Below are 101875 nucleotides of genomic sequence, written 5' to 3'. Positions count from 1 at the left end.
ATCTCATTGCGTACATCAAGTTAAAACCGAATAAATACGATTAAATCCATTTAATTTGATTTCAAAACTGGCAAACAGCTAAAAGTGGAGACTTGAACCTATGCATTGAAAAAAAGTTGTGATGTCATAAAAGCGTACAGCGTAAAGTACAACCAAAGGCAAAACTTTTCTTTTCAGTTTTGGACGGAGTGGAGAGGGATGAGACCCCCTGTCAGGTTTTATTACTGTCTGTGCCCCCCATTAGAGAGATCCCCCTTCTCTGTTGTCCTGTTGAAAGTGAAAGAAAATCCCACATTTTGGGCTGTCCCCAGAAAAGTGGGGGAAATCTTCCAATGGGGACACTAGTTCTGGTGACCTGGGGGGCCCCAACAGATGTCCTTAATCACTTGCCCTATAACATATTTACTGCTGCGTATATAAACGTCATTTTGCACAGTCGCCACATGCCATGATGCGCGCACCGGCAATCCTCAGCTGTGAACTACCGCAGCACAAAACCGATCTGCAAGCCCCGGCACCTGCAGATCGTCAATCATGGAGGAAGAACAGCTATGCCGTTGTGACGGGAAAGTCATGGATCGTGTGTCCCTGCAGAGCTGGGAACATGATCCATCACGTCCCCTAGTAATGGCACCACCTAGTGTACAGCAAGCACATAGCTAGGCACACACTTAGCCCTTTGATCACCCTAGATGTTAACCCCTTCCTGGCCAGTGCCATTAGTACAGTGTCAGTGCATATTTTTAGCACCGATCATTGTATTGGTGTCACTGGTTCCCACAAAGTGTCAGTGTAAATATGTCCGCCACAATATCGCAGTCCTGCATTCACTATCTCTGCTCTCGCCGGACCCCGCATTCACTAAACCCGCTCTCCCCGGACCCCGCATTCACTATATCTGCTCTCCCTAGACCCCGCATTCACTATATCTGCTCTCCCCGGACCCCGTATTCACTATATCTGGTCTCCCCGAACCCTGCATTCACTATATCCGCTCTCCCCGGACCCCGCATTCACTATATCCGCTCTCCCCGGACCCCACATTCACTATATCCGCTCTCCCCGGACCCCACATTCACTATATCCGCTCTCCCTGGACCCTGAATTCACTATAACTGCTATCTCCGGACCCCGCATTCACTATATCCGCTCTCTCCGGACCCCGAATTCACTATAACTGCTCTCCCCGGACACCGCATTCACTATATCTGCTCTCCCCGAAGCCCGCATTCACTATATCCGCTCTACCCTGATCCTGCATTTACTATATCCGCTCTCCCGATGCCACATTCACTATATCTGCTCTCCCCGGACCCCGCATTCACTATATCTGCTCTCCCCGGACCCCGCATTCACTATATCTGCTCTCCCCGGACCCTGCATTCACTAAATCTGCCTTCGGCTTTAGTTATAGCTGACGTGTTTCAGCCTATAACACAACTGTTCTTTTACTTTCTGTTCATATTGTATTGCAGAGAATACGTTTACCAGATAGTGCTGACCAGCTGTCTAGCTGGGCAGTTGGATAAATGGCTTTTATTACATTTAATACACAAATTATGTTCAATATTTTTTTTGGTTTTTGGCTTTGTAACTGTATCCTCATGAATGCCACAAACCTGAAGTACACATTAGGAAGCAACTGTTACATTTTATATTTGTTGTTTCCACTTATTGACATTGGAAAGCAAAGACTGATCATAGAATGTCTTGAGAAATCAGAGAGGATTACTGGGTGTCAATAGAAAATAAGATCTTGTTCCCACCTCTGCTGCCAGTTCCAGCAATTTCTAATCTCTACTTCCTTCCAACTCACCTCTCACCCGGAACTTCCTGGCTATACCTGACATCACTTCCTGTCTGTACCTGACATCACCTCCTCCCTCCTCTGCCTTACACTTTCAACAAATCAAAAAATCATGCATGTTCATTTTCCGTTTTTTTTTTAACTTTGCCAACTTTTTTCTTGGTGTATCATTTGGTTTTTATTACATATATTTTACCATGTATGCATATTACAGAGTTAATACTGAAACAATGTAAAAAAAAAAACAAAGACATTCATAAGACTTATGTAAAATATTAAATGAGACCAGTTCCGTTCTCAAATATCAAGAAAATATATGATTTTTTTTTTTTTGCTGAACGGGAAATACCATCGATGGCTCAAATCTAGTTCGCCCTGGGTGGCGCTTGCTGCGACGTCATCGCGCAAGCAGAAGTCTGCAGGAAGCCATTTTTTATGTGACTGGCTGATGTTTCTTTAGGAGCGCTTTTACTTCTTTTAAATGTGAGTGTTCCACTTTTATATTAAAGGAGTACTTTGACTGGTACACACTATGTGGAGGTATTTTTTGCTTTTATCTTTGATACGTTAATACCGAAAAAAATAAAAAAAGAGAGTCAACAATTACCAGTGGATTTGATCCCAGTAACCATCAGAAGTTTGAAGGAACGTTTTGAAAATTAACATTTTGGAACTAAATTCTGCAAGGCCAGCCTAAAGTTTAAGAGAGTCAACAAGGGGGTATTATGTACTGGAAAATCAAATAAAAGTAAAAAAAAAAAAAAAAGAGAGTCAACAAGTACCAATGAAAAATTTGCCAATTATTTATATTTTTTGCATTCACAAATTAGCACATTAATGCAATTTTCTATCTATTAATTCTGCTCTTTCGACTTTTCTCATCACGGTGGGAAATGGTCATGGATTTGACCCCAGTAACCATCAGAAGTTCGAAGGAATGTTTTGAAAATTAACATTTTGGAATTATATTCTACTGGTTTATGGCCAGCCTAAAGTTTAAGAGAGTCAACAAGTACCAATGAAAAGTTCTTGAGACTGCGATGTCGATGAATGTAAAAAATGGTCTGGTGAATGATTTTTTGGAATTTCCATGAAGCCGGCTTTACTCACCTAGGTTCCTCTTCAAGGTCCACTGCCGCTACCACTTATGGGTGATGGGGCTTCAAATCATTTCATGCATTTTTAGACTTTGGGAGGGTTAGCTCTTCCAAGGACTCAGCATTTTGCCAATTATTCATTTTAGGTTTTAACTTTCCAAGACCACGGTTTCTGAGCAAGGGTGCTCCCTGGGTTCCACCAGGGTTCCATGAGGATGGGACCCAGTTGGCCTTGGATCAGCATCATGAGTTGCCACAGAGGTGCCAGGCTGGCCACCAGCACCATAAAAAACATTCTTCTTTTTAGGTTTTCCTTTTCCAAGACCACAGTTTCTCAACAAGGGTCCTGCCTGGGTTCCATGAGGTTGGGACCCAGTTGGTCTTGGATCAGCATCATGAGTTACCACAGAGGTGCCAGGCTGGCCACCCGCACCATAAAAAACATATATGGAAAACCCTCTTTTTTATGGGATTTTAAAGGCACAAACAAGGTCAAATAGAATCATTAAATTTATGATTTTTTTTTAAATAGAACCATATTTTATTTATACAAAATTATTATTATTATTATTATTATTATTATTATTATTATTATTAATAACAATAATAATGGATATTAATTATTATTAATAAAAAATATAAAAAATAAAAAAATAAAGAATGAAAAAAAAGGAAGAGAGAAAGAAAATGTGCTCAGAACGGAATATCGTAGAGCTTTCTGGTTTGTTATAGAAAATCAGAACAAGTGTTAACACACAATAAAACTGTTCTTATATCTAAATGAAACCTTATATAGCCGAAGTAACAAGATATATCACATTTATTAATCATTATACATTGGTTGGACCAATGAAAATCCAGTTTATTTATGAAAGCATTAAAAAATAAAACAGGATTTTAGGATTTTTTTTGTACTCACCCATGTCTATGGGTCCATTGAGGGACCTAAAAATGCAGATACTGTCAAGTTATACAACCACCTACAGGAAAAAAAAATGTAGGCCGGCCCAGGATAGCCCTCCTACTCCCAGCATACCTCGGTTTTGTATGTTGGACTTGGCCAGATTGAGAAGGGACGGGAGTGGTAACAAGAAGTGCCATCATCCTTTAAAAAGCGTATATGGAAATCTCTATTTTTTTTAAATGGGATTTTAAAGGCACAGACAAGGCCAAATAGAACCATTAAATTTATGAAAAACTTTTAATAGAACCATATTTTATTTCTACAAAATTATTATTAATAATAGCATTAATATTAATAAAACAATAAGAATAATTATTAATAATATTAATAAGTATTAATTTTTATTATTATTATTAATAATAATAATAATAATAATAATAATAAATAAAAAAAAAATCAAGAATAAAAAAAGGAAGAGAGAAAGAAAATGGGCTTAGAACAGGAAAGAAAATGTGCTCAGAATGGAATATTGTAGAGCTTTTTGGTTTATTATAGAAAATCAGAACAAGCTTTAACACACAATAAAACTGTTCTTATATCTAAATGAAACCTTATATAGCCGAAGTAACAAGATATATCACATTTATTAATCATTATACATTGGTTGGACCAATGAAAAGCCAGTTTATTTATGAAAGCATTAAAAAAAGAATTTTAGTTTTTTTTTTTGTACTCACTGTACTCACCCATGTCTATGGATCCACTGAGGGACCAAAATATGCAGATACTGTCAAGTTATTCCACCACCTACAGGAAAAAAAATGTAGGCCAGCACAGGATAACCCTCCTACTCCCAGCATGCCTCAGTTTTGTATGTTGTACTTGGCCAGACTGAGAAGGGGCGGGTGTGGTAACAAGAAGTGCCATCATCCTTTAAAAATATGGAAAACCCTAATTTTTTTTAATGGGATTTTAAAGGCACAGACAAGGCCAAATAGAACCATTAAATGTATGAAAAACTTTTAATAGAACCATATTTTATTTATACAAAATTATTAATAATCATAATAGCAATAATATTAATAAAACAATAAGAACAATATTAATAATAATAAGTATTATTTTTTTACAATTATTATTAATAATAATAAAAAAATAATAAAAAAAAAAAAGGAAGAGAGAAAGAAAATTAGCTTAGAACAGGAAAGAAAATGGGCTCAGAACGGAATATCGTAGAGCTTTTTGGTTTATTATAGAAAATCAGAACAAGCGTTAACACACAATAAAACTGTTCTTATATCTAAATGAAACCATATATAGCCGAAGTAACAAGATATATCACATTTATTAATCATTATACATTGGCTGGACCAATGAAAAGCCAGTTTATTTATGAAAGCATTAAAAAAAAAAAAAAAAAAAAATTTTTTGTACTCACTGTACTTACCCATGTCTATGGGTCCTATTGGCACAGACAAGGCCAAATAGAACCATTCCAATTCTGAAAAACTTTTAATAGAACCATATTTTATTCATACAAAATTATTATTATTATTATTATTATTATTATTATTAATAATAATAATAAGACTATTAATTCATTAATAATTAATATTAATTAATATTATTAATAATAGAAACCAGAATTCATTCATAATAATTATTAATAATGTTAATTAACATTATTATTTATAACAATAAAAATAATAATAATAATAATGTGAATTATATAAATATATCAAATTTTCATAAATTGAATGGTTCTATTTGGTCCTGTCTGTGCCTTTAAAATCCCATTAAAAAAGAGGGTTTTCCAAACTGTATATACTTGGCCAGATTTGTTACCCTGTCCCAACTTTTTTGAGACATGTTGCTGCCATCAAATTACTTTTTTCTTTTTTTTTTAATATGGTCCATTTTCTCGGTTGAAACATTTGATGTGTTATCTATTGAGAATTAAATTTGGGTTTCTGAGATTTTGGAAATTATTGCATTCTCTTGTTGTGTAGATTTTACCCAGCGTCCCGACTTTTTCGGAATCAGGTTTGGTAAATAAGCTGTAGACCGTAGAGTGGTGGGACCTTCTGTCCCTCCAGAGATTCCCGAGATAAAGTTCTTACAGTGAGTACAAAAATCCTTTTTTTTTTTTTTTTTTTCTTGTCCATTACGAGACACGGAAATTCAGATAAAGTCAAGATGTCCAAAATTAGTCCAACTGAGGGGCGGCGTTCCTCGGTTCTACCAGATGTTCTCCACCATCTCAACTAAGGTGTCCCTCAGACTAGTTTTGGAGGAACATGGATGAAGGACAGAAGACGCCTACTCAGCAGAGAAGGTCTCAAATGCTTTCAAGATACAGCATTTTAGAACCAAAAACCCAACGCCATACAGGGAAGGCATGGCTGTTCTAGCCATGCCTACTGACCCATTTCACCAGAGGCGTACAGAAAAAAAAAGGAGAAAAAAAGGGGAAAAAAGGGAAAAATGTGTAGACAAATTTTAAAAAAAGTTTAAATAAAAAAAAGAGAGAAATAAACAGAAAAAAATAAGTATAATGATAAAAACGTTTTTGATCATAAGAGAAAGAACACGATCTGTGAAAAGAATACACAAGACAAGTAAAAAAATTAAAAGGATATTTTTTTTGGAAGAGAAAAGAGGAAAAAAAGTTTAAATAAATTAATAAAAAAAAACCATAGTAAAAGGTCAAATAAGAAAAAAATTAGAAATAAACAGAAAAAATTAAGTATAATGATAAAAACGTTTTTGATCATAAGAGAATGAATACGATTTGTGAAAAGAATACATGAGACAAGTAAAATTAAAAGAAAATTTTTTTGGAAGAGAAAGGGGAAAAAAGGAAACAAAAACTGGGGGGAAAACGTATAAATAAAGAAAAACATAGCAAAGGTCAAATAAGAAAAAAAATATAAATAGCCAGAAAAAAATAAGTATAATGTTAAAAAAAGTTTTTGATCATAAGAGAAAGAACATGATCCGTGAAAACAATACACAAGATAAGTAAAAAAAAATAAAAAGGAAATTTTTTGGAAGAAAAAAGGAAAAAAAAAAAGGGGAAAAAAGGGAAATAAATGCAAAAAAAGTGTAAATAAATAACAAAAAAATAGCAAAACTCAAATAAAATAAAACGAGAAATAAACAAAATATGAAAAACAAATTATAATTAAAAACCCAACAAAAAAAAAAGTGTAGAAAAAGAAAAAGAAAGAAAAAAAAATGATACTGAAGTTAATTACAAGTCCTCTCCCGCTGGTATTTGGTACCTACTGAGGTTGAAAGTTTTACCCCGATGCCCCCCCCCCCAACCTGTTTCAAAGTTGGACCTTCAGGGGGAGTCCACCAACTGCCATCATTGACCATTTGTGGTCATGTCCACATTTGGTTGGCGCCCCTTTCAGCTGTCACCCACTGGACCCGTGATTCGGCAGGAGAGTGAAGTGACAGGTCAGCTTTTTTTTTTTTCTGGGGGTTGGCGGGCGTCATGATTGACATGGATCAGGGTGATGTAAGTAACGGCAGATTTACTATATATTGTGGGACAGTTTTGTTCTTGTTTTTTTTTTCTTTTGTTAAAGGTCAAATAAGAAAAAATGAAGTATAATGATAAAAATGTTTTTGATCATAAGAGAAAGAACACAATCCATGAAAAGTGTACGCAAGATAAGTAAAGAAAATAAAGGAAATTTTTGTGGAAGAAAAAATGGAAAAAAAGGGGAAAAGGGAAAAAAAAGGGGGGGGGGGAATGAAAAAGTGTAAATAAATAAAAAATATATATAGTAAAGGTCAAATAAGAAACAAATTCGAAATAAACAGAAAAGTCCTTGTCTCTTTTTTTTACACTTTTCTTTTTTTTGGGGGACCAATTAGGGGTACTCATTCAAATAGGGGGAGCAGAATCTGGGGGGGGCTTTATTATTCAATGGGGTGGGGTTTCCTGATTTCAAAAAGCCCCCCTCACACACGCAGACCCCCACAACCACCGGACCAGGGTTGTGGAGAAGAGGTCCTTGTCCTCATCAACATGGGACCAAAGGTGGTGTGCCAGGGTCATGCTGAGGGCATGTGGACCTGTATGGCTCATGAGGGGGAGGGTGCATGCTTGTCCACCGTTTCCTGGCTGGCCTGGTTGTATGCTTGGTTAAGGGTCTTGTATGGAAGTTGGGGGGAGACCTCACATTTTTTTATTTTGTTTTAATTTCATGGAAAACAAACCAGCGTGGAGTTCACCTCTACTAAGCCCTTCAGGTCTAGTATGGATTTTAAGGAAAAGCCCATTAAAAAAAAAACATTGTAAGTGGTTGGGGGCCCGGTGACATCACTGACTGTTAAGGACTTGACGGTGCCTGGACCTGCCAACATCCTTAGCAACCAATTGGAAACTGTCATGTATGATCTTTGCAGGGTTTTCCTCCAGCGAGTCTTGTATGGATCACGTGATCACATCAATGAAGATGGAGGAGGACCCGAGTCAGGTGACTCAACCTCAACCTGGAAAACCTCTACCGTAAATATTTGGACATTCATCTGGACACTCCACAGCCTAGTATCAGGCCAAACTGGTGACCAGAGCAAGGTACAAAGCTCATCCCTCCTCCGCATTTACTTCTTCCACAGTACGAACAATCAAAAACGGGAAATTTACAACCCCCCTCAAGTGGCCCCAGCAATGAGTAATAACTACTCATGGAGTCAGTCTTAAGACGGGGTCAAGTGCTTAGGTAGTGCCGTGGCTAGAGAGCGCTTTTTGGCAAACTGTTACCAGTACATGAAGGTCTCAAGAGTACCACAAGGAAGAGTCCAGGCCAAGCTAGCCTTGCCATGTCCAATCCAGAAGGCTAGAGAGAGCTTTTTGGCCAACTGTTACCAGTACATGAAGGTCTCAAGAGCACCACAACATGAGCCCACTCCAAGCTATCCTTGCCATGTCCAATCCAGAAGGCTAGAGAGAGCTTTTTGGCCAACTGTTACAGTACATGAAGGTCTTGAGAGCACCACAAGAAATAAAAGGTTAGACTTTTCTCCTCCTAGGACTAGATCCTAGGACCTGCTAGGACACTAGCAAAAAAAAAAAAAATTGAAGCATGCTTGGAAATGGAATGCCTTGGGCTGGCCCACAATTTTTCATCCAGTCTTTCTGTTGGCGGGGCAGCATAACCTGACAAGGTGTGACGTGTCCCTCAAAAAACAGGACAACAAAAGTGCAATTCGATGCAGCAGCCAACAGCAACTTATCAAAAAGGTTCATTGGGGGGAAAGACAAATCTGGGTTGGATTGGACGTTAAATTGTTGCCCGCATATTGGTTGTCCTTGCCAAAATTGCCTCCTTGTTGACCATGAAACTTCCATATTTGGCCATGTTGAGCACTGTTGTGCCATCTGAATAAGGGTGTTGTGTCTTCTATTTGAGCGAACATATTACTATATAAAAAAAAAAACCCAAAAAACTATTCTTTCCACGTGACCTTGGGCTACGCTCAAAGTTGGGGACACTGCATCCATGATCCACAGGAGAAAGGGGTGAAAGCTGTATATTGGGCATATTGGGTTGGGCTCCAGAGTGTTGCCTTCCCAGCCAGCCATCATGACATGTAAGGATCGGCTTCAGCCTATGTGTCTCCAGCAAGAAGCCACAACGGACGCATATCACTGCACCCACCAGGGCTTAGTCTTTCCACGCTCTCAATATTTCTCAGTTCCATTTGAGTCTGTCTATCTCCTGAACCTCTGAGGCTTGTGGGGGTTTCGAAACGTTCTACAACTTTAGAGTTCCCAGGTCAACCAACCTACCATGCTCCCATTGAGGGATTCCCACTGAGTCTGCTGGATGCATGGAAAGAGGGACAGAAGATAGCCAGGGACTGAAGCAGGCGGATCCCACAAATGGAGTCTTCAGAAAATAGAAGAAGCTTCTCCATACAGTGAAGGAAATGCATATTTGCTCCCCTGCTAATGTTGAATGTTCGCCCACTCACAAAGAAATGATCGGTCTATAAATTGAATGTTCGGTGTATTGTAACACTGAGAGACAGAATAGCAACAACAAATTCAGCAGAAATGCATGTCTAACAAATGATGACTGATCTGCATGTTCATGAGGGAAATAACGATTTGATCCCCTTCACAAAACATGACTTAGTACTCGGTGGCAAATCCCTTGTTGGCAATCACAGAGGTCTGACGTTTTCTGGAGTTGGCCCCCAGGTTCGCACACATTTCAGGAGGGATTTTGGCCCACTCCTCTTGGCAGAGCCTCTCCAAGTCATTAAGGTTTGGTGGCTGACGTTTGGCAACTCGAACTTTCAGCTCCCTCAACAGATTTTCAATCAGATGAAGGTCTGGAGACTGGCTAGGCCACTCCAGGACCTCAATGTGCTTCTTCTTGAGGCACTCCTTTGTTGCCTTGGCCGTGTGTTTTGGGTCATTGTCATGCTGGAACACCCATCCACCACCCATTTTCAATGCCCTGGCTGAGGGAAGAAGGTTCTCACCCAAGATTTGATGGTACATTGCCCCGTCCATCGTCCCTTTGATGTGGTGCAGTTGTCCTGTTCCCTTAGCAGAAACCCCCCCCAAAGCAGAATGTTTCCACCACCATGTTTCACAGTTGGGATGGTGTTCTTGGGGTCATAGGCAGCATTCCTGCTCCTCCAAACACGGAGAGTTGAGTTGATGCCAAAGAGCTGGATTTTGGTCTCATCTGACCACAACACTTCCAACCAGTCCTCCTCTGCATCATTCAGATGTTCAGTGGCAAACTTCAGACGGGCCTGGACATGTGCTTTCTTGAGCAGAGGGACCTTGCGGGCACTGCAGGACTTCAGTCCTTGTCGGCATAGTGTGTTACCAATTGTTTTCTTGGTGACTGTGGTCCCAGCTGCCTGGAGATCATTGACAAGATCCTCACGTGTAGTTCTGGGATGATTCCTCACTGTTCTCTTGATCATTGACACTCCATGAGGTGAGATCTTGCATGGTGCACCAGACCTAGCGAGACTGACAGTTGTTTTGTGTTTCTTCCATTTCTGAATGATTCCACCAACTGTTGTCACCTTCTCACCAAGCTGCTTGGCCATAGTTTGGTAGCCCAGTCCAGCCTTGTGTAGGTCTACAATCTTGTCCCTGACATCCTTGGACAGCTCTTTGGTCTTTGCGATGGTGGAGAGTTCGGAATCTGATTGTTTGATTGCTCCTGTGGACAGGTGTCTTTTATACAGGTAACAACATGAGATTAGCAGCACTCCCTTTAAGAGACTGCTTCTAATCTCAGCTTGTTATCTGTATGAAAGACACCTGGTAGCCAGAAATCCTGCTGAATGATAGGGGATCAAATCCTTATTTCCCTCATGAACATGCAGATCAGTCATCATTTGTTAGACATGCATTTCTGCTGAATTTGTTGTTGCTATTCTGTCTCTCAGTGTTACAATACACCGAACATTCGATTTTTAGTCCGATCATTTCTTTGTGAGTGGGCGAACATTCAACATCAGCAGGGGAGAAAATACACATTTCCTTCACTGTAGCTTTGAAATGGGTCCTTCTACAGGGCGGCGCAGTGGATATACGTGATTTTGCCGTTCCTGTCAGCTCCGGCACACTGCTTTGTATGGCTCTGCATAGCAGCATGCGTACAGTGAAACATACACAGCACACAGTTAACCCTTTGATTGCCCCCAGATGTTAACCCCTTCCTGCCCAGTGCCATTAGTACAGTGTCAGTGATTTTTATTAGCACTGATCACTGTATTGGTGTCACTGGGGATCAGTGACACCAAGTCATTTCCCCCCCCCCCCCCGTGTCAGAATGCCCGCCGCAGTCCCGCTATAAGTTGCTGATCGCTGCCATTACTAGTATAAAAAAGAAAAAAAATCCCCGTATCTATCCCGCCATTTGTAGACGCTATAACTTTCACGTGAACCAATGAATTTTCACGTATCAGGATTTTTTTTGTTTTGCAAGCAAAGACACGGAGCGGAATACATTTTGGTCGAAATTTATGCGCGAAATTTGATTTTTAGTCCTAATGCACACGGGACGTTTTTACAGCGGCTGTTTTTTTGGCTTTTGACGTTTTTTTCTACAGCCAGTAAACCCCCCAGCATGTTCTCCTCGGTGTCCCATACACACACAGACTGGAATCAACGATTTTTGGTTGGAAACCCCCCCCCCCCCCCCCCCCAAGACTAGCAGGTTTATAGAGGAGTTTTTTAGCTGCAACGCCGCAAACCAGAGTTTTTTAGTGTTTTTTAGCATTTTTTTTAAACAAAAAAATTAATTTTTTGGTCTTTTTTCCAAGAACGCAGAAAAGAGCGGCTAAACGCTAATGCAAAAACGCTGAAAAACTCATGTTTTTTTAATGTGACTTTACACACCGCAAACGAGGGAAAACATAGCAGAACGCTAATGCAAAAACGCTAAAAAACCTCACATTTTTAACTTGACTACACACAGCAAACGTGGAAAAACGTGGCTAAACACTAATGCAAAAATGCTAAAAAAACACTGAAAAACGCACGTTTTTAACACGACTTTACACACAGCAAATGCAGAAAAACTTGGGAGAACACAGCAAAACGCTAATGCAAAAACGCTAAGAAAGTCACATTTTTAACGACTTTACACACTGCAAACGCGGAAAAAACACAGGAAAAACGCTGCAAAACACTAATGCAAAAACGCTAAAAAAACTCACGTTTTTAATGTGACTTTACACACCGCAAACAAAGGAAAACGTGGACAACCGCCAATGCAAAAACAGTAAAAAACTCACGTCTTTAACGTGACTTTACACACCGCAAACGCAGAAAAATGCGGGAAAACACAGCAAAACACTAATGAAAAACGTTAAAAAAGTCACAATTTTAACGACTTTACACACTGAAAGCGAGGGAAAACGCGGACAACCGCTAATGCAAAAACAGTAAAAAACTCACATCTTTAATGTGACTTAACACTGCAAACGCGGGAAAACGTGGCAAAACGCTAATGCAAAACCGCTAAAAGCCTCACATTTTTAACGTGACCTTACACACCGCAAACGCGGGAAAACGCGGTAAACTGCTAATGTAAAAATGCAAAAAACTCATGTTTTTAACGTGACTTTACACACCGCAAACGCAGAAAAACATGGGAAAACGTGGCAAAACGCTAATGCAAAAATGCTAAAAAAAACACATTTTTAACGTGACTTTACACACTGCAAACGCAGAAAAATGTGTGAAAACACGGCAAAACACTAATGCAAAAGCACTAAAAAACTCAGGTTTTTAACATGACTTTACACACCGCAAACGCTGGAAAATGCAGCAAAACGCTAATGCAAAAATGCTAAAAAACTCACGTTTTAAACCTGACTGTAGACACTGCAAAACGCAGGAAAACGCGGCAAAATGCTAATGCAAAAAAGCTAAGAAACTCATGTTTTTAACGGGAATTTACACATTGCAAAGGCGGAAAAATTCAGGAAAATGCAGCAAAAAATGCGACAAAACATTAATGTAAAAACTCTAAAAAACATGTTTTTTAACGTAACTTTACACACCGCAAACATGGAAAAATGTGGCAAGCCGCTAATGCAAAAATGGTAAAAAACTCACGTTTTTAATGTGACTTTACACATCGCAAACGCAGAAAAACATGGGAAAATGCAGCAAAATGCTAATGCAAAAACGCTAAAAAAAACCCCACGTTTTTTAATGTGACTTTACACACCACAAATGAGGGAGAATGCGGCAAAACGCTAATGCAAAAATGCTAAAAAACTCACTTGCTCTAACACTGCAAAACACGGCAAAGCGCGTTTTTGGAAGTTTTTTTAGCATTTTTTTTAAACAAAAAAAATATATATATAATATTTTTTGGTCCTTTTTCCACACGCGGAAAAATGCTAATGCAAAACTGCTAAAAAAAATGCTGAAAAACTCACATTTTTAACCTGACTGCAAACGCGGAAAACGCAGCAAAACGCTAAAGCAAAAACGCTAAAAAGCTCACTTGCTCTAACACTGCAACGTGGCAAACCAGCGTTTTTTTAGCATTTTTTAGCATTTTTTTTGGTCCGAGGAAAAACGCTAATGCAAAACCGCTAAAAAAAAGCTGACGTTTTTAACGTGACTTTACACAGCTAACGTTTCCAGGGTTATTAAAACGCCCCCTCCCCCCCGTGTGCGTGGAACCTTATAATTTTTTTACCGGACACATTTTATAGCAAAAAGCCCAAAATATTGTTTTTTTTTCAAAATGCTCAGTCTTTTTTTTTTGTAACGCAAAAAAATTTAAAAAATGCACAGGCGATCAAATACCACGGAAAGAAAGCTCTATTGGTGGGGGAAAAGGACGTAAATTTAATTTGGGTTTGGCGTTGCATGACCGCGCAACTGTCAGGGAAAGTAACGCGGCGCCGTGGTGCGAAAAATGGCCTGGTCAGGAAGGGGAGGGAATCCTCTGGAGGGCAAGGGGTTAAAGTAGTCCCCCTTTAAGCCCCTCCCACTGTCATCCACCCAGCAGGTGCCTGTTCTCTGATGTCCAATAGGATTTGCATTGTGAATGGAACATTTCCCGCACTCTGAACATAGAAAAAGGTTCTTACAAGCAGGGGCGGACTGACCATTGGAAACTCGGGCACTGCCCGAGGGCCTGGGGTGAGTAGGAGGCCCTGGTACCTTTTTCATAGGCTTTTTTGAGTTTGGGCAAGGACACAGGGGCCCCATGAGTTGTCAGTCCGCCCCTGTCAGTCCGCCCCTGCTTACAAGTGTGACTTCCTTGGTGTCAAAGAAGTCTCGGATTCTAGGTGCCATCTACAGTATAACCAGGTGTTAGCCGGTGTGATTTCTCTGGTGTCTGAGAAGATCCCCCCTATGAATGAAACTTTTCCCGCACTCTAAACACGAAAATGGCCGCTCGCCCGTGTGACTCTTCTGGTGCCTAACGAGGGTTCCTTTGTCGATGAAACCCTTCCCGCACTCCGTACAAGAAAAAGGACGCTCACCCGTGTGATTCCTCAGGTGTATGACCAGCGCGTTTTTCAGAATGAAACCTTTCCCGCACTCTGAGCACGAGTAAGGACGCTCTCCTGTGTGAATCCTCTGGTGTATAACTAGGTCTCTCTTCTGAATGAAACATTTCCCGCAGTCAGAACATGAATACGGTCGCTCGCCTGTGTGACTCCTGTGGTGTATAACGAATGCTGATTTCTCGTTGAAACATTTCCCGCACACTGGGCACGAATAGGGACGCTCGCCCGTGTGAATCCTCTGATGCGTGAGAAGTACCTTTTTGACGCTAAAACTTTTCCCGCACTCGGAACATGAATAAGGGCGCTCGCCAGTATGAATTCTCTGGTGTATAACAAGGGCCCCTTTCTGAGTGAAACTTTTCCCGCAGTCTGAACATGAAAACGGGCGTTCACCTGTGTGACTTCTCTGGTGTTTGATAAGGTCTCCTTTATAAATGAAACATTTCCCGCACTCCGCACATGAAAAGGGACGCTCCCCCGTGTGAATTTTCTGGTGCGTAAGAAGCTTTTCTTTCTCAATGAAACATTTCCCGCACTCCGAACAAGAGTAGGGACGCTCGCCCGTGTGAACTCTCTGGTGCATGATCAGCTTTCTTTTCTCAATGAAACCTTTCCCGCACACTGAACATGTGTAGGGACGCTCAGTCTTGTGAATTCTCTTGTGTCTACGAAGTGGTCTCCTGCCAGTGAAAAATTTCCCACAGACCGAACATGATAGGGACAGAGAACTCTCTGCTTTGGGAGCCCCTTGGTGGCTTGAAGAGGATTCCTTAGAGTTCGATGGATCTGTTGATGTATTGGTACTGTGAGATCTTATATCCGGAGTAACAGAATGTGATTTATCGGAAGGTTCCTCAGGCTTGGAGGGTCTGTCCACATAGTGAGGTCCGTCATTTGGAGCGCTGGGACTTTCTTCGGGAGAATATTGCTTGATTCTATTATTTTCTGTATTAGATCTTTGAGATAAAATAAGTTGTCCCTCTGAAGTGTCCCACACGTAGTGTCCATCTATTGGAAGGCAAGGTTCAAATACACGTTACAACGGTTTCATGCCTTTCATTCAAAACTCATATGTTGGTTTAGCACTCAAGAGTTTCAAGAGGGAGCTTACTAAACTCAAAACTATGAAGACAAACCAGAGAAAGGATAGAATGTATCAAATCCACATCGGGGGGGAGGGGGAGTGTATATTGAGGAATGGAGATGGACCTTTCATATGGTGTCCAGTATCTCCTCCTCATTTGTTGGGAACATGACGTTATATTGAGGAATGGAGATGGACCTTCCATATGGTGTCCAGTATCTCCTCCTCATTTGTTGGGAACATGACGTTATATTGAGGAATGGAGATGGACCTTCCATATGGTGTCCAGTATCTCCTCCTCATTTGTTGGGAACATGACGTTATATTGAGGACTGGAGATGGACCTTTCATATGGTGTCCAGTATCTCCTCCTCATTTGTTGGGAACATGACGTTATATTGAGGACTGGAGATGGACCTTCCATATGGTGTCCAGTATCTCCTCCTCATTTGTTGGGAACATGACGTTATATTGAGGAATGGAGATGGACCTTTCATATGGTGTCCAGTATCTCCTCCTCATTTGTTGGGAACATGACGTTATATTGAGGAATGGAGATGGACCTTTCATATGGTGTACAGTATCTATACCTCATTTGTTGGGGACATGACGTTATATTGAGGAATGGAGATGGACCTTTCATATGGTGTCCAGTATCTCCTCCTCATTTGTTGGGGACATTGGGTAGTGTGGTATATACTGCCTGCTTTTGATGAGGACTAGAGGTTATTCTTTCATACGCTGCACAATTCTCATAAGACATTGGGTGGTGGGATAGGTACATAGATGATGTTCTTAATGTCAGCAGGTAAGGCTTCTCAATATTTCCTGTACGAGAGGATGAGATGCTCTCCATTTCAAACAAGGGCAGCAAAGATTGTGTTTAATTGGAAAAAAAATTCAACTTTTGTGTATACAGGTAGTTCTTTGGTTTCAGAACTGATGGATGAGGAACAGTCTGGTTCTCGATGACTCACAAATGGCTATTAATATCTGCAGGAAAAAACCTAGTAGAACATTGATCTGGGGAGCTTTGGGACCAGGAAGGATTTCTCAAATTCTGAAGAAAATTGGACCAGGTTTTATTTGGGTGTTCTGGATCAACTTGTACTTTATTTTCTTTTTTTGCTTTTATTTTGAGTTGGTTTTGACAGATATTTTCTTAACTGGTTCAATGTAAACACAAACACTTGTTCTCATAGAAGCAAAATGAAAATCTGAACAGTTTCTGTATTTAGTGTTTGTTACTTACTTGTGCCAATATAAAGTGAAGATTCCTCCTCTTTACTTTTCATAATCCTCTCCCCCTCCTCCATAGACTGCTGATTTCCACTCACCAACGTCTCTTCTTCTTCCTCTTTAACCTCAACTTTGATGTCTTTCATATTTTCAGCCTAAACCCCAAAGATGATAGAATACATTTGTTAAGAGGACAAAGAGTTTTCACAGAAGAATGTCCTCTCAAAACTTCTAGTTGCTCAGTCCCACCTACCTGAGGGATGGTGTGACCTTCCTCTGTGGAATCCCGGGAATACAGAGGACGGGGACATCTCTCTGGTGGGTTCCCATTACTGGATCCATCTGTAGGAAACACACACACTGACTGAATCCATTGTTTCTATGTGTTTATCAGATGATGGGGGATCTAGGTGGACCCTCCGTACTGCTCTCTCCTTTACAATAAAGTCTCCTCTTACCCGGTGATGTGAGGGGTGACTCATTCTCCATCTTGATCTTGTGTCCTTCTAAATACTCCTCCTCCATGGAGAACAGATGGTGATATCCTAACACCTTATAGGAACCTGACACACACAATGATACAGTCACCATCCAGACACATCCATTGTCTGTTACTGGAGAATGTCCCAGAATTCCCGGCACCGCTCACCTCTCCTGTCAGCAGATCAATGATCTTCTGGGTGACTTCTAGAATCTTCTTGGCACTGGTTCCCTCTGTTGTCAGGCAGTGAGGTGGAGGCCCTGTGATGGGTGATGTCCTGTGAAGATGGCTGCTGGGTGGTAATGGCTCACCAGATATTTTCTTCACTACTTTACAACACTTTTAAAGAGAAGGTAACAATGGTCACTCCCGACCTCCAATAATCCTCCTCATCTTTACTGTTAGGTCTGTCTTTTTATCACTGTGGATGGACGGTTGGATAAATGGTTCTATATTTAGGACGTGTCCGGTCTATAAACCAGAGGCTCCGGATGGACGGTTGGATAAATGGTTCTATATTTAGGACGTATCCGGTCTATAAACCAGAGGCTCCGGATGGACGGTTGGATAAATGGCTCTATATTTAGGACGTATCCGGTCTATAAACCAGAGGCTCCGGATGGACGGTTGGATAAATGGTTCTATATTTAGGACGTGTCCGGTCTATAAACCAGAGGCTCCGGATGGACGGTTGGATAAATGGTTCTATATTTAGGACGTATCCGGTCTATAAACCAGAGGCTCCGGATGGACGGTTGGATAAATGGCTCTATATTTAGGACGTATCCGGTCTATAAACCAGAGGCTCCGGATGGACGGTTGGATAAATGGTTCTATATTTAGGACGTATCCGGTCTATAAACCAGAGGCTCCGAATGGACGGATGGATAAATGGTTCTATATTTAGGACGTATCCGCTCTATAAACCAGAGGCTCTGGATGGACGGTTGGATAAATGGTTCTATATTTAGGACGTATCCGGTCTATAAACCAGAGGCTCTGGATGGACGGTTGGATAAATGGTTCTATATTTAGGACGTATCCGGTCTATAAACCAGAGGCTCTGGATGATGATGAATATAAATATAAAATAAGACCTTGTCACCTCCTCTGCTGCTGGTTGCAAGAAAATCTCCCTCTACTTCCTCCAAGATTTCCTTGCTCCCGTGACTTCCTGTCTTTGTTTGGCGTCACTTCCTGTCTCTGTGTTCCAATGACAAGCAGTGAGCTCACCACCTTGTGGAGAGAATACAAACTGCCTCCCGTGTTTGTAAATACTTTCTTCTAGGTGAGTTTTTCGGTATTGTTGAGCATTCTGCAGCCAAATCCTAGTAGAAAAACTGCTACAGGGCGGCTGCTCCACGCAAAACCGCGTAAATATACATGATTTTGCGTCTCCGGGCAGGGGGCGCGCGTTGCCCTACCGGAGCTGCTATTGGCTGCTGGGGATGTCAGTCACCTGGTCCTGGTCAGTGATTCCCGGCTGGAACTCGGTGATCGCCGGCAAACAACACGGGTCTCTCTCCTGCCACAAGCACATTCTTCTTTGTATCTCTCTGCACAGTAGCATGTCTCCCAACACACAGTTAACCCTTTGATGGCCCCAGATGTTAACCCCTTCCTGCCCAGTGCCATTAGTACAGTGTCAGTGCTTTTTATTAGCACTGATCACTGTATAGGTGTCACTGGGAATGTCAGTGACACCATGTCAGTTCCCCCCCAGTGTCAGAATGCCCGCTGCAGTCCCGCAATAAGTCGCCGATCGCCGCCATTACTAGTATAAAAAAATCCCAGTATCTATACCGCCATTTGTAAACGTTATAACTTTCACGTAAACCAATTAATTTATACGTATCGGGATTTTTTTTTCAACAAAGACACGGAGCAGAATATATTTTGGCTGAAATTTGTGAAGAAATTAAATTTTTTTTTACTGGACATGTTTTATAGCAAAAAGTCAAAATATATATATTTTTTTTTCTTCAAAATTGCCAGTCTTTTTTTTTACAGCGCAAAAAATAAAAAAACGCACGGGTAAATCAAATCCCACCGAAAGAAAGCTCCATTTGTGGGGGGTTGAAAAAATGGCAGAAATTTCATTTATGTACAGCATTGCACGAGCGCACAATTGTCAGTTAAAATAATTCAGTGCCAATCACAGGGTATCGCACAATACTTTGGCCAATCACAAGGCATAATGATGTCACAAGGGGTCGGGGGTGATCTGGCCCCCTTGTGACGTCATCACGCTATCAGATGGCGGGAGCCAGCGTCGCGATTGGAGAGTTTTTTTTCTTTTTTTGGGTAGCAGCGGTGGCGGGCATCCTGGGGCCTCTTGGTGTCCGGTGATCAGAGTCTGGAGGAGGATTAGACCCGGAGCTCAGTTAAAATAATGCAGTGCCAATCACAGGGTATCACATAATGTTTTGGCCAATCACAAGGCATGATGATGTCACAAGGGGGCGGGTGCGATCTGGCCCCCTTGTGACGTCATCACGCTATTTAGCGTCAGACGGTGAGAGCCAGCGTTGCGATTGGAGAGTGTTTTTTTTTTCTTTTTTCGGGTAGCGGCGGTGGACGGCATTGTGATTGACCTTGCATCTACTTTGGGGGAATTTTTTGTTTTTGTTTTCAATAAAGGACTTTTCAAGGACTGTCTCCTGTCATTTTTACACTACACTTTTTTTTTTTTTGTGAATGGGTAGCGGTGCCATATACCCCATACTCATTAACATAGTGGGAGGGGGCTGCCGGGATTTGGGAGCCCCTTTGTTAAAGGGGGCTTCAAGATTCTGATAAGCCCCCCTCCTGCAGACCCCCATAAACTTTGGCATGGGGGTTCCCTTCAAAATCCATAGCAGACCCGAAGGGTCTGAAATGCGTTTTTATTACAAAATATCTGAAGAATATATTTTTAAAATATATATTTTTAAAAATATATATTTTTTAAATATATTCTTCAGATTTTTTTTTTTTAACATATAAAAAAGTCATTTTAACATTTTTTTTATATATATTTGTAAATGCATTCCAAAAATGTAGATTTGTATTGTTTAAGACATACAGTATATTTTAAATTTATTTTTTTAAATATTTTTCACATAGTTCGTAATATGCAGTATATATACAGTATATATATAATATTTATATATATGTGTATATATATATATATAATATTTATATATATATATATATATATAATATTTATATATATGTATATATATATATATATATATATATATATATATACTCCTATCCCTCTTGTATTGAACTGTATTGTTGCTGTATTGTCTCCTGTTATATTGTAAAGCGCTGAGCAAACTGTTGGCACCATATAAATTCTGTATAATAATAATAATATATATATTGAAATATGTATTTATTGAAATATATTTTGAGATATATTGAATATGGCCAAAATTGTAGCGTTTCAAATATATGTCAATATATTTGGGAAGAATATTTTAAGAAATATATTTCAAATATATTTTTCTTCCATGTTGGTGTTGAGGTGGAGGAGGACACAGCGGCTGCACAGACACAGTCACAGGTGGAAGTTCCATGTTCGGACAGAAGGGGGCGCAGAGAATGCATGTAGTGGCCCTGTGATCACCACTGTGCAGCTGGGGGGGGGGATCCAACCAGGAGTATCACTACAGAGGTGAAGGTAGAGGAGGGAGACACTCGGTGGATGGAGTGGGGGGTGCAGGGGGCTGGTCCGGGATCGGTGCAGCTTGGAACATTGCACGCCCTGACTGTACAATGTGGATGGACTTTTGTCTTTTTCAGCCAGACTAACTATGCAACTTTGTGAGGAGTGCTATGTGTGAGCGGTGGGAGGGGCCTCCTGAGGTCCGGTGATCAGAGTCTGGAGGAGGATTGGACCCGGAGCTCAGCAATACAATAACTTTTTTTTGCAGATCTTCTGCAGCCTATTAGCCTCTGCTCCATTTTTAGCAGATTTCCTGCAGCCTATTAGCACCCATTTCCTTTGTTTAATTTTTTTTATATTTTTTTTTAGCGGATCTTCTGCAGCCTATTAGCACCTATTTCCCTTATTTTCCCTTTTTTTATTTTCAAGCAGATTTAATGCAGCTTATTAGCACGTATTTCCAATTTTTTAAAAAAAAACATTTTTTAGCAGATCTGCGGCCTGTTAGCACCCATTTTTATGTTTGTTTTTTTTAAATAGGAGATCTTCTGCATTCTATTAGCACCGATTTCCTTTCCCAGCAGATCTTCTGCAGCCTGTTCGCATCTATTTCCTTCTTTCCAGCATATCTTCTGCAGCCTATTACCATCTATTTCCCTTTTTCCAGGATATCTTCTGCAGCCTATTAGCACCTATTTCCTCTTTTTTTTTTTTTTTTTTTTTTTTTTTAGCAGATTTCCTGCAGCCTTATAACATCTATTTTACCTTTCCAGCAGATTTCCTGCAGCCTATTAGCCTCTATTTCCCTGCTTCCTACACTGTTCCCTCCTTTCATCCTCGCCCGGCCCCCGCTGTCATACCCTCCAACACTGCACCCTCCTCTCCTCCCTACCCCCGCTGTCATACTCTATGACACTGCACACTCTTCCCCACCCCCGCTGTCATGCCCTGCTACACTGTACCCTCCTCTCCTCTTCACCCCGCCCCCCCTGTCGTACCCTCCTACACTTCACCCTCCTCTGCTTCCTGCCCCCGCTGTCATACCCTCCTCCCCACCCCGCCCCCGCTGTCATACCCTCCTACACTGCACCCTCCTCTCCGCCCCCCCTTTGTCATACCCTCCTACACTGCGACCTCCTCTCCGCCCCCACTGTCATACCCTCCGACACTGCACACTTCTCTCCTTCCCGCTCCGCCCCCGCTGTCATACCCTCCTACACTGCACCCTCCTCTCCGCCCCCCCTGTCATACCCTCCTACACTGTACCCTCCTCTCCGCTCCGCCCCCGCTGTCATACCCTCCTACACTGCACCCTCCTCTCCTCTCTGCTCCGCCCCCGCTGTCATACCCTCCTACACTGCACCCTCCTCTCCTCTCTGCTCCGCCCCCCCTGCCATACCCTCCTACACTGTATCCTCCTCTCCTCTTCGCTCCGCCCCCGCTGTCATACCCTCCTATACTTCACCCTCCTCTGCTTCCCGCCCCCGCTGTCGTACCCTCCTACACTGTACCCTCCTCCCCACCCCGCCCCCAATGTCATACCCTCCTACACTGCACCCTCCTCTCCGCTCCCCCTGTCATACCCTCCTACACTGTACCCTCCTCTCCGCTCCGCCCCCGCTGTCATACCCTCCTACACTGCACACTTCTCTCCTTTCTGCTCTGCCCCCGATGTTGTACTCTCCTACACTGTACACTCCTCTCCTCATCACCCCACCCCAGCTGTCCTACCCTCCTCAACTGCACCCTCCTCTCCTCACCACCCCCGCTGTCCTACCCTCCTTCACTGCACCCTCTTCTCCTTCCCGCCCCACCCCCACTGTCTTACCCTTCTACACTGCACCCTTCTCTCCTCCCTGCCCTGCCCCCTCTGTCATACCATTCTACACTGTACCCTCCTCTCCTTCCTGCCCTGCCCCCGCTGTCATACCCTTCTACACTGCACCCTCCTCTCCACCCTGCTGTCATACCCTCCTACACTGCACCCTCTTCTCCTCCCCGCCCCTATTGTCTTACCCTACACTGTACCCTCCTCTCCTCTTCACTGCACACTTCTCTCCTTCCCGCTCCGTCCCCACTGTCATACCCTCCTACACTGCACCCTCCTCTCCTCCCCACTCCGCCCCCGCTGTCATACCCTCCTACACTGCACCCACCTCTCCTCTCCGCTCCGCCCCCGCTGTCATACCCTCCTACACTGCACCCTCCTCTCCGCTCCGCCCCCCCTGTCATACCCTCCTACACTGTACTCTCCTCTCCGCCCCCGCTGTCATACCCTCTTACACTGCACCCTCCTCTCCTCTCTGCTCCGCCCCCGCTGTCATACCCTCCTACACTGCACCCTCCTCTCCGCTCCGCCCCCCCTGTCATACCCTCCTACACTGCACCCTCCTCTCCGCTCCGCCCCCCCTGTCATACCCTCCTACACTGTACCCTCCTCTCAGCCCCCGCTGTCATACCCTCCTACACTGCACCCTCCTCTCCTCTCTGCTCCGCCCCCGCTGTCATACCCTCCTACACTGCACCCTCCTCTCCTCTCTGCTCCGCCCCCGCTGTCATACCCTCCTACACTGTACCCTCCTCTCCGCTCCTCCCCCCCTGTCATACCCTCCTACACTGTACCCTCCTCTCCGCCCCTGCTGTCATACCCTCCTACACTGCACCCTCCTCTCCTCTCTGCTCCGCCCCCGCTGTCATACTCTCCTACTCTGCACACTTCTCTCCTTCCTGCTCTGCCCCCGCTGTCGTACTCTCCTACACTGTACCCTCCTCTCCTCATCACCCCGTCCCAGCTGTCCTACCCTCCTCAACTGCACCCTCCTCTCCTCCCCACCCCTGCTGTCCTACCCTCCTTCACTGCTCCCTCTTCTCCTTCCCGCTCCACCCCCATTTTCTTACACTTCTGCACTGCACCCTTCTCTCCTCCCTGCCCTGCCCCCGCTGTCATACCCTTCTACACTGTACCCTCCTCTCCTTCCCGCCCTGCCCCCGCTGTCATACCCTTCTACGCTGCACCCTTCTCTCCTCCCCGCTCCGCCCCTGCTGTCATATCCTCTTATGCTGCACCCTTCTCTCCTCCCTGCTCTGCCCCCGATGTCATACCCTCCTACACTGCACCCTCTTCTCCTCCCCGCCCCTATTGTCTTACCCTTCTACACTGCACCCTCCTCTCCTCCTTGCCCTGCCCCCACTGTCATATCCACCTACACTTTACCCTCCTCCCCTCTCCACTCCACCCCCACTGTCATACCCTCCTATACTGCACCCTCCTCTCCTCCCTGCCCCCGCTGTCATACCCTCCTACACTGCACCCTCCTCTCATCAGACCTGGCCACCTCCTTCCATCGCTCTGTGGTCTAGTTTTGCTGCTCACATGCCCATTGTAGGCTGTTCTGGCTGTGGACACGGGTCAGCATGGGCACCCTGACCGTTCTGCGGCTACACCGCCCCATACATAACAAACTGCCATGGACATGTTTTCTGCTTTCAATGCATCAGCTTCAGGGACAACATGTTTCTATTTCCTCTTTTTTTGCCACCAGCAGATCTCCTGCAGCCTATTAGTGTTACCTGTAATCCCACAGCCATGTTTTCCAACACCACTCTGGATGAAGACACCTTTGGACAGGAGCATTGTCAGTCTGGGGGGAGGGGAGTTTTAGATGGACTAGCAGATTTAGATACACTAACAAACTGAAGCCAAACTCCAGATCACACTTTGTAACCAGTTAGGCTACGTTCACACTAGCCTTGTGTGCAGGCGGCAGAGAGGCGTTTGGGAAGCGTTTTTACCGCTTCCCAAACGCCTCTGCCAATTCTGCACATTACAGCACATGGTGCTGTTCTAACGGGAGCGTTTGCGTCGCGTCGCGTTGCGTCGCGGCAAAACGGACGCCTCTGGACGAGTCAGGAGGCTTTGAAGCCTCCTATTCTCGTCTATGGTGCCGCTCCGCAAACGCCCGGCCGGCGGTGCGGTTGCGACGCGGTTGCGGGGCGTTTGCGGAGCGGTAACACCACTCAAACTGCATTATAGGCGTTTGTGGGGCGTTATTAACGCTCGGCAAACGCCTAGCAACTGCCGCTAAACCGCGCATGCGGCGTTTGCGGAGCGTTTGCCGAGCGTTAATAACGCTCCGCAAACGCCGGACCAACGCTTGCCAAAAGCTATAGGGGCGTTTGGCAAGCGTTGGCAAAACAGCCTAGTGTGAACGAGCCCTTACAGTCACAGTTTATTTCCTTTTGGGATAAAGGTTTTACATGAAGAAATAAAATCTGATTATTGTAAGCACCCTTGTCAGTGGTCAATGGTTTGTCTCAGCCACCTAGAGCGGGGGGTTTGTATCGGACACCAGGCATTGGGATATATGAATGTCAGGTAGCTCCTGACTGTAGGTGCTATGGGGGTGCTAGGAGAATTTTTTGTGTGTTTTAGCCCACCCAAGTGCCCCCCTTGGTACCACCCTTGCCATGAAAGAAGATTTTTGAGAGATACTTCTGATCTCACCTTATAGACGGGTAGAATTTCCAAGAAAAAGAATGTTCTGAGAAAGTTTCGAGAATGTTCTGAGAATATTTTGAGAGAGTTCTGGGAATATTCTGAAAAAGGTTCTGGGAACAGTCTGAGAATATTCTGAAAAAGTTCTGGAAATGTTCCCAGTTCTGACTATAGTTGCTATGAGGGTGCTTGGATAATTTTTTGGGGCGCTTTAGCCTACCCAAGCACCACCCTTGCCATGAAAGAAAATTTATGAGATACTTCTTACCTCATCCTATAGACGGGTAGAATTTCAAACAAATTCTTGGGAAAATAATGTCCTGGGAATGTTCTGAAATATTCTGGGAAAGTTCTGGGAATTTTCTGAGAAAATTCTGGGAATAGTCTGAGAATGGTCTGGGAATTTTCTAAGAATGTTTGGGAAAGTTCTGAGAATAAAAATGTCTGGGAATATTCTGAGAAAGTTCTAGTAAAATTCTTAAAATGTTCTGAGAAAGTTCTAGGAATGTTCTGAGAATATTTTGAGATTGTTCTGGGAATTTTCTGAGAAAGTTCTGGGTATATTCTGAGAAAGTTCTAGTAAAATTCTGGGAATGTTCTGAGAAAGTTCTAAAAATGTCCTGGGAATATTCTGGGATTGTTCTAAGAATATTCTGAGATTGTTCTGAGAAAGTTCTAGGAATGTTCTGAGAATATTCTGAGATTGTTCTGGGAACTTTCTGAGAAAGTTCTGGGAATATTCTGAGAAAGTTCTAGTAAAATTCTGGGAATGTTCTGCAAAAGTTCTAAGAATGTTCTGGGAATATTCTGGGATTTTTCTGAGAATATTCTGAGATTGCTCTGGGAACTTTCTGAGAACGCTCTGGGAATATTCTGAGAAAGTTCTAGTAAAATTCTGGGAATGTTCTGAAAAAGTTTTAGGAATGTTTCTGGGGATATTCTGAGACTGTTCTGGGAATTTTCTGAGAAAGCTCTAGGAATATTCTGAGAAAGTTCTAGAAACATTCTGGGAATGCGCTGCGTAAATTGATGGTGCTATATAAGTACCTGTAATAAATAATATTAATGTTATAATGTACAATGTTAGGAATTGAAAACCAACATAGGCGTCAGTTTGTATATTCCCCACTATGTGGAGATCTCACTTGTTGTCAGTGGAACAGGAAGTGATGTCATTTATAAATTAGAAGTTCCAGGTGAGAGGTGAGTCGGGAGGAAGTAGAGAGGAGACATTGCTGGAACTGGCAGCAGAGGAGGTAATAAGGTATTATTTTATATTTACACCCAGTAACCCCCCGTCATGTCCGTCCTCTTCCTCCATCGTCATGTCCGTCCCCTTCCTCCATTGTCACCGTGAAGTCTTATATGGTTTATAGACCAGATACATCCTAAATATAGAACCATTTATCCAACCGTCCATCCAGAGCCTCTGGTTTATAGACCGGATACGTCCTAAATATAGAACCATTTATCCAACCGTCCATCCAGAGCCTCTGGTTTATAGACCGGATACGTCCTAAACATAGAGCCATTTATCCAACCGTCCATCCAGAGCCTCTGGTTTATAGACCGGATACGTCCTACATATAGAACCATTTATCCAACCGTCCATCCAGAGCCTCTGGTTTATAGACCGGATACGTCCTAAATATAGAACCATTTATCCAACCGTCCATCCAGAGCCTCTGGTTTATAGACCGGATACGTCCTAAATATAGAACCATTTATCCAACCGTCCATCCAGAGCCTCTGGTTTATAGACCGGATACGTCCTAAATATAGAACCATTTATCCAACCGTCCATCCAGAGCCTCTAGTTTATAGACCGGATACGTCCTAAATATAGAACCATTTATCCAACCCTCCATCCAGAGCCTCTGGTTTATAGACTGGATACGTCCTAAATATAGAACCATTTATCCAACCGTCCATCCAGAGCCTCTGGTTTATAGACCGGATACGTCCTATATATAGAACCATTTATCCAACCGTCCATCCAGAGCCTCTGGTAAAATTGAGCTTATTCTTTTTTAGGGATCTACACTGCAAAAACTCTGTGCAGACATGAATTATCCCGGTACAGTTCAGATCATTCTCAGTTTATTATCTGTCTACAGAGAGGAGAGTCCTGCATAGATCACATGACCACATCAAGGAGGATGGAGAAGGACCAAAGTCACATGACTGAGAGGATATTGGACCTCACCCTGGAGATCATCTACCTGATGACCGGAGAGGTGAGGAGGATTCTGGGAGGTCACATGATATCACTCTTATCTCTATTAATAAAATGCAGATCTGACCGAGGAGGTGAGGAGGATTCTGGGAAGTCTGTATTAATAATTGTTTCTTTCTCTCCTTAAACAGGATTATAAAATAGTGAATAAAATATGTGGTAAACCATTAACACCCAGCAGATGTCTTTATGGAATATCACCCATCACAGTACCTCCACCTCACTGCCTGACAACAGAGGGAACCAGTGCCAGGAAGATTCTAGAAGTCACCCAGAAGATCATTGATCTGCTGACAGGAGAGGTGAGCGGCGCCGGGAATTCTGGGACATTCTCCAGTAACAGACAAGGGATGTGTCTGGATGGTGACTGTATCATGTGTGTGTCAGGTTCCTATAAGGTGTCAGGGTGTCACTGTCTATTTCTCCATGGAGGAGTGGGAGTATTTAGAAGGACACAAGGACCTCTACAAGGACGTCATGATGGACAATCAGCCGCCCCTCACATCACCGGGTAAGAGGAGACTTTATTGGAAAGGAGAGAGCAGTACGGAGGGTCCACCTAGATCCCCCATCATCTGATAAACACATAGAAACAATGGATTCAGTCAGTGTGTGTGTTTCCTACAGATGGATCCAGTCATGGGAACCCATCAGAGAGATGTCCCTGTACTCTGTATTCCCGGGATTCCACACAGGAAGGTCACACCATCCCTCACCATCATCAGGTAGGTGGATTTGGTGATACGTCTATGTATTCTCTTGTTTCTCCCTTTTTCTAAATGTATTCTATCATATTTGGAGTTTAGGGTGAAGAACTGAAAGATGTCAAAGTTGAGGATAAAGAGGAAGAAGAAGAAAGGTTGGTGAGTGGAGATCAGCAGTCTATGGAGGAGGGGGAGATGATTATGAAAAGTATAAAGGAGGAATCCTCTCTACATATTGACGCAAGTAAGTAGTAAACACTAAATGCAAAAAACATTCACATTTTCATTTACTTCTAGGAGTATAAAGTATGTATCTATTCTCTTACATGGGTTGAAAAATAATTTGTCTATTGAGTTCATCTTAAAAAAGTCATGTTCCCAACAAATGAGGAGGAGATATTGTACACCATATGAAAGGTCCATCTCCATTCCTCAATATAACGTCATGTTCCCAACAAATGAGGAGGAGACACTGGACACCATATGGAAGGTCCATCTCCATTCCTCAATATAACGTCATGTTCCCAACATATGAGGAGGAGATACTGGACACCATATGAAACATCCATCTTCATTCCTCAATATAACGTCATGTTCCCAACAAATGAGAAGGAGATACTGGACACCATATGAAAGGTCCATCTCCATTCCTCAATAGAACGTCATGTTCCCAACAAATGAGGAGGAGATACTGGACACCATATGAAAGGTCCATCTCCATTCCTCAATATAACGTCATGTTCCCAACAAATGAGGAGGAGATACTGGACACCATATGAAAGGTCCATCTCCATTCCTCAATATAACGTCATGTTCCCAACAAATGAGGAGGAGATACTGGACACCATATGAAAGGTCCATCTCCGTTCCTCAATAGAACGTCATGTTCCCAACAAATGAGGAGGAGATACTGGACACCATATGAAAGGTCCATCTCCATTCCTCAATATAACGTCATGTTCCCAACAAATACAGAGGAGATACTGGACACCATATGAAAGGTCCATCTCCATTCCTCAATATAACGTCATGTTCCCAACAAATACAGAGGAGATACTGGACACCATACGAAAGGACAATCTCATAAAAAATAATGGTCATTAAACCTCTTTATTTACTTTCATGACCTCTTCTCTTGATTGTAGACTTCATCAGTGATCCCTCTTCCTCCTGGAGGGTGTTCCTGACTTTGCTAGATGTTGTAAAGGGGTTTTTCTTCACCATGAAAGTAACTTTGTGTTCATCCATCACGGCTGAGCGATGTATCAACATGTATGAATTTTTAATGTAAAGTTTTAAACAATACTTATAAAGTTTTTTTTTTATAAATTGTATTCTGCCAGGTGGGCGCTTTGTCTGGAATACCTATGAGGGACATCTTCTTTTATCTGCCGGTTATAATGGCATCGCACAATCTGCTCCAAAACTAAATCCGGTGAGTCGAAAAATATATCATGGACCTTACCATTTGGAGAGATCGATGGATCCCTCTAATCCTGAGGAATCTGATAAATCATGTACTGTCACTCCAGATATACATCTAAGCTCTCAGAATACAAAGAGATCCACAGATCCATCTGATCCCAAGGAATCTCCTGTAAGCCATGAAGGCGTCCACGCAGGTGGACATCCATTCTCATGTTCAGAGTGCGGGAACTCTGAAAACAGAAACCAGATAATCCACACAGAAGAAAATCATTATTCATGTTCAAAGTGTGGAAAAGGTTTCAGTGGCAAAGTAAGACTTCTTAGACACCAGAAAATTCACACAGGTGAGCGCCCTTATTCATGCACAGAGTGCGGGAAATGTTTCATTCGGAAAGGACATCTTTTTACACACCAGAGGTGTCACACAGGTGAGCGTCCCTATTCATGCTTAGTGTGCGGTAAATGCTTCACTGACAAAAGAGTGCTTAATATACACCAGAGAATTCACACACGGGAGAATCCTTTTTCATGTCCAGAGTGCGGGAAATGTTTTAACCAGAAAGGACATTTTCTGAGCCACCAGAGAAGTCACACCGATGTGCGTCCCTATTCATGTTCAGAGTGTGGTAAATGTTTTATTCGAAAAGGAGAACTTAATAAACATCAGAGAATTTATACTGGTGAGTGCCCCTATTCATGTACAGAATGTGGGAAATGTTTCATAGAGAGAGGAAGTCTTCATAGACACCAGAGAATTCATACGGGTGACCGACCCCATGCATGTTTAGAGTGTGGGAAATGTTTCATTCAGAAAGGACAACTTGATAAACATCAGAGAATTCACACAGGTGAGCGCCCCCATTCGTGTTTAGAGTGTGGGAAATGTTTCATTCACAATTGGGAACTTCTTCAACACCAGAGAATTCACTCAGGTGAACGCGATTTCTCCTGCTCAACGTGCGGGAAATGTTTCTCTTCGAAAAAAGACTTACATAGACACCAGAGAATTCATACCGCTGCGCGTCCTTTTTCATGTTCAAAGTGTGGGAAACGTTTCACTACAAATCAACACCTTTGTAGACACCAGAGAATTCATACAGGCGAGCAACCTTATTCATGTTCAGAGTGTGGAAAATTTTTCAATGTCAAAGGAAACCTTATTAAACATCGGAGGATTCACACAGGTGAGCAACCGTATTCATGCTCAGAGTGCGGGAAATGTTTTAATCTCAAAGGTAACCTTCTTAACCACTTGCCGACCGCGCATAGCCGAAAGACGGCTTCACCGCGGCCGGCCAGTTCTGAGTGGACGTCATATGACGTCCTCCCAGAACGCGCTCTCCTGCGCGCCCCAGGGGGCGCGCACCCGGCGATCTCCGTGATCGCTGTGTCCTACGGACACAGCTGATCACGTGATGTGGTGAAAGGCCGATCCCACCGGCCTTTTACCACGTGATCAGCGGTGTCCAATGACACGCTGATCACAGGAAAATGCAAGTGCCGGTTCTCGGCTGCACTTTCCTCACGCTGTCAGATCGTGAGGAAAGTACTGCCGAGAACCGGCAGTTGTCAGAGCGGGGATCGGCACCGATCATCAGGGCACTGATGATCAGTGCCCTGATGATCGGTGCCCAGCAGTGACCCCCGCAAGTTCATCAGCAGTGCGCCCACTAGCCCCGCCCACCCATTCCCAGCAGTGCCCCCACCTGTGCCCAGCAGTGCCCCCACCTGTGCCCAGCAGTGCCCCCACCTGTGCCCAGCAGTGCACCCACCTGTGCCACTCTGCAGTGCCACCTACCTGTGCCCAGAAGTGCCACCTACATGTGCCCAGCAGTGCCACCCACCTGTGCCCACCCACCTGTGCCCACCAGTGCCACCCACCTGTGCCCACCAGTGCCACCCACCTGTGCCCACCCACCAGTGCTGTCCACCAGTGCCACCCACCAGTGCAGCCCAGCAGTGCTGCCAGTCAGTGCCACCAGTCAGTGCCCAGGGGTTGTGCCAGTCAGTGCCGCCAGTCAGTGCCCAGAAGTGATGCCAGTCAGTGCCGTCTATCAGTACCCATCATCAGTGTCACCTATCAGTGCCGCCTATCAGTGCTGCATATCAGTGCCGCCTATCCGTGACCCCTAATTAGTGCTGTCTATCAGTGCCGCCTATCCGTGCCACCTCATTAGTACTGCCTATCAGTGCCCTTTAGTGCTGCCTATCAGTGCCCATCAGTGCCGCCTATCAGTGCCCATCAGTGCCGCCTCATCAACGCAAATCAGTGAAGGAGAAAAAATACCTGTTTGAAAAATTTTATAAAAGAAACAAATAAACTTTTTTTTTTTTTCAAATTTTTTGCACTTTTTTTAATTTATAGCGCAAAAAGTAAAGCGCCCAGTGGCGATTAAATACCACCAAAAGAAAGCTCTATTTGTGAGAAAAAAATGATCAAAATTTCATATGGGTACAATGTTGCATGACCGCGCAATTGTCAATCAAATTGTGGCAGCGCTGAAAGCTGAAAATTGGCCTGGTAAGGAAGGGGGTATAAGTGCCCGGTAGGCAAGTGGTTAAACACCAGAGGATTCACAAAGGCTAATACAATTTTTCATGCTTGGACTGTGGGAAACATTCTGTTCGAACCCATAGCAGGGTGTTCTCATTCCTATTTTTGCATTGTACATATTAAAAAATGTGAATCCAACAAGAAGAGTAAAAGTCCTCGTAATATATGGATCGGGGAACTGTAGACATAGAAGTATACTAGGGAAGGTTTGGTACCCCATGAGCCGCAAACAATCTGGTCCAAGTAGTGTGCTTCGCGTGCCACAGAGTATTGTGGGTGTGGCAAAAATTCTGGAGGTATTTAGGGTGTGGCTTTGTATTTATGGGTTTTCGATTATGGTAATGTCCCACATTCATGTAGAAAGCGCACTCTTCGAAATAACTGTCGGAATCCATGAGCAAGTATTTGGACAACACACCAGCATTTGTGACAACAGGTGAGCAACATGCGGATAATCTTGACAATAAACGGGGCAACAAATGGGAAATAATGACAATACACGGGGCAACAAATGGGAAACAATGACAATACACGGGGCAACAAATGGGAAATAATGACAATACACGGTTCAACAAATGAAAAATAATGACAATACAAGGATTAACAAATGGGAAGTAATGACAATACATGGGGCAACAAATGGGAAATAATGACAATACGCAGGGCAACAAATGGGAAATAATGACAATACGCAGGGCAACAAATGGAAAATAATGACAAGACACGGGGCAACAAATGGGAAATAATGACAATATACGGGGCAACAAATGCGAAATAATGACAATACACGGGGCAACAAATGGGAAATAATGACAATACGTGGTTCAACAAATGGGAAATAATGACAATACGTGGTTCAACAAATGGGAAATAATGACAATACACGGTTCAACAAATGGAAAATAATGACAATACAAGGGTCAACAAATGGGAAATAATGACAATACATGGGGCAACAAATGGGAAATAATGACAATACAAGGGTCAACAAATGGGAAATAATGACAATACACAGGGCAACAAATGGAAAATAATGACAATACACGGGGCAACAAATGGGAATAATGACAATACACAGGGCAACAAATGGGAAATAATGACAATACGTGGTTCAACAAATGGGAATTAATGATAATATATGGGGCAACAAGTGGGAAATAATGACAATACGCAGGGCAACAAATGGGAAATAATGACAAGACACGGGGCAACAAATGGGAAATAATGACAAGACACGGGCAACAAATGGTAAATAATGACAATATACGGGGCAACAAATGGGAAATAAAGACAATACATGGTTCAACAAATGGGAAATAATGACAATACTTGGGGCAACAAATGGGAATTAATGATAATATATGGGGCAACAAGTGGGAAATAATGACAATACACAGGGCAACAAATGGAAAATCACAACAGTACATGATCGCAACCAATGTGAAATAATGACAATATATGGGGCAACAAATGGGAAATCATGACGGTACATAGGAGCAGCAAATGGAAAATCATGACAATAAACAGGCCAACAAATAGGAAATCAGGACAGAATATGGCATACCAAGTGGGAAATTACAATAATACATAGGGCAACTTATGGGAAATCATGACAATACATGGGGCAACATATGGGAAATCATGACAATACATGGGGCAACAAATGGGAAATACAGTAAAGACAATACATGGGGCAAAAAATGGAAAATTATGACGGTACATAAGGGCAACAAATAGAAAATCATGACAATATACACAGGTCCAACAAATGGCAAATCAGGACTGTACATAGGGCAACAAATGGAAAATCCGGACAGTACGTGGCGCACCAAGTGGGAAATCACAACAATACATGGGGCAACCAATAGGAAATAATGACAATACATGGTTCAACAAATGGAAAATAATGACAATACACAGGGCAACAAATGGGAAATAATGACAATACATGGTTCAACAAATGGAAAATATTGACAATACACAGGGCAACAAATGGAAAATAATGACAATACATGGTTCAACAAATGGAAAATAATGACAATACACAGGGCAACAAATGGGAAATAATGACAATACATGGTTCAACAAATGGAAAATAATGACAATACACAGGGCAACAAATGGAAAATAATGACAATACGTGGTTCAACAAATGGGAAATAATGACAATACACGGGGCAACAAATGGAAAATAATGACAATACACAGGGCAACAAATGGAAAATAATGACAATACATGGTTCAACAAATGGAAAATAATGACAATACACGGGGCAATAAATGGGAAAAAATTAGAGATGAGCGAATTATTCAAAAATTCGGTTCGGCTGATTCGCCGAATAAATTCGCTTCGAGCCGAATATATTCGCTGCGAATCTAACTTATAAAAAGGGTGTTTCTAGGCTTCAGAGAGCCTTTATATTAGTGCAGAACACTGTACCTTTAATTTAAATGCCCTTGGAGTCTGCTGGGGAAGAGAAATAATACTGACAGTCAGTATGACATGCAGATGAGTGCCGTCGATCTTAGAATCACCGCACACTTCACTCATTTGGGCAGTCACGGGGCCAAAACCAGAGTGTGGAGCCACAGTGTGGCGGTGGAGGCAGCAGCAATGGGAGGCCATACAGCACCCTATGACAAAATGGAACCCACCAGCAGTGTGAGGAGACCTGAAAGTGGCACATGGCAGAGTGTGGCGATGGAGACAGCAGCAATGGGAGGCCGTACAGGGACCCATGACACACTCTGGACCTGGCAGCAGCATGAGGAGGCGGTACAGGGGCCCATGACAGATTACGGGCCTGGCAGCAGCATGAGGAGTCGGTACGGGGGCCCATGGCAGATTACGGGCCTGGCAGCAGCATGAGGAGGCGGTACAGGGGCCCATGGCAGAGTGGCGGAGCGTAAGCAGCTAAAATTGAAGGCCATACAAAGGCCTATGTTAAAAAGTCCCCCCAGCAGCAGCGTGGGGAGACGACTATCAAGAGTCCAATGGCAGAGTGGCGGAGCAGAAGCAGCTTCAATTGAAGGCCATACACAGGCCTAGGTTTAAAAGTCCCTCACAGTTAATTCCAATAACGAACTCTACTCCTCCGTGCAATCTACTTACGAGACCCTGGGCAGGTCTGGGTCCAATTTGTGGTAGAGACTGGTTTTGTTCAGCCATGCTTGAGCGAGTAATAACAGGTCTGTGCTGCCCTTTGGTGTCTGGCTTAATGCGCACAACACTGAACGTCCCAGCGTTTGTCAACGATTTGCCGTTAAGTGATGCAAACCCGCTGAACCACGTTCATGAGGAGCCGGTACAGGGGGCCATGAATCAGTATGGACCTGGCAGCAGCGTGAGCAGACGACAGAGGCACATGGCGCAGGGTGGCGGTGTAGGCAGCATTATTCTGAAGCCATACACAGGCCTAGGTTAAAAAGCGGAAGCCGTCAGCAGCGTGAGCAGACGACAGAGACACATGGCGCAGGGTGGCGGTGGATGCAGCAGTATTCGGAAGCCAAACACAGGCCTCGGTTAAAAAGCGGAAGCCGTCAGCAGCGTGAGCAGACGACAGAGGCACATGGCGCAGGGTGGCGGTGGAGGCAGCAGCAATGGAAGGCCATACAGCACCCTATCACAAAATGGAACCCACCAACAGTGTAAGGAGACCTGAAAGTGGCACATGGCAGAGTGTGGCGATGAAGTCAGCAGCAATGGGAGGCCGTACAGGGACCCATGACACACTCTGGACCTGGCAGCAGCAAGAGGAGGCGGTACAGGGGCCCATGGCAGAGTGGCGAAGCGTAAGCAGCTTAAATTGAAGGCCATACAGAGGCCTATGTTAAAAAGTCCCCCCAGCAGCAGTGTGGGGAGACGACTATCAAGAGTCCAATGGCAGAGTGGCGGAGCAGAAGCAGCTTCAATTGAAGGCCATACACAGGCCTATGTTAAAAAGTCCCCCCAGCAGCAGTGTGGGGAGACGACTATCAAGAGTCCAATGGCTGAGTGGCGATCCGGGAAGTCAGCGTTGTGATTGCAGATGCAATGCAGAGATTCTATGAGGTGATGCCGTGGGTGCGAAGAAGATCATATACCGTCGTACTTCCATCCATAAGACGGAACAACCTGCGAACCGGGAGCTTTATTGCCCTGACCCGCTGAGCAGCTTCTGGGATACCCAAGAGGCCCATGGCAGAGTGGCGGAGCGTAAGCAGCTTCAATTAAAGGCCATACAGAGGCCTATGTTAAAAAATCCCCCCAGCAGCAGCGTGGGGAGACGACTATCAAGAGTCCAATGGCAGAGTGGCGGAGCGGAAGCAGCTTCAATTGAAGGCCATACACATACAAGGTCATATACCGTCGTACTTCCATCAGTTTATTTAGCACAATCGGTCAATTGCAGCTTGCCGTTGGCTGGAAACTGTACGTTTATGTCACTGGAATGCACTAATCACCCAAAAAATATTACCGCCACCCGGCGTGTAAATGGATCTAACTCTTTGAACGTACAATAGTGGTTGTGAAGCAGAAAGTCAGTTTATTGTACACAATCGGTCAATTGCAGCTTGCCGTTGGCTGGAAACTGTACGTTTCTGTCACTGGAATGCACTAATCACCCAAAAAATATTACCGCCAGCCGGCGTGTAAATGGATTTAACTCTTTGAACGTACAATAGTGGTTGTGAAGCAGAAAGTCAGTTTATTTAGCACAATCGGTCAATTGCAGCTTGCCGTTGGCTGGAAACTGTACGTTTATGTCACTGGAATGCACTAATCACCCAAAAAATATTACCGCCACCCGGCGTGTAAATGGATCTAACTCTTTGAACGTACAATAGTGGTTGTGAAGCAGAAAGTCAGTTTATTGTACACAATCGGTCAATTGCAGCTTGCCGTTGGCTGGAAACTGTACGTTTCTGTCACTGGAATGCACTAATCACCCAAAAAATATTACCGCCAGCCGGCGTGTAAATGGATTTAACTCTTTGAACGTACAATAGTGGTTGTGAAGCAGAAAGTCAGTTTATTTTGCACAATCGGCAAACTGCAGCACCAACTGTGCACGACAGCCACCAAAAAAAAAAAGGGTGTATGTCACTAAATTTTCGATTCTTTGATAGCTGTGGCACTGAGTAACGATTCTGTGTCCCTGAGTAACGATTCTGTGTCCCTGAGTAACGATTCTGTGTCCCTGAGTAACGATTCTGTGGCCCTAAAGTCTCTGTGGCCCTAACTCTGTCCCTTAATACACACAGGTCTGTCTCTCTTGAATGACCGGAGGCTAATGGAGAATTCTAAGATGGCCGCGATTTATAGCTCCACCATTACACAGTGCTGGCTGGCTGCTGATTGGCTAATGCGATCACATGTCATGAATGCATTATGGGTCAGCGCGCCTTGTCTGCGCGCCTTCCCAGAGATCCCCGCCCCATCTTCTCTGTCCATTTTCTCCGTCGCCACACATGTCGCCGCCATTTTTGGGAAAATTCGATTTGTGCATCCGAAGTTTGCTAATCTTCGGATTCGTCGCGAATAGAATTTTTCCAAATCTTCGGAAAGAATTCCACTTCGTCATGTTCGATTCGCTCATCTCTAGAAATAATGACAATACACAGGGAACAAATGGGAATAAATGACAATACATGGTGCAACAAATGGAAAATAATGACAATACACAGGGCAACAAATGGGAAATAATGACAATACTTGGGGTAACAAATAAGAAATAATGACAATACTTGGGGTAACAAATGGGAAATAATGACAATACATGGTTCAACAAATGGAAAATAATGACAATACATGGGGCAACAAATGGGAAATAATGATAATATATGGGGCAACAATTGGGAAATAATGACAATACACGGGGCAACAAATGGAAAATCACAACAGTACATGATCGCAACCAATGTGAAATAATGACAATATATGGGGCAACAAATGGGAAATCATGACGGTACATAGGAGCAGCAAATGGAAAATCATGACAATAAACAGGGCAACAAATTGGAAATCAGGACAGAATGTGGCATGCCAAGTGGGAAATTACAATAATACATAGGGCAACATATGGGAAATCATGACAATACATGGGGCAACAAATGGGAAATATAGTAAAGACAATACATGGGGCAAGAAATGGAAAATTATGACGGTACATAAGGGCAACAAATAGAAAATCATGACAATATATACAGGTCCAACAAATGGCAAATCAGGACTGTACCTAGGGCAGCAAATGGAAAATCCGGACAGTACATGGCGCACCAAGTGGGAAATCACAACAATACATGGGGCAACCAATGGGAAATAATGACAATACATGGGGCAACAAATGGAAAATCAGGATTGTACGTGGCACACCAAGTGGGAAAAAGTTGACAATGCATGGGGCATCCAATGGGAAATAATGACAATACATGGAGCAAGAAATGGGAAATTATGACGGTACATAGGGGCAACATATGGAAAATCATGACAATATATGGGGCAACAAATGGAAAATCAGGACTGTACACGGGGCAACAAATGGGAAATCAGGACAGTACGTGGCACACCAAGAAGGAAATCATGACAACACATGGGGCAACCAATGGGAAATAATGACAATACATGGGGCAACAAATGGGAAATTATGACAATACATTGGGCAACAAATGGAAAATAATGACAACACATGGGGCAACAAATGGCAAATCACAACAGTGCATGATCACAACCAATGGGAAATAATGCCAATATATGGGGCAACAAATGGGAAATCATGACAGTACATAGGAGCAGGAAATGGAAAATCATGACAATAAACAGGGCAACAAATAGGAAATCAGGACAGAATGTGGAGTACCAAGTGGGAAATTACAATAATACATAGGGCAACATATGGAAAATCATGACAATACATGGGGCAACAAATGGGAAATACAGTTAAGACAATACATGGTGCAAGAAATGGAAAATTATGATGGTACATAGGGGCAACAAATAGAAAATCATGACAATATATATACGGGTCCAACAAATGGTAAATCAGTACTGTACATGGGGCAACAAATGGGAAATCCGGACAGTACATGGCGCACCAAGTGGTAAATCACAACAGTACATGGGGCAACCAATGGGAAATAATGGCAATACATGGGGCAACAAATGGGAAATTTTGACGGTACATGAGGAAACAAATGGAAAATCAGGATTGTACGTGGTGCACCAAGTGGGAAAATGTTGACAATACATGGGGCATCCAATGAGAAATAATGACAATACATGGAGCAAGAAATGGGAAATTATGACAATACATAGGGGCAACAAATGGAAAATCATGACAATATATGGGGCAACAAATGGAAAATCAGGACAGTACATGGCGCACCAAGAAGGAAATCACGACAACACATGGGGCAACCAATGGAAAATAATGACAATACATGGGGCAACAAATGGAAAATAATGACAATACATGGGGCAACAAATGGAAAATCACAACAGTACATGATCGTAACCAATGGGAAATAATGACAATATATGGGGCATCAAATGGGAAATCATGACATTACATAGGAGCAGGAAATGGAAAATCATGACAATAAACAAATACAAAATCAGAACAGGATGTGGCGTAAGAAGTGGAAAATTACAATAACACATAGGGCAACATTTGGGAAATCATGACAATACATGGAAAATTATGACGGTGCATAGGGGCAACAAAGAAAAAACCATGACAATATATACGGGTCAAACAAATGGCAAATGGTACATGGGGCAACAAATGGGAAATCTGGACAGTACATGGTGCACCAAGTGGGAAATCACAACAATTCATGGGACAACCAATGGGAAATAATGACAATACAAGGGGCAACAAATGGGAAATCAGGACAGTACGTGGCACACCACGAAGGAAATCATGACAACACATGGGGCAACCAATGGGAAAGCATGACAATACATGGGGCAACAAATGGGAAATCACGATACTACATGGGGCAACAAAAGGGAAATCTTGACTATACATGGGGGCAACAAATGGGAAACCACATCAGTACATGGGGCAACAAATGGGAAATCTCGTCAGTACGTGGGTCAACATATGGAAAATCAGATAATACATGGGGCAGCAAATGGTAAGTCATGATAATACATGGGGCAATAAGTGGGAAATCTTGACTATACATGGGGGCAACGAATGGGAAATCACATCAGTACATTGTAAAATATAGGGAAGACAAAAAGGAACATCCAATCCAATGAGTACTCTTCCATAAATGGACATCTCTACTATCTGTTACTGGTTGCCGCACTTCATTACTCATTTTTTTAACTGACAAAAATGGCTTTTGATTGGTCCAGACGTTGTATCATTATTAACAAGTCTGATGTATATTTATCTTCAGTGATACGAGATTTGATTGCCCGATAAAGCTCAGTATTATTGTATGTGAATGGGGGATTCTGATGTTCTAAAATGAACAATAAACCTCGTACACTTTCCTTCTGGTCCGAGTATACAATGAAGGAAATGCGTATTTGCTCCCCTGCTGATGTTGAATGTTCGTCCACTCACAAAGAAATGATCGGTCTAAAAATCGAATGTTCGGTGTATGGTAACACTGAGAGACAGAATAGCAACAACAAATTAAGCAGAAATGCATGTCTAACAAATGATGACTGATCTGCATGTTCATGAGGGAAATAAGTATTTGATCCCCTATCATTCAGCAGGATTTCTGGCTACCAGGTGTCTTTCGTACAGGTAACAAGCTGAGATTAGAAGCAGTCTCTTAAAGGGAGTGCTGCTAATCTCATTGTGTTACCTGTATAAAAGACACCTGTCCACAGGAGCAATCAAACCATCAGATTCCAAACTCTCCACCATGGCAAAGACCAAAGAGCTGTCCAAGGATGTGAGGGACAAGATTGTAGACCTACACAAGGCTGGACTGGGCTACCAAACTATGGCCAAGCAGCTTGGTGAAAAGGTGACAACAGTTGGTGCAATCATTCACAAATGGAAGAAACACAAAACAAGTGTCAGTCTCCCTAGGTCTGGTGCACCATGCAAGATCTCACCTCGTGGAGTGTCAATGATCATGATAACAGTGAGGTCCTGGAGTGGCCTAGCCAGTCTCCAGACCTTAATCCGATTGAAAATCTGTGGAGCTGAAAGTTCGAGTTGCCAAACGTCAGCCACCAAACCTTAATGACTTGGAGAGGATCTGCCAAGAGGAGTGGGCCAAAATCCCTCCTGAGATGTGTGCAAACCTGGGGGCCAACTCCAGGAAACGTCTGACCTCTTTGATTGCCAACAAGGGATTTGCCACCAAGTACTAAGTCATGTTTTGTGAAGGGGATCAAATCCTTATTTCCCTCATGAACATGCAGATCAGTCATCATTTGTTAGACACGCATTTCTGCTGAATTTGTTGTTGCTATTCTGTCTCTCAGTGTTACAATACACCGAACATTCGATTTAAAGACCGATCATTTCTTTGTGAGTGGGCAAACATTCAAAATCAGCAGGGGAGCAAATATGCATTTCCTTCACTGTGTATATATATATATATATATATATATATATATATATATATAAAAATGATCATAATTCTTAGATGGTCGGTGATTGGAATGTGCTGAGTACAGGGTCCTTCATTGGAGACGGAGAATCCAGAAGGTCAATGTGCTCAGTACATAGAGTCCTCCATTGGAGATAGAGAATCCAGAAGGTCAATGTGCTGAGTAAGAGCGAGTTCTCCATTGAACACAGAGAATCCAGAAGGTCATTGTGCTGAGTACAGAGAGAATCCTTCATTGGAGACAGAGAATCCAGAAGGTCAATGTGCTGAATACAGAGAGAGTCCTTCATTGGAGACGTAGAATCCAGAAGGTCAATGTGCTCAGTACATAGAGAGTCCTCCATTGGAGTTGGAGAATCCAGAAGGTCAGTGTGCTGAGCACAGAGAGTGTCCTTTGTTGGATTTTAGACACATATAATACTTCTTCTAGTGTCTTGAGGCGATTATGAATGAAAGAGCCATTGAAATAAAAAATGAAGTGTGATTTTATTCTATCACACAATGGTGTAAAATAACAATGTAAAGCGTATTATGAACAGTTCCATGTAGATAAAACTACTGTAAAAATAACAAGCAAAAGTTTAAAGAAAGTCACCATTATCTGTCATAGAAGTCCGTCCATGTGCTGTTCTGTCCTTCATGTTCTTGTAAGAAGCCGGAAATAGACGGGAATGATGATCTTGTAGCATGCACCTGTTGCAGCTTCTCAGACGTATATGTATGTGTATGCAAGAGTGTCAGTGTTAGCGTGTGAGTGAGAGTGTCCCCCTTGTCCGTTGTCTCATGATCTTTTATGAGGCAAATTTACGTCATAGTTAGTGATCTTAATACCTTCTATGGAAAGTATTACTGCTTAGAAAAGCCATTTCATAAAAGGAAGGGATGCTATACATATGATGTTTGATGGACAGGAACATATGTATGCTGATGTACATAATATTATAAGCTAATGATGTAACCCTCAGCTATATATTTAAAGAATAATATAGCTTAAGAACATATCAATGTATAATCACTAAACTATATATGTATCAATGTTAGAAACGTATACTAAATACACACAGATACTATTAAAATACGTAATGTAATAGTAAGTCACTTCTAATAACCTTGACATAACTACCAGAGACGTTTATGCCTAAATATAGTATACTCAGCCTTCAGCTAGTTTAGCTAGTTCAGCTTAACTCCTGTCTTTTACTGTCTCAGCTATAATTGAAGAATAGTAATACTACCATTTGTCAAAAGACCACTTACACATATTAATATTAATTATGACTAATCATAAAAACCAAATATTTTGCAAGCTTGCCATCAATATAAGTGCCGAATCATAATTTAGATTTATTAACATCCTTCATTGGAGACGGAGAATCCAGAAGGTTAATGTGCTGAGTACATAGAGAGTCCTCCATTGGAGACAGAGAATCCAGGTCAATGTGCTGAGTAGAGAGTGAGTCCTCCATTGGAGATGGAGAATCCAGGAGGTCAATATGCTGAGTACAGAGAGAGTCCTCCATTGGAGACCTAGAATCCAGAAGGTCAATGTGCTGAATCCATAGAGAGTCCTCCAATGGAGACGGAGAATCCAGAAGATCAATGTGCTGAGTACAGAGAAAGTCCTCCATTGGAGATGGAGAATCCAGAAGGTCAATGTGCTCAGTACATAGAGTCCTCCATTGGAGACGAAGAATCCAGCAGGTCATTGTGCTCAGTACATAGAGTCCTCCATTGGAGACGAAGAATCCAGCAGGTCATTGTGCTCAGTACATAGAGTCCTCCATTGGAGACGAAGAATCCAGAAGGTCATTGTGCTCAGTACATAGAGTCCTCTATTGGAGACGGAGAATCCAGAAGGTCAATATGCCCAGTACATAGAGAGTCGTCCATTGGAGACAAAGAATCCAGAAAGTCAATGTGCTGAATACATAGAGAGCCCTCCACTGGAGAATCCAGAAGGTCCTATATACACAGGTATATGGGGTTATAAAAGAGGAATTTATGAAAACTGGCACACTCAGAATCTGGCGCAGCTGCACGTGTTAGCCAATCAGCTTCTAGCGTCAGCTCATTCACGGATTTATAATATTTGCGTGTCATAATATGGTCAACATTACAGGAGAAGAAATGAAAAAACGTATGATGTGGTTATTGAAATCACAACTAGATGGCATTCTCACTGATTGTGAATGGACCAGGCAGACAGGAAGTGATGTGAGGAACAGACAGGAAGTGATGTAAGGTACAGACAGGAAGTGATATAAGGTACAGGCAGGAAGTGGTGTAAGGTACAGACAGGAAGTGATATACCATACAGGCAGGAAGTGGTGTAAGGTACAGACAGGAAGTGATGTAAGGTGCAAACGGGAAGATATATAAGGTACAGACAGGAAGAGATATAAGGTACAGACGGGATATAAGGTAAGGAAAGGACACTACAGGGTGTCCTAAAAGTCTCCCTACATAGGAAAAAGTAACAAACTCATATTTTATTTTCAATATTTATATGCTTGCATAACAACAGATATTTTGTAACTTATAAAAGGCACCAAAATTAGTGTGATGGGAAGCACAGTGGCTAAGTGGTTAGCACTTCTGCCTGGCAGCACTACGGACATCAGTTTGAATCCCAACCATGGCATCACCTGCCTGGAGTTTGCATGTTCTTCCTGTGCCTGTGTGGGTTTCCTCCGGGTACTCCGGTTTCCTCCCATACTCCAAAGACATGCTGTGAGGTTAAATGTCTAAATTGGCCCTCGTATGTGTATGAATGTGAGTTAGGGACCTTAGATTTGTCCTCTTTCTCCACAGTCACAGTGTTGTCCGTCCTCTTCCTCCGTAGTCTCTGTGATGTCCGGCCTCTTCCTCCATAGTCTCTGTGATGTCTGTCTTCTTCCTCCATAGTCACTGTTATGTCCGTCCTCTTCCTCCATAGTCATTGTGATGTCCGTCCTCTTCCTCCATAGTCATTGTGATGTCTGTCCTCTTCCTCCATAGTCATTGTGATGTCTGTCCTCTTCCTCCATAGTCATTGTGATGTCTGTCCTCTTCCTCCATAGTCATTGTAATGTCTGTCCTCTTCCTCCATAGTCATTGTGATGTCTGTCCTCTTCCTCCATAGTCATTGTGATGTCTGTCCTCTTCCTCCATAGTCATTGTGATGTCTGTCCTCTTCCTCCATAGTCATTGTGATGTCTGTCCTCTTCCTCCATAGTCACTGTGATGTCTGTCCTCTTCCTCCATAGTCACTGTGATGTCTGTCCTCTTCCTCCATAGTCACTGTGATGTCCAACCTCTTCCTCCATAGTGTCTGTGATGTCCGTCCTCTCAGTCCATAGTCACCGTGACGTCCGTCCTCTCCCTCCATAGTGTCTGTGATGTCCGTCCTTTCAGTCCATAGTCACCGTGACGTCCGTCCTCTCCCTCCTTAGTCACCGTGACGTCCGTCCTCTCCCTCCTTAGTCACCGTGACGTCCGTCCTCTCCCTCCTTAGTCACCGTGACGTCCGTCCTCTCCCTCCTTAGTCACCGTGACGTCCGTCCTCTCCCTCCTTAGTCACCGTGACGTCCGTCCTCTCCCTCCTTAGTCACCGTGACGTCCGTCCTCTCCCTCCTTAGTCACCGTGACGTCCGTCCTCTCCCTCCTTAGTCACCGTGACGTCCGTCCTCTCCCTCCTTAGTCACCGTGACGTCCGTCCTCTCCCTCCTTAGTCACCGTGACGTCCGTCCTCTCCCTCCTTAGTCACCGTGACGTCCGTCCTCTCCCTCCTTAGTCACCGTGACGTCCGTCCTCTCCCTCCTTAGTCACCGTGACGTCCGTCCTCTCCCTCCATAGTCACCGTGACGTCCGTCCTCTCCCTCCATAGTCACTGTGACGCACAGTATTTTATCTCCAGCAGATGCTGTTGCCCACACTTTTCTTTGTATAGTTATTAAAAGGAATTCTCATGCAGAAATAAAAACAGATCACTGTGTCTCCGTTCCATTTCTGCCACCACCTCCAGAAGATGAATTCACACCTCAGGCAAGCCTTCCTAGAGAGAGAGAGAGAGGAAGCGATTTCCAAGAAGCATGTGAATGAAAGAACAGAGAAGGAGAATGTCACCAGCACACCGAGGATCACCAATGTGGTTCCAAAAGTTTTAATGAACGATTACATAGCTACAACAAGGCAACGTTTCGGAGTCTTGCAGGACCTCTTCATCAGGCATGTGACAGAAAGAACAGAGAGGTGCCATTGAGTGTAGACTGTAAGACATTTATTATTGAAGCACAGAGTAGAGTTGCACTCACATTTGGTGAAGTAAAAGCAGGCACATCTAAAGTCCGTGGAAGGAAAGTCAGCTGCCCATGCTGTGTGTTTGGCTGTCATTCGGCTAAATCTATGGCCGGCTGGGTGGTGTAGAAGGACCGGAGCAAGGGCTAGCGCGCAAGTGGAACTCTGGTGGAGCGAATAGTTCGGCGTGATGACGTCGCCGGACATGTTTTCGGGCATGCACATGAAGAGATAGAACATCAGGCATGCTCCATTGTCGAGGAGCTGTTGGACTAGACCCGATGTTCTATCTCTCCGTGCGCATAATGGCAGTCAACCCTCTTAGGGTTTGGGTTGCTGCCTTTCTTTTATGGCCTGAAGGTCCTTTCCACATGTAGATTTGGGACTAGACCCGATGTTCTATCTCTCCGTGCGCATACTGGCAGTAAACCCTTCTTAGGGTTTGATCTGCTGTCTTTCTTTCATGGCCTGAAGGTCATTTCCATGTGTAGATTCGGGATTAGACCCAATGTTCTATCTCTTCTGTGCACATATTTGCAGTCAACCCTCTTAGGGTTTGGGTTGAGGCCTTTCTTTTATGGCCTGAAGGTTGTTTCTTCATGTAGATTTGGAATGATGGGTAAGAAGTGGTGTACAATGTCCAAAAGAATGGTAGATGAAGAGGTGTTCACTGAGATTAGCAACAAGTACGTTAAGCCAATGTGTTTCGGGAGCAAAACTCTCCCTTCTTCAGGGCTATTGAACAATCTCTCTGAAGAACGGAGAGTTTTTATTCCCGAAATGCAAGGAAAGTCTGGAATAGAGACCTGATGATCGGGCACTGTGACCATCGGGGCGATGGTGGGTGTAGATGGTGAGTCTCATTGCTCAAATACACAAGATGGAGACTGAGATCAGTAAGCACCCCAAGACCAGGTCTCTCTTATCCTCCTCAGCCCTCGGTAACCATGCATCCTTCCCCAGTCACCTCACCTCCCCAGTCTCCGATTCCTTCAGGTCCCCCCAACCCTGCTCATAATGCATCCCTCTCCGACCACCTTGCTCCCCTATTCAGAGCTACTTCACCCTCATCCAACGACACACTCACTAATTCTTCTCACACCAACCACCTCATTCCCTGATGAGCAGTGTTGGTGCTTCCTTCTCACCCACCTCATCCTTTGGTCATAGCACTTCTTTCCTCTGTCAACCTGCCCACCCACCTTCAGGATCTAGGACACCTAGTCTGTCTACATGAAGATCATCTACCTGTTGACTAGAGAAGTGAGGAAGTCACATGACAATATTCTGATCTCTGAACATAAAGTGTATCTAAAACCAAAACTGTTCTTTCTTGGTTTGGAAAGACTACAGACTGGTTAAAACCCCTTTTAACAGGTATTTGTTCAGTTACCTTTGATATCTGTCTCCCATAAGTAAATCCGGCCATAGATGGTTGGAATCTCGGCTGGTTCAGCAGGAACCGGCCTGAGGTGCGAAACCATGTATAGGCAGGCTGAATGTACCCAACCGGCCTATCAGATTTTACATGTGATTATCGCTAGCAGCTGGTATAGCCCTTAGTGATAGTCATTGTCTTCTGGCAGGTACGGCTCCCCGGGAGGGAGGGATTTCCCTGTCAATGTTCCCTGTCTGTGTTGATGGGGGAATTGAACCCGTGGTTGCAGAAAAGAGATTCGCTCCATGTATGGATGGCCTAAGACTTCACCTCCTCTGATTTAGACCTAACAGGAAGTAAGAAATAATCTCTTTAAATAAGATCGATCACTATAATTGTTTACAGTTCTGTCCCCTATAGGACAAAGTATATGTAGTACTTTGTCCCTTGTATTTAGAGTGTTACCCCGCGTTCACTATATCCGCTCTCCCCGGACCCCGCGTTCACTATATCCGCTCTCCCCGGACCCCGCGTTCACTATATCCGCTCTCCCCGGACCCCGCGTTCACTATATCCGCTCTCCCCGGACCCCGCGTTCACTATATCCGCTCTCCCCGGACCCCGCGTTCACTATATCCGCTCTCCCCGGACCCCGCGTTCACTATATCCGCTCTCCCCGGACCCCGCGTTCACTATATCCGCTCTCCCCGGACCCCGCGTTCACTATATCCGCTCTCCCCGGACCCCGCGTTCACTATATCCGCTCTCCCCGGACCCCGCGTTCACTATATCCGCTCTCCCCGGACCCCGCGTTCACTATATCCGCTCTCCCCGGACCCCGCGTTCACTATATCCGCTCTCCCCGGACCCCGTGTTCACTATTTCCGTTCTCCACGGACCCCGCATTCACTATAACTATATCTGAAACTCAAACATTTAGCTTTAAACACAGATCAAAATTAATAGATCAGAAGAATTCTGGGTAGTTTGCCTTGATAATTGTAACTTTCATTACACAAAATTTTAACACCCAGCATCTGTCTTCTCAGGACATCCCCCATCACTGCCTGACAACAGAGGGAACCAGTGCCAAGAAGGATCTAGAAGTCACCCAGAAGATCATTGATTTGCTGACAGGAGAGGTGAGCGGTGCCGGGAATTCTGGGACATTCTCCAGTAACAGACAAGGGATGTGTCTGGATGGTGACTGTATCATTGTGTGTGTCAGGTTCCTATAAGGTGTCAGGGTGTCACTGTCTATTTCTCCATGGAGGAGTGGGAGTATTTAGAAGGACACAAGGACCTCTACAAGGACGTCATGATGGACAATCAGCCGCCCCTCACATCACCGGGTAAGAGGAGACTTTATTGTAAAGGAGAGAGCAGTACGGAGGGTCCACCTAGATCCCCCATCATCTGATAAACACATAGAAACAATGGATTCAGTCAGTGTGTGTGTTTCCCACAGATGGATCCAGTAATGGGAACCCACCAAAGAGATGTCCCCGTCCTCTGTATTCCCGGGATTCCACTCAGGAAGATCACACCATTCCTCACCATCATCAGGTAGATGGATCCAGTAATGGGAACCCACCAGAGAGATGTCCCTGTCCTCTGTATTCCTGGGATTCCACACACGGAGATCACACCATCCCTCACCGTCATCAGGTAGGTGGGACTGAGCATGGAGACCTAAAAATGTATTCTAAGCAATGAGAGGACGTTCTTCTATGTATTCTCTTGTTCATTTTTTATAAATGTATTCTGTCATTTTTGGATTAGGATGAAGAACTGAAAGACATCAAAGCTGAGATTAAAGAGGAAGAGGAGAAGGTGAGTGGAGATCAACAGTCTATGGAGGAGGGTGGTCCTTTATATTCCCGGGATTCCACACAGGAAGATCACATCATCCCCCATTATGATCCGGTGGATGGATCCAGTAATGGGAACCCACCAGAGAGATGTCCCCGTCCTCTGTATTCCCGGGATTCCACATAGGAAGGTCACACCATCCCTCACCATCATTAGGTAGATGGATCCAGTCATGGGAACCCACCAGAGAGATGTCCCCATCCTCTGTATTCCCGGGATTCCACACAGAAAGGTTACAACTCCTATAAAGTTAAAGAAGAGATAAAAAAGGAGAATGATGAGGTTGATGTGATGGAGGAATTTCCAGAAGGACACAGAGGTCCCTTCAAAGATGTCAAGAGGGAGCCATGCAGTGACACAAACCCACCAGAGAGATGTCCTCAGCTGCAGTATTCCCGGGCTTCCACACAGGAGAATCACACCATTTGTCACCACGATCAGGTAGATGAAAAGGATCGTAAGAAGCTACTTGTGCCTTGTTCCTGCTGCTCCCTCTACTCCATGTAGGGAGAAACTACTTGTTCAGTATTCTATCCAGTGCCTCCTGGACAAGTCTATAGGCCAGGAACAGGGTCATTTTTTTGGGGCTGCATTGTGTCATGAGGGAATAAGGGTTTGGCGGCATCCAGGCTTTTCACCCATTCAGGTTGAGGATGTGTGTCTTATTAGAAACTGGCTTTTCAGTTTTGTCCAGAATGTTTGTGGGTCCTGGAGGCTTTGTAGAATATTGGGCGGGATGAAGCCTTCAAACCTTGGTACATATTTTGATGAACAGCGCCTGCTGGTTGTGCAGCCATGCACAGGCCTTATGATATGGAATCTGACTGTGGTTCAGGGCTCCACCTTCCCTGTACTCCAAAGGTGCAAGGCCATATAAGACGTGTGCCTGTTTACACTGGCCAAGCTGACACCTCTAGCTAGAGATGATGAAGGAGCAGCATGTGAACAGTGCTGCGTCCTGGACTGATAGACCAGATTCTGATAGGCTGAAAGCCAGGGTCAGAGTTTTCATTTCATAGTCAGGAGACTGTATTGTAACTGAAGACGGGATGATGCTGAGACCCCTGTCTATGAATCCTATGTGTTCAATGAACATAAGAGGAAAGCCCTGACAACAAGTTTGGCAAGTTGACTGTGTCCCCTGACACCTGATCTTCACTATATAGATTCTAGAAGGCAAATAGCAATAGATTTCTGAATATTTTTAAGAATCTAGAATTGAGCTTTTTTTTTTATCATATAAAGGATATTTCTGTTAGGACCTGTTGGTGTCCTTAAATGTCCTCTGTCATATTTGGGGTTTAGAATGGGGAACTGAAAGGCATCAAGGTTAGGAGTTCTTTGGGCACATCTGCCTTGGAGACCATTGGAGGGATACAATGGGAATAGGCACTAGAGCAGCACTTCCAGGAGAAGAAGCAGACTCTGGGCAGGACAGAAGAGAACAAGAAGGTGCTTCTAAGTGCAGTACATCCACATATTTATTGGTAAAGACCACTTACAGAAGGTGATAAGGCTTGGGCATTCCAAAACGTCAATGCAGGGCTCCTGTCACTGTGTTCTGGAGCTCACTGGTCTTGATGAAGGAGCAATTGCGCCTGCTCTGAAATGTGTCACCGCCCACCATTGACTTCACCTCCAGGACGTGCGTTCCAAATGGATGGTGTGCATTCCACAGCAACCCAGGAAGAGCGGTGGCCATCTTGGAATTGTACCTGAGCTCCCAATGCGGCTGCTGGCCTTCACAGTGCGCTCCAGAACAGAACACTTTTTCACCAATAAATATGTAGATTACTGCACTTAGAAGCGCCTTCTTGATCTCTTCTGTCCTGCCCAGAGTCTGCTTCTACTCCTGGAAGTGCTGCTCTAGTGCCTATTCCCACTGTATCCCTCCATTAGTCTCCAAGGCAGATGCGCCCGAAGAACTCCTAACCTTGATGTCTAAAGTGGAAAAAGATGGGACGTTTAGTGAGTGGAGATTACCAGACTATGGAAGGAGCTGGTCCTCTGTGTTCCTGGGGTTCCATACTGAAAGTTCTCAACATGTCCCACCATGATCGTGTAGACTGGAGTAATAGAACTCTATCGCTTTCCTAAACTATGAGATGGCATTGTTTTTTGTGGTCTCTTATTTGCAGTAACCTTTTTCACATGTTTTATGATAAACCTTTGGGATTTAGGTTGAAGAACTGAAAGACATCAAATTTGAGATTAAAGAGGAAGAAGAAAAGACGTTGGTGAGTGGAGATCAGCAGTCTATGGAGGAGGGTGGTCCTCTGTGTTGCCGAGATTCCACACAGGAAGATCACAACTCTCTACACCTCGATCAGGTAGATGGGACTTAGCGGTAGAGCAAAAAAAAAATCGATTATAAACCGTGAGATAGGTTTTTCCAGATGTTATATTTTATCTTCTTTGGGTTTTAGGGTGAAGAGCTCAAATACATCAAAGTTGAGGTTAAAGTGGAGGAAGAAGAGACGTTGGTGAGTGGAGATAAGCAGTCTATGGAGGAGGGGGAGATGATTATGGAAATTAAACCGGAGGAATCTTCTCTACGTATGGACACAAGTAAGTCATAACTTCATATTTTAATTTACTTACTTTTCATTTTGTTTGCACATGTAGTCCTCCTATGGGGGTATTATGATAAATGACCCTTCCCAAAATGGACATTAAGCTAAACCTCCATAGTCCATGATTTAATCCAGATCCAAAGAAGACATCTTACCATTAAAAGGTGTATATGCATTCTCAATAGAGAAATCTGAACCTTGAACTTCCATAATGCCAGAAATAGAGTACAAAATCAATGCCCACTATATAAGCCCTTTCACTAGGCTGCAGTTTCAGAGGGTGAGACCAGGCAGGTGTTACCCAAAAAAAAAAATCATAGTGTGCATTTTCTGCGAAGTAGAGCACTAGGCTGCAATTCCAAAGGGAGAGACCAGGCAGATGTTATTCTGAAATAAAAATTATAGTGTGTGGTGTTTTTTTTAGGCAAAAGCCTGAAATAGAGTACAGATCCAATGCTCAGTATTTAAGCCCTTTGACAAGGCTACAACTTCAAGGGGAGAGACCGGGCATGTGTTATCCAGAAATAGAAACAGAAAATAGTACATGCCTTTTGAGACAAAAGACAAAAATAGAGTACAGACTCAATGCACAGTATGTATCATTGATCTATAAAAACAGATGTTCTTTGTAGCCGTTTAACACAGAAAGCATTTGCAGCACTTTTAAAAAATAATTCCACAGAAGATAATGGTCGTAGTATCAGGAAAACCTGATTAGCTGTATATAATCAATGCAGTGCCACGTGGCAGCTGCTCAACATATTCCTTAGAGGGAATGTGTGTAAAACTGGAAATATCTTAGAGCGACTCCTTCAATCATTGTGGTCAGCCTGTAGATGGATAAGCTGCAAAATGTAATACAGATGGCCTGATCTTATACCATCAAGGAAAACTAACCAGGCCATGCTTGCATACTATGTTCCAGTATAACTTCCTGAAAGAACGTGTCTATAAATACAGAAGTGATTCCTCCTGGAGTAGTCAATCTACAGATAACTTCATAGTCAAACCAGGCTTGTAATAGTGTCAGGCTTGATTTCTGACAGAGGTGCATGTGTAAACAAGGAAGGTGGGCTGAAGGCGCCATTTCTCAATATAACGTCATGTTCCCAACAAATGAGGAGGAGATACTGGACACCATATGAAAGGTCCATCTCCATTCCTCAATATAACGTCATGTTTCCACAAAATACCATTGTACAGAGCAGGTGAGTATAACATGTTTACTGTTTTTATGTTTTTTTTTAATTACTTTTAGTAACACTTTAAAGAATCTGCAGATCATATATGGACTCGGTGTGAACACTTTTCTGATCAATTTTGGAGGGAGAACAGGAGCCCAGCTGTGAGATCGACATTTCAACTTATTCCACTGACGGGGGGAGGAGCTAAATCTCCAGTTATTTGTGAATTCTGACATTTCTTCCATTTCTCTCCATCAGATGGCGCTGATGTCAGGAATTCCTCGGAGAGACATCTTCTATTATCTGCTGATTGGAAGTCAGAAGATAATGCCATCACACAGGATTCTCCAGGAGTGAATCCAAATACACCCAATATCCATCACAGACCTTCCTGTCCGGAGACATCAATGGATCCCTCTGATCAGGGGGAATCTTCTGACCAATCACATACTAGGTGTGCAAATGTCCATTTAGGATCTCACACTGCACAGAGATCAACAGATTCATCTAATCCCAAGGAATCTTCCGCACCCCATGAAGGAGCTCACCGAGGGGACAATTTATTCTCATGTTCAGAGTGCGGGAAATGTTTTGCTCAGAAAGGAGCACTTATTGAACACCATCAGAGAATTCACACCAGTGAGCGTCCATTCCCGTGTTCAGAGTGCGGCAAATGTTTTAAACATAAGCGCAACTTTCTTACACACCTGAAAATTCACACGGGCGAGCGCCCCCATTCATGTTCAGAGTGCGGGAAATCTTTCATTTGTAAAGGAGACCTTGTTAAGCACCAGAGAATTCACACAGGTGAGCAACCATACTCATGTTTAGAGTGCGGGAAATCTTTCACTTTGAAAGGAAACCTTGATAAACACTTGAGAATCCACACAGGTGAGCACCCCAATTTGTGTTCAGAGAACGGGAAATCTTTCACTGAGAAAGGTGGCCGTTCTGGACACCAGAGAAGTCACACGGGTGAGCATCCTTATTCATGTTCAGAGTGCGGCAGATGTTTCACTCAGAAATGTAACCTTGATAAACACCGAAGAATTCACACGGGTGAGCGTCCCTTTTCGTGTTCAGTGTGCGGTAAATCTTTTACGCAAAAAGGAGACCTTGATAAACATTTGAGAATTCACACGGGTGAGCGTCCTTATTCATGTTCAGAGTGCGGGAAATCTTTCACTGAGAAAAAGGTACTTCTGAAACACCAGAGAATTCACATGGGCGAGCGTCCTTTTTCATGCTCAGAGTGCGGGAAATGTTTCCCTAAGAAAGAGAACCTAGATGATCATCAGAAAAAACACACGGGTGAACATTCATGTTCAGAGTGCGGAAAATCTTTTACTAAAAAAGCAAGCCTTGTTAGACACCAGATAATTCACACGGGTGAGCGTCCTTATTCATGTTCAATGTGCGGGAAATCCTACACACAGAAAGGACACCTAACTGAACATCTGAGAATTCATACGGGTTAGTGTCCTTATTGATGTACTGAGTGCGGGAAATCTTTCAAAGAGGAAAAAACCCCTTATAACACGTCAGAGAAGACACACCACACAGTGTCCTCCATGTGTTCAGAGTGCGGGAAATGTTTTACAAATAAAAGAAGTCTGATTAAACATCAGAGGAAAAGCATCTGCCCGTTCTTTTGAAAAATGTACAATGGTTTTTACTGGTGGAACTCATTAACCCCCCCCCCCCCTTCCCGACCAGGCCATTTCTCGCGTTACGGCACTGCGTTACCATCCCTGACAATTGTGCGCTCATGCAGCGCCGCACCCAAATGAAATTTACGTCTTTCTTTTTCTCCACGAATGGAGCTTTCTTTCGTTGGTATTTGATCGCCTCTGCGTTTTTTTTATTTTTTGCGCTATAAAAAGACTGACAATTTTGAGGAAAAAAACTATATTTTTGACTTTTTTTTTTCTATTAAACACATCCAGTGAAAAAAAAATCAAAAATCAAATTTCCTCATAAGTTTAGGCCAAAATGTATTCTGCTCCTAAAAATCCCGATACGTGTAAATAAATTGGATTACGGGAAAGTTATAGCGTTTAGAAATGGCGGTATAGATACTGTTTTTTTTTTTTTTGTTTTTTTTTTACTAGTAATGTCGGCGATCAGCGACTTGTAGCGGGACTGCGGTGCGGTGGGCATTCTGACACTGGGAGGGAACTGACTTGGTGTCACTGACATCCCCAGTGACACAAATACAGTGCTAATAAAAAGCACTGACACTGTACTAATGACACTGGGCAGGAAGGGGTTAACATCCGGGGCCACTGACACTGTACTAATGGCACTAGGCAGGAAGGGCATAACATCCAGGGGCACCGACACTGTACTGATGGCACTGGGCAGGAAGGGGTTAACATCTAGGGACACCGACACTGTACTAATGGTACTGGGCAGGAAGGGGTTAACATTCGGGGGGACACCGACACTGTACTAATGGTACTGGGCAGGAAGGGGTTAACATTTGGGGGGGCACCGACACTGTACTGAGGGCACCGGGCAGGAAGGGGTTAACATCCAGGGGCACCGACACTGTGCTAATGACACTGGGCAGGAAGGGGTTAACATCTGGGCACCGGCACTGTACTAATGGCACCGGGCAGGAAGGGCATAACATCCAGGGGCACCGACACTGTACTGATGGCACTGGGCAGGAAGGGGTTAACATCTAGGGACACCGACACTGTACTAATGGTACTGGGCAGGAAGGGGTTAACATTTGGGGGGGCACCGACACTGTACTGAGGGCACTGGGCAGGAAGGGGTTAACATCCAGGGGCACCGACACTGTGCTAATGACACTGGGCAGGAAGGGGTTAACATCTGGGCACCGACACTGTACTAATGGCACTGGGCAGGAAGGGGTTAACATCTGGGGGGCACCGACACTATACTAATGGCACTGGGCAGGAAGGGGTTAACATCCGGGGGCACTGACACTGTACTAATGGCACTGGGCAGGAAGGGGTTAACATCCGGGGGCACTGACACTGTGCTAATGATACTGGGCAGGAAGGGGTTAACATCTGGGCACCGACACTGTACTAATGGCACCGGGCAGGAAGGGGTTAACATCTGGGGGGCACCGACACTGTCATTATGGCACTTGGCAGGAAGGGGTTAACATCCGGGGGCACCGACACTGTACTAATGACACTGGGCAGGAAGGGGTTATCATCTGGGGGCACCGACACTGTACTAATGACACTGGGCAGGAAGGGGTTAACATCCGGGGGCTCCGACACTGTGCTAATGACACTGGGCAGGAAGGGGTTATTATCCGGGGGCACTGACACTGTGCTAATGACACTAGGCAGGAAGGGGTTAACATCTGGGGCACTCAAAGGGTTAACTGTGTGCTGTGTTGTGTTTTACTGTAAGCACAATGCTTTGTATGGCTCTGCATAGCAGAGCCATACAAAGCAGTGTGCAGGAGCTGACAGGGGAGAGCTCTGTATTGTTTACATACAGGTCTCTCACCTGTCGGAGATACTTGGCGATCATTGGGTGCCCGCGAGTAATCACTGACACTTTCACCCCCTTCCTGTCCAGGCCAATTTTCACCTTTCAACGCTATCACACTTTGAATGACAATTGCGCCGTCATGCAACATTGTACCCAAATTAATTGTTTATACCATTTTTTTTTTTTTAGACAGAACTTTCTTTTGTTAGTTTTTATTCACCACTGCGATTGTTATTGTTTTGCTATATAAATGAAAAAGACTGAAATTTAAAAAAAAACCTTGTTTTTCTTTTTTTGCAAAATTTTGCAAATACATAATCTTTCTTCATAACTCTTGGCCAAAATGTATTCTGCTACTTGTTTTGGTTAAAAAAAAAAATTATCCCAAATCAGTATATAGAAAAACAAGTATAATTAACCACTTGACGACCAGCCACTGTAGAAATACGGTGGCAGGTCGGCACGGCTGGGCAAAAGCACGTTTTAAAACGCGCTTTTGCAAAACGGGGCGCGCTGCCGCCCTAACTGGACCGCCGATCCCGGCCGCGGGTGTCAGTCGCCAGGTCACGGCCGGTCATTACCGACCATGTCCTGGCAATTAGCAGCAATCACTGACAGACAGCAGGGCTGCGGTAGCTCTGCTTTCTGTCAGTTCCCTGACAGCTCCTGACACGCTGATCGGGAGAGAAGAGTTTATCTCTCCAGATCAGGGTGTCCCATGCAGTACACACCCCCACCCCCTAGTAAAACACTCCCCTCACACAGTTAACCCTTTCAGTGAATTAAAAAAGTTAACCCCTTCCTCCCCAGTGCCATTAGTACAGTGTCAGTGTTTTTATTTTTTGCACTGATCACTGTATTGGTGTCACTGGGGATGTCAGTGACCCCAAGTGTTAGAATGTCCGCAGCAGTCCCGCAGTCCTGCCATAAGTCGCTGATTGCCACCATAAGTCGCTGATCGCCACCATTATTAGTATAAAAAAAATTAAAAATTCGAGTATCTTTGCCGCCATTTGTAAACGCTATAACTTTCACGTAAACCAATTCATTTACACATATTGGTTTTTTTTTTAGCAAAGACATGTCGCAGAATGCATTTTGGCCGAAATTTATGACGAAATTTGATTTTAAAATTTTTTTACTGGACATGTTTTATAGCAAAAAGTCCAAAATATTGTTTTTTTTCCTCAACATTGTCAGCTTTTTTTTTATAGCGCAAAAAATAAAAAACGCACAGGCGATCAAATACCACCGAAAGAAAGCTCTATTTGTGTGAAAAAAAGGACGTAAATTTCATTTATGTACCGTATTGCATGACCGCACAATTGTCCGTTAAACTAACGCAGTGCTGTAGAGCAAAAACATGGTGTAAATTGCAGTATCTATACCATAGTTTGTAGACGCTATAACTTCCACACAAAGCAATCAATATACACTTAGTGGGATTTTTTTTACCAAAAACATGGAGCAGAATACATTTTGGCCTAAATTTATAACCAACTTTGAGTTTACTATATATTTTTTATAGCTGAAAGTAAAAAATATTGTTTTTCTTCAAAAGTTTTGGTCTTTTTTTGTTTATAGCGTGAAAAATAAAAAGTGCACAGGTGATCAAATGCCACCAAAAGAAACCTCTATTTGTGTGAAAAAAAGGACGTAAATTTCGTTTGGGTGCAGCATTGCCTGACTGTGCAGTTATCAGTTGAATTAGTGCAGTGCCGAGTAGCAAAAAGAGGCCTGGTCATTAAGGGGGGTAAATCCTCAGGAGAACATTTTTACATTATTATTTTTTTTTTCTAATTTTATTTTATGTATTTTTTTTTTTACATACCGTTACTCTAGCAGTACAGTGTCAGCATAGTGACACTGTACTACTTGTGGGGGGTGAGCAAGATTTTTACAACCATATAGGCTTTTACACCCATAAAGGCTGTAATCCCACATGGAAGAAAAATATATTTTAAAAATATTCTTCCCAAATATATTGACATATATTGGAAATGCTACAAATTTGGCTGTATTCAATATATTAAAAAATAAATATATATATTTATATATACACTGTACGTTGATATGCTTTTTTTTATATATTACAAAATATATGAAAATATTTTTTAAATTACATTTTCAAGTATACTGTATGTCTTTAAATATACATTTAATCTACATTTTTGGAATGCATTTATAAATATATGTAAAAATATATGTTAAAATGACTTTTTTGTATGTTAAAAAAAATCTGAATATATTTTAAAAAAATATATTAAATATCTTTCATATATTTTCTAATATATAAAAAACGCATGTCAACATGCAGTGTGTGTGTGTATGTGTATATATGTATGTATGTATGTATATATATTGAATACGGCAAAATTGTAGTATTTCAAATATATTTAAATATATTTGGGAAGAATATTTTTAAAATATATTTTTCTTCCATGTGGGAAAAGCAATAATTTCTCCTTTTCTCTGGCTGCATTCTTGCAGCCATTGAGAACTACTGTGTGAGCTGTGATTAGTCACAGCTTATCAAATGGTACGAGGCTGCTGTTAATAGCCCTGTACAATGTGATCTCTGTGATCATTCACAGATTTCACAAGTAGTAAACAATGATGTCATGTTTACTACTGTTTATGTGATCACTGATTAGCCAATCAGATGAATGGGGACCTTACACAGTGGCCCCGTACAGCGATCTGTGTTCCACTGTGTTCGTTTGCAACACAATAACTGAAGCCCAGTTTGCCTTTTATTTTTGTGTTCTGCTGAGAAGTGTGTATATGGATGTAGCCTACTGGATGCTAAAAGGATCACTGTAAAAAAAAATGTACTGACCAAATCATCCAATCAGGATTCCCCTCCTTACACTTGTGAGAAGTGAAGTCCTTCTTACATACACTATATTGCTAAATGTATTGTCCACACCCTCCCAATCATGTGATTCAGGTGTTCCAATCCCCTCCCAATCATGTGATTCAGGTGTTCAAATCCCCTCCATGGACACAGGTGTATACAATCAAGCCCCTAGGCATGCAGACTGCTTCTACAAACATTGGTGAAAGAATGGGTCGCTCTCAGGAGCTCAGCGACTCCAAGCGTGGTCCCGTGATAGGTGGCCACCTGTCAGTAAGTCCATCCGTGACATTTCCTGGCTACTAATATTCCATGCTCAACTGTTGGGATTATAACAAAGTGGAAGCAACTGGGAACAACAGCCACTCAGCCACCAAGTGGTAGGCCACGTCGCATGACAGAGCGGGGTCAGCGCATGCTGAAGCGCACAGTGCGCAGAAGTCGCCAACTGTCTGCAGAGTCAATAGCTAAAGACCTCCAAACTTGGTGTGGCCTTCAGATGAGCCCAACAACAGTGCATAGAGAGCTTCATGGAATGGGTTTCCATGGCTGAGCAGCTGCATCCAAGCCTTCCATCACCAAGTGCAATGCAAAGCGTTGGATGCCGTGGTGTAAAGCACGCCGCCACTGGACTCTAGAGCAGAGGAAATGTGTTCTCTGGAGGGACGTGTCTGGGTTTGGCGGTTGCCAGGAAAACGGTACTTGCCTGACTGCATTGTGCCAAGTGTAAAGTTTGGTGGAGGGGGATTATGGTGTGGGGGTGTTTTTCAGGGGTTGGGCTTGGCACCCTAGTTCCAGTGAAGGGAACTCTTAAGGTGACAATTTCATGCTCCCAACTTTGTGGGAAGAGTTTGGGGATGGCCCCTTCCTGTTCCAACATGGCTGCCCACCAGTGCACAAAGCAAGGTCCGTAAAGACATGGAGGAGCCAGTTTGGGGTGGAGGAACTTGACTGGCCTGTGCAGAGTCCTGACCTCAACCCCATAGTGTGGATGATGGGGGGAGGAGAGCTGTCAGAGAATGTATTGTGGATGGTGGGGGGAGGAGAGCTGTCAGAGAATGTAGTGTGGATGGTGGAGGGAGAAGAGTTGTCAGAGAATGTAGTGTGGATGGAGGAGGAGAGCTGTCAGAGAATGTAGTGTGGATAGAGGAGGAGAGCTGTCAGAGAATGTAGTGTGGATGGTGGGGGGAGGAGAGCTGTCGGAGAATGTAGTGTGGATGGTGGGAGTAGGAGAGCTGTCAGAGAATGTAGTGTGGATGGTGGGAGGAGAGCTGTCAGAGAATGTAATGTGGATGGTGGGAGGAGGAGAGCTGTCAGAGAATGTAGTGCAGATGGTGGTTGGAGGAGAGCTGTCAGAGAATGTAGTGTGGATGGAGGAGGAGAGCTGTCGGAGAATGTAGTGTGGATGATGGGGGGGAGAGCTGTCAGAGAATGTAGTGTGGATGGTGGGAGGAGAGCTGTCAGAGAATGTAGTGCAGATGGTGGTTGGAGGAGAGCTGTCAGAGAATGTAGTGTGGATGGAGGAGGAGAGCTGTCGGAGAATGTAGTGTGGATGGTGGGGGGAGGAGAGCTGTCGGAGAATGTAGTGTGGATGGTGGGAGGAGAGCTGTCAGAGAATGTAGTGTGGATGGTGGAGGAGAGCGGTCAGAGAATGTAGTGTGAATGGTGGAGGTGACTGACAGACACTCTGTGCCGGAGAGCTGAGCAATTGGCGATGTTTGATCTCTCCGTTTTTGGTCTTCGAGGTGGTGGGGAACAGCATCAGCTGGGATTGGTGCTTCAGCCATCTATGTGATTATGGTTGTTTATTTATTTTTATTTCCATATTTCTCTTGTAACAACGAAGCAATTCTTTTCCATTCTTGTACACATAATTCCATACAGAGTCCAAAACTGTGATAGGTTGTTCCAGCATGCTGGAAGAGTTTTCAGAATTTCACCGCAGACTTTGTCTGCCTCACTTCTTCCTGTCCCTGTAATCCCAGACTGTTTTTTTGATGAAGAGACAACGGCTATGTGGGGGCCACACCATCTGAAAATCCATGGATGGTAGTCCATAACTATTGGGAACAAGCTAACCAGGATTTCGGTGGCATTGGAGGCACAGGATTCCGAGAACTATCGGTTCCCTGGGGGTCAATGAGAGACACAGAAAGCTTAGGCCATGGACTGGCAGGTGTCAATCTCAAACTGAGAGCCCAAGATATGCATGAAAGCACATGAGGTGACATTGGAGACAGAGGACTTGAGAGGAAAGGACAGGTGTCCACACATTTAGTGGAGGTGATAGCCCTCAGAAGGGCCAAGGTCTACAAAGCTGCTTGGTTTTTAACAGAGCTCCCTCTGATTCACCCAAACAGACAGCTTCTAGGCAGGAAGCTCCAGTCCTAAATATTCTTGGATGGTTGGGAGAAGTTGCTCTCGGAGGATGTTTTTGGACCATTTATGGCTGTGTTCTTAGGCAAAATTATGAGTGAGTCCGCTCCCTTGGCTGAGAAGTGACCCCACACATGAATGGTCTCAGGATGCTTTACTGTTGGCATGACACGGGACTGATGGTAGTGCTCACCTTTTCCTCTCTGGACAAGGGTTTTTTCCTGGATGCCCCAATCAATTGGAAAGGGGATTCATCAGAGAAGTTTATGCAGAGTCAATATTTGCAGTGTTGACCTTTCTTTTTCAAGACCTCTGCAGTTCTCCCTGGCATGCTGTCCATCAACTTCTGGGACACATCCTGACTGATGGCAGCCCATTCTTGCCTAATCAATGCTTGGAGTTTGTCAGAATTTTGGGGTTTTTTGTTCACCCGCCTCTTAAGGATTGACCACAAGTTCTCAATTGGATTAAGGTCTGGGGAGTTTCTTAGCCATGGACCCAAAATTTAGATTTTTGTTTTTGAGGCATTGTTCCTCACCAAACTGTTCTTGGATGGTTGGGAGAAGTTGCTCTCGGAGGATGTTTTTGGACCATTCTTTATTCATGGCTGTGTTCTTAGGCAGAATTGTGAGTGAGCCCACTCCCTTGGCTTAGGAGTGACCCCACACATGAATGGTCTCAGGATGATTCACTGTTGGTAGGACACGGGACTGATGGTAGCGTTCACCTTTTCTTCTCCGGCAAGGTTTTTTCCAGATGCCCCACACAATCGGAAAGGGGATTCATCAGAGTAAATGACTCCGCAGTCCAATCCCTGGACCTTTTTCAGAATATCAGTCTGTCGCAGAAGTTTTTCCTGGAGAGAAGTGGCTTCTTTGCTGCCCTTCTTGACACCAGGTCATCCTCCAAAAGTCTTTTCACTGTGCATGCCGATGCATCACACCTGCCTGCTGCCAATCCTGAGCAAGCTCTGCACTGGTGGCGCCCCGATCCTGCAGCTGGATCAACTTTAGGAGATGGTCATGGAGCTTACTGGACTTTCTTGGGCGCCCTGAAGCCTTCTTCACAACTGAACCTCTCTTCTTGAAGTTCTTGATGATCCGATAAATGGTGGATTTAGGTGCAATCTTAGAAGCAGCAATATCCTCGCCTGTGAATCCTTTTTTGTGCAAAGAAATGAAAACGGCACCTTTGGCCAGGGCTGTGTACAAAAAAATTAGGGAATATGGCATATGACACTGACCCTAGCCAAATGCAACACTAGTAAAAAACAGAAAAGATGAGGAGGGAAAAAAATGTCAGTGGCCTCCACCTGTAAAACCATTCCTGTTTTGGGGGTCGTCTCATTGTTGCCCATGTAGTGCACCTGTTGTTAATTTCATTAACACCAAAGCAGTTGAAACTGATGAACAACCCCCTCTGCGACTTACCTGACCAGATCCATATCACAGGAGTGTCATGGACTTGATGCTAGACTCTGAATACAAAGTCTTCCTTTCATTTTTTTGAGCCGTGTATGAGAAGAATGCGTTTTGTCACTCACAGGTATATGGGGTTATAAACTCAGACGGCATCATGAAATACAAAGGTGTATGGCATTAAACAGGAAGACAATGTCATGTCATATCTGGGTATATGGAGCTGGGGATCGAATTATTGTTATTTTTTTTTTCCGTTCATTTGGTTTTGACTGATTTATAATGTTTGTGATAATACACACAAACAAGGAGGCACCCGAGAAAAAAATGGAATATAACGTAAGATGCAGTTATTGAAATCACAACTAGCTGGTGATCTCGCTTATTGTGAATGGACAACACAAACAGGAAGTGATGTAAAGACAGGAAGTGATGTAAGGTAAAGACAGGAAGTGATTTCGGTTATAAAAGTAGAGAAGAGACTTTCTGAGTGATGAGCGTTGGCCGGAGGTAGAGTGGAGACATTGCTAGAACTGGCAGTAGAGAAGGTAATGAGATATTTTATATTTGCTCCATTGTAGTCACTGTGACTTAGTATTTTATCTTCAGCAGATGCGGTTACCTACACTTTCTTTGGCTATTATTTTTTTTAGTTAATAATAGGAATTCTCGGACAGAAATAAAAACGTAGATCGCCTTACCTTGGTTCCCATTCTGCCACCACCTCCAGCAGATAAATCCTCTATATCCTTCCCATTTGGCCATCATTTGTACACAACCATCTCCACTCCAGGTCCATTCAGACCTCCGATGATCATGGCTCCTGACAGGCAGATGTAGGGAGGTCTTCTATCCCAGACCTCCCATACCGGGAGATGTGAAATGTTATGTGACCCCTGCCGAGAGCCACAATGAACATCTGGAACAGAGACTTCCATGAATCTGCCAAACGGGCACTGACCGAGATATGGTGGGTGTTAATAAAAGGAATTCTCGGACAGAAATAAAAACGTAGATTGCCTTAGCTTGGTTCCATTTCTGGCACCACCTCCAGCAGATAAACCCTCTACATCCTTCCCATTTGGCCATCACTGTACACAACCATCTCCACTCCAGGTCCATTCAGACCTCCAATGATCATGGCTCCCGGCAGGCAGTTGTAGGGAGGTCTTCTATCCCAGACCTCCCATACCGGGAGATGTGAAATGTTATGTGACCCCTGCAGAGAGCCGCAAGGAAAATCTGGAACAGACCTCTGAATCTGCCAAACGTGCACTGTGACCAAGTTATGGTGGGTGTGGATGGTGAGTCTCATTGCTCAAATCCACGGGATGAGGACTGGATCAGTAAGCACGCCAGGACGAGGTCCCTCTCATCCACCTCACTTTCGAGTAACAATGCATCCTTCCCCAGTCACCTCACCCCCAGTCTCAAATCCACGGGATGAAGACTGGATCAGTAAGCGGGCCAGGACCAGGTCCCTCTCATCCACCGCACTCTCCAATAGCAATGCATCCTTCCCCAATCACCTCACCCCAAGTCAAAGACCATCCCTCTAACCCCCCAACCCTACTCATAATGCATCCCTTTCCGACCACCTTGCTCCCACAATTCAGATGGTGAGTCTCATTGCTACAAAACACGAGATGAGGACTGGGATTAGTAAGTGGGCGAGGAACAGGTCCCTCTCATCTACCTCACTCTCCGATAACAATGCATCCTTCCCCAGTCACCTCATCCCGAGTCACAGATCATCCCCCTAACCCCCAACCCTGCTCATAATGCATCCCTTTCCGACCACCTTGCTCCCACAATTCAGATGGAGAGCCTCATTGCTAAAAAAACATGAGATGAGGACTGGGATCAGTAAGCGGGCCAGGACCAGGTCCCTCTCATCCACCTCACTCTCTGATAACAATGCATCCTTTCCCAGTCACTTCACCCCGAGTCACAGATCACCCCTCTAACCCCCAACCCTGCTCATTCTCCAGCTGTCTCACCCCCATCTAAAGACACGTCTCTTCATAGCCAATACATTCCACTCACATGCTCACAATTTATTTCCCCGTTAGCCACCTCATTCCCTGACCATCGCTTCCATCCACCTCATCCTTTGGTCATTGCACACTTCTTCTCACCACCTTGCCCGCCCTCCCTTCAGGATTTGGGACACTTCGCGACTGCATCTGTTTACAAAAAAGCTCTACATGGAAATCGTCTACCTGCTGACTAGAGAGGTGAAGAGGATTATGGAAGGGTCACATGATATTATTCTGATTAAGCCAAAAGTTTCCTTCTAGTTTTGGATAGAGCAGACTGGTGAAAACCCTTTAAACATATATATTTATTTGTTGCTATCTGTCTCTCATTAGTAAGGCTTAACTTCATGTAACTTCAAGTAAGAGGTAATCTCTTTATCACTTTTTCTCCATTGAGGAGTGGGAGTATTTTGAAGGACACAGAGATCTCTACAAGGACGCCATGATGGACAATCAGCCGCCCCTCACATCACCGGGTAAGAGGAGACTTTATTGTAAAGGAGAGAGCAGTACGGAGGGTCCACCTAGATCCCCCATCATCTGATAAACACATAGAAACAATGGATTCAGTCAGTGTCTGTGTTTCCTACAGATGGATCCAGTAATGGGAACCCACCAGAGAGATGTCCCCGTCCTCTGTATTCCCGGGATTCCACACAGGAAGGTCACATCATCCCTCACCATCATCAGTTAGATGGATCCAATAATGGAAACCCACCAGAGACATGTCCCTGTCCTCTGTATTCTTGGGATTCCACACAGGAAGGTCACATCATCCCTCACCATCATCAGGTAGATGGATCCAGTAATGGGAACCCACCAGAGAGATGTCCCCGTCCTCTGTATTTCCGGGATTCCACACAGGAAGATCACACCATCCCTCACCATCATCAGGTAGGTGGGCCTGAGCAACTGGAACTCAAAAAATGTTTCCAAACTATAAGATTAAATTTTTCAATGTAATCTCTAGTTGTCTGCAGTAACTTTTTTTTTAGAAGTTAAATTGTATCATCTCTAGGGTGGAAAATTGAAAGTCCTCAAAGTTGAAGAGGAAGAAAGGGGGATGCTAATCAGTGGAGATCAGCAGTCTATGGAGAAAGATGGTCCTCTGTATTCCCGGGATTCCATACAACAAGATCACAAATCCACTCACCATGATCAGGTAGACAGGACTGAGAAGTACAATTCAAAAATAATTTTTAAACTGTGAGGAACCTTGCCATGTAATTTCTTCTTATTTGTAATCACTTTTTCCCGATGTTATCATCTTTTGGGGTTTTAGGGTGAGAAATGGAAAGACGTCAAAGAGGAAGAAGAAGAGAGGTTGGTGAGTGGAGATCAGCAGTCTATGGAGGAGGGGGAGATGATTATGGAAAGTAAACCGGAGGAATCTTCTCTACATACGGACACAAGTGAGTCATAATCTTCATATTTTCCCTTTTACTTTTAATTTTTTTTGCATACGATTTTAAATACACATTTTAGGCCTGAGGATTAGTTATATCCCCAATCCTATAAAAGCCCTGAAGAATAAAATGGTGGCCCTGGTGGTTGATTGCTCCTGCCTGCCTTACATAGTTAAGAAAGCCATACGTGGGTCGAACTCTGAACGATTTTTTGATTGAAAACGTTGTCCATTCTGTAATCTGGTGCCACCAATGATTTCGAAAATCGGTCGTTTTTCGTGAATTTTGCAACATGCCTAATAAACGAAATGGACCACGAAAATCGGCCGGTGCCATTGCCCCACTAACAGAGCGAAAATCGGTCGGTTATTCTTGGGTCTGATTTTGACCCATGTATGGCCGGCCTTACATACACTATAGTGCCAAAAGTATTGGGCCCTTGTATATATGGAATGTCAGCGAGCGCTGTGAGTGTGCAGAAAGGTATAAGCTGCTGGCACTAAAGGACCGCCCTTGGTATCCTCACTAGTGAATGAAATATAAAAGGTGCAGCGCTAACTTGGGCCCGCCCTCCAAATCATGTGATTCAGGTGTGCCAATCCCCTCCATCTCATGTGATTCAGGTGTTCCAATCCCCTCCATCTCATGTAATTCAGGTGTTCCAATCCCCTCCAAATCATGTGATTCAGGTGTTCCAATCCCCTCCATATCATGTGATTCAGGTGTTCCATTCCCCTCCATATCATGTGATTCAGGTGTTCCAATCCCCTCCATATCATGTGATCCAATCCCCTCCATGGACACAGGTGTATACAATCAAGCCCCTAGGCATGCAGACTGCTTCTACAAACATTGTGAAAGAATGGGTTGCTATCAGGAGCTCAGTGACTCCAAGCGTGGTCCTGTGATAGGTGGTCAAATGTGCAATAAGTCCATCCGGGACATTTCCTGGCTACTAAATATTCCACGCTCAACTGTTAGTGGGATTATAACAAAGTGGAAGCAACTGGGAACAACAGCCACTCAGCCACCAAGTGGTAGGCCACGTCACGACAGGGTGGGGTCAGCACATGCTGAAGTGCACAGTGCGCAGAAGTTGCCAACTGTCTGCAGAGTCAATAGCTAAAGACCTCCAAACTTGGTGTGGCCTTCAGATGAGCCCAACAACAGTGCGTAGAGAGCTTCATGGAATGGGTTTCCATGGCCGAGCAGCTGCATCCAAGCCTTCCATCACCAAGTGCAATGCAAAGCGTCGGATGCTGTGGTGTAAAGCACGCCCCCACTGGACTCTAGAGCAGTGGAGCCGTGTTCTCTGGAGTGACCAATGACGCTTCTCTGTCTGGCAATCCGATGGACGTGTCTGGGTTTGGCGGTGGCCAGGAAAACGGGACTTGCCTGACTGCATTGTGCCAAGTGTAAAGTTTGGTGGAGGGAGGATTATGGTGTGGGGGTGTTTTTCAGGGGTTGGGCTTGGCCCCTTAGTTCCAGTGAAGGGAACTCTTAAGGTGACATTTTGTACAATTTCATGCTCCCAACTTTGTGAGAAGAGTTTGGGGACCTCCAAACTTGGTGTGGCCTTCTTTGAGGAAAAAAAGCCTGAAATAGAGTACAGATTTGATGCTCAGTATGTACGTCTTTTGATTAGGTTACAATTTGGGAGGAAGAGACCGGGCAGAGTTATCTAGCATTCAAAATTATAGTCTATATTTTTTGAGACAAAAGCCAAAAATAGAGTACGAACGCGATAGAAAAAAATATTTAGGGTAGCCTACGCTTTAACATTAACCACTTCCAGTCTGGACACTCCCCCCCCCCCCTTCCTGCCCAAGCCAGCTTTCAGAGCTATCACACTTTGAATGAAAATTGCACGGTCATGCAATACTGTACCCCCATATGAAATTTTTAGCACTTCTTTGAGACAGATAAAACTTTATTTTGGTGGTCTTTATTCACCACTGGGGATTTTTTTTTTCTATATGAATGAAAAAGTCCAAACATTTTGAATAAAAAAGTGTTTTTCTTATAAAACTTTGCAAATAAACAATCTTTCTTCATACATCTTGGCCAAAATGTATTCATCTATCTTTTTAGTAAAAAAAAAAAAAACCCAAATTAATTTATAACCAAAAATGATAATTTTTCAAAAACACATTATATATAATTTTTTCTTTTTTTAGCATACTGTCCATAGTGACACTGTACTACTTGTGGGGGGTGTTGAAGATTTTTTTTTTCTTTTTTTACACTGATTTCTTTTACACCCATAAAGGCTGTAAAGGGGAATCATTTCTCCTTCTCTCTGGCTGCATTCCTGCAGCCATTAAGAAATACTGTGAGAGCTGTGATTGGTCACAGCTTGTCACATGGTACAAGCCTGTTGTGAATAGCCCTGTACCATGTGATCTCTGTGATCATTCACAGATTTCACACGTAGTAAGCAATGATGTCAGGAAGTGACATCTTGCTTCCTACTATTCATGTGTCCAATCAGTGATCACATGATCGGGACCTCGCACAGAGGTCCTGTACAGCAATTGGTGTTCCGCTGTGTCCGGAGGGAGCGCACAGGCAGGGAATGCGGGAGGACGTTTGTAAACGGCTACCCGCTCCAGCACTGCTCCCGTCTGTCGTTTATGTACATGGGTCGGACGGGAAGTGGTTAAAGAGTTTTCAGATCATCTCTGTGATTTTGGAGGTTGAACAGGAGCCTGCTGATGGGGAGGTAATAATTATTTGTGAATTCTGACATTTCTTCCATTTCTCTCCATCAGATGGCGCCGATGTCAGGAATTCCTCAGAGAGAAGTCTTCTATTATCTGCTGATTGGAAGTCAGAAGATAATGCCATCACACAGGATTCTCCAGGAGTGAATCCAAATACACCCAATATCCATCACAGACCTTCCTGTCCGGAGACATCAATGGATCCCTCTGATCACGGGGAATCTTCTGACCAATCACATACTAGGAGTGCAAATGTCCATTTAGGATCTCACACTGCAGAGAGATCAACAGATCCATCTAATCCCAAGGAATCTTCCGCACCCCATGAAGGAGCTCACCGAGGGCAGAATCTATTCCTATGTTCAGAGTGCGGGAAATGTTTCACTCAGAAGGGAGCGCTTACTAGACACAAGAGAATTCACACGAATGAGCGTACTTTTTCTTGTTCAGAGTGCGGGAAATGTTTTAATCAGCGATGGCACTTTCTTAGACACCAGACAATTCACACAGGTGAGTGCCCCCATTCATGTACAGAGTGCGGGAAATCTTTCAGTTATAAAGGAGACCTTGTTTTACACCAGAGAATTCACACTGGTGAGCGTCCTTATTCATGTTCAGAGTGTGGGAAATCTTTCATTCGGAAAGCACACCTTGATAAACACCTGAGGACTCACACGGGCGACCGTCCCTATTCATGTTCGGAGTGCTGGAAATCTTTCTATGAGAAAGGAGACCTTGTTGGACACCAGAGAATTCACACGGGTGAGCAACCTTATTCGTGTTCAGACTGCGGGAAATCTTTTACTATGAAAGGAAACCTTGTGAAACATCAGAGGATTCACTCAAGTGAGCATCCCTCTTCCTGTCCAGTGCTCGAGAAATCTTTCACTCAGAAAGGAGATCTTTTTGAACGCAAGAGAACTCACACAGGCGAGCGTCCCTATTCATGTTCAGAGTGCTGGAAATCTTTTACTCGGAAAGGACACCTTGATAAACACCTGATGATTCACACGGGCGAGCGTCCCTATTCATGTTCGGAGTGCAGGAAATCTTTTACTCGGAAAGGACACCTTGATAAACACCTGATGATTCACACGGGCGAGCGTCCCTATTCATGCTCGGAGTGTGGGAAATCTTTCAATCAGAAAGAACACCTTGATAAACATCTGAGATTGCACAAGGGCACGCGTCCCCATTTATATATAGAGTGCGGGAAATCTTTCACTCAGAAAGTTGACCTTGATAAACACCTGAGAATCCACATGGGCAAGCCTCCTTATTCGTGTTCGGAGTGTGGGAAATCTTTCACTCAGAAAGGACACCTTGATGAACACCAGAGAAATCACGTGGGTGAGCATTCATGTTCAGAGTGCGGGAAATGTTTCACTAAGAAAACAAGCCTTGTTAGACACGGGTGAGCCTCCTTTATTCATGTTTAAAGTGCACAGAGGGGAGCACCTTGTTGAACGTCAAAGAATTTGCATAGGTTAGCGTCCTTGTTCATGTACAGAGTGTGCAGTTTCACTACACACGGCACAGTGTTCTCCATGTGTACAGGAAATGTTTTACAGATATAGGAAGTCTGATTGGACATCAGAGGAAAAGTGTAGGAAGAAAATATTTCACTCCTAAAGTGGTGCATCCAGGCAAAACGCGATGGGGGGAGTTTAAAAGGATGGATTTTCCCAAGGCTTCTTGTATTTTTTTGGAGTCTCCAATGGTGTGGCGCCAGATATGATTTCTGCCCCCACTTTGCGGTATCCCCGTTCCTCATTTTTTACCTTTTGCACACTTTAAAATAAAAAATACAGCACAGAGTAGTAGCCCCTCATGATAGAATACAGGGGTACGCACAGAAATAAATATACCAGGGAACAATTATAAATCCATGAGACTCAGAGTACATTGGGGGCGGAGTGAAAATATTTGAGTTTTTAGGGTGGTGGTGTGATAATTATATACCCATAAGGATTAAATGATAGTAATATGGTCCCCATATGAAACATATGCATATAAAAAGCTGTTTATGCACTCTTAATTGGAGAAACCCAAAGCCAGAAATACAGTACAGATTCAAAGACCACTTTGTAAGCCTTTTGACTAGGCTTCAATTTCAGAGGGAGAGAGCGGGCAGGTGTTATCCAGAAATAAAAATTATGGTGTGCACTTTATTTTCTGAGACAAAAGCCACAGACTCAATGCTCAGTATGTACATCTTTTTGACCAGGCTGCAATTTCAGAGGGAAAGACCGGGCAGGTGTTATCCAGAAATAAAAAGGATGGTGTGCATTTTATTTTCTGACACAAAAGCCTGAAGTAGAGCACAGATTAAAAGACCACTATGTAAGCCTTTTGACTAGGCTACAATTTCAGAGGGAAAGATCAGGCAGGTGTTATCCAGAAATAAAAATGATGTGCATTTTATTTTCTGAGACAAAAGCCACAGATTCAGTGCTCAGTATGTACGCCTTTTTGACTAGGCTGCAATTTCAGAGGGAAAGACTGGACAGGTGTTATCTAAAAATAAACATGATGACGTGCATTTTATTTTCTGAGACTAAAGCCAGAAGTAGAGCACAGATTCAATCCTCAGTATGTACACCTTTTTGACTAGGCTGCAATTTCAGAGGGAGAGAGCGGACAGGTGTTATCCAGATATAAAAATGAAGATGTGCATTTTATTTTCTGAGACAAAAGCCACAGATTCAATGCTTAGTATGTACGCCTTTTTGACTAGGTTGCAGTTTCAGGGGGAGAGACCGGGCAGATGTTATCTAGAAATAAAAATGATGGTGTGCACTTTATTTTCTGAGATAAAAGCCACAGATTCAATGCTCAGTATGTACGTCTTTTTTTGACTAGGTTGCAATTTCAGAGCTCCCTCTTATTTCTGGATAACACCTGCCCGGTCTCTCCCTCCGAAATTGCAGTCTAGTCAAAAAGGAGTACATATTGAGCATTGAATCTGTGGCTTTTGTCTCAGACAGAAATAAAATGCACACCATCATTTTTATTTCTGGATAACACCTGCCCGGTCTCCCCCTCTGAAATTGCAGTCTAGTCAAAAAGGAGTACATACTGAGCATTGAATCTGTGGCTTTTGTCTCAGACAGAAATAAAAATGATGGTGTGCATTTTATTTTCTAAGACAAAAGCCACAGATTCAATGCTCAGTATGTACTCCTTTTTGACTAGACTGCAATTTCAGAGGGGGAGACCAGGCAGGTGTTATCCAGAGATAAAAATTATGGTGTGCATTTTATTTTCTGAGACAAAAGCCTGAAGTAGAGCACAGATTCAATGCTCAGTATGTATGCCTTGTGACTAGGCTGTAATTTCAGAGGGAGATACCGGGCAGGTGTTATCCAGAAAAAAAAAATGATGATGTGGATTTTATTTTCTGAGACAAAAGCCACAGACTCAATGCTCAGTTTGTACGTCTTTTTGACTAGGCTGCAATTTCAGGGGGGAGACCAGGCAGGTGTTATCCAGATATAAAAATGATGATGTGCATTTTATTTTCTGAGACTAAAGCCTGAAGTAGAGCACAGATTAAAAGACCACTATGTAAGCCTTTTGACTAGGCTGCAATTTCAGAGGGAGAGACCGGGCAGGTGTTATCCAGAAATAAAAATCATGGTGTGCACTTTATTTTCTGAGACAAAAGCCACAGATTCAATGCTCAGTATGCACACCTTTTTGACTAGGTTGCAATTTCAGAGGGAGAGATCAGGCATTTGCAGTACTTAGTCATAGCTATTTAAAGTAGTTGTGAACAATGTTGTAGACACTTTATAAGGTGGTTATAAATATGCAGGTATCAAAACTGTTTTGCTTACTTGTTGTCTTACCTTTTTAACAAGGTTAAAAAGTTGTCATGTGACCATGCATCCCTTCTTTCAGATAAAGGGTCACGGGAGGGTTACAGGAAACTGTGTTGTGTCTGTGTCCCATAGTCTCTTCAGCCTGAGGCAAGATGCAGGGTGTGTGTTCAAGAGGCAGGCTGTGATTGGTAGGAGATGTGTGTTAGAGATACATAGTTAGACTGGCTGAAAAAAGACAAATGTTCATCCAGTTCAACCATTAAAAAAAAAAATTAAAAAATTATAATCCTACACCCACAGATGATCCAGAGGAAGGCAAAAACACCCGGCAAAGCATGATCCAATTTGCTCCTGCAGGGGAAAAAACTCCTTCCTGATCCCCCCCGAGAGGCAATCGGATATTCCCTGGATCCCCTTTTCCTATAAATATTATATCCAGTTATATTCTGTGTATCCAAGAAAGAATCCAGGACTTTCCTACAGCAATCCACTGAGCTGGCAACAACCAACTCTTGAGGGAGTCTGGTACAGATTCTCACAGCTCTTACTGCGAAGAAATCTTTCTGTGTTTTGGAGATTACATTTCTTTTCCTCCAGCCTGTGATGCGGTAAGGGGCTGAACACACTGCCCAAATACAGGCATGCTGTGTGTCTGCACCACCGAATGGCCAGCTAAAGGATTTAAAAACTGACCACGCAAACGCAGATCATCTTCTTTGCTTTGTGTGGTCAGTTTAGAAAGGTGACTCGTGGGATCAACCAGGTACTTGAGATGGAAGACGTTCGTGAACATGATAGACACTGATTTATGTACTGATTGATTTATAGAATACCTGTATGTGAACACACATTGAAAAAAAAAATATATATAAGGTAACATACACAACGACGTTATAGAATTGGCAGATCATCTACAGTATGGACTCAGCAAAAACACTTTTCTGACTGATTTTGGAGCCCAGCTGTGAGATCAGTGGTTCTACCTATTCCACTGACTGGGGGGGAGGAGCTAAAATTCTGGTTATTCGTGAACTTCATTTTTTACATTTTATTTTTTTTCCATTTTTTTCCATCAGATGACGCTGATGTCAGGAATTCCTCGAAAAGACGTCTTCTATTATCTGCTGATTGGAAGTCAGAAGATAATGCCATCACAAAGGATTCTCCAGGAGTGAATCCAAATACACCAAATATCCATCACAGACCTTCCTGTCCAGAGACATCAATGGTTCCCTCTGATCAGGGGGAATCTTCTGACCAAGCACATACTAGGAGTGCAAATGTCCATTTAGGATCTCACACTGCAGATAGATCAACAGATCCATCTAATCCCGAGGAATCTTCTGCACCCCATGAAGGAGCTCAACGAGGGGACAATCTATTCTTATGTTCAGAGTGCGGGAAATGTTTTGCTCAGAAAGGAAACCTTGTTACACACCAGAAAATTCACACGGGTGTGCGCCCCTATTCATGTTCAGAGTGCGGGAGATCTTTCGCTCGTAAAGGAGACCTTGTTAAACACCGGAGAACTCACACTGGTGAGCGTCCTTATTCATGTTCAGAGTGCGGGAAATCTTTTACTCGGAGAGGAAACCTTGTGAAACACCAGAAGAGTCACACAGGTGAGCTTTCCTATTTATGTACAGAGCTCAAGAAAGGAGACCTTGATGGACATCAGAGAATTCACACGGGTGAGCGTCTCTATTCATGTTCAGAGTGTGGGAAATCTTTCCATCACAAACAACACTTTGATAAACACCTGAGAATTCACACGGGTGAGCGTCCCTACACGTGTTCAGAGTGCGGGAAATCTTTCACTGAGAAAGGAACCCTCAATCAACACATGAGAATTCACACGGGTGAGCGTCCTTATTTGTGTTTAGAGTGCGGGAAATCTTTCTCTCACAAACATGTACTTCTTCGACACCATAGAGTTCACACGGGTGAGCGTCCTTATTCATGTTCAGAGTGTGGGAGATCTTTCATTCAGAAAGACAAGCTTGATACACACCAGAGAAGTCATACGGGTGTGCGTCCTTATCCATGTATTGAGTGCGGGAAATCTTACTCACGGAAAGTTCACCTAATTGAACACCAGAGAATTCACGTGTGTTAGCTTGCTTGTTCATGTACTGGAGTGCGGGAAATTGTGCACACTGAAAGATCACCTAATTGAACACCAGAGAATTCACGTGTGTTAGCTTCCTTCTTCATGTACTGAGTGCGGGAAATCTTACTCACGGAAAGTTCACCTAATTGAACACCAGAGAATTCACGTGTGTTAGCTTGCTTGTTCATGTACTGGAGTGCGGGAAATTTTTCACATGGAAAGATCACCTAATTGAACACCAGAGAATTCATGTGTGTTAGCTTTCTTGTTCATGTACTGAGTGCGGAAAATCTTACTCACGGAAAGATCACCTAATTGAACACCAGAGAATTCACGTGTGTTAGCTTCCTTGTTCATGTACTGGAGTGCGGGAAATTTTACTCACGGAAAGATCACCTAATTGAACACCAGAGAATTCACGTGTGTTAGCTTCCTTGTTCATGTACTGGAGTGCGGGAAATTTTTCACATGGAAAGATCACCTAATTGAACACCAGAGAATTCACGTGTGTTAGCTTCCTTGTTCATGTACTGAGTGCGGAAAATCTTACTCACGGAAAGATCACCTAATTGAACACCAGAGAATTCACATGTGTTAGCTTCCTTGCTCATGTACTGGAGTGCGGGAAATCTTGCACACGGAAAGATCACCTTATTGAACACCAGAGAATTCACGTGTGTTAGCTTCCTTGTTCATGTACTGAGTGCGGGAAATGTTTTTACTCTGAAGGGAAACCTTTATGTAGGAAGAATATATGTAGTTTCTAGTATGGGTAAATCCCTGCAAAAGTGATCTTAAATTTCTAGAGTTTGATTGGATGAGTCTTCTCCTGGCTTCTTGTATTTCTTGGAGTCTCCAGTGGTGGGAGGGGCCTGCTACAGTTTCTGTCCCCCACTCTGTTGTAGTCCAGTTGCTCGGATTTCATTTTGCATACAACACAGCAGAGAGTGGTAGCTCCTCATAATAGGTTGGGTACACAAAGATGGAAGTGTAGCACGCTCCTAGTTTAGGGAGAGTTAGACCCTGATGGCTAGTGAGGAGCTGATTAGCAGCTCAGGGGAGATAGTCAGAAGGGTCAAATTCTGGTCAGGACTGAGAGACTCTACAGGCCAGCCTCTCATGAATTTCCCCCTGCTCTGAGGCTCCCCCACTTTTAAGGGAGCCCCTTGCCAAGCCTTCTGTTGGTGATTGGCTGAGGTCCCCAAGAATGTAGCCAATCACTCCTGTTCCCCATGACTCTCCTGTTACTAAGAGGCTCCTCCACTTTTAAGGAAGCCCCATCCCCTTGCCAAGCCTTCTGCTGGGGATTGGGCTGAGGTCCCCCAAGAATGTAGCCAATCTCTCCTCTTCCCCCCCCGACTCTTCTGTTACTTAGCAGGTTCCTCCACTTCTAAGGGAGCCCTAGCCCCTTGCCAAGCCTCCTGTTGGGGATTGGCTGACGTCCCCCAAGAATGTAGCCAATCACCAACAGAAAGCTTGCAAGGGGATGGGGCTCCCTTAAATGTGGAGGAGCCTGCTTAGTAACAGGAGAGTCGATGGGTAAAGAAGGTGAGAGGATGATCTGAGTTTGAGATGGAAGGCTGCTAGGAGGCGTGGTGGTCTGTCTACAAGTCTGGAGCTGGAAAGGAGCAAAACTCAGGACTCGCTGCCTCCCTAAGAGAGGAGCACCTGTATGGCAGGGAAAGAGCAGCCCAACTGGTAGGCCTGGTAGCACCATCCATTTTGCAAGCGGAACAGGAGAGGATCTGAGTGAGTACACCTGCACCCCCTTGGTGGATAGGGGAAGGAGCACTCTGGTGGGAAACCAGATTAGTCCTTTGCTAGTGACTGTTACCCATTGAAAGGAACAGGAGCCGGATCCCCTGCTCAGGAAGAAAGTCTCCAGATTGCTGGGTGAAGAGGACTTCATCTGGGGTCTGGGGTGGTACAACTAGGAGCTGCTGGCTATCACTCCACCATAGACTGTTGGAGAAGAGAAGCTGTAAATAGTTCAGGAAGTTGTCCTCAGATTTCGGTTTCCTTGGGTGCCCTCTACACCCCTTACCCCATTCAAGTTTAATCCCCTCAATAAAATAACAAAACCAACGATCAAGGCCTGATTTTTTTCTTTTGTGGATGAAAGCTGGTGTGGAAAATGCTAACAGACTGGCTGTGCAAAGAAATAGGACACTTCAATCTTCCTGCACTTGGGGAGTGGGCCCAGGGGTGTTAATGGGCCATCATGGGGTGCACTTACCTTGCTGCCCTCACAAGACTGGGGAGGTCTAGGAACACTGCAGGAATGAGAACCAAACAGAGGGCGCACCGGCCAAGTGCGTTGACCCCCTAGTTCCAGTGAAGGGAACTCTTAAGGTGACATTTTGGACAATTTCATGCTCCCAACTTTGGGGGAAGAGTTTGGGGACCTCCAAACTTGGTGTGGCCTTCTCTGAGAAAAAAAGCCTGAAATAGAGTACAGATTTGATGCTCAGTATGTACGTCTTTTGATTAGGTTACAATTTGGGAGGAAGAGACCAGGCAGAGTTATCTAGCAATCAAAATTATAGTCTATTTTTTGAGACAAAAGCCAAAAATAGAGTAGGAACGCGATAGTAAAAATAAATTTGGGTAGCATACACTTTAACATTAACCACTTCCAGTCCGGACACTTCCCCCCCCTTCCAGTCCAAACACCTCCCCCCCCTTCCAGTCCGAACACTTTCCCCCCCTTCCAGTCCAGGCCAATTTTCAGCTTTCAACGCTATCACACTTTGAATGACAATTGCGTGGTCATGCAACACTGTACCCATATGAATTTTCTAGCATTTTTTTTAGACCGATAAAACTTTATTTTGGTGGTATTTATTCACCACTGAGGATTGTTTTTTTTTTTTTTGCTATGTAAATGAAAAAGTCAAAAATTTTTGAAAAAAAGTGTTTTTCTTATAACATTTTTCAAATAAATAATCTTTCTGCATAAATCTTGGCCAAAATGTATTCAGTTATCCTTTTCGTAAAAAAAAAAAAAATTAGTTTGTAACCAAAAATTATAATTTTTCAAAACTTTTTTTTACATTTTTATTTTATTTTTTATATTATTATTTATGTTTTTTTTTTAGTGACACTGTTCTACTTGTGGGGGGTTATGAAGATTTTTTTTTTTACACTGATTGCATTTACAGCCTTTATGGGTGTAAAAGCAATCATTTCTCCTTTTGCAGCCATTGAGAACTACTGTGTGAGCTGTGATTGGTCACAGCTTGTCACATGGTACAAGGCTGTTGTGAATGGCCCTGTACCATGTGTAAGCAATGATGTCAGGAAGTGAAATCTTGCTTACTACTCTTCATGTGATCACTGATTGACCAATCAGTGATCACATGATCGGGAGCTCACGGTGGTGCACGCTCCCGGGGAGCGTGCACAGTCCAAAATGTTTATGAACGGCAACCCGCCCCTGCACTGCCACTATCCGTCCGTTTATATACATGGGCTGGATGGGAAGTGGTTAACAATAATGAGAATATATGGGGCCAAAAATCAGTAATTGCAACAATACAGGACAACTGTATTAATACAGAGGACAAAATGAGCAATGTGTGTGTGTATAGTTGGAAGCTTGCTAGACGCCTGGGTGTGAGTCAGCCTGGAAGTGAGTTAGCAAGATTACTTCAGGTTAGAGCTGGAGGACTCTACAGATCAACCCTCTGGTACCTCCCCCTGTTCTAAAGACCTGGAGAAGTTTCTAAAAGCCAGTAGGCGGGGGTGATCTGCATACTTAGGAGAATCCGGCCAATCCCCAGACAGGAAGCCTGGCATGATGGCTAGGTCAGCCCTTAAATATGACAGCCTGGTCAGTGGGGGATGTCAGATGGAGTGAGAAGTGTTGCTGGTGTGGAGCCTGGGGGGGGGGGCCCAAAGGGGTTTGTCTACAGACTAGAAGCTGAAAAGAGGGACCTCCACTGTTGCATAGTCTGCAGGGAAGGACAGCCTGTTAGGAGGGGAAGATGCCAGCCTAACATAGGGCCTGAAAGCAGCTTCACCTTTACAACTAAAAGGAACAGGACAGTGTGAGTACCTCTATACCCCCTAGGCCTACAAGGGAGAGGGTGGTCAGGTGCCATACCCAACTAGTTCTTCCTGGGACAGCATTTCTTTGTGTCTCGGAATCCCCTGCCCTGGGATACTCTCATGACATCCAGGCAGATGAGGAGATTTTCATGTGGGGTCGGACAGCTCTCCACCATCCACACTACATTCTCTGACAGCGCTCCCCCCCCACCATCCACACTACATTCTCTGATAGCTCTCCCCCTCCCCATCCACACTACATTCTCTGACAGCTCTCCTCCCACCATCCACACTACATTCTCTGACAGCTCTTCCCCCCCACCATCCACACTACATTCTCTGACAGCTCTCCCCCCCCCACCATCCACACTACATTCTCTAACAGCTCTCCTCCCCACCATCCACACTACATTCTCTGACAGCTCTCCTCCAAACTACATTCTCTGACAGCTCTCCTCCCCCACCATCCACACTACATTCTCTGACAGCTCTCTTCCCCCCACCATTCACACTATATTCTCTGACAGCTCTCCTCCCCACCATCCACACTACATTCTCTGACAGCTCTCCTCCCCCATCCATACTACTATGCTTTTCTGGAATAATGTAGATCCAGAGGTTCAACTCTTGCTCTGGCAGTGTCACGCCTGCCTCTATGATTCTGGAGAGGAATTATGGGAAATTTCACTCACCTAATCCGTACCACAATTGCAAGCAAGGTAGAGTAGTCAAGTCGGTTGTAGGCCTGCTTGACAGTATGGGTTCCTTGGCAAAGTCCAAGTTGGGGGCCTTGAAAACCGCCCGGTCATATTATGCTGGCCTACTGGGTTAGAGGGGCCTAGATCCGGCAAGCATGTCCAGTTTTCTGGACTCCACTCCAGGACTGAGAAATGTGAGTTTGATTGCGGACATTAGGTCTCTCCCTCAATGCGACAATCTGCAGTGATTCTTCATTTCTCATTCTTTGAGAATTGATCATTGAAAGCCTATTATTCTTCTCAATGTCCATAGGAAGACACTGGCAAAAATAATTTTCTGGCATCTTTTGTCTGTAGCAAGCAATTTCTTGCCACCAGCATGATTCGATTCAGGGTAGAAGCACTTTTTAACCCCTTGCCTACCAGGCACTTCTACCCCCTTCCTGCCCAGGCCAATTTTCAGCTTTCAGCGCTGTCGTACTTCGACAATTGCGCAGTCATGCAACACTGTACCCATATGAAATTTTTATAATTTTCTTTTATCACATCACGTGATCAGCTGTGTCTGTAGGACACAGCGATCATGGAGATCGCTGGGTGCGCACCCCCGGGGGCACGCAGAAGAATGCATTCTGGGAGGACTTCATATGATGCCCTCCCAGAATTGGCCGGTCGCAGTGAAGCCGTCATTCGGCAAGTGGTTAAACAGTGTTAGTGTCTGGGAGGCCCTAGAACAGTGCAGCGTTGCAGACTGGAGAAAGATTTTGCTGGCATTGGATCAGGCTTTATCCATTAGCTGAAGACCTTGTACAGAAGGGCTGAAAGCTTTATGCTTGTGAATGGTTGGATCAGATGGATCTTTGAGGTTGACTTGGGTGTGCATCAGGGGTGTCCTTTGAGTCCTCTGCTACACATATTCACAATCAGTCCCTTCATCAGTAGGATGGAGAGTGGGCCGTTGTGTGGACTGCCGTTGGGCATTCCTGGTGAGCCTCCTCTTAGGGGTTATGATCATGTGTCTGTTCATCTCTGGGATGGAGAAGGCGGAGGAGGTGGTCTTGGTGATGGAGCAGTATGCTGAAGCATCTGTCTCAAATATCAATCAGGATAAGAGTGAGGCTTTGTGGATAAGAGAGGAGGGCGAAGGCTTTGAGCTTCCAGGCACCTTCCCATCGCACTGACAGGAAATTATGTTTTTAAGCATCAAATTTAATCGCGGAGATTGAGGCTTGCAAATTGGGTAAGTAGGCTACAAGATGCCGATGCAAAGGTTGCCAGCTGGAAGGATTGGAAACTCTTACAGGGAAAGGGATGATCTGACTAAAATTTACCTGATCCCGATCATTTCCTATGTCACCTTTTTCTGTGTTTTGACAATGTCTCTCTATGCGAGGATCTACGGCTGTCTCTTCTGTTATGGGAGAGCAGATCCGAGGCAGATGGGTGGTCTAGGTATGGTCAGTCCAGTGGTATTCTTTTCTCTGAGGTTTTGGAAACATTATTTTGGTAACATGCTGAAAAAAAGAACCGCCTGGGTGCATTGGTAATTTTCGGTCCTGGTTTATGCCTTTTTAAAGCTGGGAGAATGGTTGGCAAGTGAAATGGGTACAACATGGTAAGTTCCAAAATTGTGTTGGCCAATGCCTTAAAATGTTTCAGCAGTGGTCAGTGAAGGTCCTAGAGAGGATTGTTGAATCTGCCTTTAGGGTGTCACTAGTCTCAAAGGATTGCCGAGGCCTTGTGTCAGGAGCCGCCACGATACACGGCTCGGCACAGGCGCACTGTGCCCGTTCACGCTAGTGTACGGGCACTAGGTCCTGGTCGGCCGCGGCGGAGACAGAACCCGCGCATGCGCACTCCGAGCCGCGTGTGCGTGCCTGGCACCAATGACAGCGCAGGGCGCGGCATTTAAATCGCCCTGTGCTGACATGAATTGCCATTTGGTCTCCCTGTGTTCCCTGATCCTGTATACCGTGATTCTTGATTGTTGCTGACCCGGATTGTTCCTGACTTTGCTGTACTCTCCTGCTCTGACCCCTGGCTTGCCTGACCTACCGCCTGGATGCCCCCTATTGGATCTGATCTTCTGTTGCTGACCTGGCGTATGACCCGACCATTCTCTGCCCGCTGCTTTGTACCGCACTGCCCCCACGGCTACCGACTCGGCTTGTCTGACCACGCTCCTGCTCATCCATCCACCTTGCTCTGGCATATCCGCCTCTTCACATCAGGCTCTCACCCTGCAGAAACCTCTGGCGGATCCCTCTACCGCGGGTAGGTGTACTCAGGAGCCGCGACCTGGTCTCGGTTCGCTCCAAGTCCATCCCCACCATCAGGGGCCCTGGTGAACAAGCGGACCGGGACTTAGACTCCGCGCTCTGGGGAAACCTAACCAGTGGGCTGCTAGAAATACCGCCAGGCGGTTCCTTACAGTACCGAACGGCCATGACAGAGTCTGGAAGAGGACCATCTCCATTTGAAGACATATGCCAGCACCTGGCGGCCCTAACCCAAGCCATCAAAATGCTGCAAGATGGATATACCCATCTGGAAAGCCGCATCCAGACGTTGACTGCACCTGTCACCCACCTCCCAGGGCCCGGCCTCCCCTGCCCCTTCCGGGGAATCTCCAGGACCATCCATGGGAGCTTTAGCTGCACTGCCTACTTCTGAACCCCGCGTACCACTACCAGAACGCTTCCGCGGGGACCGAGCACGTTTCAGGGCCTTCTGGAATGCATGTCTCCTCTATTTCAACCTGCAGCCACGCACAATTTCCACAGAGTCAGTCAAGGTGGGATTCATAGTATCCCTGCTCCAGGATGAACCCCTGGATTGGGCTCACCGATTGATGGAGAACCACGATCCCCACCTAGAAACAGTAACAGATTTCTTTGAGGCGATGGCCATACTTTACGATGACCCGCAGTGGGCAGCCTCCACAGAATCAGCCCTATACTCCCTTAGACAGGGCCGCCGGGCAGCGGAGGAATATGCATCGGAATTTAGACGGTGGATGGGAGATACCTGTTGGAACGACGCCGCCCTACGCCACCAATTTCGCGTAGGGCTTAAGGACGAGCTAGCCCAAGTACGTCTACCCGAGTCCTTGGAGGATCTTATTGCCTTTGCCATTCAGATAGACCGCAGGCTGCAGGAACGCAGGCTTGAAAGAACCAGCCAGGGTCAGAGAACAACATGGGCACCCTTCCGGGGAGCAGTCTAACCTACACCAGAGGGGAACCGGACTCCAGAACCTGTGGATACCCACGAGCCCATGCAGCTGGGACTGGCTCGGCCGTCCCTATCGCCCGAGGTGGTACATGGTAAATTCCTGTCCGCTGAAAGCGAGTAAGTCTGCCTCTATTTTTTCTTCTATATCTGCTGAAAATATTAAACAGTCCAGTTACTTAGCCATACCTTTTTCCTTCCAGCTCCCAGGAAGAACCGTGGAGGTGACGCTATAATTGATTCCGGAGCATGCAGTTGCTTCGTGGACTTAAACTTTGCCCATCAGCAAAAAATCCCCTCCAGACTAGAGAACAGGGCCTTAACATATTTTTGGCCGACGGATCACAAATTAAGTTGGGGTTGGTGGATCAGGAGACTCCTATTTCTACTACGATAGCGGGTCATCATCGGGAGTTCCTCCGACTAGACACTATAGCCTCTCCTCTTTTCCCAGTCATTCTGGGGCTTCCTAGGTTGCGGGGCCATACCCCCAGATTGATTGGGAAACCGGTTCCGTTCAGTTCTTATCCCCATAGTGTCAGGAACACTGCCACGCCTCGGGCCCTGCAGCTCCCCAATTCCTCCTATGCTCGGATGGAGACTCCAATCTAAGGCAGGTCGTTCCTTCGGCCTACCACAGTTTCCTGGATGTCTTCAGCAAACGAGGGGCAGACGTCCTGCCTCCACACCGAACATATGACTGCCGCATTGACCTTCTACCTGGCTCAGAGATTCTGTTCGGTCGAATTTTTCCCCTGTCCGAGTTAGAATTAGGGGCTTTCAAGGAGTACATTGACGAGAACCTCCAAAAAGGGTTCATCCACCCCTCCACTTCTCCAGTAGGGGCCGGAATCTTCTTTGTAGAAAAGAAGGATAAGTCCCTACGACCCTGCATTATCGCGAGCTAAACAAGGTCACGATAACAAAAAATTGCTATCCACTGCCCCTGGTCCCCGAACTCTTCCAGAGACTGAAATCTGCAGCCATTTTTACAAAACTAGATTTGAGGGGTGCATATAATCTGGTCCGCATAAGGGAGGGGGATGAGTGGAAAACGGCATTTCGCATTCGATTTGGCCATTTCGAGTATTTGGTCATGCCATTCGGACTCTGCAATGCCCCGGCCATGTTCCAACATTTCATTAATGATGTATTCAGAGACTATCTTGATATTTTCGTGGTTGTCTATCTGGACGACATATTAATATTCTCTTCCTCACTCAAAGCTCATAGGGGTCATGTGACAAGTGTATTGGAGCAATTACGCCAACGCGGTCTGTATGCCAAAGCTGACAAGTGCAGCTTCGAGCAACACAGTATTGCATTCCTGGGGCTGATCATCTCCACCACGGGGGTCGCGATGGATCCTCAGAAGGTCTCGGCGATCTTGGATTGGCCAGTACCCACGGATAAGAAAGGCATACAACGCTTTATTGGGTTTGCTAACTTTTATAGAAAGTTTATCAGGAACTTCTCTGGTCTGGTCTCCCCCATTACCCAGTTGACCAAACAAGGGGTCCGCTTAAATGGACGCCCGAGGCTCAGGCAGCATTCGAGTCTCTAAAGAAGTTATTTACCACTGCTCCCATCCTCGGTCATCCTGATTCCTCTCTGCCTTATGTCCTGGAAGTAGATGCCTCAGAAAATGCAGTAGGGGCCATCCTGTCCCAGAGAAAGGGCACCAAGGAACTTCTGCACCCAGTGGCGTTCTTCTCAAGGAAACTTTCACTGACAGAAAGGAACTACGACATTGGAGATCGGGAACTGTTGGCTATAAAAACCGCATTAGAGGAGTGGAGATACCTGCTGGAAGGAGCCACGCATCCTATTCTGTTCTTTACCGACCACAAGAATCTAGAATATTTGAGAACAGCAAACCGCTTACGTCCACGCCAAGCGAGGTGGGCACTCTTTTTCTCCCGATTCTCCTTCCACATTACGTACAGACCAGGCTCCAAAAACACGAAGCCGGACGCCCTCTCACGCATGTTTGAGGATCCTGAGGAAGTTCCAAAGCCAGATACCATCTTGTCCTCAAGGAACTTTCTTGCCCACCAGACGGAGCTACGTTCTAGGCTGCAAGATGCATCCCTGGGTATGCAACCCTACCTGGGGTGTCCTCCCAGAGCAAGGGAGGACTCGTATGGAAGGAAGGACTAATCGTGGTACCAGAAGAGGTCCGAACATTGGTCCTGAGACACTGCCACGATCATCTGATGGCAGGTCATTTCGGGCTGGCGAAGACTCTCCAAATTGCTCCAGAGCACGTTCTGGTGGCCAAGCATGATCAAGGATTGTGAACTCTACATTAAGTCCTGCGCCATTTGTCAGAGGAACAAACCGTCCAGGAGCAAGGCCTGGGGTTTGCTATGCCCACTGCCTATACCCGATCGACCGTGGCAAATGATTGCGATCGACTTTATAGTCGAGCTTCCTCTGTCCCAGGGCCACACCGCGATCTTCGTGATCGTGGACAGTTTGTTCAAAATGGCCCACTTTCTACCCTTGAAGAATACGCCATCAGCTCTTGAAATGGTGCAAATCTTCATACGAGAAGTAGTGAGGCTGCACGGAGTCCCTGAAGACATTGTCTCGGATCAAGTCCAGTTTACCTCAAAGTTCTGGAGGGCATTATGTGAAGCATTGGGTATCAAATTGTCCCTCTCCTCCGCTTACCACCCACAGACTAATGGACAGACGGAGAGGACAAACCAAACACTGGAACAGTATGTGAGATGCTACACGTCCTTCCTGCAGGATGATTGGCTGGCACTCCTACCGCTGGCAGAATTCGCCTACAATAACGCGAACCATTCAGCCACAGGGCAATCTCCGTTTCTTGCAAACTATGGGTTCCATCCCACATTCCTGCCTGATCTGGTTGCCGAAAGTTCAGTCCATGCCACTCAAAGCATGCTCACTTTTTTTTCTACCAATAACAAGGTACTTCAGGAAGCTATTTCAAGAGCCCAAGAAGACAACAAAAAAGCCTTCGATAGGAAGCGAAGGGGGGAACTAGTGTTGCAACCTGGGGATCAGGTCTGGTTGGCAACAACAAACCTGAAAATGTCTTGTCCATCGAAGAAACTGGGACCGAAGTTTGTGGATCCATTCCAAGTGAAGCGAATGATTAACAAAGTAGCGTATGAACTTGTTCTTCCGGAGACTTTTAAAATCCACCCAGTTTTTCATGTATCACTTCTGAAGCCAGCTGTGCCAGACCCTTCCCAGATCGGGAGTCCAGACCTCCAGAGGCTATAACCATTGAGGAGCAGGAGGAATTTGAGGTGGAAGCAATCCTGAACTGCCGGAAAAGGGGGGCCAGACTCAGTTCCTGATCAAGTGGAAGGGTTATGGTCCCGAGGAAAACTCATGGGAACTAGCCCAAAATGTTCATGCCCCCAGGCTTATCCGGGAGTTCTATCGTAGTCACCCACGGTGGAGAGTTCAGTTGGGCACCCGGAGGTTGCCCGCAGGGGGGGGGCAATGTCAGGAGCTGCCACAATACACGGCTCGGCACAGGAGCACTGTGCCCGTTCACGCTAGTGTACGGGCACTAGGTCCTGGCCAGCCGTGGCGGGGACAGAACCCGCCCATGCGCACTTGGAGCCACAGGTGCGCGCCTGGCACCAATGACAGTGCAGGGTGCGGTATTTAAATCGCCCTGCGCTGACATGAATTGCCGTTTGGTCTCCCTGTGTTCCCTGATCCTGTTTACCGTGATTCTTGATTGTTGCTGACCCGGATTGTTCCTGACTTTGCTGTATTCTCCTGCTCTGACCCCTGGCTTGCCTGACCTACCTCCTGGATGCCCCCTATTGGATCTGATCTTCTGTTGCTGACCTGGCATGTGAGCCGACCATTCTCTGCCCGCTGCTTTGTACCGCACTGCTCCCACGGCTACCGACTCGACTTGTCTGACCACGATCCTGCTCATCCATCCACCTTGCTCTGACATATCCGCCTCTTCACATCAGGCTCTCACCCTGCAGAAGCCTCTGGCGGATCCCTCTACAGCGGGTAGGTGTACTCAGGAGCCGCGACCTGGTCTCGGTTCGCTCCAAGTCCATCCCCACCATCAGGGGCCCTGGTGAACAAGCGGACTGGGACTTAGACTCCGCACTCTGTGACAACCTAACCGATGGGCTGCTAGAGGTACCTTACACCTTGTTATGAGGGAGGGCCTGTGTTTGATTAATCTGAAGAGAATCATTTGAACCTTACAGGAGTTGGCCTGGCTCTTATTCCATGGCAGACTCTATGTGGAGGGCAACCTGAAGCATCAATCTCAGTGCCTCCACTTTTTTTTTTTGTAGACCACATACATCCTAAATATAGAACAATTTATTAAACTGTACATCCACATCCAGATCTGCTGTTTTAAAGGCCAAATACATCCTAAATTTAGAACCGTTTATAGACGGATACGTCCTAAATATGGAACCATTTATCCAACCGTCCATCCAGAGCCTCTGGTTTATAGACCGGATACGTCCTAAATATAGAACCATCTATCCAACCGTCCATCCGGAGCCTCTGGTTTATAGACTGGATACATCCTAAATATAGAACCATTTATCCAACCGTCCATCCGGAACCTCTGATTTATAGACCGGATACGTCCTAAATATAGAGCCATTTATCCAACCGTCCATCTGGAACCTCTGGTTTATAGACAGGATACATCCTAAATATAGAACCATTTATCCAACTGTCCATCCAGAGCCTCTGGTTTATAGACCGGATACATCCTGAATATAGAACCATTTATCCAACCGTCCATCCAGAGCCTCTGGTTTATAGACCGGATACGTCCTAAATATAGAACCATTTATCCAACCGTCCATCCGGAGCCTCTGGTTTATAGACCGGATACATCCTAAATATAGAACCATCTATCCAACTGTCCATCCGGAGCCTCTGGTTTATAGACCGGATACATCCTAAATATAGAACCATTTATCCAACCGTCCATCCGGAACCTCTGGTTTATAGACCGGATACGTCCTAAATATAGAACCGTCTATCCAACCGTCCATCCGGAGCCTCTGGTTTATAGACCGGATACATCCTAAATATAGAACCATTTATCCAACCGTCCGTCCGGAACCTCTGGTTTATAGACCAGATACATCCTAAATATGGAACCATTTATCCAACCGTCCATCCAGAGCCTCTGGTTTATAGACCGGATACATCCTAAATATAGAGCCATTTATCCAACCGTCCATCTGGAACCTCTGGTTTATAGACCGGATACATCCTAAATATGGAACCATTTATCCAACCGTCCATCCAGAGCCTCTGGTTTATAGACCGAATACATCCTGAATATAGAACCATTTATCCAACCATCCATCCAGAGCCTCTGGTTTATAGACCGGATACATCCTAAATATAGAACCATTTATCCAGATATAGATATAAACAGCTGTTATACCTACCAAGCCATTGACATAGATTCAAACCTCCTGTGCAAGGTGAAAGAAATCCTGAAAATATGACCTGTTGGGGGTAAATGAGGACTGAGAATGGGTAGCCCTGCACTCCTTTCCTAGCAGTTACAGGAAATATTACACAGCTGGGTATACCTCCCGACCTAAGAATCTGAGTAAGAGGGGCAGCCAAGGGAGAGGAGGATCTGTGGCGCTCCTGCAGCCATAGGTGGGGGTGTTGAAGGTACCCTGAATACTGGGTGTGGTATAATAGAGCCTCCGCCTACTTGTGTATACACCACAAATGTGTGCCGTATTCCTCCTATTCACAAAAAATTCTTCAATTACTGAGGAACCAATGAGTCTTACAGACACATAAACACACAATGCAAGAGAGTGAGAAAAGTTATGTAAAGGAAAAACACGGCATGTAAGAAATGAACATACCGAATTCTTCGGTGCCTTTAGCCAAACTTTTTAAGATGGTTATAGAATCTGGTGATCCTTATTTTTTAACCATTGCAATGTTATCTAATATTTTTCACATACTAAACAAAGACGGGACTCCCCCTTTAATGACATTACTGTCAAGGTGGAGATCTTTTTACAATTTTTGGAGTGGTAGGACTAGGGTTGCCACCTCATCCCTTTAAAACCGAACACATATTAATTATTTCACGCACTTGTATAGCACCATCAATTTACGCAGCACTTTACATATATATTGTACATTCACATCAGTACCTAACCCTCAAGGGGCGTACAATCTAAGGTCCCTAAACCTCAAGGGGCATACAATCTAAGGTCCCTAACCCTCAAGGGGCGTACATTCTAAGGTCCCTAACCCTCAAGGGGTGTACATTCTAAGGTCCTTAACCCTCAAGGGGCGTACATTCTAAGGTCCCTAACCCTCAAGGGGCGTACATTCTAAGGTCCCTAACCCTCATGGACGTACATTTTAAGGTCCCTAACCCTCAGGGGGCGTACATTTTAAAGTCCCTAACCCTCAAGAGGCATACAATCTAAGGTCCCTAGCCCTCAAGGGGCATACAATCTAAGGTCCCTAACCCTCAAGGGGCGTACATTCTAAAGTCCCTAACCCTCAAGAGGCATACAATCTAAGGTCCCTAACCCTCAAGGGGCGTACATTCTAAGGTCCCTAACCCTCAAGGGACGTACATTTTAAGGTCCCTAACCCTCAGGGGGCATACATTCTAAAGTCCCTAACCCTCAAGGGGCGTACAATCTAAGGTCCCTAACCCTAAAGGGGTGTACAATCTAAGGTAATTCACATTCATACATACACATACTAGGGCCAATTTAGACAGGAGCCAATTAACTTACCAGCATGTTTTTAGAATGTGGTAGGAAACTGGAGTACCCGAAGGAAACCCGCACAGGGAGAATATGGAAACTCCAGGCAGGTGGTGCTGTGGTTGGGACAAGACCCAACAACTCCTAGTACTGCCAGGTGGAAGTGCTAACCATTTAGCCACTGTGCTGCCCAATAAATAAACAGGCTAATTTAGTGCAGATATGGATCTAAGTGAGTTTAATTACCACCTTAATCAGCCACAGAACCCGAGTCATTCATATGTGTTCGGTTTTAAAGGGATGAGGTGGCCACCCCTAGGTAGGACACAGAGAAAAGAGTCATGATCGTAAAGACACAGGAAGTCAAATACAGGAAGTGATGTCACAAATGTGGTGGAAGTGGTGTCAGGTGAACACAGGAAGCGATAGACAGACAGGAAGTGAGGTGCCAAATGAACAAGAAGTGATGTAAGGGTCTAAACAGGAAGTTGTGGGTGAGAGCAGTGAGTTGTGAGGAAGTTAAGAGAAGACTTTGGAGCTCCCAAAGTGAACCAATTATTAGAGGATTATAGAAGTCACATACAAAATCCATGATCTGCTGACAGGAGAGGTGAGCTGTGCCGGGAATTCTGGGACATTCTCCAGTAACAGACAAGGGATGTGTCTGGATGGTGACTGTATCATTGTGTGTCAGGTTCCTAAAAGGTGTCAGGATGTCACTGTCTATTTCTCCATGGAGGAGTGGGAATATTTAGAAGGACACAAGGACCTCTACAAGGACGTCATGATGGATAACCAGCCGCCCCTCACATCACCGGGTAAGAGGAGACTTTATTGTAAAGGAGAGAGCAGTACGGAGGATCCACCTAGATCCCCCATCATCTGATAAACATAGAAACAATGGATTCAGGCAGTGTGTGTGTTTCCTACAGATGGACCCAGTCATGGGAGCCCACCAGAGAGATGTCCCCATCCTCTGTATTCCCGGGATTCCACACAGGAAGGTCACACCATCCCTCACCATCATCAGGTAGATGGATCCAGTCATGGGAACCCACCAGAGAGATGTCCCCATCCTCTGTATTCCTGGGATTCCACACAGGAAGATCACGTCACCCCTCACCATCATCAGGTAGGTGGGACTGAACAACCAGATCTCAAAAAGAATTCTAATCTTTGAAAGGACATTCTTCTATGTCATCTCTTGCTCCATTTTTTTTTCTATAATCTCTGATGCTTAGAATGAAGAACTAAAAGACATCAAAGCTGAGATTAAAGAGGAAGAAGAAGAGATGTTGATAAGTGGAACTCAGCAGTCTATGGAGGAGGGTGGTCCTCTGTATTCCCAGAATTCCACACAGGAAGGTCATAACATCCCACACCATCATCAGGTAGATGGAAAGAATATAAAAGTGACTCTAGACTGCATGAGATTATACTCTTCTCTTAGCCTACTGGTCTTCACATTTTAAAGTTTTCTTTATTTTTGTTGGCTTAGCATGAAGAACAGATGTATTTGAAAGTTGAGTTTAAAGAGGAGGAAGAGGTCATGGATGTGATGAGTTATCAGGTGTCTACAGAGGAAGTTGGGAAGATGGTGACAACTAAAGAGGAAGAAGAGGTGATGACTGTGATGGACTATCAGGAGTCTATGAAGGAAGTTGGGAAGATGGTGACAGCTAAAGAGGAGGAACCTTCTCTAGATATCAGCACAGGTGAGTAATGAACACTAAATACAGAAACTGATCAAGTGTATACGTTGATGATTGAGGATCAGTAGACCTTCACATCAGGTAATATAATCTCTACAAGGATGTCATGATGGACAATCAGCCGCCACTCACATCACCGGGTAAGAGGAGACTTTATTGTAAAGGAGAGAGCAATATGGAGGGTCCACCTAGATCCCCCATCATCTGATAAATACATAGAAACAATGAATTCAGTCAGTGTGTGTGTTTCCTACAGATGGATCCAGTAATGGGAACCCACCAAAGAGATGTCCTCCTCCTCTGTATTCCTGGAATTCCACACAGGAAGATCACACCATCCCTCACCATCATCAGGTAGATGGATCCAATAATGGGAAACCACCAGAGAGATGTCCCCGTCCTCTGTATTCCTGGGATTCCACACAGGAGGATCATAACTATGCACACCATGATCAGGTAGATGGGACTAAGCAATTAGACTTTGATTTCTACTCTTTGAGGTGATATTTGTCTTTCATCGCTTGTTTTTTTTTACGAATCTATTTTATCATGTTTGGGTTTTCAGGATGAAGAACGGAAAGACATCAAAGCTGAGCCTAAAGTGGAAAAAGAAGACACGTTTTGGGATCAGCAGTCTATGGAGGAGGGTGGTCCTCTGTATTCCTGGCAATCCACACAGGAAGATCACACCATCCTTCACCATGATCAGGTAGGTGGGACTGGGCATGTAGACCTAAATATGTGTTCTGGTCAAATGTCTTCCATTAAAATAAAATGTTCATAAGAATACATAAACAGGTGGAGGAACATCATTTTTGCATTGCGTTCACCGATGGCATTCGAAGCACACCATCTCTCACCATCAAGGGCGGACTGACAACTCATGGGGCCCCCGGGCAATAGGGGATCATTGGGTCCCTGTGTCCTTGCCCACACTCAAACCACACCCAAAAAAGCCTATGAAAGGTACCAGTGGCATCTCATGGGGCCCCTTACTGACCCTGGGCCCTCGGGCAGTGCCCGAGTTCCCAAATGGTCAGTCCGCCCCTGCTCACCATGTAGGTGAACTCGGTGTATAGAACACCGTTCTGAATATGTGAGATGACATTCTTCTACTTAGTCTCTTGTTTAATTCTGCATCTGAAGCAGGTTGCCCACATTAGTAAGTGAGTAGTGTCTGACCCAGGAAAGGGAAGGGGTTAAATTGTTCTGTCCTGGGCTTTTTGGACCCAGCCTACCTGCTCTGTCATGCTAAATTAAGGAGGAGGGCTGGGTATGGTGGGCTCCTTGTTCAGTTTTAGGTTCTGAAATCCTGTGACACCGCACTGCAGACGGGGACTACTGAGCCCTTTAGAATGCCAGCTTTCCAGAGGACTGCCACACCATGGACTTCCACAAGTTTTATGGACTCTCACCTTTATAAGGTATGCCTGGGCAGCCACAAACCAGACTAGTTAGGGATGCACTGGACTGTAATGTTTGAGTCCCGTTATTGCACTTTAGAGTTCAGTAATAGTTTGTTAACCATTTCTGTTCTGAGGTTACTCCAAAGGGGTGCATGAAGGTTAATGGCAGATAGATGGACTTGGGTCAGTCACAAGTGGTCAACTTGGCATCGGGAGAGAAGGAAGTAAGCAGTTTCCACAGGTAACCAAAGGGCTGGTATGAAGCATGGTGCCTGGGTAAGGTGAGGTTTTCTTGGGTGGTGGTGGGTCGTGCTTGGGTGCCCTGGTCTCCTCCCCAGTGTAGGAACTGGAACCGAACCCACGTTATGGATACACCAGCCTCACCATTTGGTATGGAAGAGGTCTACGTGGGACTTAATTCTGTGACTGGGAGTGAGTTGGCAGAGGTACACTGGACAGCTGGAGGCTCAGCGGTGAACCTCCTAAATGCACCGGTCAAGGTGTGTGGTGACACGGGACAGCATGGGGCTCAGTGCATATGTTCAGTGTGTTCATCTGTAGGCCAGGGGCCCGTCTTAAGGTAGATTTCACTTCGTCCTAGGGCCTTGATGATGGAAAGGTACCCCATGTGCAGGGCGAGTGACCCCACCCACACTGGCTGGCATAGCCTAAGAACCCCGTGGGCTAACCGCTTTTTGTACTCCCTCACCTACCCCAAACCCACGTGCCACCTTTGCTCCCCACACCACCCTTTCCCGTTTTACAGATCCTTCTTTCACACTTCATTTTATTGTTTTTTTTTAATCAATATACAGTGGGGATCGAAAGTTTGGGCACCCCAGCTAAAAATTTGTATTAATGTGCATAAAGAAGCCAAGGAAAGATGGAAAAATCTCCAAAAGGCATCAAATTACAGATTAGACATTCTTATAATATGTCAACAAAAGTTAGATTTTATTTCCATCATTTACACTTTTAAAATAACAGAAAAAAAAAATGGCGTCTGCAAAAGTTTGGGCACCCTGCAGAGTTAATATCTTGTACTGCCCCCTTTGGCAAGTATCACAGCTTGTAAACGTTTTTTGTAGCCAGCCAAGAGTCTTTCAATTCTTGTTTGAGGTATCTTTGCCCATTCTTCCTTACAAAAGTCTTCCAGTTCTTTGAGATTTCTGGGCTGTCTGTCACGCACTGTTTTTTTAAGGTCTATCCATAGATTTTCAATTATGTTGAGGTCAGGAGATTGTGAAGGCCATGGCAAAACCTTCAGTTTACGCCTCTTGATGTAATCCCCCGTGGATTTCGAGGTGTGTTTAGGATCATTATCCATTTGTAGAAGCCATCCTCTCTTTAACGTCAGCTTTTTCACAGATGGCATCAAGTTACCATCCAAAATTTGCTGAAATTTTATTGAATCCATTTTTCCTTCTACTCGTGAGATGTTCCCTGTGCCACTGGCTGCAACACAACCCCAAAGCATGATTGATCCAACCCCATGCTTAACAGTTGGACAGAGGTTCTTTTCATTATATTCTGTGCCCCTTCTTCTCCAAATGTACCTTTGCTCATTCCAGCCAAAAAGTTCAATTTGAACCTCATCGGTCAACAGAACTTGTTTCCAAAATGCATCAGGCTTGTCTATATGTTCATTTGCAAAGTTCAAACGATGATTTTTGTGGTGAGGACGTAGAAGAGGTTTTCTTCTGATGACTCTTCCGTGAAGACCATATTTGTACAAGTATCTCTTTATAGTGGAATAGTGTATCACAACTCCAGTGTCTGCCAGATCTTTCTGGAGGGATCGTGCAGTCAAACGTGGGTTTTGAATTGTTTTTCTCACAATCCTGCGAGCTGTTCTGTCTGATATTTTTCTTGGTCTTCCAGATCTTGCTTTAACTTCCACTGTTCCTGATGACTGCCATTTCTTAATTACATTCCGAACAGAGGATATTGACATCTGAAAACGCTTTGCTATCTTCTTATAGCCTTCTCCAGCTTTGTGAGCGTCAACTATTTTCAGTTTCAGTTTGCTAGACAACTGCTTAGAAGAACCCATGGTGCTGATTGTTGGGGCAAGGTCAGATGAGTCTGGGCATTTAAAACCTTTTGAGATTGACATAACCTGGTCTTCCCAGACGATGATTGAGAACAATCCATGACACTGGCAGGTCTCAGCTTTGCAAAGGGGGCAGTGCATGCTATAAATTCTGCAGGGTGCCCAAACTTTTGCAGACGCCATTTTTTTGTTTTCTGTTTTCTGTTATTTTGAAAGTGTAAATGATGGAAATAAAATCTAACTTTTGTTGACATATTATAAGAATGTCTAATCTGTAATTTGATGCCTTTTGGAGATTTTTTCCATCTTTCCTTGGCTTCTTTATGCACATTAATACAAATTTTTAGCTGGGGTGCCCAAACTTTCGATCCCCACTGTATGTTACTTTCTTATGTGGTCCTCCAAGTTCATTCACAGTCATCATGGGGCCAGCAGACTGATGAGCTCCGTCACTCTGATTGGCTCATCCTTCTGCTTCTGCTTCTCCCAGTCTGAGCTCTTAAGTACAGATACTGCAAGAGCCTGATTCCAGGTCCCATTCAGGTACTTACACTGCTTGGGAGAAATACATTCAATATATTAATGATTACAGAGCTGCTGTCTTTTGTGTGTCTTTTATATCTGCCTGGAGTTGAGCTTTATTAGATTTTGTTTATTATTTTGGGGTTTAGATGAATATAAAATCTGAGGTCAAAGAGGAGGAAGTGGAGACGTCTGTGGAAGTTGATCAGCTGTCCATGGAGGAGGTCGGGATGATTATGAAAAGTGAACAGGAAGACCTGTTTCTGCCTATTGACACGAGTAAGTACGAGCACTATGGAAGGAATAGGTCCCAGTCTTGCTTCACTTCTGAGTATAGGCAGGGCAAACTAGACGGTTGCCTAGGGCGCACTGCCACCTAGGGGCGCCTGGACGCAGCACATGCCGGCACTCTCTCCGTCATGAATGACCGTCCAGCTGAAGGGTGGCAGAGGGGAGGAAGAAAGGAGAGAGGAAGATGCCCGATGTCTGGTACCAGTGCGCAGATGAGCTGCCGTTCCTTCCAGTGTTCCTCTCAGACGCAGTCCTTTACTGCAAGCTGGCTGGCGGCTGATGATCGCTGTGGAGTTCCAACTCTTCTCTTCCCATTCATCAGCGGAGGGTGAGCTGCGCCTGCGGAGGACGGTAATGTCTGACTCCGATGTTTCGTGTCTGTGTGAGTGTGACCTGGCCGGACATTACATGTGCAAGGTGTCAGTGAGTGATGACATCATCGGATCCAACAGCCTGCTCTTGTAGCACCTGCTGATCTGTGTCAGTGAGTGATGACATCATCGGTTCCAACAGCCTGCTCTTGAAGCGCCTGCTGATCTGTGTCAGTGAGTGATGACATCATCAGATCAAACAGCCTGCTCTTGTAGCGCCTGCTAATCTGTGTCAGTGAGTGATGACATCATCAGATCCAACAGCCTGCTCTTACAGCGCCTACTGATCTGTGTTGGTTGGTGTTGTGTCGGATCTGCACTGTGTGGGATCGCTCCATTCAGGTGTGTGTGTGTGTGTGTGGGCTGGGCTCCCTACTGTCATGGCGTGTTACCACCCCCCATTGCCTGGAATCTGTCAGAATGTAGATCCATCATCCTCCACTCACTGCAACTGTCACCCTGCCAGCCACAGATACAGTCCGTCCGTAACGCTGACCTTGTCTTTAATACTGGTGCTGGTGACATCGTACGGCACATATTTGTGCAAATAAACAGTAATTAACAGTTTCATGTTTTGTTAATTTAATATTTTCTAGCTATCCTAGTCCGCAAAATTTATTTTGGACCAGTCTTGAGTATAAGGATTGCATTTTAACCAGATCGGCTCTGGAGCAAATGTTTTCATTTCTTGCACATTTTTGGCAATAAAATGACTTAAACCCCCCGACCCAGAAAAATATAAATTTTCTGAAAGCAGTGTCTGTGTAAAAAAAAAAAAAAAAAAATAGTTGCACATTTTTATGTCACATGATATTTGGGTAACTGTTTATTCAAAGTAAATTTACAGGAAAAAAATTCATAAAATGGATTTTACTGCAAAAGCACAATGTAATAGCCATTTTTTGGTAAAATATAAAAGACGAGGTTGTTGTGATGAGGTTTTTTTTTTATTTTTTTTTGCAATTTGTGCAAATAAACAGTAATTAACAGTTTCATGTTTTGTTAATGTAATATTTTCTATTTTCTGGGGCGCAAGTAGCTGGACTTGCCTAGTCCGCAAAATTATTTTGGACCGGTCTTGAGTATAAGGATTGTAGCTTAACCAGATCAGCTCTGGAGCAAATGTTTTCATTTCTTGCACATTTTTTGGCAATAAAATGACTTAAACCCTCCAACGCAGAAAAATATAAATTTTTTTGAAAGCAGTGCCCGTGTAAAAAAAAAATAATAAAAAAAAATAGATAGTTGCACATTTTTATGTCACAAGATATTTGAGTAACTGTTTATTCAAGGCAAATTTTCAGGAAACAATTTAATAAAATGAATTTTACTGCAAAAGCACAATATAATACCCATTTTTTGGTAAAATATAAAAGACAAGTTTGCTAAAATTCTGGTTATTCGCAAACTTCTGACGTTTTTTACATTTTATTTTTTTTTTCCATTTCTTTCCATCAGCTGGCGGTGATGTCAGGAATTCCTCGGAGAGACGTCTTCTATTATCTGCTGATTGGAAGTCAGAAGATAATGCCATCACACAGGATTCTCCAGGAGTGAATCCAAATACACCCAATATCCATCACAGACCTTCCTGTCCGGAGACATCAATGGATCCCTCTGATCAGGGGGAATCTTCTGATCGATTGATTGCATATATCTATTTAAAATCTCACACTGCAGATAGATCAACAGATCCATCGAATCCCAAGAAATCTTCCGCACCCCATGAAGGAGCTCACCGAGGGGACAATCTATTCTCGTGTTCGGAGTGCGAGGCATCTTTCGCTGTACACAAATTTCTTCTTTTACACCAGAGAATTCACATGGGCACGCTTCCTTATTCCTGCTCAGAGTGCGGGAAATGTTTTGCTTTTAAAGGAGACTTTGTTAAACATCAGAAAATTCACAGGGTTGATTGTCCTTATTTATGTTCAGAGTGCGGGAAATCTTTCATGAAGAAAGCTAATCTCGTCAGTCATCAGAGAATTCACATGCGCGAGCATCCGTATTCGTGTTCAGAGTGCGGGAAATCCTTCATAAAGAAAGCTAATCTCGTTAATCATCAGAGAATTCACACGGGCGAGCGTCCTTATTCATGTCCAGAGTGCGGGAAATCTTTCACCAAAAAAGGAGGTCTTGATAAACACCGGAGAATTCACACGGGTGAGCGTCCTTATTCATGCACTGAGTGCGGGAAATCTTTCGCCCATAAAGGAGACTTTGCTGCACACCAGAGAGTTCACACAGGTGAGCGTCCTTATTCATGTTCAGTGTGTTTGAAAACTTTTACTTTTAAAAGAGCCCTTGTTGCACACCAGAGAATTCACACGGGTGAGCGTCCTTATTCATGTTCAGAGTGCGGGAAATCTTTCACTAAAAAAGGAAGCCTTGATACACATTTGATAATTCACACAGGCGAGCGTCCTTATTCATGTACAGAGTGCAGGAAATCTTTCACTCATAAAGGAGACCTCGTTAAGCATCAGAGAATCCACACAGGTGAGCGTCCCTATTCATGTTCAGAGTGTGGGAAATCTTTCACTTATAAAGGAGACCTTGTTAAGCATCAGAGAGTTCACACGGGTGACCGTCCTTATTCGTGTTCGGAGTGCGGGAAATCGTTCACTTATAAAGGAGACCTTGTTAAACACCAGAGAATTCACACGGGTGACCGTCCTTATTCATGTACCGAGTGCAGGAAATCTTTTGCTAAAAAAGGAGGTCTTGATACACACCAGAGAATTCACACGGGTGAGCGTCCTTATTCATGTACCGAGTGCGGGAAATCTTTCACTTCTAAAGGAGACCTTGTTGCACACCAGAAAATTCACACGGGTGAGCATTCCTGTACAGAGTGCGGGAAACCTTTCACTTCCAAAGGAGAACTTGTTAAACATCAGAGATCTCACACGGGTGAGCATCCTTATTCCTGTTCAGTGTGTTGGAAATCTTTCTCTTTAAAAGGAGGCCTCCTTACGCACCAGAGAATTCACACGGGCGAGCGTCCTTATTCATGTTCAGAGTGCGGGAAATCCTTCACTCAGAAAGGGAACCTTACAAAACACCACAGAATTCACACGGGTGAGCGTCCTTATTCCTGCACTGAGTGCGGGAAATCTTTCACTCAGAAAGAAACCCTTGTGACACATCAGAGAACACACACCGCACAGCGTCCTCGGTGCATTCAAAGTGCGGGAAATGTTTTATAGCTACGTGCCTTTCCTCTGGGTACTCTGTTTTCCTTCCACACTCCACACATGCTGGGAGGTTCAGTGGCTCCTGTCTATATTGGACCCAGAATGTGTATGTATGAATGTGAGTTAGGGACCTTAGACTGTATGCTCCTCGGGGGGCAGGGACTGATGTGAATGTACAATATATCTGTAAAGCACTGTGTAAATTGATGGCGAGATATAAGTACCTGAAATAAATAAATAAAATAAGTATAATAAGACATCAGCGGAAATGCGCCTGACAACTGTTGTAACAAATGTATGATTTATACGAGTGGAACTTCATGATCCATAACACCACTGTAGGAAGAAAATATGGAAAAAGTTGGTGTTGAGTTGTTTATAGTTGGAGAGCTGTCAGAATGTAGTGTGGATTGTGGAGGAGAGCTGTCAGAGAATGTAGTGTGGATGGTGGGGGGAGGAGAGCTGTCAGAGAATGTAGTGTGGATGGTAGGGGAGGAGAGCTGTCAGAGAATGCAGTGTGGATGAGAGCTGTCAGAGAATGTAGTGTGGATGGTGGATGAGAGCTGTCAGAGAATGTAGTGTGGATGGTGGAGGAGAGCTGTCTGAGAATGTAGTGTGGATGTTGGAGGAGAGCTGTCAGAGAATGTAGTGTGGATGGTGGAGGGAGGAGAGCTGTCAGAGAATGTAGTGTGGATGGTGGAGGGAGGAGAGCTGTCAGAGAATGTAGTGTGGATGGTGGGAGGAGAGCTGTCAGAGAATGTAGTGTGGATGGTGGAGGAGAGCTGTCAGAGAATGTAGTGTGGATGGTGGGAGGAGAGCTGTCAGAGAATGTAGTGTGGATGGTGGATGAGAGCTGTCAGAGAATGTAGTGTGGATGGTGGAGGAGAGCTGTCTGAGAATGTAGTGTGGATGGTGGAGGGAGGAGAGCTGTCAGAGAATGTAGTGTGGATGGTGGATGAGAGCTGTCAGAGAATGTAGTGTGGATGGTGGAGGAGAGCTGTCTGAGAATGTAGTGTGGATGGTGGAGGGAGGAGAGCTGTCAGAGAATGTAGTGTGGATGGTGGAGGGAGGAGAGCTGTCAGAGAATGTAGTGTGGACGGTGGAGGGAGGAGAGCTGTCAGAGAATGTAGTGTGGACGGTGGAGGGAGAAGAGCTGTCAGAGAATGTAGTGTGGATGAGAGCTGTCAGAGAATGTAGTGTGGATGGTGGGGGAGGAGAGCTGTCAGAGAATGTAGTGTGAATGGTGGCATTTCAAATTGTGGAGAAGTAGGGCAGAGTTTCTAAACTGCTTTACCTAAGCGGAACCCTTGGAAAAATGTCTGAGCTGTCATGGAACCCCTGAAATAATGTTCAGATCTACAGCTCACGGAACATTGGTGTGATGAGCGAACTCTTGATCAGTGTCGGGACAAGTCATCTAGCGCCATTTGCAGATGCCAAATGGTACCCTCCCCCCCCCCCCAAAAAAAGGTCTGAGCATCAGGTGTCAGCAAATATCCCCTCCTTACCCCCCAACAAAAATTTGGAGCACTAATCTTCACACTTACCCCCAAGCATAAATTCTCCCCCCCAAAAATGCCCCCTCTTCCAGTACAAATACCCCTTCCCAACTCAAATCCTTTCCCTCCCCAAATCCCCCCTCCTAGCACAAATGCTCTCCTTCAACAAAATCCACCCCACAAATCCCCTCTCCGAGCACTAACCCTCCCCCCCAGCAGGGGTGTCCCTCGGGTTGGTGTCTCCCGGTGCCGGAACACTTGGTGACACCCCCTCTGACGATCCTCGCAAGATG

At 44.5% G+C, this 101875-nt stretch overlaps 3 protein-coding genes and 1 long non-coding RNA gene across 4 annotated transcripts; 3 read left to right on the top strand and 1 right to left on the bottom strand.

Moving 5' to 3' along the window:
- Positions 1–13761: 13761 nt before the first annotated feature.
- LOC149453321 (uncharacterized) lies at positions 13762–22136 on the bottom strand. Its single transcript, XM_089688627.1, has 5 exons — positions 22067–22136; positions 17627–17731; positions 17422–17444; positions 17182–17323; positions 13762–15853 (listed from the first exon to the last, which is right to left on the bottom strand). The coding sequence occupies exons 1-5, from the start codon at positions 22134–22136 to the stop codon at positions 14646–14648; spliced, it is 1548 nt and encodes a 515-aa protein (XP_089544753.1). The 3' UTR covers positions 13762–14645.
- Positions 22137–26989: 4853 nt separating this feature from the next.
- LOC149453319 (uncharacterized) lies at positions 26990–55222 on the top strand. The gene is given in 12 exon segments (XM_089688626.1): positions 26990–27052; positions 27831–28033; positions 28164–28334; positions 28420–28543; positions 28660–28757; positions 28839–28980; positions 30080–31569; positions 49412–49606; positions 49721–49771; positions 51991–52140; positions 52237–52378; positions 53826–55222. Coding segments are annotated over 11 exon segments (4056 nt in total). The 5' UTR covers positions 26990–27052; positions 27831–27937.
- Positions 44608–49325, top strand: LOC149453320 (uncharacterized). The gene is made up of 3 exons (XR_016314715.1): positions 44608–44706; positions 48988–49080; positions 49167–49325. It is a non-coding gene; the product is annotated as an uncharacterized LOC149453320 (long non-coding RNA).
- An 8937-nt stretch (positions 55223–64159) lies between the features above and the next one.
- Positions 64160–100345, top strand: LOC149453318 (uncharacterized). The gene is made up of 18 exons (XM_089688625.1): positions 64160–64249; positions 66138–66216; positions 66333–66634; positions 66759–66902; positions 67023–67152; positions 69918–71219; positions 74770–75808; positions 76402–76477; positions 83316–83642; positions 86006–86974; positions 91094–91349; positions 91464–91663; positions 91773–91922; positions 92030–92246; positions 92500–92699; positions 92809–92952; positions 96374–96503; positions 98345–100345. Exons 2-18 carry the CDS (start codon positions 66183–66185, stop codon positions 100093–100095), a joined length of 7371 nt encoding a protein of 2456 aa, XP_089544751.1. The 5' UTR covers positions 64160–64249; positions 66138–66182; the 3' UTR covers positions 100096–100345.
- Positions 100346–101875: the final 1530 nt, after the last annotated feature.

Source organism: Staurois parvus, unplaced genomic scaffold, assembly GCF_062004578.1.
Source record: "Staurois parvus isolate SC_StPar_1 unplaced genomic scaffold, SC_StPar_1.0 ptg000449l, whole genome shotgun sequence".
Lineage (NCBI taxonomy): Eukaryota > Metazoa > Chordata > Amphibia > Anura > Ranidae > Staurois > Staurois parvus.
This window is presented reverse-complemented; position numbering and strand designations above follow the sequence as displayed.

Coding starts and splice junctions, on each gene's coding strand:
- LOC149453321 (XM_089688627.1), bottom strand. CDS start 22,136: ATGAAAGGAGGGAACAGTGTAGGAAGCAGGGAAATAGAGGCTAATAGG. Junction 17,445..17,626: donor GTCACCCCTCACATCACCGG/GTAAGAGGAGAC, acceptor GGGATTCCACAG/AGGAAGGTCACACCATCCCT. Junction 15,854..17,181: donor TTCACTTTATATTGGCACAA/GTAAGTAACAAA, acceptor GCCTTCCAATAG/ATGGACACTACGTGTGGGAC.
- LOC149453318 (XM_089688625.1), top strand. CDS start 66,183: ATGATGGACAATCAGCCGCCCCTCACATCACCGG. Junction 91,664..91,772: donor TCACCCCTCACCATCATCAG/GTAGGTGGGACT, acceptor TCTGATGCTTAG/AATGAAGAACTAAAAGACAT. Junction 92,953..96,373: donor CCATCCTTCACCATGATCAG/GTAGGTGGGACT, acceptor TTTGGGGTTTAG/ATGAATATAAAATCTGAGGT.